General features: G+C 43.1%; 4 protein-coding genes across 9 annotated transcripts in view; 2 read left to right on the top strand and 2 right to left on the bottom strand.

Annotated features, from left to right (window-relative positions):
* LOC106610215 (mineralocorticoid receptor) overlaps positions 1 to 27,492 on the top strand; it is a 96,899-nt gene extending 69,407 nt beyond the window's left edge. For all 3 annotated transcript variants that reach the window (XM_045716588.1, XM_045716589.1, XM_045716587.1), the window contains exons 4-9: positions 5,346 to 5,462; positions 6,388 to 6,747; positions 8,673 to 8,817; positions 14,135 to 14,265; positions 21,586 to 21,743; positions 23,223 to 27,492. In XM_045716588.1, coding sequence (XP_045572544.1) covers positions 5,346 to 5,462; positions 6,388 to 6,747; positions 8,673 to 8,817; positions 14,135 to 14,265; positions 21,586 to 21,743; positions 23,223 to 23,378 — 1,067 coding nt within the window. In that variant the 3' untranslated portion in view covers positions 23,379 to 27,492. The remainder of the gene's footprint in view (positions 1 to 5,345; positions 5,463 to 6,387; positions 6,748 to 8,672; positions 8,818 to 14,134; positions 14,266 to 21,585; positions 21,744 to 23,222) is intronic.
* An 8,832-nt stretch (positions 27,493 to 36,324) lies between these two features.
* Positions 36,325 to 100,977, bottom strand: LOC106610227 (rho GTPase-activating protein 10). The gene is made up of 23 exons (XM_014209443.2): positions 100,320 to 100,977; positions 77,418 to 77,513; positions 76,853 to 76,914; positions 73,195 to 73,266; positions 72,617 to 72,718; positions 71,037 to 71,147; positions 70,039 to 70,143; positions 68,979 to 69,108; positions 68,778 to 68,884; positions 68,429 to 68,523; positions 67,319 to 67,400; positions 67,098 to 67,140; positions 66,944 to 67,012; positions 65,799 to 65,873; positions 63,497 to 63,581; positions 60,860 to 60,918; positions 58,066 to 58,171; positions 56,193 to 56,352; positions 53,714 to 53,843; positions 50,498 to 50,654; positions 42,625 to 42,708; positions 41,410 to 41,510; positions 36,325 to 39,652 (listed from the first exon to the last, which is right to left on the bottom strand). The coding sequence occupies exons 1-23, from the start codon at positions 100,471 to 100,473 to the stop codon at positions 39,564 to 39,566; spliced, it is 2,274 nt and encodes a 757-aa protein (XP_014064918.1). The 5' UTR covers positions 100,474 to 100,977; the 3' UTR covers positions 36,325 to 39,563.
* A 286-nt stretch (positions 100,978 to 101,263) lies between these two features.
* Positions 101,264 to 114,639, top strand: LOC106610222 (protein arginine N-methyltransferase 9). 3 transcript variants are annotated; one of them, XM_045716584.1, is made up of 14 exons: positions 101,610 to 101,833; positions 101,947 to 101,948; positions 102,264 to 102,463; positions 103,041 to 103,189; positions 103,506 to 103,742; positions 104,215 to 104,382; positions 104,880 to 104,982; positions 105,699 to 105,808; positions 106,097 to 106,286; positions 106,576 to 106,759; positions 108,972 to 109,719; positions 109,971 to 110,124; positions 112,207 to 112,329; positions 113,921 to 114,639. In XM_045716584.1, the coding sequence occupies exons 1-14, from the start codon at positions 101,808 to 101,810 to the stop codon at positions 114,173 to 114,175; spliced, it is 2,649 nt and encodes an 882-aa protein (XP_045572540.1). In that variant the 5' UTR covers positions 101,610 to 101,807; the 3' UTR covers positions 114,176 to 114,639. The 3 variants fall into 3 exon arrangements, with proteins under 3 accessions (XP_045572542.1, XP_045572541.1, XP_045572540.1); XM_045716586.1 differs by lacking the exons at positions 101,610 to 101,833; positions 101,947 to 101,948 and adding an exon at positions 101,264 to 101,490; XM_045716585.1 differs by lacking the exon at positions 101,947 to 101,948 and having other exon boundaries at positions 101,550 to 101,833.
* Positions 114,640 to 114,684: 45 nt separating this feature from the next.
* On the bottom strand, positions 114,685 to 123,021 carry tmm34 (Transmembrane protein 34). Of its 2 annotated transcripts, XM_014209419.2 has the most exons (11): positions 122,415 to 123,021; positions 122,212 to 122,342; positions 122,040 to 122,076; positions 121,480 to 121,596; positions 121,170 to 121,258; positions 119,825 to 119,899; positions 119,300 to 119,393; positions 119,043 to 119,155; positions 118,525 to 118,624; positions 116,616 to 116,787; positions 114,685 to 116,356 (listed from the first exon to the last, which is right to left on the bottom strand). In XM_014209419.2, exons 1-11 carry the CDS (start codon positions 122,532 to 122,534, stop codon positions 116,022 to 116,024), a joined length of 1,383 nt encoding a protein of 460 aa, XP_014064894.2. In that variant the 5' UTR covers positions 122,535 to 123,021; the 3' UTR covers positions 114,685 to 116,021.
* Between the last annotated feature and the right edge of the window lie 10,739 nt (positions 123,022 to 133,760).

Here is a 133,760-nt window from a genome sequence, read left to right as displayed (position 1 = left end):
GACAGGAAGACCACGTCAGTGACTCAACCCACTCAAGTGACGCACCCCTCCTAGGGACGGCATGGAAGAACACCAATAAGCCAGTGACTCAGCCCCTGTAATAGGGTTAGAGGCAGAGAATCCCAATGGATAGAGGGGAACCAGCCAGGCAGAGACAGCAAGGGCGGTTCGTTGCTCCAGAGCCTTTCCGTTCACCTTCACACTCCTGGGCCAGACTACACTCAATCATAGGACCCACTAAAGAGATGAGTCTTCAGTAAAGACTTAAAGGCAAACCATTCCATAAAAATGGAGCTCTATAGGAGAAAGCCCTGCCTCCAGCTGTTTGCTTAGAAATTCTAGGGACAATTAGGAGGCCTGCGTCTTGTGACCGTAGCGTACGTGTAGGTATGTACGGCAGGACCAAATCGGAAAGATAGGTAGGAGCAAGCCCATGTTATGCTTTGTAGGTTAGCAGTAAAATCTTGAAATCAGCCCTTGCCTTAACAGGAAGCCAGTGTAGGGAGGCTAGCACTGGAGTAATATGATCAAATTTTTTGGTTCTAGTCAGGATTCTAGCAGCCGTATTTAGCACTAACTGAAGTTTATTTAGTGCTTTATCCGGGTAGCCAGAAAGTAGAGCATTACAGTAGTCTAACCTAGAAGTAACAAAAGCATGGATTAATCTTTCTGCATCAATTTTTATAAATGGGGTCGTGCTCGGTCCTCCTTTTCCTGTAGTCCACAATCATCTCCTTTGTCTTGATCACGTTGAGGGAGAGGTTGTTGTCCTTGCCCCACACGGGCAGGTCTCTGACCTCTTCCCTATAGGCTGTCTCATCATTGTCAGTGATCAGGCGTACCACTGTTGTGGCGTTGGAGTCATGCCTGGCAGTGCAGTCATGAGTGAACAGGGAGTACAGGAGGGGACTGAGCACGCAACCGTGAAGGGCCCTGTGTTGAGGATCATCGTGGCGGATGTGTTGTTACCTACCCTTACCACATGGGGGCGGCCCGTCAGCAAGTCCAGGATCCAGTTGCAGAGGGAGGTGTTTCGTCCCAGGGTCCTTAGCTTAGTGATGAGCTTTGAGGGCACTATGGCTTTGAACGATGAGCTGTAGTCAATGAATAGCATTGTCACATAGGTGTTCCTTTTGTCCAGCAGTGAAAGGGCAGTGTGGAGTGGAATAGAGATTGCATCATCTGTGGATTTGTTGGTGCGGTATGCAAATTGGAATGGGTCTAGGGCTTCTGGGATAATGGTGTTGTGAGCCATGACCAGCCTTTCAAAGCATTTCATGGCTAGAGACGTGAGTGCTACGGGTCGGTAGTCATTTAGGCAGGTTACCTTAGTGTTCTTGAGCACAGGGACTATGGTTGAAAATGTCAGTGAAGACACTTGCCAGTTGGTCAGCGCATGCTCGGAGTACACGTCCTGGTAATCCGTCTGGCCCTGCAGCCTTGTGAATGTTGACCTGTTTAAAAGGTCTTACTCACATTGGCTACCGAGAGCATGATCACACAGTCTTTCGGTACAGCTGGTGCTCTCATGCATGTTTCAGTGTTACTTGCCTCGAAGCGAGCATAGAAGTTATTTAGCTCGTCTGATAGGCTCATGTCACTGGGCAGCTCTCAGCTGTGCTTCCCTTTGTAGTCTGTAATAGTTTGCAAGCCCTGCCACATCCGACAAGTGTCGGAGCCGGTGTAGTACGATTCGTTCTTAGTCCTGTATTGATGCTTTGCCTGTTTGATGGTTCGTCAGAGGGCATAGCAGGATTTCTTATAAGCTTCAGAGTTAGAGTTCCGCTCCTTGAAAACGGCAGCTCTACCCTTTAGCTCTGTGCGAATGTTGCATGTAATCCATGGCTTCTGGTTGGGGTATGTACATACAGGCACTGTGGGGACAACGTCCTTGATGCACTTATTGATAAAGCCAGTGACTGATGTGGTGTACTCAATGCCATCGGAAGAATCCCGGAACATATTCCAGCCTGTGCTAGCAAAACAGTCCTGTAGTTTAGCATCTGCTTCATCTGACCACCTTTTTATAGACTGAATCACTGGTGCTTCCTGCTTTAATTTTTGCTTGTAAGCAGGAATCAGGAGGATAGAATTATGGTCAGATTTGCCAAATGGGGGGCGAGGGAGAGCTTTGTACACGTCTCTGTGTGTGAAGTAAAGGGGGTCTAGAATTTTTTTTCCCCCCTCTGGTTGCACATTTATCATGCTGATAGAAATGAGGTAAAACTGATTTAAGTTTCCCTGCATTAAAGTCCCAGGCCACTAGGAGCTCCACCTCCGGATGAACATTTTCCTGTTTGCTTATGGCGGTATACAGCTCATTGAGTACGGTTTTAGTGCCAGTATCGGTCTGTGGTGGTATGTAGACAGCGATAACAAATACAGATGAAAACTCTGTAGGTAGATAGTGTGGTCTACAGGTTATCATGAGATGCTCTACCTCAGGCGAGCAAAACCTTGAGACTTCCTTAGATATCGTGCACCAGCTATTGTTTACATGTATGCATAGGCTCCCGCCCTGCGTCTTACCAGAGGCTGCTGTTCTATCCTGCCGATAGTGTATAACCCGCCAGCTGTATGTTCTTAATGTCGTCATTCAGCCACGACTCGGTGAAACATAAGGTATTACAGTTTTTAATGTCCCGTTGATAGGATATACGTGCTTTCAGTTCGTTCCATTTATTTTCCAGCGATTTAACATTAGCTAGCAGGACGGAAGGCAAAGACTGATTAGCCACTCCTTGCCTGATCTTCACAAGGCACCCTGATCTTTTTCCGTGAAATCTCAGTTTCCTTCTCCAGCGAAAGCTGGGGATCTGGGCCTGGTCGGGTGTCTGTAGTATCTCCCTCCCGTCCAACTCAATGAAGAAAAACTCTTCTTCTAATCTGAGGTGAGTAATCGCAGTTCTGATGTTCAAAAGCTCTTTTCGGTCATAAGAGATGGTAGCAGCAACACTATGTACAAAACAAGTTACGAACAACGCGAAAGAACAAACAAAACAGCATGGTTGGTTATGAGCCGATAAGACGGCAGCCATCTTCATATTTAGTATAGTGGAGGACTAGGTGATGAATCTGGAAATGGGGAAATCTGTTGGAATAAGTTGAGTTTCTAAGTATGTGAACGAATATATTCTCAGTAGAGCCGATGAGGATAAACAATATTTGTCCGGTTCATATAAAGTGTACGGGGCTAAATCCCTGGAAAAGGGATTCATCACTTATCAGCAAACACACCTTTTGTAAATGTTGAGAAACATAAAATCCACACTCACCCACCAATACATACAAGAACAAACAAAATACTGTACATGTACACACACAGAATTTGGAGTGTGTAACTTTCTGACAATGATTAACAGGATACATGGAAATGAGCTGGACACTGGATAGAAGGGCTCCAAGACAAGTTTTCCTTTTTTCAGAGTCTGAACCATCCAGTGAGGGGGCGGGAAGAGGTTAGGGGGGGGTGGGGTTAGCGTTGTGCGTTTCCTGTGTCGCAGTTTACTGTTTTTTAGAGCAAGAAAAATGGGCTTATGTAAGAGTCATGTGATTTAGACAGAAATAGTGGAGGACTGGGGGGAGCTAGACCTAGCTACAGCTGCTGCCTCTCCTTCCTTCTCTCCTCTCCTCCCTTCTCCTCTCTCCTCTCCACTCTCTTCCATTCTCTCCTCTGCTATCTCCTCTCCTTCCTCCCCTCCACTTTCCCCTGGCAGAGATCAGACTACACACACACACTGTGCAGCTTCACACACACACACACACACGGTATGGTCACACATACTGTACATTGACGCACAGTCATGGATGCATGCACACAGAGGGCCAATGCAGCAATATGCTTGCATGCCAACACTCCCACACACATGCTCAGAAACGAGTATACATGCAGGTACGCACGTACAGTAGGCACTCACACAAACATGTATGTACCAGTGGAGGCTGCTGAGGGGAGGACGGCTCATAATAATGGCTGAACTGGAGCAAATGGAATGGCATCAAACACCTGGAAACCATGTATTTGATACCATTCCACTGATTCCGCTCCAGCCATTACCACGAGCCCGTCCTCCCCAATTAAGGTGCCACCAACCTCCTGTGGCACGTACGCACACCCCCACTTACGTAGACACTCAGACTTTGTCAACATCAGATGAAATGTAATGAACTAATGTCACTGTATCCTGTTTTCTGGCTGTACTCTGTGCATCTCGCTTGGCTACTTCCTGTGGCTGTGACATACCATAGTGAAGGTTTTCGGGCCATAGCTTGGGTCGTGTGTGTGTGTGTGTATATGACAGTCACGGTGTTTGTGTATATGTGTGTGTTGCTTCCGTGGTGCGGCGCAGGGACGCTGAGCTGGCCGTCCCTGGCCTGGGGAACGAATGTGTGTGTGGGCGCGTGTGGCACTCTGAGGCTGGCGGACGTGTAGAGAGAAAAAGAAGAGAGGGGTGAAGAGAGGAGAGGAAGAGGAGGAGGAGACGTACAGTGCTGGTCCAGTGGAGCGGAAGCTGGCTTTCTGAAACAGGAGATCATTTGGTTTAGCTGTGGGCTAGGCAGGGAGGCAGAGGGGGATTCTCTGCCTGTTAGCGTCACTGTCAGAGACTGGAGCAGCCCAGGCACTAGTCAGAGAGAGAGAGAACACACACACACACACACATAAACGGGCTGCGCACAGGCATACACACACACACAACCGATGCCTCAGCCAACCACACTCTAGTGTTTTGAGTATAGTGCCCATTTACCATACAGACACACCATTAGTGACTATTTATAGTTCTAGTGGAATAATCCCATTTGATGTTATGTGCAGTCAATTCTAAAGCCTACGTTTCTATGGATGTAGTATTCATATCATGACCATACTGGCCAGTTGAGGAAATCCTCAGTATATGTTCTGTATGTGTCTGTGTGCAAGAATGGCTTAAGGTATCAAGATTTCTTGGTATTTTAGGTTGTTACAGTATATTATGGAAACACTCCAATGCATTTGAGTACAGATGTAGGATCTTAATTTGAGCCAGTTTGCTACAGCAGGAAAATAATCCCGCTAACAGGATATGTCAACGATTATGTTGATTATAATTAATGGACATTTTTGTAGGGGGTTGATAAGTTGTTCGTAAGGGAAAATCAAGTCTGAAGTGTCAAAGTCTAAATAACTTCAGAAGCATTTTTAAACATTAAGTACACAACGTTTTCCTGCAATAGGGTGATCAAATTAAGATCCTACATCTGTAAGTTATCCTATTGTCCTCCATATGTTTCAGCTTCCTGCTGTCTTGTCTCTCAGCGTTTGGCTCCCTATTAAACTTCCTGTCTTCCTGTCTGTTTGTGTTAAGGCCAGCACAACTACCTGTGTGCCGGAAGGAATGACTGTATCATCGATAAGATCCGGAGGAAAAACTGTCCGGCCTGTCGAGTACGGAAGTGTCTCCAAGCCGGGATGAATCTCGGAGGTACGGAATCATAAATGCCAGATATCCTAAATCTGTACCTATGCATCTGAAATAACACCCTATTCCAAGGGAATGTGAGCTTTCTAGGACTAAGGGCTATTATTGCTGAACGGCCAATCAGATTCCTAGTCTGATCATAGGCAGGTTCAATGGCAGGAACCTGTGAAATATGTCGGTGCCCCGACTAGTCGTAGAACTGTAAAAACAACAAAGTTAAGAGTCAAATTGTCATCAAATCGGTGCTACTTTGAGATGTTCTGTATCATTACAGAATACACAGCCAAGTACAGTTTGCAGGCCAATATTAACGTGTGATACAGAGTTTGGATACTGCCAGGGAACCAAAATAGACTTGCTTATACAGCAAAAAAAGGTTTTCCGTTTTACCGCTATTGCAATATACAGAACAAATGTTTTTCTTACTGTACTTTGTCAAAGGTGGACAGTCTCCAAATCCTGATTCACTTCCTAACATACTTTCCCTCTGAAAGTTACAACGTCCCTGGAGAGGCAGAAAAGATGTCTGTTAGGATATCTTGAGCTCTACTACATCTAACAAACAGAAATCAAAGTGCCGATAGAATATTTTATTTGAATTTTTGATTTAACTAGGCAAGTCAGTTAAGAACAAATTATTATTTTACAATGACGGCCTTCCCCAGCCACACCCTCCCCTAACCCTGATGATGCTGAGCCAATTGTGCACCGCCCTATGGAATGGTCAATGACACTTAGCTTCCAAAAGTCCAACAATTGCCAAACAAAGTTACGCTCAAATTCAGCTTGAATATTTGTAGCTACTTTAGTACATACACTACTTTACATGCTCTCTGTCAACAGAACATCTTTTGAAACACCACAATGCAGAAACATCATGATAAGTTCTACTTTAAGTTGGAGCATCATTCTCTCTTCCTCCCTACAGCGCGGAAGTCTAAGAAGCTAGGCAAGCTGAAGGGTGTGAACGAAGACTCGACCCCCACCAAGGAGGGGGGGCAGACGTGCCCTGGATCTGGAGGTGGAGGGGGGTACTTGTCCTCGGGAGAGAAGGAGCTGAGCACCAGCCCCACTAACGCCCTGGTGCCCCACGGCCCTGGAGGTGGGCTGGTGACCCCCTACCTGCCCCCCTCCATCTGCAGCGTGTTGGAGCTGATTGAGCCAGAGGTGGTGTTTGCGGGCTACGACAACACCCAGCCTGACACCACCGACCACCTGCTGTCCAGCCTCAACCAGCTGGCTGGGAAACAGATGATCCGCGTGGTCAAGTGGGCCAAAGTACTTCCAGGTTAGAGTGAGATACAGTATCTTCCTTTTTTTTCCCTAATATTTTTGATGGCTATGGTGAAGGAGGCCAAACTACTTCCAGGTTAGACAGACATGGGGGTTCTGGATGGGATTGGGCGGTACGGATGTAAGGAATAGTGGCTTCTTTTCCTATACAGTAATATCTTTGATGTGGACATCTGAAACAGATAAATGTCTCGAGTCAACATATTCCGATCCTATTCCGTTCTAAATGCTTGGGGGCAGAGACATGGGTAAATCTCTGAAGTGGGCGTATTGGCTGTTAGTGATTTCTCCTATCATGTATTTTATACTCCAGGGATATTTTGACATGGTGTTGTATTATTAACATTTGCACCTTCTGAATATATTCGGCAGTAATTTTCCCGATCTCGTTAGGAAATTATTCTGCAATGCTTTAATGAGATCAGCGATGGCATCCTATTTAAAGCGAAAATGTAATCAAGATTGAAGATTTGGAAACAGAGCTAATTTACATTAATCAGCCCTTTATAAATAATGTAAATCGAACTCGTTTACACAACATTTTACTTTAATATACTTTTTATTAAAAAAAAAAATTGTTTTAAAGAGGAGTTCGTTCCTAAAAACTGTCAGTTGGTGAAATATTCAAAAGATGCCTTACAGGCATACATTCACAGGTACCTCTGATGCTGTTTAATTCGCTGTATTGCAAATATTTGATACCTCTTCCAGGGTGTCTGCTTCCCGTATCCGGACGTATAAATAGAAAGACAGACACAGTAGGTGGAAACCAGCCCCTCTCTCTCCCCTTTCCCCCTCTCTCTCTCTCTGAGTCTCTCTCTGACTTTGAAAGTTCCACTGCATTCAGTTTACATTTAGACTTAGCTCTGCTAATAAAGCTCAGAAGCTCAACTCCAGAAGACTCACACTAATAAGGCAGACTGCTTTGCACTACATGGCTGCTGTAGACTATAAACAAGCCTTGTACTGGACAGCACAGTGCCACAGTACACAGGAAGCCTAGTATATGCTGTGAGCAGCATCCTGTACCGTAGTCACTGTTAACAATATTGACTTGTTGAGTGGTCTTCAAGCACTTTGATGGGCGACCCAAAAGTTTATATTTTAATAGGCATCTTAGACCCAGCTATAGATTCTTCCAGGGAGCACCATTGATGTACAGTGCCAGTTATTTGAATCAAGAGATTTTAGTCCTTTTAAAAAAAAAAAGCCACAGGCGTAGCCAGCAATACAACCCACACACTGATTCAACAATGAATTGATACCGTGACACATCGCGGGCTTGGCAGCGGTTGCATGGCTGACGACTGACATGCAAAGCCTGGAATAGTACCTAAGCTCTGATAAGTCACTTTCAGTTGCAGCATTCGCATCCTCGTTGGGACTATGCATTATAGAATGAGGAAGAGTTTATATGTAATGTTCTGTATGAAGTTGGAGTGAGAGATTGGCAACTTTCCCATTAGTCTATTTAAGGGCCCGCATAGACAACAGGCCAATAATTAGAAGCCTTGGGGGATTTTGTGTAAAACAACACCGGGCGAATACTCTGCAGCGGTTTGTTCATGTCTGAACAAATATTGGTGCTGGTAGGCACCTAGCCATATGCTATATAGTACACACGAGAGAGAGAGAGAGAGAGAGAGAGCGAGAGAGAGAGAGAGAAAAGATTGGGTGATTGCCTCATGAGTTGTTGTACCTGTCTCTCTCTTGGTATGTCATTGGTCCTGCATTCACTACTGTACTCAATTTAAGACTCACTACCTCGCACCGTTTCCCTTCCCATCAGCCCCCTCGATTCAATTCAATAGCCTTCATTAACAGTGGACTTCAGGGACTTTCATTGCCAAATCAAACATGCAGGAACATATCACATCAATAATGGTCCTCCCTCTCTCTCCCTCCCTCCCTCCCTCCCAGGTTTCCGGGGCCTGCCCATAGAGGACCAAATCACCCTGATCCAGTACTCTTGGATGTGTCTGTCCTCCTTCAGTCTCAGCTGGAGGTCCTACAAACACACCAACGGACAGATGCTCTACTTCGCCCCCGACCTCGTCTTCAACGAGTAAGTCTGTCTACCACCGACCTAGTCTCGCATGCCACACTTGTACAGAAAAAAAAGTTATAGAGTTCCGAACAAAGCCAAACGGCAAGTCCGTAGTTCCTACTACTTCTCTCCGAGTGACGACGGGCTTGAAAAAACGGCTCAGTGTTTTCTGACTGATAGTCGGATAACCCTGCTCCCTAAAGCAAAGGCTTTTGTACCTCTAAATGGATCCTCGATCCCCAGAGCACAGTTGATCAGAGCGGAGCGGGGAGTCAATGGGGCGTGTGATCCGCTCTAATATATTTGAACAGGAGAACAGGAGGAGGAACTGTATATGGGGCAGCTGCGTATTGGAGTTGTGGTGCATGACTGGTGCATTGAAATGGAGGGTAATGGTATGGGACCTGGACAGGGCCAGGGCAGAGGGATAATACTGGCCCCTACAGGTGGCTGGGGAAAGTGCATCAAGCCCAGATGGAGTGGAATTGATAGTTGGCTTATTTGATTTTGTAAAAGAAAGACTTCAATGCAATGTTTCCTGGCACACACACACAAAAATGACAGACAATAATGAAGTCATTGCAGAGACCAAGTATGTTTGGATACAATGTCATTACATGTAAAGTAAAATGAAAGTTACATTCTATCATTTAACTAATACCAGTTACCTACAGTAGATGTCTTCCTAAGCATGTGCTGCTGATGCATATTCTAAGAACTTCTGAAATGCCTGTGTGTGACGTAGTCACAGTGGAACTGCCTGTCTGAATGACAGATGGTCCAGGTATTCTGGGTGATAATCCCCATGAGACGTATCCTACACCAACTTGATTTACTGCATGGCCTGGATGTCAGCTGGAATGTCCACAGTGCTCTGTCACGAAAACCTGCATGTCACCCTAGTGTCCCCACTATCCCCAGTGTGTCAGTGACTGACCATGGTATCAGGCCAAGGTCCCCAGTTAGGAGGAAGGCTATAGCATGTCCCTGTAGAGATAAGAGACGTATAGAGACACTAACCCGTCTGTCGCTCTATAGCGACGAGTAGAGAAACTAACCCGTCTGTCGCTCTATAGAGACACTAACCCGTCTGTCGCTCTATAGAGACACTAACCCGTCTGTCGCTCTATAGAGACACTAACCCGTCTGTCGCTCTATAGAGACACTAACCCGTCTGTCGCTCTATAGAGACACTAACCCGTCTGTCGCTCTATAGAGACACTAACCCGTCTGTCGCTCTATAGAGACACTAACCCGTCTGTCGCTCTATAGAGACACTAACCCGTCTGTCGCTCTATAGAGACACTAACCCGTCTGTCGCTCTATAGCGACGTGCAGAGACACTAACCCGTCTGTCGCTCTATAGCGACGAGCAGAGACACTAACCCGTCTGTCGCTCTATAGCGACGAGCAGAGACACTAACCCGTCTGTCGCTCTATAGCGACGAGCAGAGACACTAACCCGTCTGTCGCTCTATAGCGACGAGTAGAGACACTAACCCGTCTGTCGCTCTATAGCGACGAGTAGAGACACTAACCCGTCTGTCGCTCTATAGCGACGAGTAGAGACACTAACCCGTCTGTCGCTCTATAGCGACGAGTAGAGACACTAACCCGTCTGTCGCTCTATAGCGACGAGTAGAGACACTAACCCGTCTGTCGCTCTATAGCGACGAGTAGAGAAACTAACCCGTCTGTCGCTCTATAGCGACGAGTAGAGAAACTAACCCGTCTGTCGCTCTATAGCGACGAGTAGAGACACTAACCCGTCTGTCGCTCATAGAGACGAGTAGAGACACTAACCCGTCTGTCGCTCTATAGCGACGAGTAGAGAAACTAACCCGTCTGTCGCTCTATAGCGACGAGTAGAGAAACTAACCCGTCTGTCGCTCATAGAGACGAGTAGAGACACTAACCCGTCTGTCGTTCTATAGAGACGTATAGAGTAGATAAACTAACGTCTGTCAGCCTATAGAGACCTAACGAGTAGAGAAACTAACCCGTCTGTCGTTCTATAGAGACGTATAGAGTAGATAAACTAACCTGTCTGTCACTCTATAGTGACGTGTAGAGAAACTAACCTGTCTATCAGCCTATAGAGATGTGTAGAGTAGAGAAGCCAATCTGTCTATAGAGACGTATAGAGTAGATAAACTAACCTGTCTGTTGGTCTAGAGACGTATAGAGTGGAGAAACTAACCTGTATGTCACTCTATAGAGACGTATAGAGTAGAGAAGCTACTCTGTCGCTCGATCTGTCTGTCGGCCTACCTTTGTCTGCCCGTTTGTCTTTCTGTCTTATGGTCTGCCAGTCTGTCTGCCAGTCAGTTAACAGCATCAGTATGTCAAACAATCCATATTTTCTCCACGTTTGTTCATCTCTAGTCCTCGAGGAGGAAGCAGTTTGTCCATCTCTAGTCCTCGAGGAGGAAGCAGTTTGTCCATCTCTAGTCCTCGAGGAGGAAGCAGTTTGTCCATCTCTAGTCCTCGAGGAGGAAGCAGTTTGTCCATCTCTAGTCCTCGAGGAGGAAGCAGTTTGTCCATCTCTAGTCCTCGAGGAGGAAGCAGTTTGTCCATCTCTAGTCCTTGAGGAAGCAGTTTGTTAACTGTATGGTTTCCATGGCTCCTTAGTGACTTCCTTGTCTTGACATTGTTTAATGAATTGATTGGCTGGAGCTGGATAGTCCGCCCACTTGGATTTTTCGTCCTAATTTAGTGAGGTCTACTGATTGAGAGAGAACAACAAAAAGACAAATGCGCTCGATGTCAAAGACAAATACATCTAAATTAAAGAGCGACTGCCTTCAAAAAGCAACGAATCCCTTTGAAAACTATGTGCCATCTATATGAGTCAGAAACGGTTATTCTAGTGTCATAATTGACTACAACGTGTAAATAGGATAATTTTGGTCATAAAGTCAGTCTCGTCTAAAATGGCATTTGGAACATCTGTGCGTCACAACATGTAAATGAAGGTTGGGTTTTGATTTGGCGATTTGTCCATTTGCCCACTAACATGGGTGAACAGCTGCAGTGATTGCATTCTATCCAATAGCATAGACAGTGAGACAGACCTACCCAGCAACTCCGACTTTGTTTACATAAGACAACACATCACACATTATTTACTTGAGAAATACTGCACCAAATACCTTAGTTAGATGTAAAATTGCACTACTAAAACATCGTTGGCATAAACATCAAAATTAATGAAGGATTTCTTGAGTTCTTATATTTATTCTGGGGATTATGAAATAGTGAAATAGGCTTCTGCATCTACAGTGTCTCATGGCGGACAAACGTCATTAACCAAACGCAGAATCGGTCAGGAACACACTTCCAAGACTGAAATCTCATCTTTCTAATGAGCAATAGAAAAACACACGTGCCAATCTGTGTTCAGTGGCTCTTTAAACTTTATTTATGCATTAATGTTTGATAATAGCTTGCAATATCTATTAAAACGGTTGTTCCAACTTTTGGACCCAGAGTGGGTGCATCTAGACCTCCTCTGTAGCGATTGACAGAGGAGGAGGGTCAAGAAGGTCATGCAAAGATCCTTCTCGACCCAAGAGGACGGAAGATAACGAGGTATAAACAAGACTCTGAAAGACGTTTGCCAATAATATCCAGTGACCCCAAGAAAAACAACTCACAATACAAACTATTGTATTTCAAGCGGGGGTTATACAGTTGCTCTGTCTATCAGAGATATTCACAGAAGTGAAGTGAGTCTGACTTTTTACATTTTTGAAGTCCTCACTCTTGCTTCCTGAATCTCTCTCCATGGCAACGGTGAGCACAGGAGAGAGAAAAACCAGGGGCAGTGGGTTTTTTCTCATTTTGGGCAATGATTCAGCAAAATTGATTTCAGACAAAATATGTAGAGACTTTTTATACTCAGACCCAAGGTTCTCCAAATAATGAAATGCAGTTTGCAGAACTTCAGCCCAATGCTACTCCTAAAACACATACCTTTTTCATGTTCTTAAGTTAGTCAGACAAAGTCAGACAGACAGAAATAGTCAGACACTCAAAGAGAACGAGACACACACACACACACACACTCAGCTAAACCAAGCCTCATGCAGCCAGATGTACATTGTATACAGTAAACTAATTGGACTAATTAGTATTTTAAACCTGCTTTATGCTTATAATGAGAGCATATGCACCAATTCTCCCTTGTTGCTACAAATCTGTTGCAGAATGTTAAGACTGGTTCTATCCACAGAGCAGAATCTCCCTCTTCTCTGTCCTAGTGTTACGATGTGGTTTCTGCAGTAGCATCACATGAGCTGCGTCCCAAATCGCACCCTAGCCCCATAGGGCTCTGGTCAGAAGTAGTGCACAAAATAGGGCACGGAGTGCCATTTGCTATGCAGCCCTATGGTGAACTCCCTTTCAAGTGGAGCTACACCACTTGCATTTGATTATTCCAGTCTCGACATGATGGGTGATTTAAAGTGGAGAAGGTGGCTTCCAAAACCCATAATTCCCTGGGATTTGCAGCATCTGCATAACACATTGCTTATTGGCTCTCCATCTGACCCAACCTACTCTACTGTCCCTCTGCCCCGTTGTTGTTGGTTGCTGTTTCTGCACATTGACAGGATTGAGATCAGCTTCTCTGATATGGTGTGTGAGTGACTATGTTTAGGAAGGAGTGTGTATGCTAGTGTGTGTTTTCATGTACCATGACTGGGGTGATGCAGTAAGTCTTTCCCAGCCTTTACACAGCATACTGAAACAGCTAAGTCATCTGCGTTGTGTTACTGTGTGTGTGCAGTGCTCTGCACTCTAGAGGAATTTGGCTCTCAACTCATCCTATCTCAGCGAGTAGAATAACTATGTGGAAAGATGTTCCAAAGGGTTGAGGCGCAGTAGTATGTGTGTGTGTGTGTGTGTGTGTGTGTGTGTGTGTGTGTGTGTGTGTGTGTAGGGGGGAGGATACAAATATGTTGTATGTTATCATGTGGTGGATGGTGGGAAATATACATATAAGAGTTTACTTGGATGATTCGGTGTTTTGGGGATGTTGGCTGTATTTTATGGACATCTGAGATTAGTTTGGCTGGACACAATACAGGCAATGCTAATGGGAGCTTACTGAGCCATCCCACTTGGCACAGATGTCAATTCAACTTCTATTCCACATTGGTTCAATGGAATTTCATCGACCTGACGTGGAAACAACGTTGATTCAACCAGTGTGTTTCCAGTGGGAATGCACTCAGTTGTTCTTAGAGATAAACTTACAGCACTGTATAGTGAGAGCAAGAACCAATACGCCTCAGGCACTGACCAACCATCCTTTCTCCCCCCTCTCCACCAGGGACCGCATGCAGCAGTCAGCCATGTACGACCTGTGTCTGGGCATGAGGCAGGTGAGCCAGGAGTTTGTCAGGCTGCAGCTCACCTACCAAGAGTTCCTCTCCATGAAAGTGTTGCTGCTGCTCAGCACAGGTAAGTCAGCTGAAGGTGTGTGGAAGGGGGAGTGGAGTGTGAGTTCCTTTGCCAGAAAAGCATCCAACTCTGAGTGTGTGCATACAGCAGTGTGTTGTGTGTTGTGTGTGTGTGTGAGAGAGAGAGAAAGAGAGTCTATATGGTGTGTGTGTTGTACCAATCAACAGCTAGCTGCAGTGAGGTAGTGTGTATCAGCCACATGTCAGTATACCAGCAGGTTGACAGAGTAAATAACAGGTACATCACTTGTCATTTGTTTGCCGAGCTTGGAGTTAGTATACATTGGATTAGATGATGGATTAGTATACATTCTAGGTATGCACGGCAAGCGGGATTGGGTGACACTACAGGATGCAACGATTATGCTATACTTATACCAACCTGTCATGACACTAATGTGCCAGAGAGAAAGAGAAGAGAGAGGGCAATCGATGGAGAGAGAGAGCGCGAGAGGTAAAATAGTGAGAAAGTACACAGAGAGAGAAGAATCTCAGTGTGAGAGAGGGATTTACATTTTAGGCGTTTAATCAGACGCTCTTATCCAGAGTGATTTACAGTAGGGAGTGCACACATTTTTGTACTGGTCCCCCGCGGGAATCGAACCCACAACCCTGTCATCACAAGCGCAATGCTCTAACAACTGAGCCACACGGGACATAAAGAAAGAGAGACCCCCATATTGTTTCACCATATGGCAACTGAGGACAAGGTTCTTGTTGGCATCCAGCAGTAAATGCAGTCGGGGCAGAGCAGGCAGGCAGGGCTACAGGAGGGCAAGGCTACATAGGCCAGTTATGGGAGCTATTTTGGGAGGCCAGGCTTCAGCCCTCTGCTCTGCTTTGAACTGCCGCCGTGCGGATTTGTAGGAATGTTTATTAGACTTGTCAGGCAGGCAGGGCCTCCGTTTGGAGGATGCTGGGTAGTCTCACGTGGAGCCAGAGGCAGCACTACTCAGCTTTCCATGGATTTCTGCCCGATTGATAATGGAAGCCTGGCTAGGAGTGTTGTTAGAGCAAATAGAGCGGAAAATGACAAACTATTAAAGGGATGCTTTGGGATTTTGACAATGAAGCCATTTATCTACTTCTGCAGAGTCGGATAAACTCATGGATTACGTTTGTACGTCTCTGCATCCAGAGGAAGTTATTAGAGGTAGTTTCGCAAGCCAGTGCTAACTAGCGTTGGCAATTGCGCCAACGCTAGTTAGCAACTTCTTTCAAACTGCACGGAGAGACAAACATTGTATCCACAAGTTCATCTGGCTTTGGGGAAGTAAATACAGGGCTTCGCAGCACCTCCACCCCCAAACTACTTCCCGCAGCTATGATCCCTTTAATACAAAGTGACATTATCGACACCTACTTTAGTTGCATATTGCTTTATCTACCTGCAAGGGGCGGCAGGTAGCCTCGAGGTTAGAGCGTTGGGCCAGTAGCCCAAAGGTTGCTTGTTTGAATATTGGAGCCGACAAGGTAAAATATTTTATAATAATCTGTTGATGTGCGCTTGAGCAAAGCACTTAACCGTAATGGCTCCAGGGGTGCTCCAGCGACACTGGCCATGACCCCACTCAGGGGATATGCATTAAAAAAATGTTTTGACTAAAATGTGTATCTTAAATTAAAATGAGATCAATCAATGACATAACACACTTGTGTAATTTGAACTAAATTAGATTTTAGTCCCTAAATTCTAAGCATTCCCAAAGGGCATTGACACTGGCCTGACATAACCTGCGTGTCAGTAAATTCATCTGAAAGCAGGAGTGCTGTTGGAGTGGAAATGGGACGGTGGGGAGAGGATGGATGGAATGGAATGTGAGTGAATGAGTGAGTGAGAGTAAGATGGAGGAAGAGGTAGAAAGAGTGAGATAGAGAAAGAGCACAGAAAGAACGAGAGAGCTCTCTGGTCCGTCTGTTGTTGTTGCCTCTTCCCTCCTCATCCTCTAGAGCCTCTCCAAAGAGCCCTGCTGTACTTAATAAAGCCCAGTCAAGCACTGGGCAGCACTCCAAAACCTGCTGTTTTTCTCCTACTTCCTTCAAACATGGCCCAAATGGAGGGAGAGAGAGAGAGAGAGCGCTGTGGTGATCTGACTGATCTTATGTGGCTGCATGAATCTGTCAGAATAGTGTTTTAGTAGTGTCTGTCAGAGATTGCATCCTACTGTAGGTCTTCTTGTGGATGATGATAGAGGTTCTCATTTTAGCATCTCAATCCTTCTATACTGAAGTGACTATTATGTTGTTTACTTTTTCGGTTTGTAAAAGGCCATTTCATCCTCTTTTAATATGTGACTAACAGTGAAATTAGATCTGATACTTTCGAGGCAGAGACAAAACATTTCCAGCTACCAATTTCCTCCATATTCTTGAGCACAGACTGTCACCAACTAATGAAGAGAGATAAGGATAATGTGTGTGTGTGTGATGAGTTACTGTGGAAAGGTGTTTACAGAGAAGTAGTTGTGTGTGGAGCTGTTTTTTGTCTTTGACCTTGGTTAAGGTTTCACTTGCCCTGCAGTGTCTCATGAGACCCTGTAGAAGGGGTGTGATCTGATAAAAACAGATGAACCCTTCGGCTCCACAGTGATAGTCCATGGAAACATTATCCTTTAAACAATCCTCCGTAATAGAACGCCCCCTAATAAATATTGTGGTAGATGATTTGGTCATAAAATGGTTTCTAAACTTGACATGCATTAGCCTCGCTCGCTAGGTGGGTGCTACACTAATGGTAGATAATGTGAGTTACCCCACATAAAGTAAAGTGTTCTAAAACTAGTAAAAAAAAGCACTCTAATCATTATATAAACCATAATCCATTATTATAATCAGATTTATTTGTCAGATAGATAATAATCCTTTGAGTGTTATTCATTAGGGGGGCTGTTTTTGACATTGTTTTATTAAAAGTTTCCGGTGCGACAGGATGCTATATCTTTCTGGATCAAGTTTTATCTAGGAGGAGAACAGTCTACAGGCATATTTGTACGGCAGTCTTTATTTATTGAAATACCCTGCATTTCCCTTTGTAAGCCGGTACATCATGGCTTGAATCAAGGCCAAGACACAGTCAGTGAGGTATGAGCTGGTAAGACTAAAGCAGGAAGCTACATGTCTACCATGTCGTGTGTTTAACGAGGATATTTTCACAATGACACCCAATATAATATATAGCCTATGTACGGAACACATCAGGAGGCAGAAGCAATGCAAGTATTTCTAAGTTGTGAAAATAAAAAGGAAAAGGGTTCAACAGGTTGCAATTCATAGAAAATCCTGGGTCATATTCATTAGGGAGCGCCGTAGCAAAAGGTTTTGCAATGGAAAATGAAAACAAGCGTTCTTATTGGACAAGTTCAGGTATAGATAGTCCCGCCCTATTTCAGTCAGTTGTTTTCTTCCATTTGGTGCTTATTGTTATTTATTAAACCCGGGCTGCTTAAGAAATATGGATGTGCGTGCGTGAGTATGACACATCTAGGTTGGGTACCTGCGTTGAGTAATTGCCCCACTTTCTGCCGGCCACGCCCCTAAATGACCCACTTTCTGCCGGCCACGCCCCTAAATGACCCACTTTCTGCCGGCCACGCCCCTAAATGACCCACTTTCTGCCGGCCACGCCCCTAAATGACCAACTTTCTGCCAGCCACGCCCCTAAATGACACTTTCTGCAAGCCCTAGACACTAAATGCCAACTGGAGCCGAATTAAATTAGGGACTGAGTCAGTGGGGCAAAAACAAAGGGCCCAAATGTGGCACTGGTTTTAGCATGTTCCTGTTAATAAGGGCCGCGAAACAGAAAGAATAGAATCCCTCTCTCTCGCCTTGATGCTTTTCCAGAGAGCTCTCGTTATTGCTTTGTCGTTCTTTTGCTCTTGGTCTCTGCTAGGTTTGTGTGTGTGCGCGCGTCTGTGCATCTCTCACGGTGTCCATGCCTCTGTGTGTGTCGTTTGTGTGTCGTGCCTGCATACGTACGACTCTGAGCATTGCCATTCGCTGAGCGATTTCCTCCAAGATGCAATGCTAACGGACAGGCTCTAGTCCTACTCTTGCCTCTGGCTGTGTGTTCTAAGAAACAAAAAGTCTTGTCAACTGTATTTTCTCACATGGCTCTCAGCATCAACAGGTGTGTGTTTGTCTGCCACATGTTGGTTTAGGTTAAGTCTTCAAATGCATAGCTTCAAACTAGGCTAATTAAACATAAAATCAAATCAAGTGTATTTGTCATATGTACATGTCACACATGGTGTACACAGTACAATTAAATGTTTACTTGCAGGTGCACCACATTTACTACAGATGGAGTATTGTACAGATGTAGGATCTTAATTTGAGCCAGTTTGCTACAGCAGGAAATGTAATCCTGCAGCAACAGGAAGTGTGAATTATTATGTGGATTATAATGAATGGACATTGTTACAGGGCCGGTAACAGAGCGAATCAGTTGGACGGGCATTTGATTTCTAAAAACAAGCCCGTTTTTTTTCAGGAATTGTGTGTTATAGTAAAGACCACAGGCAGCTCATAGTTTCAAGTTTGGGGAAGTTTACAATTTAGCCTACCATTTCTACCGATCTGCGTTCCAGTTATGGATTATATTTTATATAAAAATGTTTGTGGAACAGTTTCATTTCAATAACGTTTTTGTTTCTCAAAATTGTCACGTAATTAATCATAAAAATCTGAATCAAAACGATAAAATCTAAGAGTTTAAATTCAACTAATGCAAGAGCACCAGCCTTTGCCATATGAACACATTGATACACCGTGATCCTTTGGCAGCTAAAGAAATTAGTGCATGTTACTCAGATAGCCTATAGGCCAAAGCAGCAGTAGGCCTATAACTTCCATCGTCAAGTAAAATACATAGGCCTAAAGACGATTAATAAAAAAACCTGATGAAAATCACACATTTAAGATCATTTTCACTGACAGCCGCAACTAAATAATCAACTAGGCCTATTGCCAAGCGCGCTGCCCAAATTGCTGGCTTCCCAAATAGGCATAGGCCTATGCATGTGATTTGAAACAATCCACAGTTTAAAAAAGTATGACATGCCATACTCCTTTTGTCCAGACTGTATCAGATACATGGTCTGCACATACAGAGACAGAGGGGTGCCGTTTCGCTCACGCTGATACTTCATCTGAGATTGAGTCTTTCTGTCAGCGTGCATCTCAGTCAGATCAATATTTCAATATTTCATTTGGATGGGCAAGTAGGTACGGTAGGGCGGGCCAGACCCACTAAGGCTCGCCCATAACGCCAGCCCTGCATTGTTGTAGTGGTTGATACATACAAGGGAAAATCAAGTCTGGAATTTCAAAGTGGTATTAACAAACTTCAGAAGCTTTTTTAAACCTCAAATACACTACATGTTTCAAATGGCCTGCATAGCAGGAAAGGTCTCCTGTAATAGGGTGATCAAATTAAGATCCTACATCTGTATATCAAATGCAGGCCTCAAGGGTCAAAAAGGTGCCTCAACTCAGCCATAGGCAACCCAAAAAAAGACCTTTTTAAAAATGTAAATTAAAAAAGCTATCAAAACTGACCATAGAAACAGTACAAGGAGAGCAGCTTGTCATTAGCGTACCACTGTGAGGCAGGTCGAGCCACGCTGTGACACCAGAAGGATCTAGCCAGGCAGGTAGCCTATCCTCCTAGACTGGTCCTAGATCGTGTTATCTCCTAGGGTTATTGTCATCATGTTGGCAAAAAACAGATATTGGACCAGGCAAGTAGCCTAGGCTTCTAGACTGATCCCAGATCGGTTTGGGCTGTCTTGCCAACTGATATGGTCACTGTCATGTAATGTTTGGATCAGATCTGGGACCAGGCAGGTCCTAGACTGATCCCAGACCTGTTTGTGCGGCATGATTATTCTGACCATAGGAGTTGGCTATACAGCACATACAGAACTGGGACCAGCTAACGCCACGTCTGACCATAGGAGTTGGCTATACAGCACCAACAGATTTGGGACCAGCCGGGCAGGTAGCCTATTAACCTGGGCTACGGTGTGTCAGCCTTCTCCCTATGAAACAGGATGTCAATTAGACTTTAAAGTGTGTCATTTGGAACAGTTGGTTGCTCTGGTTTGAGGTAATCATTACCTGAAGCTGCTTAGTCAATTACCAACATTAGCTAGAGAACACCTGCCTCAGTGTGCCAACACGGTGTGTGTGTGTATAGAGTACCTAACTAACACTGTCCCGTGATATTGCACTTAATAAAACTAAACAATTGTTTTTTGACCTATAGATCTGTTTTCAATATATGTCTGAATAACATGTTATGTCTCTGTATGACCATAATAACGTAGGTTACTGTGTACTATGATAATTGACTGTAGTAGTAGCAGCTATGATAATCAACAGTGCACAGGAGGCTGCTGAGTGGAGGACGGCTCACTATAATGTCAACAAAAACATAAAAACCATGCTGATACAATTCCACTGATTCCGCTCCAGCCATCCCCCCTCCCCAATTAAGGTGCCACCAACCTCCAGTGCAACAGTGGAATAACAGTTGCAGAGTTGCAGGCTACTAGTGATAAAGGCACAGTGCTGGTTAGTTTGATTACCGTACCTGCAGCACTTTGTTACACCACAGTGTATATCAGAAGTGTTCCTGTAGGCCTACACTCGAAGAAAGATCTAAGAGAGACTGTTGGGAGACTTGAGAGACAGACATTCTTTGAGGAGAGACGAGGTGTTTCTTAATCAGTTAGCCAGCCCGACGCGGAATGTCATTTAAGATGAGGTTGGCAGGCAGCCATATCGCCGTTAGTTTGTCCTCTACGGAGATATGAGCGAGGGAGAGAGAGAGAGAGAAAGAGAGAGAGCGAGCTAAAGGGAAAGAGAGATTTAGAAAGGGAGAAATGGAGAGGACGATACCTGTATCCATCCTGAGAAGACACATCTAATTTCTCACTTAAAATACTCTGTCTGTACATCCTGTTTCAATATGTTCGGCACGCTCTTAGATAGTCATTTGACTGACGCTGTAAGTCAAAAAAGAGGACAACTACCATGTACTGAATTAAATGGGCGACGTGACAAAGGGTTGATGTGGTTGGTCAACAATGGAAAAAAAAAAAAAGAGTAAAAAAGGTAATTGATTAAAATACCTGTTATGACACCTTATGTCATGGTTAGAACTGTAGTGTGTATGAACTGTAGGGTGTTCAAATCAAATGTTCTCAGTAAGGTCAAATTGCCATGTGCTTATACAATACATTTGTCTTGCGTTATGTAGGCTAGTTGTTTACACCTCCCATTAATACTTATCTTTTGGCTTCCTCTCTCCTCTCAGTTCCCAAAGAGGGTCTGAAGAACCAGCCAGCGTTTGAGGAGATGAGAGTGAACTACATCAAGGAGCTGAGGAGGTCTGTGGGCAAGGCCACCAACAACTCTGGACAGACGTGGCAACGCTTCTTCCAGCTCACCAAGCTACTGGACGCCATGCATGATGTAAGCACTGGACCCATATCACTGTATAACTGTATCCATAACTTCAGGCACTGTACCCAGCGCCACATCACAATGCCAAGTCCCATCAACAAGCCTTTTCTATGCTATGCAGACACAGAGCAAGTTCAAATAGCAGGTCCCCATCACTGATTGGAGTTTAACAATGTAAGGTAGCATCTCTGAAATAACATATTGCATTCCAATGACTAGCCCTAAAGAGTGTTTGTTTTGGAATAGGCAGAGATTGCCCTGTATTGGTGAATGAATGGAACATGGAGGAATCAATGTCCAGGCTCAGAGTGGTGGCCTGGTGGGTCAATACAACTGTGCCCCTAACTAAATGCACTGAACGCACTGACTGTAGGGGTTATGCAAGGACAACTTAGCATGTGGTGAAACATTAGGAGCTAGAAGCGTTAGGAAAAATACTCACATCTCGCAAATGCTGGGAAAAGTCCCTGATATTGGGGCTATGACAGTCTAAAATCAGTCTGTCAAACCATACTTTTGAAGGAAGTAGGATTTGAAGTGAAGGTATTGGGAAGTTCATTAGATCATCAGGCAATAATCGTGTTATTTTCTACACAAGATCATACATCTTCATTGCTGTTCTTTCCCCCCCCCCCCCAGTCTGATTAAGTGCCTGGTCTTGTCCACTCTATTCTAATGAGTCCTGCACTGTTTGTGGACATTGTAGACACATACGTGTTCCTGAGAGTCTTATCCTTCAGTGATGGGGTCCTAATATTTTGTAGCTTAAACCGCTCAAAAGAGAGACGCATTTGTAGGAAGAAAACAGAAACCGCTTTGTTTATTACAACCGCATCTAGCAGCTACCGGAGGTTACTGACATAACCCTGGTTCTATGAACCAAGCAATTATTAGATTTATTTTTACCCAGAGTTTCCCCTCGTGACCCCATTTTCAAATCATGCAACCCTAGTTTGGGAAACAATGCCCTATATAGAAGAGGAAGTATAGTCTATTGAGAATCAGTAGCACCCCCTAGTGGTATGTCAGACTCATGACCCCTAACCGATAAACAATTAGTCATATCAATGCCATGACAAAGTTAACCTAAGGATCTGACTATGGTAGGTGGCATCACTCTAACGTACGGAAAAGTTACCGAACACACCGTCAGAAAAGGGGAATGCCAATTCAAGGTTTCCCAGGGCACAAAGTTGACCCCAACTTCCAAGAATGAGGCTTTGATTGTACTGTGTATTATTCACACTTCATGATAAGCCAATGAAAACCCTATGCAAACACAGCTGGATTCTATCAAACTACAACTCTCTCCTTCCCGCTCTCCCCCCCCCTCCCTCTCTACCCCTCTCAATGTGTATTTATTCCTTGTGTTCTTTTTTCTACATTCATCTCCCTGCATTGTTGGGAAGGACCCATTTCACTGTTAGTCTGTATGTGACAAATAACATGTTATTGATTGATCCCTCCCTCTCTCTTTCTGTCCTGTAGCTGGTGGGGAACCTGCTAGACTTCTGTTTCTACACGTTCCGTGAGTCTCAGGCTCTGAAGGTGGAGTTTCCAGAGATGCTGGTGGAGATAATCAGTGACCAGATACCAAAGGTGGAGTCGGGCAACACACACACCCTCTACTTCCACAAGAAGTGACTGTACTGAGTCCTTGGGAGGAAGAGAGGAGAGAGAGAAGGAAATAACGAGAGGGGGAGGAGTGGGAGAGGAGGAAGGCCCAAGGAAGGACCCTAGCCTCAGAAGTGGCCTAACTACTATGCCAGCCAGTCGATCTGCTGCCCCCTCCCCTTTCTCAAATGGGACAGGAAGTGACACTTGAGGGGCAGGAAGTGAGGTGGAGGAAGTAGGAAGTTGAGTCCCCTACACTGCAGTCTCCGTCCGCCGGTTAGAGGTGACGCTGAGTGAGTGACATCTCAGAGCCAAGGAAAACGCACTGAGGACTTTTCAAAATGTGACAAAGAAGCATCCTGACCCTTAGAGCCCCCCCCCAAAGACGATGATGACAATGTTTTTCTATGGATACGAAGCCATACATTTTTTTGGTTGCGCTACAGTCCATACGTTCACAGACACACGTGTACAGTAATGCAGCACGCACACAGGTAGACAGTAACACCACACCATCTTACCATCCTGAAAAATGTCAGATAACTTTGCTTTTGCATTGATTCATGGATACTAGTACAACTACCCTGACAATATGGAAAACAATGCTTAGATGTTGCTATGCAGTGTATTGTCATTAGGTTACATGGCAACATATACTTTTTTCATGACAAAGACTAAATGTAGGGTTTCTGTGAGAGGATCAAGGTCTATTTGAACATACTCCAAGGGCTATACAAGCTTAACAATAAACTGAATAGTTGCATAAAAAGCTAACCAATTCCACTTTTGTTCTGCAGTGGTGTGCATTACAACACCCAAATGCCCACATAATTCAAATTGTTTTAACGTTGTATAACGATCAAAAAAGTAACTCTTATTAATATGCAAAAACTTCAAAATGAAGAATTTTCAAAGTATGGTGTTTTGTGTGATCCGGTGTGAAAAAAGTTGAGTAACAATTAAAAGTGAATCTGCCATGTCATACGTAAAGGCTTTCTGATATGTAGATGATTAACAACGCAACCTTTGTCAATAGATTAATTCCATCCAAAATAGGTGGGGGAGTATGGAAAAACCTGATGGATTCACAATTATGACTTTCCCTCACATCGTAACGCGTTTGACGGCGGTACACCCAGTTAGTTATCCAGGGGTTCTCAAAACTTTTTGGGGCTGTGACCTCTTTTCATAGCAAATTCATCAGGAACCCATTCATAAATCAGAACACAACTAATGACTAAAAATAGCATAAAATGATTTTTACTAGGACTTTGGCAGTGCCTGGCTGGACGAACCAAGTCTTGGGCCCTGGGAAAGACCATTTTAAAAAGGCCCTTGGCATCGGAGAGAAAACGTTGCCGTTTTCAAGCTAATTTCCTGCAATTCGACACATTTTGTCATGGGGCAGATTTGTTGTAGCTTTAAAGCTAATATCCTAAAATTCGACACATTTTGCCATGAGGCAGAGAGAAAACTTAGCTGTTTAAAGCTTGAATTACAGTGCATATTAAAAAAAAAACATTTTGGGGGAATACAAGAATAATAAATGTGGAATATTGATAATTGGTTGAGTACTGTGGATACCAATATCCCTGTGAGCCTCCCAGGCCCATGTTTCCCAGGGTTAAGAACATCAATTGTACAGTAGATTAATAATATTGTATTATTCCACAGATCCCTTGGCCCAGATTTGTTTAATCTGTTGTTAGTAATAATAAAAATACAAAAATGAATGATATATATTTTGAGATGTTGAGCCCACTTTGAGAACCCCTGAGATACAGTATAGTGAAAACATCAGCGCACCCATTTCTTGGTCTATTTCTACATACTTACAGTGCATCCAAACCAGCACCCTTTGTGAAGTCAACCGACACTTATCTACCGTTTCCAGAAATAATAACAAAGCATTTTGTAAGTGTTGTTGCAAAGGTTTTCGGTTTCATAAACCAGACATTTTACACCTAAGGTGCTTCTTTTTGTAAACGCAAAGAAGATGAAATAAGACTTTTCTGGTAAGTAACACATGTACAATTATCAGCATTAGATACAGGGTTGGGTAGGTTACTTTCTAAATGTAATCTGTTACAGTTACTAGCTACCTGTCCAAAATGTTAATCAGTAACTTATTTTGGTATTACCCAAACTCAGTAACGCAATCTGATTACTTTCAGGTACTTTTGGATTACTTTCCCCTTATGAGACATTAGAAGACGACAAAAATAATCCATCAAACGCATTGTGTGTGTCATCAGTGGTCTCCGACTTGTGATCAGACCCGCTCAGGTGGAACAAACTTAAAACTTGCGCCTTTCTCATAGAGAAAACAGAAAGGTGTCGTAATGTATTTTTTTCACAAACATCCATTCTGAATTTAAAAGTAATCCAAGAAGTAATCTGTTTTTAAAAGTAGGCATCCATAATCAGATAACATTTGTGCTGGTAAAGTAACTGATTACAGTTGCATTTTTTTTGTAATCAGATTACATGTAACTCCCCAACCCTGATTAGATACAATAACAACCTTCAAACATACTGTATGATGTTGATATTGGAACTGGACGTTGGAAAATGCCATTACTCTACAGTCACAGTGCTTTCAGTAAATGCATAATGTATTCAAATTTACCTGGCAAGCGGCAAATACATACAGTAAATGTAATGGCACTTGCTTAGGTTACAGTCACATTTCCCCCACTGTTGTACAGAAACTGTTTTGGAAGTACATGTTGATACTGCTGATAAATGATTGACTCATTGCATTGGCCACCTGTCCTGATTTTGTGTTGTCCATCTTGCCTTTGGGCCAACTCTAGATGTATGGCCAGTCATCTGGAGCATTCGTATCAGACCTGGGTTCAAACATGATTCGAAACCTTTCAAACTACTTAGAGCGTTTGCTTTAGTCTGCCGGGACTGTCAGGTGGGTGGGGTTTGCATTTTTTGGGACATTTCAATTGGTTCCATTGCAAAAGTCACGCTCAATTAAGTACAGCTAAAGAATTTGAAACAATTTCAAATAGTACTTGAACCCAGGTCTGATTCTTACTAGTTTCACACCAGATTGACTGACTGCTTAACCATTGTGGAACACTATGATGCTACTGAATAGCGTGAGAGATAGTCGTTCGAGAGGAAAAACAGAGGAGGCGTTTGGTTCCATCGTTTCACCTCGTTTGTGAGTGAGTGTGTGTGGTTGTTTTGTTTTTTTCCTGGCAAGCACGAGCAAAGTTGATCTGCTTTTTTCAAGGGCATTGTTAGTTTTCCTATGTTCTATAGGATTCTGCGGAATATCCTAATTGCCTGAATTAGATCTGTACAGAAGAGATGTGACAATTGAGGCATTAACCCAGCTAGAACGTTGTGTGTCTGGTTGATAATAACTAAATGTGAATATATACGGGGAGACCCTGCATGAATAAGGCCTATAGTTTAAAGGGATAGTTCACTTCAAAATGTTAACTCCCCTTTAAGGTGGTGTTGGTGTTTCACTATAGGTTTTACTTTGTAGGAAGCTGTCCAGAGTTGGACGTATAGAACAGACAATGGCAGGAGGATCACGATGAAAGAAAAAGCCAGTCCCGATGCTTAAACGGTCTCATTTTGCAGTCTCTCCCTCCATGTCCCTTTTGTACATTGCTGTGTTAAAGTTGTGAACTGAAGGACCCTAAAGACACGCTGTAAAGAACTGCTATTCTTTTTTTTCTTGTTTTGCTCCTCTTTACCCTCTCCTTTTTATTTTAAAAAATAGTGTCAAAAAAGGTTCATAGGACGAATGGGGAAAGTATTTTTGAAAGAATTATATTTTGCTGGAAACAATATTTAAGTACTTTGTCTAAAAATAAAAAAACATAACTTTTTTTGTAAAGTGAAATGTTTATGCATGCTTCTTTTGATGAGATGTTTACATTGTATTTAAGAAGGGAAAATTGTGCCTTTTTATCTCACCTGATTTAACATTTTACAGTATATATTGTAAATAATACAGAAAGTCATTATGTTTGAGTAGCGTAAAAAACATTTCTATTTTAAAGGAATAATCCGGTCAAAAACGATATTTTGGTATTGGTTTCATTAGTCCACTGTTAATCGTTTAAAAAAAAAAAAAACATCAGTCAAGTTTAAGACGTAGGATTTCAAGAAGCAAATGCTGTCGTGGGGGGGGTGGGAGGGGGAAGAGTTTTGAACAGTCTTTCAACTCGTAATTCCAGGTCGGAAACTCTGGCATATTTCTAGAGCTCCGACTTTCTAACCCTGAAGATCACTGACATGATTTTACCCCGTTTTTTTGTCTTGAAAGCACCAAAGTTACACTTCGCTTATTGAAAAACGTATATCTTGAAAACTTGACTTCTGACATGCAAAACATTGAGACTGTATCACCAGGGGTCTAATGAAAGAAATTAAATATAGTTTTTGAGTGGATTATTCCTTTAACTTAGATCTTGTTGGAATATCTGCAGTTCATGCGGCTCCCACTTATGTTGTCGTTTTGGGTCATAGAAAGTAATGGCACAAGGTTCACACAAAAATGCTAGCCTGCTCCCAGATCTGTTTGTGCAGTATTGTCAACTCTTGCCAGTCATTGTGATGCCAAACATGATAACAATTGGCAGGAGTTGGCAAGACAGCACAAACAGATCTGGGACCAGGCTACAAAAAAGCCAACGGGTTAGAGTGTGTTATGAAAGTACCAAACATTGTGACAGACACTTTACTACCTGAATGTTAAAGAACGTCGTCTTTTCTTCTTCTTCCTTTACAAATAATGTTAACTGTTTCTGATTTGGCATTGTTTTGTACTTTTATTTTGCATTTTATGTCAATGTGACTTAAAAAAAAAAACTAGGCAAACGTATGTCATTTCTTTGTTACAGAGAGTAGACACAGTACCAAACTATGGATCAATGAGTTCTTGCTGTTGACATGATTATCTCCCAAACCCCTTGGCGATATTAAAAGCTGAAATACTGTAGGTTGAAAATACTTTTGCCTCTTCAGTTTGTTCAGCTATTAAGGTTCCAACTCAGATACATTGTGAAAGACCGGTTGATGTGGTCACCACACTTGGGATTAATTTTACTACACTTCCAATCCATCTAGGAAATAATCTGGACATACCATTTGAATTGGAGGAAAAGGCTCATTGGGGTATAACTCTTGGATTGACTGAAAGTCTGACACCTAAATGAATTTGACTCCAATACTGGTGATAATATAGAACCCAAACCGTGGTACCCTGGGATTTCTAGAAATAACAATTTGTATCATTGAGAAATGGATGCATCATGACTGTTTACAGGTTTATTTGGCTTGGTCTCTGGTTTTGCAGTGCTCCCAATGGAAGTTCTACTGTATATGGCTTACTGCCTTGCTCAGAAATAAGTTAGTGGTTATCTGCTCATCGTACTACAGTACAACACTATGCATTTGTACAAAGGGATTTCCAACCACCATCTCATTTACAGTATGCATATAGAACAAAAGAGGACTTTCAATTCCAATATATTCTAAACAAAAACGCTTATTACTCAACCTTTACAGCATTAATTTATCTCTGTGCAAGGACATGGATGTACAGTAAACTCCAAAATGATTGGGACAGTGACACATTTGCACTTTGGATTTGAAATGATGCAATGACTATGAGAGGTTAAAGTATCATTATGCTAGGAATATGGGACCAAATACTGAACTTTAGACTACTTTATTACACAAGTGAATTTGTCCTATTACGTTTGGTCCCCTAAAATGGGGTGGCTATGTACAAAAAGTGCTGTAATTTCGAAACGGTTCACCCGATAAGGATGACAATACCCTCAAATTAAAGCTGACAGTCTGCTCTTTAACCTCCAGTCATTGTATCATATCAAATCCAAAGTGCTGGAATACAGAGCCAAAACAACCAACAACGTGTCACTGTCCTAATACTTTGAGCTCACTATGTAGTTTACCATCGATTTCTGTCCTACTTTATCGATTATTTGACGGTTACAGTTGTAATGGAGCCACAGCATTCAAATTTCTTTTAACAAACATTAACCCAGTATATTGAGACTAAGCCATATCCCCAAAGCCACGTCCGAGCTCAGTGCAGCATTTCCTATTAATAGCGCCTGGTTTGTTTTTATCCCAAAACACATTTTTAATCCAATGCGTTGTACAATATTTGTCAGCAACTATCCACAGTACATGAATATCCTTCAGCGTGAATAAAAACAACTAGTTCCTACTACAAACTGTATATCTTGAAGCAGATATTTGCCATAACTGTGTTTGCAAAACTATCAAGAGATTCCAATAAAACCGTTAACAAATAATGTCATTTTTTGATTTGCAGTTTGTAAGTAACATCTAGTGTGTGCATGCGCGCGTGCATGCGTCAGAAGACCCCAATGAGATTGTCTGAAAGAGGAAAACCAGAGGGAATGCACACAGCCCGGGCCTGTAGCTTATCCGATCTGTATATATAGATCCAGGACTGGGAAAATTGGAGTAGGAGGGATAGAGAGCCAGATGACTAATTAAGATGTGCCAGGAAGAGAAGAAAATGAGTTGAGAGAGAGAGAGGGAGAGAATTTAGCATGTTATCCAAATGCATGTTTGTTTTGCTAATATGAACTGATTGATTTTTTTAGCTCATACAGATTTAAGAACTCAATAGATAATGAAAGAGGGATGGAGATGGAAAACAGCAGAGACAAAAACTGAGAGAAGAGAAAGAACGTGAATAAAGAGACATTCATAATATTATAACCCCCCCCCCTCCACCAGCCACCCTTATAGACAGAATCACCATTAACCTCATTAAAAGCTGATCTGAAAATACTCCCAGATGCCAGACTGCAGCAACAGAACCCGACCAGACAGTATTACTTTTGCTCATTTTCTTTCTCTCCCTCGCTCTCTCTTGAAAAATCCACAGCCCACTTCCAAATCTCCCCCAGATTTCCAATAGCTTTCACTGTGTAGTCGTGCCAGATAAACAGAATCTATTGGATCAGTCCCATTTCACGGCTGCACCCGGCGCACATGGCGGCTTCTGTGGCCCCCTTTCTCTCTCAGCTACCTCTTTTTCTCTCTCCCAACATTCTACACATTTCTTCATCTGTTCTTTTCACCCTGCATTGGTTCTTATCGCTTTCAATTTTTGTTGTTGCCTAATCGCATTCTGGAAAAACTTTTCCCACCAAGATAGGCTAATATTCAGATTCAAGGGAATTGAGATTGTTATCCAAATGCACCAGATCAAATCACATTGTATTCATCATATTCTTCTAAATGCTTCCCAACAATCCAGAGAGAAAGAAAAGAGAAATAAAAGAAAAATAAAACACGTAAAAATAGATACAATGAGTAACTTGGCTATATACACGGGGTACCAGTACCGAGTCGATGTGCAGGGGTACGAGGTAATTGAGGTAGATATACACATAACTAGCAATAAAGTGACAAGGCAACAGGATAGATAATAAACAGTGCAAAAAGGGTCAATGCAGACACACTGAACAAAAACAAACGCAACATGCAACAATTTCAAAGATTTTACTGAGTTACAGTTCATACTGTATAAGGAAATCAGTCAATTTAAATAAATTGATTCGGCCCTAATCTATGGATTTCACATGACTAGGAATACAGATATGCATGCGTTGGTCACAGATACCTTAAAATGTAGGGGTGTGGATCAGAAAACCAGGCAGTATCTGGTGTGACCGCCATTTGCCTTATGCAGAGCGACATCTCCTTTGCATAGAGTTGATCAGGCTGTTGATTGTGGCCTGTGGAATGCCCACTGCCACCATGGGGCACTCTGTTCACAACTTTGACATCAGAAAACTGCTCGCCCACACAACGCCATACAGCACATGCTGTCTGCCATCTGCCCGGTACAGTTGAAAACAGGATTCATCCGTGAAAAACACACTTCTCCAGCGTGCCAGTGGCCATCGAAAGTGAGCATTTGCACACTGAAGTTGGTTACGATGCCGAACTGCAGTCAGGTCAAGACCCTGCTGATCTCAGACGATCCCGCAGGTGAAGAAGCCGGATGTGGAGGTCCTGGGCTGGCGTGGTTACACGTGGTCTGCGGTCGTGAGGCGGCTTATGGTAGAGAAATTAACATTACATTCTCTGGTGTCGTGTCTTTGGCATCATTAACTTGAAGACATGTTTATCAAATAACTCTAATTATTATAACGCGATTAAACTGATTAATCGTGTAACTGTAATTAACTAGAAGGTCGGGGCACCAAGGAAAATATTCAGATTACAAAGTTATAATTTTCCTAATATAACTTTCAGATATTATAATATCTGATCCATGAGTCCTCTGATTAATGATATGTTAGTTTACCTCACGCCAGTCTCATTCCAAACGTCGTAAATTGTTGGTTATCTGCACGAACTCAGTCTTCACTATGAGTCATCCATGCATCAATTGTCTTAAAATCATTTATTTACTAAACTAAATAATTCACAGAAAAGGCATACAAACAGTAGGTATCATTACAAAGAAATGGTAGAGGAATGTGCCCTGGTGGGCTAAACCGGCATGGCGGCTTGTTTAAACAAAAGGGGGGGGGGGCAGTGGAGAAGACACTACAGAGTTGATAAATATTACAGTTGAAATGCTAATCCTTTGCACAATGAACGCTCACAAAATTCGGGAACAATTGCAATCAATATATATATTGACGCTCAGTGTTTCGTCGGGATCTTTGTTGAAAAGTTCTCTCTCTGACATTCATTAATGTCGTTATAGAATGGATGTTTCCGGCGGTTGTCGCGTTCAATGATACCGAATTCCTAGCTGCAGACTAGTAATTAATATCAAAGACTTGTTCTTATTCTGTATCGATAGTCTAATAGTTTAACCACGTGGTATGGTTAAAGTTCAGTAGAGGGATGCATGGTCAAACCTATTAGCCAACTCGTAATGGAGTGGAGGCCTGGTCTAAAGAAAGAAACCCTGGGTGGGGGTTTATATACTGAATGCAGAAAAGGCTGTCACATGACGCCAGGTCCTGTCTGTGTCCCTGGGGGCGTGCCGATGACTTAGTTAAGACTCCAAAGGGAATTGGAGTTTCCTTCATTAAACAGTCCAAAATCATATTACACAATATCACAAACAGTTCTATCCTTATTCATTCATTTTATACAACCATTTAGATGTAAGTCTCATTGCTGAGGCTAGTATATAAACATTATGGTAATATGGCCGTATTGTCTCTCATGAGTTTCACAAAATTGTACCAAACGGACCAGTTCGTAGCTGGATTCTTCACCGATCTTTTATACCTTCTCCAGAATATAATTGTCGTTCGGTTCTCCTATTCTGTGAGGTGGAAGAATCCTTTGTTCTCTATACTGTGCAACACTGTCTCTTTATACTGTGGCCATGAGGTGGGACATTTTCTTAGGAATTTACGACCCCTTCTGACCACAGCAGCCTGGATGTAGGAGACAGAGGGAGATGGTGAAGAAGTGCAGGGGGAGGTGCAGGGGGAGGGGGTCAACTGTGCTCGCTGTACCCAAAGAGGGCAACGTCATGACACTGGCAACAGCTCTGGTAGACATTACTGCAGTGAGCATGCCAATTGCATGATCCCTCAACTTCTGTGGCATTGTGTTGTGTGAACATTTTAGAATGGCCTTTTGTCCCCAGCACAAGGTGCACCTGTGTAATGATTATGCTGTTTAATCAGCTTCTTGATATGCCACACTTGTCAGGTGGATGGATTATCTTGGCAAAGGAGAAATGCTCACTAACACAGGGATGTAAACTAATTTGTACACACAATTTTAGAGAAATACGTTTTTTGTGCATATGTTAATTTTCTGGGGATCTTTTATTTCAGCTCATGAAACATGGGAACACCACTTTACATGTTGAGTTTATAGTTAACCAAATAGCGACCCGGACTAACTACTTAGCAGTCTTATGGCTTGGGGTAGAAGCTGTTTAGTCCAGTTGGTTCCAGACTTGGTGCATCGGTACTGCTTGCCGTGCGGTAGCAGAGAGAACAGTCTATGACTTAGGGGGTTGGAGTCTGACAATATTTAGGGCCTTCCTCTGACACCGCCTGGTATAGAGGCCCTAGTGGTGTACTGGGCAGTGCGCATTACTCTCTGTAGTGCCTTGCGGTGGGATACCAAGCAGTTGCCCTACCAAGCAGTAAGGCAGCCTCCGTTTCCTTAAGTCCAAGATCAGCAAGAGTGACTACAGTATCACTGATTTTCCTAAATTACCTCAAAATCTGCAGGGAGGGTGAAAGAAGTGGAGCAAACAGATGCTGAGTGTGTCTGACAGAGCGAGAACGGGGCAGACTGAGAGGCTGACCAAAGCTCGCGTTGCAAAATAAATGTACACATGCATGTTATTCAATCATTGCACCCACACTGCTCACGAGCGTCTGCGTAGCCAGGTGCTAAAATAGAACTTGGTTCTATTTGTGACGCTTGATGCGCTGCAAGTCCCGTCTCTCCCATCTCATCATTGGTTTTTAGGAGCATTTGGGTGATTGAAAGATGAACTGAGGTCCACACTCCAGGCCAGTTGGTGGTAACGCATCTTAAAGTTGGTTGCCAACAGCCATATAAAGTACAAAGAAGAAGCGATTACTAGAAACAAAGTCTGTTGACCCTTTTATCTGTGGATTAATTTTCAGATGATTAGAGGACCTTGTGCATTTCAGGTAAAATAACCAAATGTTTATATCCCAGGACAAATTAGCTAGCAACAGCAAGCTAGCTAAATTGCCATAAATGTTTGCTTATCGACCGGTCCCAATGTTAATATAGTTGGTTCAGAGTTCGTTTTGATATTTCAATCTGCGTGTCCTGATCACATCTGGTGTGGGGGGGACAAAATTCAACATGCGTGCGAGCGGTCTGGGCAGCATGTGAGGCAGTAACATGCTGACCAGACACGTTGCGTGCGTTAGCGTCTCAAAATAAATTTAGAAATCCATGTTATTCCATTTTTGCACCCACACTGCTTGCATGCGCCAACAAACGTCTGCGATGCCAAGGGCTAAAATAGAACTCCCTTCTATTTCTGACGCAGAAAATCCTGCCTCTCCCATCTCATTGGTTTATAGAAGCAGGTACCCACGTGCCACCTCATTGGTTATACCCACGTGGGTGATTGAAAGACAAAAATGTTTCGCCAGTCGTCGTGGTAATACTATGAAAGTTTAGATGGATCACCATATAAATTCAAAGATGAAAAAGCCTGGAAGGGGGAGAGGACTAGAAACGATTCGGTTGGCCGTTTTATGTGTGGATTAATTGTCAGAGTAGAGGACCTTGTGCATTTCAGGTAAAATAACAATGTTTATATCCCAGGACAAATTAGCTAGCAACAGCAGGCTAACTAAATAGGACATATTAGCTAGCAAGTGCAAGCTAACTAGCTAAATTGCCATACATGTTTAATGCTTTTCGACCTGTCCCCAAATTAATGTCTTTGGTTCAGAGTTTTTTATATTTTAACCTGCGTGTCGTGATCGCGTTTGGTGGAGGGGGACAAAATAAATGTATGTACGATGGCGCACGCACGCAGCCAGTTTGGGTTCCATGTAAGATGGACACAGACACAAAAAAGAGATGAGACGTAAAGAGAAAAAGAGCAAAGTAAAGTGAGACAGATATAGTAAAGACAAAGAGGGAGAGACAGGCAGAGAGAGACACAATCGAGGCAATCTGATAGTGAGAATAATTTGACCATCATTAGCTCAGCCTCGTTTGATTATGTAACCACTGCTGTCACAGCCTCCTCTTTTGCCGTCGTCATGTCGAGGGCACGTCGAGCCATGACTCCTTCACCATTACTTCACCCCCACCACCCTCCCCCTGGACACAGACCACCCTGTATTTATTTTTAGCCTAAACAGCCGACCCAGCTAGTCGGCATGCCCTGCTCTCCAGTACAGACTAAGTAAGAGTGGATGTCTTATGGTGCTTTCAAGACAACTGGGAACTCTGGGGGGGGGGGAACACGGTAAAGTCATGACGTCAGTGATCTTCAGGTCGGAGCTCAAGAAAGAGGCCCAAATTTCCGACTTGGCTGACCAGTCAAAACAATGTTTCCCAGTCGGAGCTAGTCCCCCCCCCTCCCATCATGTTCCAAGCTGTCTTGAATGCACTGAAGTCAGATTTCAGAGTTCCCTGTTGTTTTGAACTCAAGACTTTTAGGCCAACAACGCATGATAATTATTATCTAACACTGCATCACACCCCAGTGGCCCGCTGGAAGCAGTTTGTACATTAATTACGCCAGATGAAATCAAGGATTTTCACGCGAGTGGAGGATTGAGGTGGAGGGAGATGAGGTTTGATAGACATCACGTGGCCTGTTGATACAGCCTATGATCCTTTGGAAAATACTGTAGTCGTACAGCTGCAATAGACTGGGACTAGAGCTTTCAGTCGGTCTATCCTAATGTATAATGCAAACTTAAGTAGGCCTCCATTATAAAGTGGAAGACCAACTCGACTGCAGACAGCGGGGCTGTAGCAGACTGAATCAGTGATGAAAAATCTCTGCAGTGTCTATAGAGAAATGTCTACTGAATACCCTATGACTCAATAAGTAGAAAGGAAACATTCAGTAAGACTTCAAATGATTTCAATGTACTTTAAACAGACTGTTAATTTGTACCGCTAGAACAAGCAGGTAGAGGTTGATTCAGTAAAAACTGCAGTAGCCAAATATGTCCATTTCTTAATTATTTTTGGGCCCCCAAAATGATAACCTTTGATATATTCTATTCCATTGTTCTTCCACAGAAAGTCCTGACAGTCCAACAAACTTCATTGAAACGATTCAGTAGAGTTGCCATTTTACTTTTTTATATCAAATGTATGCCCTCGAGCCAAGAATATTAAATGTAAATATCAAATATTTTGGGAGGACCATTTCAGTGTGCAGTGTCCATCTACTCTCCCGTTATCAGAAGAATACATAATGGGGTAAAGAATAAAAATGTCTTTATTTATTTAACATTGATCAAGAGGACATCCAATGTTACAAAATTGAAATGGATGCCACGACCTTTAGAAATGTCATGAATCACTGTCTTAAATTACTGCAATTGCAATGCAAAATGAGAGAACAAAAGCTCTTAGAAAAATGAAACCGGCTTTGTTGAACGGCAATAGAATAAAAGTATTGTGATGGGTTTAGTACACTTACAATTGTAAAAACCACTCCAAATGAAACCACTAAAAACTAATTCTGTTGACCACTAAAAAAAGAGGGTTCTGGAATAGAATATACTTGGCATTTTGTGTGGCCTTTTAAAATAACTATATACACAGCCATAGACAATACAATTGGGAAAATACTGCATTTGTGATTGTGGTAATAATAATAAAATATTGTCGTCAGTCAATTTGGCACAAAATAAAAAGTAGATGGAACGTCATCTAATTTTCGTAAATTCTGTTCAGAAAGATTTTGAACAATGTCAAATATGGATTGATAAAACCCCACTTTGTTTTGCACATTCCCATACATCATTGCTGCATTGAGTTGAACATTGTCACACCTAAAGAATTGATTAGAACTTTAGATACTCATGCCATTTCAGCAAGCCATTTCTGTATTTTGAAACATAAGATTAGCATTCCTGCGAACATTTTCTTGACCTCTGAGAAATTAAGCTAATTGATTGCACCCAAATTGGCCCTTCTAATTTACAGGATTCACATAATAATCAATAAATATAGTACCCAACATCTTATTTGGACCGAAGGTTATCCTATCATTGAGCAAGACATGAGGAATCCAATAAAATGAGCAAAAGCCACCGAAGGACCCCCCCACACCAATGGTCAGTATACAGCATCAGTTCTGTCTAACAAGTAGTATGGAGCTGCGGCTTGGAGTATTGCTTCTTCATTCTATGTAATGTATTCCCTCTGAATCAGGTGTTTCTTTTCCCCCGTTCAGAGAAATTTGCCATTTGAAATCACTTGTATTATTTACCAAATATTAGTCTGAAAGTACCAGGTTGTCAACTTGATGTTGCCGTTCCTACTGACACACCCCTTTGTAAATGTTGCTGGTCTCGTGTTTATTAAACAGATCACAACATTTTCTTTGCAACTTTGGGTAGAAAACCAATAGCTTTTGCTCATGAAAATAAATTGTGTGGGAATCCTCACAAGTCAAGACAGTCCTCCATGAAAGCAATTCAGTTTCTCTGTCTTAGCAGCCTAATGATTCAACCCAACAAATGGCAGCTCTGAGTGGGCAACACCACCTAAGGTGCAATTCTCATGAAAACTTTTCCTACAAGCCCAAAACTCTGAAGAAATGGGCTAGTGACTAAAATGTGACAAAAAGCCTAACAAAATTATAAACTATTGCATGGCAGTCATATGTTTAATACAATTATTTGAAAATATATGTTGTGTGATTAGCAACTTGTACCATTAAACCCAACACCATTGCAAGATACTATACAGTGTGTGTTTGGGACTTTTCCCATTGAAGAGCATAACACTGAAACCATTAGAACTGCTGTAGCCTAATGGTTTGTTTATTCACCAGGAATGGTCAAACTAACCCAGACCTTTTTTAAAGGGAATAAACCACACAGAGGGGCTGTTTCCTGAACACAGATTAAGCCTGGCTTGAATTATGAGGATGGCCACAATTTAGTTTCATCATGAGCAAAAGCTATTGGTTTTTCTACCCAAAATTGCAAAGTAAATTGCATGGCAATTTTTTAACCCATGTTTATAACATGGGTCTCAAAAGGTGTGACCCATGTAATAAACACAGAGACCAGCAAAATGGATAAAAGGGTGTGGCAGTAGCAGGAACAGCGGCATATAGTAGGTAAAACCTGGTACTCACTAATTTATGGTAATGCCAGCAACTTCAAATGGCTAATCTCTGAACGGGGGGGAACAAACACCAGATTCACAGGAAATACATTACATAGGATGAAGAAGCAATACTCCAAGCCGCAGCTCCATACTACTTGCTAGACAGAAAACCGATACTGTATACTGGTTGTGGGGTGCAATTGATGAGGAGTATGTGGGTGGCTATTGGATTCCTCATGTCTTACTCATTGGTAGGAAGAATTATGGTCAAATGTTACTATATTTATTGAAGATTATTTAAATCCTATCATTTTAAATGGCCAATTTGGGTGCAATCAATTAGCTTAAATTCTTAGAGATCAAATTACATTTCAACAAAATAATGTTTCAGGAATGCTAATCTTATCTGTTTGTAACTACAGAAACGATTTCAGCACAATCTGAGATGGTGGGTGTCAAAATCCTCCTAGTGCTTTTTGAAGTGGAAACAACCCGATAACTAGACTAAGTTCGGACATCATTGAATGTCTAGGTCAACAAGTATGCAGAGGAAGAGTGTCTGAACCATAGAAATACAAGAACCGTTCTAGTAATTATATTTCTATGGTTTGATCGAAGGAGACCCATTCCAATATGACTGCCTCTACGGCATGTCAGTGTACAATCAGTCACAACGGTGGATACCATACTTTGAAAAAAAAAAAAAAAAAAAAAAGAGCTAATATTGTGGTTTAAAAAAATATAAAATATGCAATCAATGTGCCAATTAAATAAATCACAATATCCCAAAGCACCTCTTGAAGAGTATTCCAGACATTCTTCACGGAACACAACTCTTTAGCATTTTCCAAACATACCCGTTCAGTAAATGCATGTCAACTCTGTCTTGGTGTTGTAAGGCACCTTAAAAATGTTACTTTCTTTCCTATTTCCAAGATAATGGATTGTACATCATTGCTGGGGAATAATTATTATTCTGCATTAAAATGAATGAACGTGTTGATGAACGCATAGTAGTCGCCGGGCAGGGAACGTGAGATTTGAAGGCATAAGAAAAAGTATGAATTTGAGAATGGGAGTGTGTCAACATCGACTTCATGGATACCATGTATAAGGTGACTGTTGGGCGAGATACAGCCATAGATGGTGGCAGGCCAGGCGACCGTTGGGTTTGGCATACAGCATCTAGATGGAGATTGTCAGGGATGACGAGACCCCTCTTCCACTAGCCTGGTCCAAGATCTGTTTGTGCGTTCTTCCCAACAATGTTTTGGTAATGACTATGACCATATAAAAGTATACAGTACAAACAGCTCTGGGACAAGGCTAGTCTTCCACTGAAAGTATACAGGCTAAGAGGTCTAAGGTTCTGGACTACAGCATCTCCACATAGTTTTCAGGGATGAGGCCTTTCTTCCCCTCCAGCTCTCCTTCCAGCCAGCCAGGTTCCCTGGAAGGTGCCACTGCAGATGGGAACAGAAGGTACCAGGGGACAGGGTGAGATGGGAGTAAACACACTGCATTTCATCAGTGTTAGAAAACACAGATGGCTGTGTCAGTGAGAGAAAGTTTTACTCAGAGCTTTATAGTTGACATTTTATAGTTGGCATAGATAGAGTATATAAACACAACCATCATCTCTGCAAACACTGAAATTGTTTCTGTGCTCTGGAAATACTCAGCAAATACAAATACAAAGTGATGGGCAATGTCCCCGTGCCATGTCATCCTCATTTTGTCCGTTCAGCTAATGTACCCCATTTGCTGGGAGAATAACTCAAGAGGGTATCATTGTAGACTGTATAAAACGTATTTGTCACAGAAGCTTTTCAGAGAACAGGGACATGTTAATTAGGCACTAAATGGATTAAAAGACATACAGGGAGGGACTTCTCCAATCAGAATTCTTTATTTCAGTTCTGCATTGCAAAATGTTAGAATTTTTTTTTAAGTTGGTCTTTCCATGGTGCCGGACCATCTTCAGACTGAATGAGAGATGATAGGAGGTAAATTGGCAGCAAAACACAGCGTCAATGGATTCCTACCCAAACTCTGTATATTTGACTAAAGTGAAATGGGCTGAGATATGTTGATGCACAACTTCAGTATTTTCTAACCCATCTCTCTAAAATGTTTATACTACGTGATATTTGGTTCTCTTGCTTGTGGTGTATATTATTTCTTAGGAGATGGAAAACCCAAGATGATATTAAATCAAGCCGTGCCATTATTAAAACTATTATTGATAAAATATGTTTCGACCATGTTTGGTTAGGTATGCGCAAGCCAATATAGGTCTCTAGTCAAGAGATTGGCCATTTTTGCCCTCATACTGTAACACTTCTTTTGACAAGGGTTCTTTCATTTGTCGACCCATGCACTGCCAATTGACAGTGTGGGGCTTTGAGATTGTTGGATTCTCAATACGAGACAGTGAATCATATTTTTCAAATATTCTTGGCTCGAGGGCATACATTTGATATTTGCCATCTGAGTTAAAATCTCAAACACCTCAGTTGAGTTTAACTGGAAAATAACCCCATACCAGATAATATTTGATTAGTAGAGACTCACTTGCCTGACGACTCACCCGGAATTTAATTCCTCTGCTCTATTAAATTGCTACATGCATTCAGTCTGAATCTGACATCCTAGAAGTCGTTGAGGGGAGTTGTACAAATTTAATCAGCGATTCAATCATCTCTAACAAATCAAAGTTGATAAAGTCATCATGGAGGCTGGCTCAACCCATCGGTTTCTGGGAACAATCAGAATGTGTTCGCATTCTAGAAATCATAGGGCAAATCCAGACTAATCGTGGAGAAGAAACAGTTTGGCAAGAGGCTTAAGGACGGGTAGCTATGCAAGTGTCTTACATCTTCAGGATGCCCAGCTCACATGCATACTTGAGTAAGCCCTCAATGATAATTGGCTTGTAATACCCAGCCACGGACGCATTGCATCTTATCAAGGACATAATGACATATCCTCGTTGTAAAGACTCCTGTATCAAGTCCATTTCCCTTCACTGACTAGAGCTCTGTCAAGTCCCCTTTCAGATGGAACTGGAGAGTCAATCTCTACCCCTCCTCTCTCCCCTCCATCCGTCTGATTCAAGATCAGATTGGGCTGTCCTGTTACCGGTTCCCTCACGGATCCAATATGCCCGGCGGTTCTTTGAGATTTCGGAGTGAGCCACTGTTGGAGCGATAACACTTACCGGCGCTGAATATTGCTCCGACCTGGAAGGATAACTCAGATTCGTGCTCGGCCTCGCACGGGTACACCGCCATAGCTCTCTTGCCGCCGCCACCGGTGACACTGAAAAATGACGACAATCAGTGAGCTTGTGGGGCTTTGGAAGAGGGAGGGAGATCAGAGGATTACTCCACAGTTCAATCTGGGCTAGGTGATCAGTACTGAAACAGCAGGGAGAAAATGAGCAAAAGGACTACAGGTATCTCAAGGGCTGGCGCGAACCAAGAGGACTACAGGTATCTCAAGGGCTGGCGCGAACCAAGAGGACTATGGGTATCTCAGGGGCAGGCGCGAACCAAGAGGACTGTTGTCTGGCCGCTATCTGAACCTGGCGAGCGAGTCCACACACCACCGTCCCTCTCTCAGAGACACAGGGTCAGCGTGGATGCATCTCAGACAGCAGACATGCGTCAGGCCACAGCGATAGACCACCATTATGGTTCTACTGAGATAATTCGAGCGGGGCAATTCTAAAGCAGGTTTCTACACAAACAGAACAGCCGAATGGAATTCCTGAGAGTTCCTCTCCTGGCAGTTATGCAAAATTCTACCCATAGTGGTTACAGACCTAGACACTTTGACGCTACATTCTTAAAGTGAACGTGAGGTAAAAGGGTTGTCTAAGAAACTATATGCATGCATAGCCCTGCAAAGGTTAGAGAAGATGCTTTTCTGGCCTTGACAAAACAACGTGTTTATTCGGCAAGGTTTCTGTTTTGCCCCCAATGCAAATAGTAATGCCTGCTGCCAGTTGAGAACTATGTAGAAAACTCAGCCTTCAATACCTCATACCCTGATAAATATTTCATATACCTACACTCTGCTGCAACAACAACAACAACGTTGGAGACCAAAACATAATATCTATTCAAACTGAAAAACTTTGGTGGATGCCGAGTTGTCACTGCAACCATCTTCACCTGCACTTTGGGATTTGTTCTTTTGAATAGAGGGTATTCTTACGGGACTGCATCTGGAGGAACAGGCCTTTTGTATATATTAAATAACATAATGGATTGCCCATAATGACTTGGCCATGTGCAATTTCCTAAGCATAATTTGAACGCTTGAATTAATAATTTTGTCTCGTAGGTAGCCCAGCTATGGATAACAGTTATGGGCTACGAGTCTACAGAGTTCCCACAGAGTCCATTCAAATACCTGTGTGCGTGCTTACCCGTCCACTGTCTTGTCCCCATCAGAACTGGCTTTGGTCAGGGCTCCAGAGTTGAGCCACGAGGCTGCTACAGTGATGCAGGCCCTGCAGTCAAACAGAGGGTCAAACAAACATTATAACCAGATACCAAATACCTACAGTAGCATCCCAATGACACCAGACAGTGGTCTGCCAACACAATGTCAGTGACCACTGCATCCACCCAGTAGTGTCTTAATCTTTTCCCTGGCCTGAGTGAAGCCTATGAACTCAGATTGTTGCAGCATATTTAACTGAATGGTTAATGTCCTCCCATCTGTATTTTACTGCAGCAAGAAGGTCTAGGTGACGCCATTGTTAAGATGAAAAGTGAATTCCCTTCTCAAACGCATATTTGAAGTCGTTTAAGTTAAACATGCTTAATTCCCTGTAGTCACCAACATAAAAGAGAGAGAAAAAAAAAGTACACAGCCATCTCAAAACAACTGCTATAATTTACACTGAAATCATTAGCAATTTTCGGAGTGAGAGGTAGAGTGAGGTTTTAATGGCTAGTGCCCTTGAGCTGTGGGGGGAAAGCCAGAGGGGATTTCAGCAGGGGACAGTGTGTGGCAGAGAGTAGAGGCTGGGAAGAGCGCCACACATAACAGCTAGCTGCTTTCGCACACAGCCAATTAATATTCCACCTCCAGAATCTACACAGCCTTGGCAAGGCTTACAGAAACTCACAGGTTTTGTTCTAATTACCTTTGTTTGTACAGTTTTTGTAAAAACAATTCTGTAGTGAAGGGCACATTTAGAAAATGCTACACAAGTTTATTTATGTGAGATCATTTTAAAAAGGACAAAAATCAGTAGGTTGTTTCAGAAAGGAAAGAACAAAAAAGCAAATACATTGACCCTTTGTGAAGAACAGCAGTAAACAGAATCAAGGGTCATCACTTTAGATTTTTTGGGGGGGGGAATTAATCAGATCAAAAAAAAATCCAAAAAAAATAAATAAAACAGGGTCATATTGGGGCTGAATAAACACTGGCTGTTTCTTTGATAATGCCCTTGACCCCCCTGTTTGACTACCACACCATCTCAGGACAATTCAACAGCCTTTAACATGCAGATTGTAGAATGCTGGGGAGAGGAAATTTAGACACATACACAGAGGAACACAAAGAGAGAGAAACACAGAGATGAGCAGCACAACCCCCTATGAATAAAACATTGAGAGCAGGTGCATAATTATTCAAATCTGGGGAAGTTCACAACTGTCCTCACTTTATTATGAAGCATTGTTTGAATATTTTTGAAAATCAATGTCCTACATTTTAACCACTTATTTGACTGATATTTGACATATGGATTAGTCCAATAGTATAAAAAGAACAAAGTACATGCGATTGACCCATTCTTCTTTAGAGACAAAAATTGTATTTTCCCCCAGGAACAACTTCCACTGTTCTCAGGACAGACAAAAAAAACACCACAAAAAACAAAAACAACCAGTATCACCAACTTAGAAAGTTAGAGAATGTTCTAGAAAACCATTACTAGAGGTCCTTTAGCCTGAACACAGTGTAACTGGAGGGGAAAGCAATTCACTTAACAGTAAAGCCTCCACTTCCCCACTAATTCAACTGTCCTCTATAAACTACCTGGGGAGGTCACAGCCCATAACATCTGTTCACTAAATGAATATAAGAGACACCCTATAGACATGACCATTCACTCTAAAAACAGCTATACCAATCCTATTAACCATTACTAGTAAAGATGTCGTCTTGTGCCATACGCCCTTTACTGCTAAAGTAGGGGGACGGAGGGGGCAGAGTGTGTGTCTGCGCTCTTTTATGCTCTCTGCGCCAAGTCTCGCCCTACTTTAACCTCCAGAGACGGCGCAGGGCCAGCCAGGGCAGAGTGGGGCTGGGAGGGACAGCCAGCGTCAAGCCGCCCTCCTTCCCTGCCCGGGGCCCATGCTAATACAGCGTAATGAGTAAATTGCTTCTAGCCGCTGCTCCCATAGAGACACTAAAATACAATTAGAGGGAGCAGCTTGGGAGGGCAGGGGTTACAGGTGGGATGGGAATGAGGGTACACAGTCCCTACCCCTCTCTGGCCATGACTTCTGCTCAGAATACGAAGACCGCATTGAAGACAGAAAAGTCTGTTGTCTGTGTTCAGATCTGTCTGACCACTTCAGGAGGTGGTCAGGGCTGCATTGTGTGTGCATTTCTCCTCAGTCTGGACGCAGTCAGGCCACCGAAGCGCATACAGTGGGCGACGTCATCAGCACTCCTACCACAAGTCTCCAGAAAACGCGTGTTTTGGGACAGTCACCCTTTCATTATAAAGTCGGAGGAAATACGTTCCTAGCGTGAGAGTTTGCTGGACTCAAATGCTAGCCAGCTAGTTTCCATTTTGAAAAAAATAGTTTTGTTTGGCTAGAGTTAGTCTAACCCGTTTGCAATCCATTTAGCTTTGCTTGCTAGTTAGCTACTGCCGTCAACTACTGCCGTCAAGTTGTTGTTTTATCATATTTTGCCTATTCCAAGCTTTGTAGAATGCATACTGGCATTTTAATATAGCGGGGAAAGGGACTCTGGACACACTGTGGCCACATTTAAAATGTAGGTGTAGATGCATGACGTGTTCGGAATTCCACGATCAGAATACGAAAACTGCATTAACTCTCAAGTGTAGACATGGCCTCTGTCCTCCATCTATCCGTCACCCCCTCCTCTCTCCAAGCTCTCCCTCCATCAGGTTCTAGTCAGGTTCAGTCAGTGCAGTGGATGCCGGATGGTGTGGGTGATTTATAGCTCTGCAGACAGTGTGTGTATGTGTGGGCAGTGTGTGTGTCTGCGCTCTTTTATCATCGGATGGGGCCACAGTGTCTCCTGACCCCTCCTGTCTCAGCATCCAGTATTTATGCTGCAGTAGTTTATGTGTCGGGGGGCTAGGGTCAGTCTGTTATATCTGGAGTATTTCTCCTGTCTCATCCGGTATCCTGTGTGAATTTAAGTATGCTCTCTCTAATTCTCTCTCTCGGAGGACCTGAGCCCTAGGACCATGCCTCAGGACTACCTGGCATGATGACTCTTTGCTGTCCCCAGTCCACCTGGCCATGCTGCTGCTCCAGTTCCAACTGTTCTGCCTGCGGCTATGGAACCCTGACCTGTTCACCGGACGTGCTACCTGTCCCAGACCTGCTGTTTTCAACTCTCGAGACAGCAGGAGCGGTAGAGATACTCTCAATGATCGGCTATGAAAAGCCAACTGACATTTACTCCTGAGGTGCTGACCTGTTGCACCCTCAACAACTACTGTGATTATTATTATTTGACCATACTGGTCATTTATGAACATTTGAACATCTTGGCCATGTTCTGTTATAATCTCCACCCGGCACAGCCAGAAGAGGACTGGCCACCCCTCATAGCCTGGTTCCTTTCTAGGTTTTGGCCTTTCTAGGGAGTTTTTCCTAGCCACTGTGCTGCATTGCTTGCTGTTTTAGGCTGGGTTTCTGTACAGCACTTTGAGATATCAGCTGATGTAAGAAGGGCTATATAAATACATTTGATGTGTGTGTGTGTGTGTGTGTGTGTGTGTGTGTGTGTGGGGAGAGGGGCCACTGGCATCTCAGCTGCTCCACATTAGCATGGGGGGGACGGAGCGCTGCAGTGCAGCAAATCCACTCATTAACCTCAGTCCACACAGCACACTGTCTGCCTGGCGCTCTGCCTGGGCCAACAGCAGAACAGGAGCACTGTCACTTTACCCACCTGAGGGTAGGTGCTGAGATTCACTCTTTACTGCTAAGGTAGGGGGATGGAGGGGGAAAGGGGGCAGAGTGGATGTGTGCGCACGAACACAGTATACAGGCACTAAAACAGGCAAACTCAAAACTGCATGTTAGTGTGTATGCTCATTGACTTCTCACCACACGCAAAAACAAACAGATTCAAATCAGACACTCAAATATTCAGTCATAAAAGTCGTGACTTTACTAAACAAGCGAAGGCTATTAATGAAATAGCAATTATGAAGATCTGGAAAAACCTGTCAAGTAAATAGATACCGAAATGATTACAGGATAAATGGTTGGGAAAGTATTCAATGATTTCAACATGGTTGCCCTAGAAACCCATCAAATGAACAGAGTGGAAAATGGATTTATCCAAAAACAAATTACAACTAAGCCAGACAGGAGAAAAAAAAAATTGGTGTCTGGTTAAACAGAATATCACAGAGCCTCGAATTACACATCGGTTGGTTTTTGTTGTTTTCAATCTACAAAATGTGTTTCCTATTGAAATATGATTACATACACAACTTAAACATTACGAATACCTGCTCTTTCCATGACAGACTGACCAGGTAAACACTATTATCACTTATTGAAGCAACTGGTTAAAACCACTAGAAGGGGAAGAGACAAGTTAAAGATTTACCTAAAAATGACATAGCCAAATCTAGCTGCCTGTAGCATGGATATGCATATTCTTGATACCATTTGAAAGGAAACAATTTGAAGGTTGTGGAAATGTGAAATGAATGTAGGAGAATAAGACATTAGATCTGGTAAAAGATAATACAAAGAAAAAAACGAACATGCGTTTTTTTGTACCATCATCTTTGAAATGCAAGAGAAAGGCCATAATGTATTATTTCAGCCCAGGCAATTTTTTTTAGACTGATCCAATGAACCATTGCATTTATCTTCAAAATGTATCAAGACTGCCCAAATGTGCCTAATTGGTTTATTAATAACTTTAAGTTCATAACTGTGCACTCTCCTCAAACAATAGCATGGTATTCTTCCACTGTAATAGCTACTGTAAACTGGACAGTGCAGTTTTCTGCCCATATCAGATATGTCTACGTCCTGGGAAAAAAAAAAAAAAAAAAAAGGTTACTTACAACCACATGCTAATCGCATTAGCCAATGTTAGCACAAATGTCCCGAGGGGGACCCGAACAGGGTATGGTAGTATGTGCCTGGTGCACCAGTTTGAGTGTGTCAAGAACTGCAACGCTACTTTTTCATGCGCAACAGTTTCCCGTGTGTATCAATAATGACCCACCACCCAGCCAACTTGACAACTGTGGGAAGCATTGGAGTCAACATGGGCCAGCATCCCTTTGGAACACTTTCGACACCTTGTAGAGTTCATGCCCCCAACTCAATATTAGGAAGGTGTTCCTAATGTTTTGTACGGTGTATGTCTGAAGTTTGATTTTCAGTGGAAGCAAACTTAAAAATAAACCTATAGTATAATAGAATAACTAGGCTGTGTCCATTTGGTGAAAAACTGAAATTCGTCCAACTGACCATCTAAACCCCCCACAAATAAACATGCACTTTGAGAAGCACAGGGTAAGCCACAGAGCAGTTCCCCTGGATCAAGAGCAGCTTAGGCGTTAAGTGCCTTGCCCAAGGGCACAACAGGAGATGATACCTGGGATCAGACACTAGCAGTCCTCCGGTCACCAGTTCAGCTCCCACTAGTTTTATAATCGTGTGGATATGGGGGCAGTCACTGTACTGGTGCTGGTTCCCATTACTGTATGACAGGAAAGGAATTCCACCCCACAGCCTCCAGGCCAGGTAGGGTCTGCCAATGGGGGACAGACGGAGGGAGGGGGGGACTTTCTACTGCTCCTCTTTCTGGGCTAAGAGACTTTCCACATCCCTGATTACTGGAGGAGTGGTGGGCAGGGTCTCATATGTATAAACTGTATTCTATATCACTCTTAATCCAATGCTGCCGCTCTGACATATGTATATATGCTTAATCTATTCCTTACTTAGATGTATGTGTATATGTTGTGAAACTGTTAGATATTACTGCACTGTCGGTGCTAGAAGCACAAGCATTTCGCTACACCCACAATAACATCTGCTAAACACGTATGTGACAAATAAACCTGATTTGAGCTGGTAAGCACCAACAAACAAGTCTACCTTCAATCTGGGTGGGCAGGAAACTCTGTTCTATGATCCACAGCTGTCTGCCAAGAGAGAGGGATGGGGGAGGAAGAGGAGAAGAGGCAGAATTACAGTCTCACTCTCCAGGTCTGGAAATGACTGCCACGGGGAGATCCAGATAGTGAATTTGGGGGGGGATGAGATGAGACACTGAAGTTGGCAGAGATAAATCATCACTCTATAGAAAATAGTGTCTGATGTAGAGTTGTAGTTCAACGTGTGTATAATATGTCATTTTTTTCCTGGTAAAAGCTTAACAGACTCCAGGTATTGAGCAGTAAGCGCCACATCAGTGACTTCACATTACAGTGTTGAGGCTGGTTAAGTCGAGTTATTCTAGCCTGGTCCCAGATCTGTTTGTGCTGTTTTGGCAACTCCTATGATCAATGCCACTGTCAAGCTAAACAGCAATGGCCAAGGCAGCACAAACTGATCTGAAAACAGGCTACCTACTGTACACACTCATTCCACCTCCCACGCCTTTTGTGGTGTAGAGTGACGGTGCCGTGGCCTCTGCCAGAAAGGTGCTCCCTGCCATGCTCTCGCACACACACACGGCAGTCTTCATAAAAAGGTCAGAGCTGAGCTATAAGAGTGAACCAGAATATCTCCCAAAGTCAATACGATTTACACGGCTGACGCACCGCCACCTGTCTCCCAAACAAATAACTGCAATATTCACGACCCCCTCCCGGTCACTCCTTCCGTTCCACTGGAGGAGAGGCGAAGCCACGAAGTGGGAAAACATGGAAAAAAACGAGTCTTGTTATGTAACCCACTGTAGCTCCGTCTGTCTACTATGGCGATTTGGAGCCAAGGCTAGAGGTGCGACACACACAGACAGAGCGAGAGAGACACAGAGAGAGAGAGAGCGAGAGAGAGACACGTTGAAAACCAAAGAAAAATCATATTTTTCTCCTCAGTTAAGTATGTGCTAATTTTGTTGTTTTACAGCTCGTGTGTCTTGTGAGAAGAACTCATTGCACTCTGAGCATCTCAGAGAGAGGGAGGGAACGTGGGCGAGGGAGTCAGAGAAACAAAGTTTTTCACAAGGTGAATCTGCAGACATGAGACACTGCAGAGACAAAGAGCAGCCCAACATCTGCAGTCTAACCCAATATTATTATTAGCTCTCGCATCAGCATTCAAGGCAAGCTGTGGGCTGGAGACAACTAATAGAAACCAAGGACTTCAGAGAAGGATTGGATACAGAGGAGGGCAGAGGGGGAGGAGCGAGCGGGCACGAGGAGAGCGAGGAGTGAGAAAGCAAGGAAAGTGATAGATGCATATGTACGTGGAGACTGGGAAGGGGTAGACAGAGGAAGTGGGCATCAATTTACTTTCTGTGCCACATTAAAAAACGAATTAAATGCATATTTTCTTGGGCAGGTTATGACACTAGCGATATATTCATTTCAAAGAGTTTCTCAGAGAGAGAGAGTTTCAATTAAAGAGATAAAGGTTTGCTGTATGAATGGAGCCAGCAACACCAAAATGTCCCCGTCAGTGACTAAGTGGTGTGAGTAGAGAAAACAGCATTCAATCCCACTGCAACACGTCAGCTCTTCCAGACTGCGTTTGAGAGGGTGAAGCCAGACTGCTACAGATCTTAATGTGGGGGGGGGGGAGAGACTCAGGGGGAAAGTTAGGTAAGCAGAAGAAGTTTAGCTTGAGTGATTAAGAATGAATGACTATTTCAAGAGTGTTAGTAAGCTGTATAAGATACAGCATTGTAAAGAGGTTAGGGTAAAATAGTAGCCTTCTCTTTAGCCATGGAGAGATGTAATGATGGCTGATCCTATAGTGACACCGCCAATCAGGATACATGTCTTGTAACTGAAGTAGCCAGAATATCTGAAAAGACTGATGCTGAGGTTAACCGCAGGCATTTCTCCATGTAGACCCACTTACCCTGGGCTGTCTCCTGTGGTGAGGCTGGCGAGAAGGGGAGCATGGTTGGCCTTCTCCGGAGGCGTCCCCGAGGCAGTCGACTGGGACGACACCGACTCGTTGCTGCCTAGCGACGCCTCATCCGAGTTGGAACCGACATCAGGTGATGTTGGTGACACTGAGAGGAGAAGTAAGGCTGTTAGTCGTTGAGAGCAAATTGCTGGACGAGAACATCTTTGTCCTTTATTTAGGGGAGCAAGGCTAAACGCGGCTCTGTGGATGACCCTGTGACAGCAGCTGAATAATGGGGCAGTGGACGACCAGGAGATCACCATGACTAAGGGACGCTAGAAGGCCAAGTTCACTGTCCAGTACAACTCTTAGTTCCTGTTTTTAAAACTGAAGGACAGACGATCCTAAGCAGCAATGAAAAGTTAAAAGGAAGTTGCTTGTTTAAATTTGGAAGTGTAGTTTCCTTTCCCACCACACCGATCAAAGCAACAGGGCAGCAATTCTGGATTATGGGAGTCTATATGAAATGAGTGACGTTCAGGCAGAGTCCCCCTGGACTCTACTAAAAGCTAATGGCTGACAGTGCAATTCTGCACTGTGGGAGAAAGTATTTGCAGATTCTGTCGAAGACAATCATGATCATAAGGGCCATTCATAAAATACTGTAACTTTTCGGCCCGTATACAATAGGTCTTGTAGACCAGATGACACTGATTAGATAGATATCTCATGATTATATGACATCTAGCCTCAATTGTATCAAAACATCTACAAGAAGCCGTTTCGCTGTCGGAGAAAAGGCTACTGTTGCTTTGTTGGTTGCACTGAGCACAAGATGGATGCCTGTCGGTTTTGTGGTCCCGTGTGGCTCAGTTGATAGAGCATGGTGTTTGCACGCCAGGGTTGTGGGTTCGATTCCCACGGGGGACCAGTACGGAAAACAATGTATGAAATGTATGCATTCACTACTGTAAGTCGCTCTGGATAAGAGCGTCTGCTAAATGACTCAAATGTAAAAAATGTAAAAATGGTTTTAGAGCCTCTGGAATCAGTTAAACCCATTTTCTTCAACCATTATTAAAATAAGTTCACTACCTTCAGCTGTATAGAGTTAAGAAGCATCTATCAAGAGGATATTGCAGTCAACAACACATTTTCCATGTTTACACGATCCAAATGAGCCATTCAGAATTACTTCATTACTTTTACTAGAAAACACAGACCAAATAGAAGCAAATAGTCAAAACCAGAGACTACCTGTAAAATCTGCTTTGTACACAATGCCTGTGCCATAATGTGGATTAATTACCTTACGCATTAAATTTAAAAAGTCACAACCGGGTTGATGGAAACAGGAAATGCTGGTACTATTGTATAAATGCTAGCAGACAATTTGTTCATTCAACATGGTGGTATCTTTGTGTCTGTAAAATGAATTACGCAAGAATGGGAGGTAGAATTGCCTTTATGCGCAAATATTGATATAATAACTATCATATCACAGTAAACTTCAGAGTCAAACGATGATACAGTGACACAGGAAAGCATGCAGTTTTAGGCTACAGATGAAATAAGCTATGATGAACTTCACAGGGTGGTGAAAGTGCACTGTGATGAGAAATTTTATTGAAAAGAGCATCATTCCGCTGACATGATGATCAATGCTGTTCGACAAAAAAAAAAAAAAAGTATTGTTCTTAACCATAATCTCTTTTAGGTAGCCTATCTGCACTGTGAGCTGTTGGCTAGAGCGTACATAAAACCAGAAGAGGAACATTTGCTATATAACGTAACAGTTTGTGACAAAACCATCAGTAGTTAAATTAAATGGAAACCTTTTTTTAAATTTTTTTTTTATTTGGTACAAATTTCTTTAAATGTGCACTACGTCATCCACGCACAGCCCTTTCTGCACAATGAGTCAGTTTGATAGAAACATCGGGTGGGAAAATGTGCATATCGTTTTACACAGATTTGACAATATTCGCATGGAAACCTAGCTACTGTAGCAAAACTTTTTTTATGCAGAAAGTTAAAACAAGCGTTTCATATTGGACAAGTTCAAGTAGTCTTCCATTTGATGACTAACGAATACAACCGTGGCTAATGCTAAAAGCTAAAACACAGGATTTGAACTGGCCCAGAAAAATATCAAAGCACCTGGTTCATTGTCCTGCAAATGAGACCGGATTTTCTTCCAAACCCTGGCAGTCATATCTTTTAATAACGTGTCAACATATCGTTAAAGTATTTTTTCCGCTTCACCTGAGTTTTGGCAAAATGTAAGATTTCCATCACAGAGAGAAAATAGAGTACGGTATAAAACAAAACTTGATCGTGAATGATTTGATCCAGGAAAATATGATATTCCTGGCCCTCCAAACTGCAGTGTCCTCAGAAATCCAATACCTGTTGGACAGTTGCCCCATTGCAAATGTGTTAACACACTTCCCTTTCAAGGGGCTGAAGCTACGGCCACACAAAGATGGGTGAAAATGGATGAGAAACATATCTTCCTCAATGTCCATTGTAGAGCGTCAAATGTTTAACTAATTTCATCTTTTAACACACGAGTTGCATATGTAAAAATGATAGACAAATCTATGGATGCCCTCAGTTCTCTCCGTTGTCCTTCAACCATTATCAGCCCCATAGAAAAAAGCCCTTGGTTCATCATTTTTCCATGGATACAAAATCTAGGTGCGGCCGCAGCCTTCAACGTAGCCATCCATATCTACTGGGTATATTTGCCCACACATACATTTAAAAATTAAACATTCTCCGCCAGGTAGTTAAACATCTCACTTTAAAAACATCCAGACTCAGAAGACAATATGGTTAAAGAGAGGATTACATATTTTTCATCCCAGATATTAAAATACCCCAATGGTAAAAGCCTGGAGCAATATGAATGAAGGGAGGGGAGTCAGTTTACAGTAGGGCAGCAGGTCAAGTCACCAGGCTAAATCACCAGGCTCTCCTGGTAGAGCAGTGTGGGAGGAGAGGCCTGGTACAGTAGTGGTACAGCCGTCCCCTTTATATTAGTGATGATCTATAAAGCTATTGTGTAGCTTTACAAAGGCGCAACACTAGCTTCATATAGTACGGGAACCTTTACTGGCATCGTTCAGTCAAATACTTGTCATGAGAGTAGGAGTCCCTCATTCCAACCCAACCTTTCAGCAAGCCTGGCTAAGGATGTAACGTTAGGGCTCTGTCTCTTACCTGTCTGCAGGTCCACTGTCTTTGGGTTATAGACGGCAAGGGGTCGGTTCTGTCGAACAGACAGTTTCTTGGACTGCCTGGTGGGGGCGGAGAGCCCTGGGGAAGACGCACCTGGGACATCTCCAAAGATCTGAAACAAGAAGAGTAAGCGTGTGAGTGGCGGGGGATACTGTGTGCGCATAATCAAAATTCAACTACTCCCTCAAAGCAAAGATGGAGCATATTGAGCAGAGGCATGTCCTCATTTGACCTTAGTAAAATGTGTGTTTTGAAGAGCTCACATCTTTCTGACGCAAGTCAGATAGCAAAGCACTTTAGGCCAGCAGCATGGGTAACTCTAGGGACAGTTGAGATGCTCTTTACTCACTTATTGCGCACTAGGAAAACACATTAGATCTTCCTTTGCAACTTACATCAGGGTTAATATAAACATAGCCCCCGAAACACTAAGACCAAATCCAGTCTAGGGAATAAGGAATCTGCTGAAAGCAGCATCGTGTTTATTAGAGCACCCAACAGAAAACATTTTGCAATAGAAAACAAAAATGACCGTTTTCATTGGACAAACTCTCGGTTTTAGCTCCGTTTAGTGCCTAATGAACAGGAGCCAGAGGTGGCTAGGAGCTGCTGACCCACTCTGACGGGCAGTAGGCCTGGACTGGAGGAGGCTCACTGTACAGCTTGTTTAGATACAGACTAACTTCAAATGTGGAGTTGAAAGAAATTAGGCAGAGAGGGAGGGGAGAGAGCGCGAGAGAAAAAGGAAGTAAAAGAAAGTTGAGAAAGAAAAAGGACGATACAGTGAGAGAAATCGGATATGGTTGAGAGCAGCAGAGTTTCAGCAATCTCTCCTCCTCCCATCTCTGCAGATGGATGTGAATGTAAAACACTGTCTGCTAGCATCTGGGGGTATCAACAGTCTGGCAAGAAGGAGAGAGGGGGAGGGAGAGAGAAGGGGAGGCAGGCACTGGGCCTGAGAGGAAAGCTAATGTCTGTCTGCAAAACTCCCTCACCTCTCGTCTCGCAGCTCAGCACTTTACTTTTCTTAAAGCTTCCAATGGTATTACATTCTGGCTCTGACACCAAGTCTTCCATCACCTTGTGGTGTGTATGGTGAAGTTCTAGAACATTATTTATATGGAAGTGTCTCCTCACCAAAACTTTAATTGCTTGATGGTTGAGCGCTTTCTATTGGACTATTAGAAATAGGAGCTCAAAATTAAACAAGCAATCCATGGTCAATTCATGTTTCAGAGTTTAGGGGTACTCTTGGCATCTTATAGCTGGCCAGAATATTTAGCACAGATCACATACTAATCTCAACCCTTTCTGTTTTGGCTCTGGGAATTGAGCCCCTCTATAGATGTAGGCAGATGATTATTTACATTAAAAGCAGATCACAGTTCTGTAGGTTAGGCAAAGGACCTTGCATGTACCCTTGTAGATGTCATCAAGAGTACCATGACATACTGGATATCGTTTTGAAGCACAAAAAGGGGCAAAGTGAGAATCCCTGCTTTGTAAGTCAACCGCTGGGCAGATGGAATGATGTCAGCCAGGTACTGTAGTCAGCTCAAAGTGATCAACTCTACATTATGTAAAACACATAGATTAAATAGTTGTTATGCTTCTTATCAATAAGCTACTTTACAGTTTCATTTCTTAGAGCCCTAGCCCAAGACAAACAGGGATTTCAATAAGTTTTACTGTACTCATAAAATGTGAAGAATATCACAAACGAGAATATGCTTATATATTGCCTAAAATGTCACTCAGAGCAATGTCCTCAAAATCCCATTGCCAGCACTGGAGAAAAGTCTCAGCAGTGCATTTAGCGGTGGGTTTTAGACAAGCTTTCCTCTGGTTGCAGCTTTGAGGAACAATATTAGACGATGGGTCTATAGATGTTACTGTGGTCAGGGGGACAAGCTCAGGAGCAGTGGAGGAAAAAGTACCCAATTGTCATACTTGAGTAAAAGTAATGATACCCTAATAAAATTACTCAAGTAAAATACTTCAGTAAAAGTATTTGGTTTTAAATATACTTAAGTATCAAAAGTAACTTAAGTATTCAAATTCCTTATATTAAGCAAACCAGACGGCATCATTTTTTTTCTTTTCCTCTTCAAATTATGGATAGCCAGGAGCATACTGCAACAGACATAACTTACAAATGAAACGTGTTTAGTGAGTGTGCCAGATCAGAGGCAGTATGGATGACCTAAAGATGTTCTCTTGATAAGTATGTGAATTGGACCATTTCTGTCCAAAGCTTTAAAAATTAACAAGTACTTTTGGGTGTCAGGGAAAATTTATGGAGTAAAAAGTATATTATTTTCTTAAGGAATGTAGTGAAGTAAAAGTTGTCAAAAATATAAAATAGTAAAGTACAGATACAAACTACTTAAGTATTTTTACACCACTGCTCAGGAGTGCGTTCGGACGTCTGTTTAGTTCAAGAGAAGAATCCAGCGGTTACCTTCTCGTGTTGCTCGATGAGGATCTCCACCACAATGTTCTGGAACTTGAGGTCCATGATGGCAGCCACAGTATCCTCCTGGGGCCTCATCAGGGTGGGACCAAACACCACACCCAGGTTGGCCACCGTCATCAGGTTCAACTTACTGTGGGCCGCCACACTGCATGGGGAGACCAGGGAGGATAACAATTCATGAATTCATAGACAATTGATTTAGTGTGCTTGTTCCCGATGTTAAAAATGTTTTACATAGGGGGATACATACACTTTAGAAGGCCTGTATACTATAAAGAATTCAGCTAGAAAATTCAAATTTGCTTTGAAGATCTGATTACTCCACGTCTGGCAGCTTACTAACATCTGTCTGACAGTTTGCCAAGGAAGGAAGGAAGGTGTTGCTACCACCTTGTTATGTCAGAGGTGTCTAGAACAGCATCTCTAGCTTGGCCTCATAGGTGTTAGCTAGAGTTCTGACTGACATCATTACCCAGTTCATCACCACTCCATAGATTGATCTTGAACATTGACCTTCTCTCCTAAACTTTTCCTCACTTCAAACTCTAAACTTTTCCAGTTGCCTTTCAGCCGATTCACAGTAAGTGAGCGCTAAATTGGGTTGTTTTTTTTTCTAGGGGAGGAATTTTCACTTGACTTTAGAATGACTCTGAAGAGTTGCCAAAAACTGCAGAGATTAGATTCTTTTGGATTCCCATTAGCCTTAAGCCATTTGCCAAAGATAGTCTTACTGGGTTCCTGCACACAACGAAAAAGACAGACAAGACTACAATTTACATACATTTAAAAACAATAAAATGTAATGCGTGTGTGCACATCTATCAGTTCCACATACATCAGTACATACACACAACAAGTAGGTCAAATTCAGGAGAGGCGTTGTGCCATGAGGTGTTGCTGCATGTTTTGTTTTTTAAAACAGAAACCTCAAATCAATCCTTTTGAGTTATGACAAATCAACTGAAAAAAGTCTAAACGTAAGACACAAATTCAAAAATCAGTCATATTAGACCAGTAAAGACACTCCTTAAAATGTATAAAATGACAAATTGTCATTCAGCAGAGTGATGGTTGAAATGCATGAAAGGGAGCCTTTGCAGACCTAAATATGTCACCTAGTGACAACCTTCCTTTATCACATCTCTCAAACCATTTGAGACAACAGTGTGAAATTTCAGCTTTGCCTCTCTCCCTGCAGGACAAGCTAACACACATACAGTCACACACACACACAGCCAATTTAAAAATTTAAAAAACTCCAGTCAGAAGAATTTCATGCTGGATAATCCAAATTCAATTGCTGCACTTAAATGCCTTTTTACTTCTACTATGAGTAAACCTGGGGCAGGTTTTCTAAGAAATAAGATCCTCCAGACTTTGATTGCCTCAGGGAATGAGGATTATGTACTTATCTTCAATTTGCTACTATTTAGTTTCTGTCGTAAAAAATAAAAAGCGAGTTGCTGAGGTAAAACCTTGTAAGGTTAGCAAAGATTATTTTCAAATCTCAGATCCCATCTAATCTCTGAAAGGGCGAGTTGCGTAACAGCTAATGGTCCAGTTTGGAGAGAGGGGTAAACCCAGAGGAGCGGGTGGGAAATGGAGGGAGCAGTCCATTTCATTACAGGCATAGAGAACTGGTGAAGCAGTTCAAACTTCTGACTACTATTGTGGAGGGTGCTGGGCTGTTTTAAGAGCGGTGGGGAGGGCGTTCTGCCTGCACTTAGTCAGAACAGAAGATGTGAGAAAGGAAAGATTGATGGGGGGGGGGGGGGGAAGAGAGAAAGATGGGGGGGGGGGAGAGGAATGGAACAAGGACAGTGGAGAATGAGGACGAGTGTAAGGCTGCTAAACTCACGTAGCCAGGTGTTTCATCAGTAGCCCCAGGACCAGGCGGTTCTTCTCAGGCAGCTTGTGGACCAGGCAGTGGATGGCTTGGCTACGAGACTCTGGACTACCACCCTCTGTTTAAAAACAGGGCAAACAAGGTTATTTGAGAGTCGCTTACAGACATGCCATCATTCTATGTGGACCATGCGGGAATCAAACCCACAACCCAGGTGTTGCTAGCACCACGCTGTAGGCGTCACCATTGCTCTGCAGAAATCCTTTGTTGAACCGAAATTGGTACTTAATGAAGTTAAAACTAAGCATGTTATTTTTCAAATCACAAAGTTATTTATGCATATGTACTTTGGATGGAGCCGACATTGACCGTGTCCCCGCTTATAAATATCTGCGCAACTGGATTGACCAAAAGCTATTGTTCTAAAAGTATGTTGATGAGTTAGTTAAGGAATTGAGAATTAAAAGGTTTCTAGAGGAGCAGGTCCTGCCTTTTGTTTAATAGCAGAAAACCAATGAGTATGTCAACATTCATTCTGGTTATTGACTACCGTCTATGAATATACAGCTGCCACTGTATTGAAGCCATTGGACGCAGTTTATCACAGTACATTGCACTCGTCTATAAAGCCCTCTTGCATAAACTTCCACCACACCTCACTGTTAAACTTCAGACGTATAAGTTACTAGACTCTGGGACGGCTAACCCTGGAGAGCCCTTAAATCTCTAGAGTCAGGAAAATCTGCTTTTAGTTTTTTTGCGCCTCATGTGGAATGATATGCAAAACTCCTTAAAGCTGGTGGAGTTGGTGCCTTTAGGGCAATTCAGATAGACGTTAGAAGGCTTTTTAAATGAAGGCGTGTCATATGATTGTGCTTTGCTTTTCATGTTTTGTTTGCGCTTTTCATTTATAGTGTAATGGATGTGTATATGTATAGTGTCTTTGTTGTTGATTGATGTGTATGCAGGGCTCATCTGCGAAAGAGACTGGTCTCAGCCTGACTAAATAATAAAAATTAAAAAGAGGTTAAATAAATACAATTGGAATCCACCCAAAACAGAACAAACATTTGTGTTATTACAGTGCTGTACTATCCATTCCTTAGGTGGCAAGACGCCACAACGGAGAAACTGTACAGCACAGAACGAGAAGGACTTGGAATTCCCCCGTGGTAATCCAACCAAAGACATTTTGGATTGAGCAGCAAGCGCTCTGGTGCAGTCAGACCTCACTCTGGAAGGCGCGGTCACAGTAGGAGATGTGGAGCCACCGACTCCGGATCTATTCACTGGAGACACAGTGTCGTCCGTTTTAAAATTGTCGGCAGCTCTAGTCAATATTGGTGCAGTTACAGTAGGGCAATTCCACAGTAACAGTGTGGAGACTCCCATTTTTTTCCCACTTTAAAATGTACACCAAACAAAAACCAATGATTGCTAAGTTAAACAAATTACCACACAACTCAATGCACAAGGACGACTTTGGAAATGTTGTAACCTTTTTCAGTGAACACACACGTAGTTGAAGAACAGTGCAGATGCAAAGTTTGGTAACAGAATGACAGCACAAAACAGTCACCGTTTAGCCCAGTACAAGCTACCATACAATAAAGCAATGGATGCCGTTTACATAGGCTTAAATCAGCTAGTGTAGGCTACAATGGGTTTTATCATATTTAAAAGAAAGCAGTAAAGGGTTAACAGCAAATAAAAAGAGTATGCGATGAACAGCAAACTTCCTGTTTGCCGCTGATATTAGACATGAGTGAATTTTGCCAGAGGATATGTAGGCTACTGTTGCTGGCTATAGAGAGATAGCTTTATACTACAGAAGCTACCGTGTAAAAGGGTTGTGATAAAACCCACAAGATCATCCCTTAAACATTTCCTCACACACCCACACACAGGCATCTGATGGCTACTGCCCACACACAGAAACACAGCCGGCGTGCACACCCTCCCCCCCCATTACTATGGGAACGACACAAATTTGAATAAGGGAATAAAGCTTCTTATGGATGCTGTCATCTTTCAGAAAATATTTATTGCTAATGCATTTTTCTGTACCTGCATTATGAGGGCATTGCAAACGGCTGATAAAAACACTCCATCGTGATCCAATTATGGGACTTGAGGGTAAATCATGTTAGGAGGATCACTCAGGGCATGTCAGGCAGGCTATTGGAGTATATAGGGAGAGAAATGTCATGTTTCTCTCTGTTCAAAGTCACTGGGCCATTTGAGGACATTTGTGTAGGATACTAGGATTTATAGTGTTTAACAGGTGGTAACACTTCCTTTTTAAGTTACCTTAATTGCAAAGAACCAAAGGTGACTTTAATGGCAGATGAAGGTTGAATTAAAGTGTGTGTGTGTGTGTGTGTGTGTGTGTGTGTGTGTGTGTGTGTGTGAGAGAGAGAGAGAGAGATGAAGACATCACTCTGGGTCACATGAAAGGCTTTATGGGTACATGCTGAAGCACTTTTACAGAGGAAAACCATGAAAACAAGCATTTGTTTAGACTATACAAGATGTGGAACATTAAAAAAAAAGTTACGCTGGCATCCATTTTCCATAGAACTACTGAGACAATGAAAATGATAACCAATCTAACTGCGCTGGGACACTTAGACGATGAATTGTCTCACTGACAAACACTTGCTAGTCATGCACACAGCATTGCACTCATTGATAACGTGCAATAAAATAGAGAAGTATTCCTTTGCTCTGCTCCTACACTCCTGTGCGTAGTTTTACATCTGGTTTGAGAAGAGCTGTATTGTGAGTGAGGACGGCCCAAACTTACTTGCAGGGGCGATAAAGTCTTTGTAGAGTCCATAGGTCATCAGTGGCTCAGGAAGACTCCTAGAGAGAGACAGGAAAGAAAGAACGCATAGAGCAAAAGTGAGAGAAGAGTGAGTGGAAGAGGTGGAGAGCAAAAGAGAGCGCAGAAGAGCGGGAGAATGGGGGGGGGACAGAAATAGACGCAGCACTGTTTTATAGGGTCTGCACACAATGATTAATGTGGCCGTGTCAGGGATGGAATTAGATGGCGCACCATGCCACAGTGAGATAACCAAGTTCTGAAGGTCCTTTCACAGTGCTGCACCAGGCCCTGTGCCAAGGCTACTTAGCCTCCCCTGAGGAACCAGAGGAGGAGAGCGGCTGACCCTATGGCTCTGCAGCAGGCCAGAGGAAGACAGATGGAGGATGGAGCTGCAGGACGATTTACAGTAAATCTACTGTCTCTACTGCAGACTTAAGCCTGTAATAAGGTTTCAGTTGACTCAATGGATGAGTTTAATTATATATGATTGGACGGTTTTCTAGATTGTTAGATTGCTTGTGTAAAAAAAAGTTACACATTTTATCATATGATGTGTGCAATGTATAAATGACAGTCACATTAACAGCTGCAATATCTCAGTAGCAATCTAAATGTTTTCTTAATTATAATTTAGCGAGTGCTTATAAAAGTGTATTAATATGCATGGGTGAGTTGGAAATGTGTTTTTTGCATATACCAACTCTCCCTGAGACACCATTGGAGGATGCAGCAGGGTCTGCCACCATCAACAGACACACTGGAGAAATTAGGGTTAAGTGCCTTGCTCAAGGGCACAGACTGAATCCCTGAGCCGACAGGATGGAAAATCTAACTAGCAACCTTTCGGTTACTTGCCCAACACTCTAATCCCACTGGCTGACTGTCAAGTTGCATTATGAAACAGGAAAAACTCCTTTACATAAACAAGGCAGTTCGCTGCCTGGGACCAGATCTATTTCTGCAGTCATGCCAATTTACAGCAATTTTTTATTGAACCTTTATTTAATTAGGCAAGTCAGTTAAGAACAAATTCTTATTTACAATGATAGCCTACCCTGGCCAAACCACGGACGACGCTGGGCCAATTGTGCGCCGCACTATGGGACTCCCAATCACGGCTGGTTGTGATACAACCCGGGAAAAACCCAGGTCTGTAGCGATGCCCCTAGCACTGCATTGCAGTGCCTTAGACCGCTGCACCACTCGGGAGGCCAACGAGCATAGGAGTTGGCAAGAGCTCACAAACAGATCTGGGACCAGCCTGGGAGAGAGTCAGTCCCATGACCCACAGCATGCAACATCAAACTACTTTCCTGTAAGGGTTGCAGGCGGGCAGCAAAACCTGGCCAGTCACAACACACAGTGCCGTGACTTCTGACCTGCTCCTGTCCTGTTAGCCTCAGACTGATACCATTCCAGTTCCCATGCTTTGACTTTGACCACTGAGCTAAAATTCTCTATTTATTGTTATTCAATTGATGGAAAAATGGACTTGGCTTCAAGTTTATTATTTAATAGGCTATATGGCAATTGCACTGGTGAACATGCCAATCTTTTATAATTTCATTTTGATAACTAAACCTTTAACGGCACATGGAGTACTGAACAAGCGTAATGAACTAATTCCAAAACAAGTGCAGAAGAAAGTGTAACAGACTGGCCTGGGGTTAACAATAAGTTGGCTATAATTTTATTCAGTAAATCTCTCCATAACGAACCAAACCTCTAACATCCCTTCAGTTTATGCAGCACTACAGTATGCAAATATCACTCATTAGTTTACATTGGATACCGTAATTGCATTGGCGTCAGAATATGCAGTGCGAGTTTGCTTCAGTTAGCTAACAGAACTTTGGCTTAGCTTTTAGGGTACATTTAACTTGTTACCTTGCAGAGTGTTTTTATGTCAAATCTCGGACTATCAGTTAAATTGCCATTTGAAAAAGCAAGCAATAACTTAATCTATATAATCGATTGCCTCATTGAACTAAAAAACAGGATTCCTTTAATATGTGGTATCCAACCTAATTTGAGTGATTGATTTGATCAGAGAAACAATGACACTAAAATCCCCATCATGCTAATGTCTTCATATCACTGCTTGGTTGTGGGGCGGTAAATTATTTGTAGTTAAAATACCTGCCACAGGCCACCATTTTGTTTTTCACCTGGTCACCTAATCAATACATTCAAAGACAGATGATAAACAACGTGAAGCCAGGGATGCAGCTCTTCTTCCTAGAAAGTGGCCAAGACTCCCTACCAATTACGTCTCAGGTCAACAACGGATTTCCTAGAACACACAGCGACTGGGAATAATGAAGTCAGAGAGACGGGGTCGGTTGATGAAGTGGATTGATTATGTGTCTGAATTTAAATGCATGGATGTCTATGCGGCAATGTGAATGTCCTGTTGCATTGCAGGAGTTGAGCTCCAGGAAATTATTTTATGCTTCTACCCCCGGAGTAGAATAACTTCAAACTCAGACAATGACGAACAGTTAGAATAAAGTCTCCACAGCTTGCTAATTGCTAATAAGACATAATAGCCTACATGAATACATAACCTAGCGATTATGTAGCAGACTGAGTTATTTATACACAAAGGATCCTTACCTCAAATACAGCTTTAGTGTGCTGGTGATGGTTTTCACATCCCAGTCCTCACACGTAGACAGATCCACATCATTACTCTTCTCATCTGTAATGACACCAAAACATTCCAAAAGGTTTTAAACTCCAACATAATCAACAAATTATACAAAGCACCAATACATTTTTTTACTTTAGTAGAGTACACTCCAATTCCCATGATACCCTGAGCCTAAACTTGTTTTGTAAGTCAACTAGTGTATTGTAACTTAACCCTATGGTGAAGTGAATGGCTGCAAAGAAGCTAAAATATAAATAACGTGAAATGTGTCTTATGTGGATAAAAGCATTGCAGTAGTCTTGAGGAGCAGTTCTGCCCAGTGGCGATTGCTGGCTGGCTTAAAGTATACCTTTCTCACATTACTGAGTCAAACTGGACCGAGCCAAGCTTAACTATACCTTCCCTGTAGCTCAGTTGGTAGAGCATGGTGTTTGCAACACCAGGGTTGTGGGTTCGATTCCCACGGGGGGCCAGCACAGAGAAAAAAAAGTATGATATGTATGAAATGTATGCATTCACTACTGTAAGTCGCTCTGGATAAGAGCGTCTGCTAAATGACTAAAATGTAAAAATGTATACTGGTCTGACCTGATGAATAATCCACCATAGTTGTGTGTTTGAGTCAGAGGTTGGTGCGAGGCCAAGCCCCAGGTCACCAGGAGGTCTCCAAGGGGTTAGACTTGGTGGGAGGTAGGTTGCTGCTCTGAGCCATTTATTTACTTCATTTGACTGTATCCCTTCAGTACTAAAACCAGAAGGGCTGTGTTTATTTACCCACAGAACAGTGGCCTGTCCAACATCAATGGGCTGGACCAAATGTTTTCCTAGAAGGCCAACAGCCAAATGTGTGTGTACACAGCTACAGATGGTGGGAGAGTGGTGTGTGCCTGTCTTTTAGCTACTGTAATGCGCACATCCAAATATGAACTAACCCACATAGTACTCTGTTACAGATATATTGGGACATGACTGACTCTACATTAGTAGTATCCAAGTCCTTTTACATCTTTATTCCCAGCTGTAAAATATCCATTCTCTATGCTAAGCTTTATGAGTTCTGTCAATCCACTGTTATCAGATTTGTGAGCACAGTGGGAAAATAATGTGATCCACTTCTGCCGCTTTGGCCTCATTCTAACCCCTCCATTGAACTGGAGTTGAACATACACTGATATGGCTGTTGGTGAAATGCTTGTGTTTTATGGTTAACCGTGTTGAGGGAATGAAAAAGACGGTTAACATCACAAAGACAGCGTATCCAAATAAATGACTGGTGACCTAAATCGCAACTATCTCAGAGTTACCTGCGTCCATATGGTATTTGAAATAAAACAGATACTAATTGAACCCAGTCTACACCAGCAGACAGTGTGCTAATGGGCTGTGAAGTATGAGTCGGCAGGTTCAGGTGGGAAGTTTGGAGTGGGCTCTGGGACAGCCTGGTGGCAGACTGGGTTTGTTGCCATTCAGATTCAGAACACACAGCCGACTAGACACAGATGGTGTCTACTAGAGAGGGCAGTCGTCGAGAGGGAAAGGTAATAGGGGGGGGGTAGAGGATAAAGAAGAAAGATGAGGGGGATTAAAGTAGAACATGAGAGGACGGCGGGGTAGAAAGTGTAGGAGAGGGAGAGCAAGAAAGAGCATTTAGAGGAGAATGGCAAAGAAAATCAAATTTCCAGCTCCCGCTGAGCGACTCAAGTGAAGTCCCTGCAAGGACGGCCGGGTGCAGGCAGGAAGGGGGCCTCAGACACCCCTCAGCTACTTGAATGCCAATGCATTACCAGCAGCACTTGTTGCACTCTAAGCCTTACATCGTCGTCTAAGTCACAGGAAACCATTACTCTGAATACTACTAAATAGATCAGACAGGGTGCACAATGCCTACTGTATTATTTAACTGTCCCGTGGTTCCAGATTTTTATGAAATATGACCTATAATTAATTACAATATGAGTGAAATCGTTTTCCTCCCCCTAAAATGTAATTAAGCATGTTAAAAAAAGCAGCTTTTGGGTGATGGAATGGTGTGGTCATACCCCAACAGAATGGTGTGGGCGTATACCAGTCGTTAAAAACATTCATGCGAGCAGACCACCGATTGGCCAGCTAATCCTACACAGGATGACATTGACAAAATAGCAGGCCTTTTGCTGGAGATACAAGTTTGAGGTGGCATTATTTGGGCATGAGTTAACAGAATATTAACTTAAGTGATTTTCACTGGACAGTTACTTTAAAGGGTGATAAATGAGCATATCTTACCAATCATTAGGCTAAGGAGCTTCTGGACTTTGGAGCTGACCCCCACCACTCTGTATAGGCCCTGGTCATTGATACCTGACAACAGACAACAGTTTACATGGCCCTTAATAGCACAAACAAGCATAAGAGAATTAATGGATAAACTTTGAAAATACAGTTTTACTCAAATCAAAAAGGTGGGCTTCTTCACCGAGTGTACAAAATATTAAAGACACCTGCTCTTTCCATGGCAGACTGACCAGGTGAAAGCTATGATCCCTTATTGATGTCACTTGTTATATCCACTTCAAAATCAGTGTAGATGAAGGAGAGGAGACCGGTTAAAGAAGGATTTTTTAGCCTGGAGACATGGATTGTGTATGTGTGCCATTCAGAGGGTGAATGGGCAAGACAAAATAGTGCCTTTGAACGGGGTATGGTAGTAGGTACCAGGAGCACCGGTTTGAGTGTCAAGAATTGCAACACTGCTGGGTTTTTCACGCTCAACAGTTTCCTCTTTATCAAGAATGGTCCACCAGCCAACTTGACAACTGTGGGAAGCATTGGAGTCAACATGGGTCAGCATCCCTGTGGAATGCTTTCGACACCTTGTAGAGTCCATGCCTCAACGAATTGAGGCTTTTCTGAGGGCAAAAGGGGGTGCAACTCAATATTAGGAAGGTGTTCTTAATGTTTTGTACACTCAGTGTATATGTTGCACCACTACCTGGAAACTATGAACAGTGACCACAGCACAAGATATGACTGGATATTGGTCCAAGCCTGCCCTCATGTGTTAAAAGGGAGATATCACAACATTTCACAAAACCCTCTTTACCGCTCTACCCTCTAGCCCAGGGGTGGGCAAACTGAGTAAAACAACTAAAATAACCATTGGCCACCCTTGAACCGCTAAAACTTGATAGAAAGTACGTATAAATAACAGATTTATATTTTCAAATAACTGCCCTTTTTCTGGCCCATAAATTGCTTGACAGCCAAATCAGTCCGGAAAAAAATGTGCGGCCCCCCCCTGAATTTTGAAACCCCAACCGAGACAAAATTAACGCCCACCCATGCTCTAGCCAGTCAGCTAACCTCACAAAGTACGCTTCTGTAGGCTTTATATTGCCTAGGCCTTCTATTGTCATCATGCATTGTCTTACCTCTTGTCTCAATGGCGTTGATGGCATTCTTCACAAATGACAATCCTACGTCATCTAGCTGTGCATCGACTGCAGAGTCATGACAACAGTTATTTAATTATCCCCATGTCATTTGAATTTGAAGATCAGGGGCTTCTAATCATTGTATACTTACTTCCACGTTCTTTTGAATACGTTTTACCCAAGTACTGCCCAGCCTGTAAAAAAATATTCATTATATGTAGCTTTCCACAGATCATTTGATATCCAAGAGGTTACCACAAACCAAAAAAAAGACTTCTGCTGGCATTAATGTACCACTTTCATAGAATTTCAGTAGCGTTCAATAGACAATATAAACTACAGTGGATCTGTCAGGGTGACGTGGTTACTCACTGGTTCTTTCCCACCCATGGCGTGAATCCAGAACTTGTGGTCATCTTCCGACAGCGACTGGACCGTGAGGACCGTTCCCGGTCTGGAAACAGAACACACAGCACAATTATTTATTGTAATAGCCTTGTGATTGTTTTTTTTTAAAATGGCGTTTGGGTTTGTTCCTCTTTCAATTATGGCTGCTGTATGACAAACGAATTTCACGCTTGGGGATTGTAAAGTACAGTCAATCTCATCTAATTTTCTCTGTCAGACTGGGCCTGGGGTTCCAACAAACTACTATTACTACTAAGTCAATTCATGTGTCTAAGACTGGTCTAGAGTCGGTCCTAAAATGTACCAGAGGGGCTGGGCTCTTAAATAGCAAAATTACAGGAATACCTGAGCTTCATTTACCCCACTTTTTATAATAGGCTACCACATCAGGCTAACCCTAACCTGTTGCAGTCAGACACCAAATACCTTACATCTGCAAGCTGACAAGCAGGCACCAGGGGTGCAACACAAATTTCAATCCCTCTGAGCTTGGGGGTTGCTGTTGCTAATAATACCCCAGGCAGAATAGCAGTTTGGTTCAGCGGAGTGACAAAAGAGCCATATCTATCACAACCAAGTGTAGCGGAGGAGCATAGAGAATCCTTTCAGCTATGTGGCGGGGCCATCTTCCATGACAAATCCTCTCCAACCCAACCCCGTGTTAGGCTAGGGAGAGCAGCTCTCTCAGCTCTACTGTACACAGGATCTGTGTGGAGCGAAGGCTCCAAGCAGAACTGTTAAATGGGGAGTGTTACTGTGTATTTGGGAAGGCTGCCAACAGTGCATGAATAAGCTACAAGTGTGGCAATGTAATCACATTTTCCAGGTCTAATGGCATAAACACCCCCCCCCCCCCAACATGGTACTGACCGACCCCTCTGGTTTATGTACTAAATGTATGAGTCAGTGACGTCTGGTGATCTTGAGGGGAATCCATCTAAAAATCCCCCTTATTTCCTTGATGAGACGAGATACTTTAACAGGTGGTTGTGGAAGTTTGTCTTACCACAGAGAATACATGATAACTAAAGTGATTGAGAAGTGCAATGGGTGTAGTGCGACACGACGACATACCGGTCTGTGATTTCTATATCGAGACAGAACCGCCTGTCCAGCATATCTGTGGTTTTGCGGACGCAAGACTTGAGGGTGACCGACTCAGTCTCGCCCTGAGGGAGAGAATCACTGTTCAGAGAGCCTGTTCTGATGGCAAGAAAGAGTCGTTCCTTATAAAAATGACTACAGACTGCACTTTAAATGCGGGTTTCAATAGTAATTGTCGATTTGACAAATTATGACTTTATAGATGTATTTGAATAGGGATGGATACACACATTGAATAACCAATCATTTGATGTACTACTTGGACCATACTCTGTATAGCTCCCAAAACCTGTCTTGGATTGTATGGGTCAAGACTCACCATCTTTCCTCCTGACCTGTGATCAAAGGTGACCATGTGTAGGATTTTCTGTTCCTTCACAAACGTGCAGTAACGCTTCACCCAACTGGAACCAAAAGGAGGGGGCCCTGGGGACGAGAACACACATTTCATAGTTAAACAATCAGTTTAAACTGCCCTCCTCCCCTCTTGGACACACACACGTCGTTCCTCTATCCTTACGTTTCTCCTGGACGTAGAGGTATCCTTCGCTGCTGATGGGGCTGGTCTGTCTGTACTCCTGGGGAACCTCTCTTATCCTCTTCATCAGCTCAAACACCTCCACCCGCGTGCCCTCAAACCGACTCCGTGTCTATATGGGGGACGGGTCTTGTTACTATCGGGTCAAGCTGCAAAGCCGGAGGTACGGTAACTTCTCTCCAACCTGATTTAAAATCAACCCCAACCTTGTCTATTCGCCTAATCTTATGCTTAACCCTAACCTTAAATGAAGGTTTTTTTTTTGTCAAGTTTCACAATGTAGTACATTTTGACTATGGGGAGACACACCCAATGAAGGAAGACACCCCTTGTGACCCTAGCTAAAATGGTCATGCAGGGGTCAAATCACACAATGCAAAGCCACTGGAAAAGAAAATGTGCACAGCTCCCTTTGGAAACTCCCCTGACAGTAGGTGAAAGTGAAAGCTTGGGGGTCAAAGAAAATAGTCAAAACACTAAGACTAACCCAAACACAATTAACAATAGTGAGTGAGTCAAAAAGAAAGCGCCTCGAGTACCTAGGGAAAGTCCCACTAGAAGCAGACCAGCTTTATAGATATTATATTACAAGCCAACATTCAACAACTTAATAAATAATCCTAAAATTGATGGAAATCATCATCACCTCATTTAAATGTCATTTAGCAGACACTTTTATCCAGAGCGATTTACAGGCACCATTAAGGTGAAATGCCTTGCTCACAGACACCTGCCACCTATCTATATTTACACCACTTTGTTTCATACAGTATACTGACATCCTTGTACTATGTGGTTAAAACTGGAATCCTTAATGGTGAAAAAGCCATGTCAGTTTGGGCTATTACAACAAAACAAGTTACTGCAAATCACAAACCCCCCCCCAAGACATCATTGCATCGCGATAGAAGAACAGAATCTGCACTGCAAAAATGTTGAACAAAAACAAAAGGTGCTGGACAGTGGCGCTGGGTTTCCCCCAATGGGGATTCCATCTTTAAATAGAGATCTAATAAGACGCGGGTGACGACTAATGTCTCACATTTTGTATATTGATCTGTAAGGCTTTCTTGTAGTGGTTAAAGTCATTGGCCAGCTCAAATCCCTGGTGGTAGAAGGTGAACACGGTCTGAAAGAACGCCAGCATCTGGGGAGAGAAAGAAAACATGGGATACAATGAAGAGTACAATGACATTTTAATGCATTGTAACACGAGGCTGTCGACACTTCTCACATTCATTTCTCAGGGGTTTACGTGGAGTAAAGACATTGAAAAATCAGTTGAAGTCAAGAGCTGGTTTATAAAACACTTCATTTGACTGCTAGGGAACCTATATAAAAACACTAACTGTAGTGTACACTAAGTTAATGAGCACTGTAAAGCAGAACTGCTGACCAGGCTAGACAAGTACTAAAGGTGCATTCGCCAGCAGTTCTCACTCACTGGCTCCAAATGTCATATGATGCAAAACTCGTCATACTGGCTGTTTCTGCCTGCTTGAACGCAGAACAGCGCAGATACAAATGAAAACATGACACCCCCCCTCCACAAATCCATAGAACATCACTTATATGTACAACTACAATGTAACAAAAAAATGTGTGACTTTCCTTTAAGACACATTGGGAGTACAACAGACAGTGTACAAAACATGAACATGACAGACTGACCAGGTGAAAGCTATGTTCGATCCACTTTAAATCAGTGCAGATGAAGGGGCGGAGACGGATTAAAGGAGGATTTTTAAGGCTCGAGACATGGATTGTGTATGTGTGCAATTCAGAGGGTGAATGGGCAAGACAAAAGATTGAAGTGCCTTTGAACGGGGTATGGCTGTAGTTTGTGTCGAACTGCAACGCTGACGGATTTCCCGCTCAACAGTTTCGTGTGTGTGTGTGTGTGTGTATCAACAATGGTCCACCACCCAAAGGACATCCAGCCAACTTGACAACTGTGGGCTGTGCAAACAATATTAGGAAGGAGTTAATGTATTGTCCACCCGGTGTAGTGTGTGTGATTATGCATTTTCTAACACTCACTGGCTCCACACAGTCAAACTTCTTCCTCTCCTGGATCTCCTGCAGTTTACACACGTAGTCCAGAGACTCCTCCTGGAAGTGCTGTCTAATGCTCTCCACCTGGCTGTCCGCCTGCACAACAGAGAGAGAGAGAGCGAGAGAGAAAATGTCAGCATTATTATACAGTAGAGTCAGGTCTCTACACAGACAGATGGAGATCACAGCCTAGCTTCAGTTGTACTGGATTCAGACAGTCCCAGACAGAGAAAGGATGAGCTATGAGAAAGTCTCTTTTTTGATAACTTTGGTAAAGAGTTTGAAGGGCTAAGACACTGATGACATGTGGTGTATGACAGCCCCACCCCAAAAAAAAGTGACCAATCAACTGGCGAGTTTATTGTTTGGTTGACTAATAAGCTAATTGATTAGGCTACATGGTTTGTTGACTGGATCTTCACATCATCCCAGTATTCAATGTTATTTACTACTTTAGTGTAGTGTGTTCAATATGCTATTGTGTTCAATCCAGTGCATCAGTTTTTCCATTAGCGGCTGGTAGTTTTTCCATTAGTGCCATAGGTTGGGCCTGTGCCTCGGGCCCGTCACATGACGAGTGTACAGTATGACATCAGATTAGTTGAGGGAGTTCAGCCGGTGCCTCGCAGCTACGATGCTGTGAACACTATTCTACTGTGCCCTGATTTCAATCTCTGTTCCAAACACAGAACCCTGGGGTCTGTTCAGGAGGGTATCACAACACAGAAATGTAATGCATATAACAGATGATTGGCTCTCAAGTATAATTTGGAATTGTGTCAGCTTTCTTTACATTTCTACCTGAAATGTCCAGAAAGTTTAATCTCACTGAATACACCACAAGAGTCAGTGAGTGAAGAACAGAACAGTTCCCACAAGGGCAATCTATAGGATACAAAATACAATTGTTAAGTGAGGGGAGTTTAGGTTATATTACATATGCAATCTGGTACTAGATTGTGTGTCTAAGGTACTATATAGTAAGTTTAGTATATCGTTATACAAAGGACAGCTCCACAAGCCTTCAGTGAAATACATAAACTTTAATGATAACCAAAAGGGTTTGTTTTTCCATTACCAACCCCAATATAATCAACACTGTCTGTAAAGCTTGATACTGTATTTACATTCTCAGGATGTCTTGAGGCGCTCCAAAAGCTACTGCCTCAGAGGTACGACCTTGGTGGCTGGTACAGAAACACTGAACATGACGTTCCTTTCCGAGCAGGAAAGAGAAACTCACTCCGTACTCTAACCCTAGGGCTGTGGAGACACACACCGCTCCACACACACTTCAGCACAGTGCTACAGAGATGAGCCAAGTCTGTGTGCATCCCAAATGTCACCCTATTCCCTACAGTGTATAGGGCTCTGGTCAAAAGTAGTGCGCTATACAGGGAATAGGGTGCCATCCTATGGGTCAGGATTCAGGAACTTCTCCTTAAGCAAATATCCTTCCAGCCATTTTGGGGTTGGGAAGATGTTGGGGCCCGTCTTTTCAGCCTGTTTCCCATTTTCCGTAAATATACGCACGAGAGCGAGGGTAAAAGTGTTAAACACAGTACCTCCTGTAGCTGCGGTTCCTTCTTCTTTGCTGACATGTTCAAAAGCTTTTCCAAGGAGCTGTAGTACTTCTCAGTTTCCTTCTCATACTTCTTCCTTTCTGCCTTAAAAGGGCATAGTATAGAGGAACAGAATGAGAAAGAGCATGGTAAGAGAGAGAGATAAGAGAAGTGAGCAGGACAAACGGCATCTTAATATTGCATTAGTTTCACTGACCAAAGGAATGTTCAGAACATAATATCAAGAGGTACACATTACAATTAAAAATGGAGTTGGAACCATCCGTCTCTAGACAGGCATTTTGATAAAAGTTAATGGCTAATAACCTTCTCACATTACTGTGCTGACCCAAAACGTACTTATCTGGCTCTGATATTTTCATTTCACATTCCTCTTTCCAGCATGATTTCTGCAACTATGGTGGATGCACAACCAGGCCAGTGCAGTACAGCTTGGTTTGGCTCAGTGTTGTGAAAAGGGTATTACTATAAAGCTGTGTTCAGAGCACACAGGATTGTGCTTGTAAGATCATTAACAAGCAGACTGCATTAAGCAGGGTAATGGCATATGATAAGAGTACCTTGGCTGAGCCCAGTTGCTCTTTTCTGAACTTCTCCAGTGGTTTCATTAGCGTTTCTGTAATATTCCTCATCTAAGAGAGCAAGAGATAAGACATGACCATATTAGGACATATTCCACAAAAGTGTTTCATTTATTCACAGGTACAGTGTTAGGCTGGAGATTTCAGTGCATGCCAACATTTCTAACTTTACGGAAGCAATCAGTGACGTACTGCCAAGAGGACCGCTTGAGTGTAAACCCAGCCTAAGAGGCGGCAGGTAGCCTAGCGAAAAAGGACAAATATAAGCATCCTCCGATTTGACATAACATTCCAATGGAAAGCCAAAGGTCATTAACCCACTGCTAGTATTGTGACAGCATAAAGTCAGTGAAAATTGCCTGTTGTTGTATAACTTTTTACAAGCATCCACAACACATTCAAGTACACTAGTCCCACAGTCACATGACCGCTGGAAATCAACAGCGCTGTCCTATTGATCTCTCCCTGCCATATCTCCCCCTCTCTCTGAATCATACCTTCCTCCCTCTCTGCTAAAGGTCCTGTTGCTGGGGGTCATGTCCATGTAAAAGGACCCATGAGCACCAACATGTGAAGCTCATAGGAGCATGTCAAATTTGGTGTCAAAGCTAGAGTTCTATATATTTTGTTGTTGAAATCAAGGCATATATACACTTGTCAACCATTTTCCCCATCCTAAAAATGTTGATTAAGCAAAGATGTTGATTTCTGGTTTTCTTAAAAAGGTATTAGAAATACATCAAAACAGTATAATGTTGAATTAAAGTAAAGACCCCTGCCAACTAATATCAACACTTATATTTTGGAGAAAGAACTGCCGTCTGTAAGTTTAATAAACTTTGCCTTGTGACTTGAAATTCCATTACCAGAAACTTGCATATCTTTAAGATATTTTCACATTTCTCTCCCTCATGAGGGAGGATAATGAAAGTTCACAGAAGTCATAAGGTAGACCTATCAATTGTTTATGAAATATGAAGTGATTAAAACTTGAAATTCCGTTACTAAAATCGGTAACAGAGTTTCTGCAATTGAATTGGCTCAAATGGGAAATCAGTGTCACAAATCAGAGTTGGGTTCACAAGTTTGGACAGCACACAACAGAGAACACTAGAGTTGCACACACTATAATGTACACTACTCACTGAACGCTACTATACTGAGGGTAAAAAACATTAGGAACACGTTCCTAATATTGAATTGCCCCCTTTTTCCACTCAGAACAGCCTCAATTCATTAGGGCATGGACTCTACAAGGTGTCGAAAGCATTCCACAGGGATTCTGGCCCATGTTGACTCCAATGCTTCTTGCAGTTGTCTCAAGTTGGCTGGATGTTCTTTGGGTGGTGGACCATTCTTGATACACACAGGAAACTGTTGAGCGTGAAAAACCCAGCAGCGTTGCCATTGACACAAACTGGTGTGCCTGTCACCTACTGCCATTTCCAGTTCAAAAGGCACTTCAATATTTTGTCTTGTCCATTCACCCTCTGAATGACACACATACACAATCCATGTCTCACTTGTCTCAAGGCTTAAAAACCCTTCTTTAATCCATCTCCTCCCCTTTATCTACACCAATTGATCTTTTGACCAATCACATCAGATGTTTTTGCATCAGAACTGATCTGATTGGTCAAAAAGACCAATTAGTGAAGAAAATGTCAGAACTGGGATGCCTCTCTAAATGCACCCATAGACATGCATGATCGGTTCAGATTTGGTCTTGTTTGGGGGCAGAGCTCATTAAAATAATAGCCAGCGTGTAGAATAATACCCAAATATGCAAAGGAGGATATTGCATATTTATACCTTGTGTACCTACTTAGGATACATCACCATGAAAAGAATGACATTCATACCCATAATTATTCATTTCTGGGTAGTACAGATCAGGGACCCATGATGAAATTCCATTCCCGCAATTCCACTAGTGTAAATCCACTTCACTTACTGTAGTTCAATAACCACAAGAGATTCTCAAAGTCAATGTGTCCTGTCATAGCTGACAATTATTTTTGCAAACATCATGGAATCTTAATTCGGAGCAGCTATTTAAGAGTTTTGGGGAAATGTGGACCCAAACTTTGCATCTGCACAGTTTCAGTAAATGTGTTTTTGTAAAATGTTCAGTGTAAATTGTTAAAAGTAGTTCTTGTGACTAGAGTTGTATGGTTTGTTAAAGTTTGAAATTTTAAGTGAAGAATCGGAGTCTCAGCGCAACTCCGTTACCGTGGAATTGCCCTGGGTTGATTCCAGGACATGTCTGGGCCTGCCTGCCCACCCCACAGTCCTCTGCTGTGGGCTGCGATGTTATCCCATACTGCTATGCGATGCTGGGGCTGAACCAGGCCCTGGTAGAGATGGTTACACGGCAACGATAGACACTATCTATAGCGCAAACAGTACATAACATGCATTGTAAACATTCAGAACATAACCCATTCTGATTGCAAGGGGTCAGGGAAGTAAAACAATAGTATGGAATGGTGTTTCAAAATGCCATACTGCATCTGTAGCTAGCTACCATATTTTAAGGGTTGCACACATTGCACCGAAGATGGCTCTCCCATTCGTCTAGCGATTGTTCAGCGCACTGTTGCGCGACTTGACATGTTTAAATATTTTTTTTAATTTTTTTTAAAGTTAGCACTAGGTTCGCAAGTACTCACGGCAGGCAAACACTATTGTTGTGTACGAGCTCTTAGAACAAGCCATAGGCTGCATTACAGGAGAATATAAATAACACTACATTATCTATGTTGCATGAGTCACCAAGAGACCACAACAATATATAGCCTAGCCCTTGATTAAAACATTGACTCAGCAACACCTACAGTACAGGTATGGAGGTATGGAGGAATAGGGACAATAGAGCCAGGAGCCTTGAGGGATAGTATTCTGTGAAACGGAGACGCCCATCTGCTGACACAAGAACACCGTGACTCAACGAGAGAGGCTGGGTTGGTTGCAAACTCCAGGGTTACCCTACGCTGCATCCCAAATAACACTATATTCCCCATGTAGTGCACTACTGTTGACCAGAGAAGGAATAGGGTGCCATTTAGGACAGACCCAGTCTTTTCTTCATGGGTAGAAAACACTAACAGGCTACATTTACAACATTCAGTCCAGCTGTAACTTCCTCTATACAGTATAGCAGATGTAACTGAACTTTAACATGTGTCACTGTAGTGTACCAGTATAGCACTACACATCACAGTGAGTGTTGAATGACTCCATTGACTCTGGTATGTCAAGTATTCTGAGGTTGTGTTTAATGGTTCTCTGTCCCACCACCTCCAGAGGAGTGGTGGGGATAGCACAGACAGTGACCCTTGGATAGGTGCAGTGAAGGTGGCTCTGCCTCCTCTCCTCTGGGTCATGTTCATTAGACACCAATCAGAAGAAAACAGACAGCAGGGACTACCCAGACTTGTCTAATTAGAAACATTTTATTTTCCAATAAGTTGCTCCGGTGTGCCCTAATGAACATGACCCTGGTGTTACAACAGAGGCATCGCTCAACCCTCCACCCACCGAGGAACTGTAATTTACTCACACACACAGAGCAGACTTTAGTTACAGAGGTATTTCCCCTGGCTTTTAAAGCAGGTCTCGACTAGTTACTGCTTACCATCAGCTCTCTTTGGTCTTCCAGGTTCTTAAGAAAGTTGGAGAACTCCTGCAAGGATTCATCTGCAAGACAGAGAAACACACACTTTAATAATAATAATAATAATGTTTACATACAGCTTCACTCATCTCATGTATATACTGTATTCTAGTCAATGCCACTCCAACATTGCTCGTCCTAATATTTAGCCATTTCTTAATTCCATTCTTTTAGATGTGTGTATTGTTTAGATAACTACTGCACTGTTGGAGCTAGGAACACAAGCATTGCGCTACACCTGACATCTGCTAAATATGTGTATGTGACCAATAACATTTGGCACACACCCCCACTCCCCCCAAACAGGCGGCGAGACGAGACAGAACAAACATAAGACCACACACAGAGAAAAAAAAGAGCGACATAAGTACTGATGTTTCCATCCCTCTAAAGAAGCCAAGGGTTTGGGAAATTACACATGCAAGCACTTCATTTGGTGGTAGAAACAGAACCAAAAACCAAGGTTTTCAGTCTGGTTACGCTGGCAGAACCACCCAGCTGTAGGTCGTAACAGCACCACACTCACCAATACACCTCTCATCGTCGGTCTTCGCGTCGCCGATGTACTCAAACTGGAATTCTCCCAGGGACTGGGCAAACTTGCGCTGGGCCAACACAAGCTCTGAAAACAAAAATAAAATCATTTAAAAAAAAAAAACAACCCTATGATTGATGTGATTTCGGATGTGACCTTCCCTTGACGACCATATTACGACATCAAACGCACTGTCACTTGTGTGTCCCATTTACAGGCTTGTATCAAAACTTTTTTTTATTTGTGGAGAGAGAGATAAATAGATAGATAGCTATCTTAATCACATTTGAGTTGGACCAAAGCACAAATACCTCAAGACTGAAATAAAAAAACAGAACAGTCATTTATTCAAGGCCTGGCTGACATGCAGGCAGTAAGGCACCTACTGTAACCTAGTGGTTAACCCACTCTGCATACATCCTGTTGCCTCTGCTGCCAGCAGACTGTAGCATCCTGTCCCTGTATAGGTTATAAAGAGACAATGCCTACTGGTCCATTGATGGTGACAGGTGTTTACATTTTAGCAATACATTAAACATACGACCCTATAGAAATTAGCCTTATAGGCCTGGTTTATCTATGGGGGTGTGGTGGGTATTGGCCCGAGGGTTAATAATGAGCCAAATGATTTACAAATATACATATTAGCCTACATAGGCTAACCTTTGCTCTTGACCTGCTTGTTGTGTAAGAAAACCGTAATAACATTTTAGGCTATGCGCTAGCCTTACCATGTTGTGAGGAGAAGATGGGGCTAAAACAACAACCACATTCGGATGTAGCCTAGCCTGACACCCACACGCTGCACCATAGTGAACTTTGGAGCGTTTGTTTTCCAGGCATGTTGAGCCTGCTCTGTTTTCTAAACAGTGTAGACAGATATTCCCAGCGGTGTGGATCTCGGACTGATGACAGTCCCATAAGGACAGCATGGGAGAATGTAGCAGGGTATTTTTAAGACTGGAGCTATGACTGGTATCCAGAGGAGCAGTATCATTAGCTTTGGGAGCTGGCTGGGGCTCTATGGGGAGGATCAGCTGGGAGTTTTGAATACAGGGGCTCTCAGATTCTCACTGACTGGGCTTGTTGACAATGGAGGTAGGAAGCCTGTGTTTTTATTTTAACAGTTATATTACCAGCAGGTTAACATTTTTTGTCATGACCCGGAAGCCAGCCGCAACTGACGACCGAAGCCAGCTTGCAGGCGCCCGGTTGGCTACAAGGAGTCGCTAGAGCGAACCCCAGGCTGTAGTGGCGCCTCAGCACAGCAATGCCTTCGACTGCTGCGCCAATCGGGAGGGCCCTTTACATACATTTTTACAATAGCAAATTTTGACTTTGCAGCTGGCCTAAGTGGAAATCACTTAGGACAAGACTCGACAATAAAAAAAAGTCAACCTGCATTTTACCATGAGTCTGCGTCTGCAGTATCTTCCGCACAACATCTAAAATGTGTGTGACAAAAGCGTACACTCAATACTGGGGCCTATGGATTAAGTTAACATCTACAAATGATGGAAAGTCAATCTTTGAACAGAAGTTGAGAGAACTGCCACATTAAACAAGTCGCAGCCTATCACCCTCATATCAACAGTCTGCTCCCCTGGCTTTCGCTAATATATTTTTACAAAATGTGGGCCATGTCAACCAATTCATCTATAGCAATAACCCTCCCAATTAAGCGACTTGCTAACACCCACGACCATCACGCCCCCCCCAAAAAAAATAAACATTGTCAACACATTGGCAACACAGTGCGTGCAGATAACGAGACCCAAAGCTTAATCATGTGACTTCTGCACAATGACTGGCATAAAGTGCCTAGCCCTAACCTCTGCCTGACTGATGCCAAGCCTGCATTTGTGTCATCAATCAATCCCCAAACTGCTCTAAGACCTGTGTGGACCTTAGACACAAGGAAATCAACGTAGGCTGGCTAACCCACTGTATGATTGGGCTTGTTCAACAAAACTGCTGACTGACCGACCTACAAATCTTGCATCATAACTAGCATACACTATATGTAGATCAGTCAGGCAGTCAATTTACCCACAATGCATCATGGATTTGATACTCTAACACGGCTACATTCTGAAACCCCACCTACTCAGTTGACTCGTCATGTGTAAATACATTTTTACACATTTGGAAACCATTTCTATATAGTGCGTTTGTTGTCCAAGTTATTACAGGAAACAGTTACATTCTGCTCTCTGCAGCAGCATTGTTTACGAGTGCTTGCTCTTTGAGTTAGGCCCGCTTTAAATAGCACCTGCAGGAAGCTAGCTTTTCCTTTTTTTACACTGGTAATGTAATGGTCGTTCTTAGAAAAGTCCAGCAGTGATGACGGCCCATTAAAATATGCAGAAAGTAAAGTACAAGCCAATGCACTCCTGTGCCGTTATCAAACCATGACAGGTTAGCAATAGGCCAGGGGTCTTCAACATTCTTGCCCATGGACCCCCTCCGGGCAAACCAGCGACCCCCATCACTCGTTAGCAAATATTTATTTTAAATCACGTCGTCTTACCAATATCAGGTGAATGATATGGCAAGAAGTAAAACATTTTAAAGTGAATAGATTTAGTAGTTAGATTCATTATAACTAGAAGAGTAAACTAACAGCCTAATAGCTAAAGGGTAACTCCAAACACATTTTTGCTAAGAGCTGCTGTTTAAACAAAGGTCAGCCATGTGTTGGCAAAAATGTATGTCCAATTTAGGAAAGCTTACCAGCAGCCAGTGGCACTTGCCACACTGGTAGCCTATTTGCGGGTGCTTATTCAAAGCCTGTGTCATACTCCAGCAAGTGTAATTGGCTCAATATTAGAAGTTGAGAAATAAAGTTGACATTAAGATATTCTCCTCTTTAGTACCACAGGTATATAATAAAACAAAAATAGTTGTTGCAAGCTATATTCATAAAAATATTGAAATAAATAAAATGCCACTAATATTAACAGAGCCCCTGCAGTACCCCCGGTTGAATAGGGACGCGCAAGTATAGTTTTCCTTCACAGAAAATAGCTTCATTTTCATCAGATGACAGATGTGCAAAGCTATTTGGCTGGCAGCCACAAGTGAATGAGCTTATAATGAAGAAGGTATTTTTTTAGTTAACCTCTGGGCTAGGGGGCAGTATTTTGACGTCCGGATGAAAAGCATGCCCAAAGTAAACTGCCTGTTACTCAGGCCCAGAAGCTAGGATATGTATATAATTAGTAGATTTGGATAGAAAACTCTAAAAAGTTTCTAAAACTGTTAAAAGAATGTCTGAGTATAACAGAACCGATTATGGCAGGCAAAACCCCAAAGACAAACCATCCCAAAAAAATAATTCAGCCTATCACTGTTTCCAATGGCTCCAAGATTGACATCTAGTGGAAGCCCTAGGATCTGCAGTCTTTAGAAAAAGTTACAGGCTTGTTTTTGGAAAAATGAGCTAGAATTTGTAGTTTTTCTAAGTGGCTCCCATTTTGGCTGTAGTGTTTTGATGCGTGGATGAGAGCGCGTTCTGTGTTTATCTCCGGTAAAGACAACTACTTTCCGTCTTAAATTTTATCGTTCATTTATGTACTAGGGTACCTGAGGTTTGATTATAAACGTTGGTTTGACTTGTTTGTAGAAGTTTATTGGTAACGTTTGGGATTCATTTTGTATGCGGGAAACTGGTGGATTATTGAATGAAGCGCGCCAGCTAAACTGAGTTTTGGGGGATATAAAGAAGGACATTATCAAACAAAAGGACAATTTGTGATGTAGCTGGGACCTTTGAGTGCCAACAGAAGATCTTCAAAAGGTAAGGCATTTATTTTATCGCCATTTCTGACTTTCGTGGCGCACCTGCCTGGTTGAAAAATGTTTTTCATGCTTTTGTATGCGGGGCGCTGTCCTCAGATAACCGCATGGTGTGCTTTCGCCATAAAGGTTAAGCTATGCATGGTCATATATTCTAATGTTTATCATAGAAAGAACGTAGCCAGCTACATTTCCTGATGTTTTGCTTAAAGTTCTTCCATTTTACCAGAGAAAATTAGGCTGGCTACGTCGAGAAAAGTAGCTACACATCAGTCAGAGCGCCATCTGCTGATAGAATGTCCGTTTGTGAATTCTTATCTGAGTGAAAAGTAGCACGAAATTAGTCTGATGCCAAGCAGAAATAGATTTTTTTATTTTTACCTTTACCTTTTTTTGTTTGTTTACAATGACAGCCTACCCCGGCCAAACCTTAACGACGCTGGGCCAATTGTGCGCTGCCCTATGGGACTCCCAATCACAGCCAGTTGTGATATAGCCTGGAATCGAACCAGGGTCTGTAGTGACGCTTCTAGCACTGAAACGCAGTGCCTTAGACCGCTGTGCCACTTGGGAACCCAATAAAAAGCATTTAACATACGAGTTTCCAAAATGCAGCAAGATACTTATGCGTTTTATAATTTTTTTCCTAGCATAAAACAGAATTCTTCATCAACGCGACCACTAAGTTTAACTTGCTGGTTAATCTTAGCAAGTGGCTCAATTAATAAGGTGACAGGGCATCATATTGTGTTAGCTTTCTGACATGTTTGAGAAGTCAAAGCCCTTTGGATGGATTATTTGTACAGCTACAAAAGCTGAAGAACACACGCACATCCAGGTACTTACCGCAGGTGCTGGAGTTGTAGGCAAACTCATGGAAAACAGAAAAGGACATCAGGAAGCACTGGTACATTGATACTGACCCACAATTGAAACCCATTTTTAAAATATGCCCCACATATGGTTTTTAAAAGACCCCCCAAAACGTGAGAGATAGTGGTTAAATCTGATTACCCACCAGAGAAAAAGGGGAACATTTTTGGACAAATTCCAGAGGTTAATAACAAATGTGGCCAATGAGCTCAATGCAGCTTCACGTACAAATGCAACTATTTTACTCACCCCCACACAGGACAAAGATTAAAGATCCTTGGTCTTTCTTACATAGGGAAAGCCCATAGAAGCCTTAAGACACGGATCAGTGTGCACCGCAGCAATATACAGACAGGTGAGAAAAAATTAAAATAAATCTGGTTCCTGCTCATTTTGTACAAGCTGGACATCCTATTAGTTCTCTGAGATACATTGAAATAGAAATGGTCAAGATGGGGAGGGGACATTGAGAGGAAACTTCTTCAAAGGGAATCTTTCTGGATCCACAGTACCGACACTGTCTCCTCATGGCCTTAACGAGCTTGACTTGAAACTTAAATATTGATCAAATTCCCTGTGTATCATCATATATTTCGATACATTGAATGTTAGTATTGCGAAACTTCTATACATATTTTTTTTACCTCCTGTTTCAGGAAGTGATGTCACTGAGTACTGCCCCTAATGGATGCCGATGAAGACCTAAGGGTCAAAACGTTGTTGTAAATTAATATTATTTGTACAGCTGCCACCATCTTGATTTCCTTGTGTTTTTTTCTCCTCTCCTGTCTTCTCAGCAGAGCAGGCAGGCCCGTTGGCCAAGCAACTCAAGATAGACACAATGTACACGTTGCTTGAGCCAGTACTGTTATTTAGACAAGCATGCTGCAAAACTTTGTTCACTTGCATAATGTGTATAGTTCACATTCGCTAGTAAAATGTTCAAACTCACCATCGTTGACTTTCCCCCAGAATTCAACCATGCTAAGAATTCTTTATTACACCATATTGGAGTGTATGAATGACATTTAAGATCAGATCTCATATGCTCCTCGATATAGAACAACCCTAATTTCCACTGAACATTTCACAAGAACAGCGCAGATGCAAAATTTGGTAACAGAATGACAGTGTGCCATCATTCTGTTACCAAACTTTGCATCAGCACTGTTCTTCAACTACATGTATGTTTTGAAAGAGTGTCAGTGGAAATTGACAAGTAATCCTTGTGCATAGAGTTGTACAGTTTGTTTAACTTTGCAATTACTGGTTTTTGTTTGACATACGTTTTAAGTGAAAAATCTGTCTCTGAAAAAAAAAAAAGCCCAATTCAAATCTCTACCTAGACTGACCTAATTAAAATCCTTAGAGACGTCTCAAGTTGAACCCAATCCATGCCTTGCTGTAACAGACACTTGAGTAGAGAAACATAATGGGATGGTTAGGCCTACTCATAAGCACCTAAACACTAGCCTGCTATGCCAAAGGTCCTCTAATTCCCTTACTGGTGGTGTTCATGCCAGTGTTTAACAACTGATGTGGGGTCAGGAGGAATGTGACAGACAGAGACATCCCAAAATACTGCCTCTATGATGGAGTAATAATCAGTCACAGCCCATCTTGGGGTGGGTGACTACAACTAGGCTAAATTACACAGGGAGGGGGAGAAGACCACCTCTCACACAAACACATGATTGCATGTAAGCCGCAGCAGTGTGCTTCCTTCCTCAGACAGGCTGGCTGAGACAAGGCTCAACGAGAGCTCTGACCACAGATTTTTGCAGCCTTGTACCTGACTACTAAAAACACACCAGGGCACAGGTTGAGCATCTGTTGCAGACAAAACCCACCAACTAAGACACTTGAAGTAGTTCAACACTTTGAGAGGATGAAATCTCAAAAGTTATAATTCGTTAAGTTAAAATAACAATAAGCTAAATAACAAAATCAGCTGCTGAACCTATACGCCATAAGCCAAAGGATTGGGCATTACTGCAGTAAAGTTAAAGCTCATGTTATTGCTCCGTCATGTCAGTTGTGGCGATCTGGAGGCTCCTTGTACGTCTCCTGTACACGGTGAACATCACCTTCTAGCAAACTAATATGATCATCCAGTAGACTGGTAGTCCCAGTGATGTACATATGAACTGTGGTAGTAAAGTATGGGTTAATAGCCTCGATGCAGTGTTGTCAAAAGAGAGGTATGGCCAGGCCAGCAAGTCAGACAGGTCATTATTTTGTTAGCAAACATACCCTGCTGAACATAGCAATTATCTTTCTATCGACTGTGGAACTCCGGAGTGAGACCAAACCACTTAGAGTGATCCAGACCTCAATCTGGCCAGTCCTTCCTCTCGCAGACTCTCATTGAGCCAAATTACCACCTAGTAAATCAGGTTCCCACTGCTTAGTTTGACCAGCTTTCATCTTCAGTCACTCCCAGCTCCCACCGAGGGCATTCCATCCAGATAGCAACAGGTTAGTTAGGCTAGACCAGTCTGCAAGTACCACAGCGGGCATCAGTGCTGTGGCTGTCTGTTGCACAGGCTGATCCAGATTCACAACAAGCAACAGAGACAGCGTTGGTCTCAGCCCAAGGGATATACGAAGAGATATTCTACCTAACAGAGCCACCGTGTCTCATTACCTTTTGACATATGCAATAGACACCTCATTAACATGGTATTGCGACAGTATCCGTTTTGTGTTACCACTATTATGTTCTTCGGGGTACTTTAGCTCCGGTTGGCTAGCTCAACTGGCTTAGGCTAAATGTCAACGCCATGGTGATGCGGTTTTAAACCAGCGCTTCATTTGTGCAACCTAAAGCAAATCAACCACTAGGACACCCTATGTGTAGCCTACCATCTATACGCGGCAGCTCTTACCAGATAACAGGCCTAGGGGTAAACAGTGGCAGAGTCCATCTCCAACAAATCTGAAGGTTTCCCTCTATTGTGTAAAAACAACTAGATGCATTCTGGATACAGTTGAACCTTTCCTCCACAACACGTTTAACTAATTTTTTATAAACATGCCACCCTGAGTTAGTGTAGGCTGTGGAGACATTATCTGGAGCGAAGTCAGGGTGCCATTTTGTTACAGCAGTGTCACATCAGCAGTGAGAAATGACTTAAATTCATTCAACACTGAATCAGGCCTTTATTGACGTCATTGGGAGAAAAATCTGAATTTCTGGTTGGGAAGAGAGCTCATGGTTATGACAGAACAGGCTAACGTAATATGATGCCCAAGCATTGAAGACATTCCTTTAAACTTAGCCTTCAGTGTCAGAGCGGCAGAAAGAAGACAAACTAACAGAATCCATGGTTTGGTGGTGGAAGACAGCCGTTGGCCATTATAGGCTATTGGCTAATGTGATATGACATTCCAAACAAGTGTATGCTTCCCCATGCAAGCATTCCTTTAAAAAAAAAGGTCCAAAGGACAGCCGTAAAGAAATGATGCATTCTTTAACAGATAAGAGAGGAGTGCCTTGAAGTACTCAGCTGAGCGGAGGAAGACACTGGAGGGAGTTAGACATGAGCCAAGTGGAGCCACACTGAATTCTAGATATGATATCGATCAAGTTATACTATCATGACAAAGTATATTAGGGCACAAAGGAAGGGCGTAGTGTGGATGGATGTACTTCAGATGTCCCTGTGCTTAAAAAAATGGCCACTTGGTCATCCAACTGGTTTCTCACACTTCTTTCTGACCTGTTCCTTTCCATTCCATGTGGACTGTTCAATGAAAGTGCCGTTTCCTCTCCGCTCTTTCTCTGGTGAGGGTTCAAGGACACGGTACACAGTTTACAGTAAGAGAACGCAGATGGGAGGGTGATGTCAACCGAACTGTTGAATTCCGATGACATTGGCTTGAATAGCCCCATGTGTGGTGTGTCCTCACCTTGACTCCCTCCCATTGATTCCTACTCTGGTTACAGCTACACTGGTGTCACTGACTGAATCATTCCCTTTCCCTCCCAGAAGGGTGGGTACTAGCAGAGACAGGAAGAAAGCGGCTAGCTCAACCATTACATAACACCCTTCACCCTAGCATTCTTACATCATTTGTAATACTTGAAATGGTGGAAAAACAAACCTGGCAACTGCATGTTTGGTGGTATCACGGGGTGTATAACTGCAAGACAATTGGACGGAGCAGCTGCAGGCACACGTCAATGAGATATCATCAGGGGAGCAACAACAAATGAGACAGGCAAGAGGTCTGTATTTATTCGATCCCAGAGATCACGGTTATCCTACAGTGACAGAACAAATACCAAAACACCCGAACTTCCGCCAAAGGCCTAAAGAAAAGACATCTTGTTCCTGGACCTAGCCATGCTGCCTTTTAAAAGGCGAGGCGTTTCAGTAAAACTAGCAAACCATTTCAGTTAACTGGGAACTGTCGACTTCACGCCCCACCACTTGTCCATGTAAAAACCAGAGACCCTGCTAGGCTGTGTGAGTCATGATGCCACGACCTTGCATTAAGCTGATATCGTGAGCCAAGTTCTCCAACAGGAAAAACATGAAGGGGCCAAGCGATGTGACAAACACTTGTTGCCGTGTGTGTGTCTATTAAGCCGGGGCGAGGGGACAATGGAGTGCTACAGCTCTGGGAGTGTATTGCGTCACCACCTAGCCAGGGTTCTCTTTGGTTACATTAAAACATGGAGGAGCTCTCGTCTACAGTACAGCAGGACTGACCCATCAGCATCCAGGCTGGAGCGAAAGACAACTGAAGTACAAATGGTGGGACATTTTAAATGTTTGTTGCTGGCCTCGGTCCTGGTCAGATACAGCCTAGTCTAGAAGAGCAAAGCCCGGGTACTCTTTAAAGGCTGCGCTGTTCAAATCTAGGCGTAGTCGTCAAGAGGACACAGAAATGGCCCTACACTTTATAAGGACTAGACCCGACTCTACAAAGTGGAAGAGATAAGCTAGAGTAGAGCCTCTTTGAACCTAAGTGCTGTGGAATGTGACAAAGTGCTATGGATACATGTTTGTGTTCACAGAGCTGGGCAGTATACCGCATTTAACGATCTACCAGTATTGATGCACGGACCGTTTTGAGTTTTTACTTTACCTTCTATAAAACGGTGTTTGAATGCCAGTTCAGGTCCGGACACAAACACCCCATAAAGTCCCATAGTGAATTCAATGAAGCCATGACAAGCTACAAGCTAGGAGGACTAATATGCGTTTTGACGCATCACTTGAAGGTTTCCTGGATTGCTAATGTGACTCACTCCATGCACAGCTGTTCTGAAGGAGGAGTGGCAAACATAAGCAGCCTAGTGAAACTGGGGAGGGTGGTGGCGGCAAAGCTGAAAAATAGCTCAGTGCATCTTAAGTGTTGAAGTGACCGCACATGAGACTATAGCAGGGCGGGTGAATCATTAATAAAATTTGCCTCACAGACAGATGTATTCATGATATTTTTCTCCGCAAAGCTGCATTTCCTGAGATGGTATTCCCAAGTAGGCTAGCGTTTGGATACTGTAATGGTTGGCCCACTGTGTAGCTGCAGCCTAATCAAATTACTGTACTTTCTAAACTCTACCAACTGAAAAATAACTATCCACTAGTCTAGTCCTTGTAGTAGGCAGAGTAAAGCCTAACTCCTTTACCCTTTTGGGAAGAAAGTATCAAAACAATAGCAACCAGAACAGTCAACAAACAAATCTTACTCCACTGATACAATAAAGTACCTGTTTGGATCAGAAGTTTCTGTAGAAGAGTCATTGACATTTAGTGGTATATTATCAACAAAGTGCACGCTGTGTTCATTGTGAGCACTTTGTTATGATTACTACAGAGGGGTATAATACAAACAGGATCAAGAAGTTAGCCAGCTTATCTGATGTGCCACTTAGGTCAGCCGTCATCAACAGGCAGAGCGAGAGAGTTGCTTGGCCCAGGGCCTCACGGGCCAATGAACTGTTTACGCGGCCATGCCTTTCCCAATCCTTCCTGTTCCACTCGCCCATCTTTCCAGTCAGAATCCACACTCCGCTCTACTCCGTTCCACTCACAGGCACAACCATTTTCCTCTCTGGAGGCCACCCTCATTCACCCTCCCTCTAGTTTGTTCAGTTTTATTTTTTTTTCCTCCAGTCAATCTTCCATGGTATTACCCTTCATGACAACAGCAGCATTAGCTCATTTCTACCCTCAGGGTTCTTTATCAAAACATGTCAAAAAATAATATATATTTTAAAAATAAATGTATTATACATTTTACAAACACACTAAAACACCCAAGTCATTCAGATATATAATATATATCTATATCTCTCATATATATATATACTGCTCAAAAAAAAAAAAGGGAACACTTAAACAACACATCCTAGATCTGAATGAAAGAAATAATCTTATTAAATACTTTTTTCTTTACATAGTTCAATGTGCTGACAACAAAATCACACAAAAATAATCAATGGAAATCCAATTTATCAACCCATGGAGGTCTGGATTTGGAGTCACACTCAAAATTAAAGTGGAAAACCACACTACAGGCTGATCCAACTTTGATGTAATGTCCTTAAAACAAGTCAAAATGAGGCTCAGTAGTGTGTGTGGCCTCCACGTGCCTGTATGACCTCCCTACAACACCTGGGCATGCTCCTGATGAGGTGGCGGATGGTCTCCTGAGGGATCTCCTCCCAGACCTGGACTAAAGCATCCGCCAACTCCTGGACAGTCTGTGGTGCAACGTGGCGTTGTTGGATGGAGCGAGACATGATGTCCCAGATGTGCTCAATTGGATTCAGGTCTGGGGAACGGGCGGGCCAGTCCATAGCATCAATGCCTTCCTCTTGCAGGAACTGCTGACACACTCCAGCCACATGAGGTCTAGCATTGTCTTGCATTAGGAGGAACCCAGTGCCAACCGCACCAGCATATGGTCTCACAAGGGGTCTGAGGATCTCATCTCGGTACCTAATGGCAGTCAGGCTACCTCTGGCGAGCACATGGAGGGCTGTGCGGCCCCCCCAAAGAAATGCCACCCCACACCATGACTGACCCACCGCCAAACCGGTCATGCTGGAGGATGTTGCAGGCAGCAGAACGTTCTCCACGGTGTCTCCAGACTCTGTCACATCTGTCATGTGCTCAGTGTGAACCTGCTTTCATCTGTGAAGAGCACAGGGCGCCAGTGGCGAATTTGCCAATCTTGGTGTTCTCTGGCAAATGCCAAACGTCCTGCACGGTGTTGGGCTGTAAGCACAACCCCCACCTGTGGACGTCGGGCCCTCATACCACCCTCATGGAGTCTGTTTCTGACCGTTTGAGCAGACACATGCACATTTGTGGCCTGCTGGAGGTCATTTTGCAGGGCTCTGCCAGTGCTTCTCCTGCTCCTCCTTGCACAAAGGCGGAGGTAGCGGTCCTGCTGCTGGGTTGTTGCCCTCCTACGGCCTCCTCCACGTCTCCTGATGTACTGGCCTGTCTCCTGGTAGCGCCTCCATGCTCTGGACACTACGCTGACAGACACCGCAAACCTTCTTGCCACAGCTCGCATTGATGTGCCATCCTCGATAAGCTGCACTATCTGAGCCACTTGTGTGGGTTGTAGACTCCGTCTCATGCTACCACTAGAGTGAAAGCACCGCCAGCATTCAAAAGTGACCAAAACATCAGCCAGGAAGCATAGGAACTGAGAAGTGGTCTGTGGTCCCCACCTGCAGAACCACTCCTTTATTGGGGGTGTCTTGCTAATTGCCTATAATTTCCACCTGTTGTCTATTCCATTTGCACAACATGTGAAATGTATTGTCAATCAGTGTTGCTTCCTAAGTGGACAGTTTGATTTCACAGAAGTGTGATTGACTTGGAGTTACATTGTGTTGTTTAAGTGTTCCCTTTATTTTTTTGAGCAGTATATATATATATCAAATTTATTCTAAGAAATTCCAGGAGCTCCTTGGGAGTTACTTTTGTCTCCCAGCCCCTGTACTTCCAATAATAGACAACTACGACAGGATCTTAATCTGAGAACTCTAGCTTGCACTCTGACTGGTCAAACTAGTTGCATAGGCTGAGTGCAATTTCCCTGTCCTTGTGTCCACATTTCTAGACCTTGGCTTTTTCTTTTTTTTTTTTAAATGGGAGAGGCTTGAAGCGGATATGGCCCATCTGGTTTTACCTTGAAGTAACCTTCAGAGTCAGGCATTTGAAACACTGGTTTTAATCAATTCATAAAAAGGTACATGAGTTCAGAGCCACCCAAGGGAAGGAGGGTGGAGCCTTCAGCTAACTGAAACACCTGCACCATAAAAGGGACTCCTGAGTGTCATGACCATGATCAAACCCAGGTAATATACGCTGGTATCAGTTTCATAAAAGAACCTCGAGTTTTGTTTAGAATGGCACTAGATGGATGGAAAAAGATCCTCCTGCATGACCTCACGTCTGTGTTAATGCAATTTTAATGAAATATTGTGATGTGGCTCTTTGGCAGAATCAGTAATATGATTATAGGGGAGCGAGCCTGAGCAGCTTGCCAGACCGAATCATGTCCGTACACTCGCTCTGGCCTGCCTGCCAACACCCAGCAAAAGCTGAAAAACCTCTTGGCATGTTTATCTTTACAGGGAAAATGTGGGGGAAGGAAAAGACAAAACATCTTAATTTGTGAGTGGTCATCAGTTGACCAGAGGAAGTCAAGCTGTTGCCATGGTGGACTGAACATAGCCCGCCCGTCACGTCAGCACAAACTGATTGCCTGGTTTAGTTGCACATGACAGCTTGGTACTTCCTTTCTCAATGTCCTCATCTAAAAAACAAAATAAAAAAAGTGAGGAATATGAGGTAGGGCAGGGCCATATGGGCGTAAAAATCATATCTTGATCATTTCTAACTAATGGGCAATTCATGATATACACCATGTTAGGCCTGCCCAACCCTCTTCCTGGAGAGCTACCGTCCTGTGGGTTCAGTCCAACCCAAATTTAACACACCTGATTCTACTAAATAGCTGCTCAACAAGACCTTTACAAGCTGAATCAGATATGCTAAATTAGGGTTGGACTGAACCTACAGGACAGTAGATCTCCACGAAGAGGGTTGGGCAGCCCTGCACTAAGTGTACAAAACATTAGGAACACCTTCCTAATATTGAGTTGTACCCCCTTTTGCCCTTGGGACAGCCTCAAAATGCATTCCACAAGGATGCTTGCCCATGTTGACGCCAATGCTTCCCACAGTTGTCTCAAGTTGGCCAGATGTCCTTTGGGTGGTGGACCATTGACACACCCGGGAAACTATTGAGCATGAAAAACCCAGCAGCGTTGTAGTTCTTGACGCACTCAAACCGGTGCACCTGGCACCTACTACCATACCCCTTTCAAAGGCACTTAAATATTTTGGTCTTGCCCATTCACCCGCTGAATGGCACACATACACAAGCCATGTCTCAAGGCTTAAAAATCTTTATTTAAAACAGTTCTCCTCCCGTTCATTTACACTGATTGAAGTGGATTTAACAAGTGACGTCAATAAAGGGATCATAGCTTCACCTGGTCAGTCTCTTTTCCATGATATTTTCAAAGTTATGGGCGATTCACAATATATATTTTTTATGTTCTCTAAATAAGCTTTGTTGCACAATTAATGCCCAATGCACCGCATTTCAAACAGCCTGGGATAATCTATGCATTTAGGGTTTGTTAAATTATACCTAGGCTAAATATAAGCCCGCAACCCTAAGACCCACTAATAATTACATTATTTTATAAAAAATAGTTTAAAGTGCTTTTTGCAATAATCACTGCTCTGGTTTAAGTTTTATCTATGAAAATGTCCTTTGTTACTAAATTTACCAGAACCATGCACGACTTCTGGTAGCAGCCATTATAGAATATGAACACGTCTCAAACACTCTCAAGCATGAGCCCACCTGCTAGTGCAGGGGTAGGCAACCCTGTTCCTGGAGCGCCACGGGTACTGACAGATTTTGTTCCAACTAGGCACCACCTGACCTGAGGAGGAAAAAGTACTCAATTGTCATAGTTGAGTAAAAGTACAAAGTAAAAGCTATACATCAAATGTATAGCTTTTGATGCACAACTTCCTTTATAACTTTATTTTTACAGCCAGGGGCACACTCCAACACAAATGCTTCCTTTGTAAATGATGTTTAAATGAGTCCACCAGATTAGAGGAAGTAAGGATGACCAGAGACGTTCTCTTGATAAGTGTGTGAATTGGACCTTTTTCCTGTCCTTCTAAGCATTCAAAATGTAACTAGTACTTGTGTGTCTGGGAAAATTTGTGTAAAAAGTGCATCACTCTCTTTAGGAATGTAGTCAAAAATATAAATAGTAAATACCCCAAAAACAACTTTAGTACTTAAAACAATTTTTACTTAAGTACTTTACACCACCTGACCAAATTGACCAGTTCAGTGATTGTCTAAATTCAACCCACCCATCTTCAGGGTTAGTTCAATCAAAAACATGAAGTGTCTGCAGCACTCCAGGACTAGGGTTGCCTACCCCTGTGCTAGTGAGTAGCCAGCTAATCTTTATATTTAAAGTCTTGCCAACTTGGATCTATTTGCTTGCTAACAAGGTATAACAGTAGAACTGTTATGAATACGCCCTCCTAACATAGCCTGTTCACTTTGTTTAGTGTGGCCTACCTGGATAAGAAGATGCTCATTTCTCTGAATGAGAACGAGTTTCCAATGCCTTATATAATGTGTATTTCTATGCTCACTGCACATCTAGAACACATAAGTCTGTCTAAAATGCTGCTAGCTGTACCGCAATGCTGCATGCAACAAACTGAGCATCATTTTCCAAAATCATGTTCATTGACAGTAGTGTCTGCTCTGTTCGACATTTTAGGAGTTGAGACATAAAAAGGGCATTGTTAAAGGTTAAGTTCTCCTCCTTTACAGTAAAATAATGTCTTGTGTTTCAGTTTCCATATGACTGATTATGTTGGACCAAATCTGAAATGCAAATAGAGTTGAAACTGCTTGTTGTCAGAGAAGAAGAATATACTCTCGTTGTTGTGTGGCAGGGGAGGTGCTTGGTGTCTGAGTGTGAGTGGGAAGGTGCACAGTGCACACAGCAGTGAAGGAGACGAGACCAAAAAGACAAACCCCATAAAAATTAAAACAAAACCTGGATTCTTGCCATACAGGCATTTGGAACATTGCACTAAAACATTAGATATATCACCCAGCCCTAATAGAAGATGCTATTATGAGAAATCAAGACAGTTTTAGTGGGTAATACTACTCACAAGACAAAGCTCCCATGGAGATTTCAGGATGTTCTTTGAAAAGCAGACATTCTCAATTATGACCAATGAGAGAGACTAAACCCTAACATAATGAAGGGTACATTTTTTTATTTTTTTTTAGTTACTGACATGTTGAGTTGGGGTTGGGTAACAGGGGGTACGGAGCGGGCAGACTTCCTATGGAGGAAACCACTCTTTGAACAGGAGCACATCCTTTGGCCTGTCCCTCCTCTAGTGGGTACTTCCATGTCACAGGCTAGCTCCTTGGCCAAAGGCCCTGTTTGCACATTTCCTTCCCCCCCCAAAAAAAAATCTAAGACTTTCCGTTGCGGGACATCCCCTCAGGCGTAGGACTGAAAAGGGTGGCCCAGGGCCAAAACTGGACCAGAGTAACTTGGGATTTTGGAACTTGAGCAAGACCTAGGGAATTCCACTTGAAGATCCTACAGCAGTGACTGGCCCAAGAGAGCGCAACATTCCTCATCCCTAGTCCCTACCTTATTCAAACTTCAGCCTTCATCTAGCCTGGTTTCAGATCTGTTTGTGCTGTAAAGGCAACTCCTACAGATCTGGGACCAGGCTACAGTTCATCACTCAACACATGATATTTATACAGGCAGTGACACCAAATCTCTGGATGTTTACCGAAGATTAGCGTAATGCTGAATCTGCCATTTGACAAAATATATTTTAATGTTGCCATGAAGCCGATGGGAGGCTCACATGCCGTGAGGATTATATGCCATATTAGAGAGCCCGAGTCAATTCCTCCGGTCAACAACATGGTCTGATATCAATGGTGATAAATTACAATCTCACTGAATCCCAGCCAAGCCTCTTTTCTTATCAACCACAAAAGCAAAGAGGCTAAAGGCAGATAAAACAAAGTCAAACAAGTACAGCCAATTGCTGAGACATTTTACTCTGATCTCAGACTGTAGGTAGGTTTCCACTGACCATGGTATATTCGACGAAAGCAATGTCGCCATTTTTTTTAAAACTAAAAACGGCAGATATGAGAACTTATTAATGCGCAATTTGCCTAAATGGGTAATGGAAACACTTCAACCACTGCATTCATTTGAAAATTGGTTCTCGCGAGAGAAAAAAAATAGTTAAGGTGTGATGTCATTACGTCCAGCTGTTTTAAATCGACATAAGATAGTTAAATGGAATCTCACCCTAGCAGACAATTGTCACATCTATTTTCTATGCAAACTTCCTAAATGTCAGCAACAAACAAAAAGTAAATGGAAACTGGACAAGTTAATGGAAACATAGCTAGTGTGGGACTACAGATGGGTTAGCTGACAACGTCATAAAAACGATGCACACGCTTCAATGGGGCAGAAGTTTGAGTTGTTGCGATTCTGGATGGCCAGATAGCAGTTTCTCGTCATTGTTGGTAGCTATTTGGTGAATTGTGACTCATTTCAGCTAGAGGTCGACCGATTAATCGGAGTGGCCAATTTCAAGTTTTCATAACAATCGGTATTTTTTGCCACCGATTTGCCGATTAAAAAAAATAAATTTTTTACACCTTTATTTAACTAGGCAAGTCAGATTAAGAACACATTCTTATTTTCAATGACGGCCTAGGAACGGGGGTTAACGGCCTTGTTCAGGGGGGATTCGGGGATTCGTTTTTGTAAGCTTCTGGTTACTAGTCCAACGCTCTAACCACCTGCCTTACATTGCACTCCACGAGGAGCATGCATGGCAGGCTGACTACCTGTTATGCGAGGGCAGCAAGAAGCCAAGGTAAGTTGCTAGCTAGCATTAAACTTATCTTATAAAAAACGATCAATCTTAACATAATCACTAGTTAACTACACATGGTTGATGATATTACTAGTTTATCTAACGTGTCCTGCGTTGCCTGTTAATTTCTCGTCGAATCACAGCCTACTTCGACAAACGGGTGATGATCTAACAAGCGTATTTGTGAAAAAAGCACTGTCGTTGCGCCAATGTACCTAACCATAAACATCAATGCCTTTCTTTAAAATCAATACACAGTATATATTTTTAAACCTGCATATTTAGTTAATATTGCCTGCTAACATGAAATTGTGTCACTGCTCTTGCGTTCATTGCCTGGCTCGTTGTTAACTAATTTGCCCGAATTTTACGTAATTATGACATACCATTGAAGGTTGTGCAATGTAACAGGAATATTTAGACTTAGGGATGCCACCAGTTAGATAAAATACGGACCAGTTCCGTATTTCACTGAAATAAAAAAATGTTTTGTTTTCGAGATGATAGTTTCCGGATTCGACCATATGACCTAAGGCTCGTATTTCTGAGTGTTTATTATATTATAATTATGTCTATGATTTGATAGAGCAGTCTGACTAAGCGGTGGTAGGCACCAGCAGGCTCGTAAGCATTCATTCAAAGAGCACTTTTGTGTGTTTTGCCAGCAGCTCTTCGCAATGCATTGCGCTGTTTATGTCTTCAAGCCGGTCCACTCCCAAGATTAGGCTGGTGTAACCGATGTGAAATGGCTAGCTAGTTAGCAGGTGCGTGCTAATAGTGTTTCAAACGTCACTCGCTCTGAGACTTGGAGTAGTTGTTCCCCTTGCTCTGCATGGGTAATGCTGCTTCGAGGGTGGCTGTTGTCGATGTGTTCCTGGTTCGAGCCCAGGTAGGAGCGAGGAGCGGGACGAAGCTATACTGTTACACTGGCAATACTAAAGTGCCTATAAGAACATCCAATAGTCAAAGGTATATGAAATACAAATCGTATAGAGAGAAATAGTCCTATAATAACTACAACCTAAAACTTCTTATCTGGGAATATTGAAGACTCATGTTAAAAGGAACCACCAGCTTTCATATGTTCCCATGTTCTGAGCAAGGCACTTAAACGTTAGCTTTCTTACATGGCACATATTGCACTTTTACGTTCTTCTCCAACACTTTGTTTTTGCATTATTTAAACCAAATTGAACATGTTTCATTATTTATTTGAGGCTAAATTGATTTTATTTATGTAGTTAAAATAAGTGTTCATTCAGTATTGTTGTAATTGTCATTATTACAAAAAAAATATATATTTTTTAAATCATCTGATTAATCGGTATCGGCTTTTTTTGGTCCTCCAATAATAGGTAGCGGTATTGAAAAATCATAATCGGTCGACCTCTAATTTCAGCTAGTTATGTCTATTCTTGATGATTTGACACATTATGTCAATGCTAACATGGCAACAATAAAAATCCTAGCTAGCCAACCAACAACTGCAATGTATTTGAGACAAATACATTTGCTCAAGGAGCACTTATCTTTTCAATAAACATTGAAGACGAAATATAGTTTACATGTTATCAACAATCTAAGCCAACACCGTCTGTTTTGCCCCATAGTTGCGCACGCGTCGATTGTTGCTGCTAAACAGCCAATTCACTGCAGTCTGTCTCACGAGACCTAGCAGCTGTCAGTCGATGCTCTGCTGTGTCTTAAACAGTTGTTCTAAGTCAGTGTAATGAGAACTTGTCGTTGGCTCATGGCTGTGACTTCACGCAGAGAAGTGAGTGCACAAAGCTGACACTGTATATACTGGAGCAGCTTAGAAGTGTAAGAGACTAGTAAAGACACCACATGCCACTTTACGTGGGCCCAGACTGCCGATCCCATCTTATTTATCGCTTAATAAGGACATAAAACCAGGTACACACTGATACCTAAAAGAAAACGCTGTACTTGATCTCAGACAAAGATGATCTTGACCTTCTGTTCAACCCACTTTGTATCAACTACAATCATGTGTCTAGCTAGCTCACTAGGCTAAGGCTATAGTGTAGAGCAGCCATATACAGTAAGCACATTAGGAAGTAGGCTAGGGCTACAAGTCAAAGGTGATGCACAGCCAACTGCCTGCCACATGAGTTTTTTTTTTATAAATCGTTTGTCCTTTAAAAGACACCCTTATCCTGGTTGAATTATAGGAGCAATTAGGGTTAAACTCCTTGCTCAATGGGACATCTACAGATGTTTCACGTAGTCAGCTCGGGGATTCAAGCCAGCAACCTTTTGGTTACTGGCCCAACACCTTTAACCTCTAGGCTACCTGCTGCTGTTTTGCTCTGCCTCTTGGCAGTTGAGTAATGTCATGATTTGGTAGACATCTACAACACTAATAACCTAGCCTATTTCTGTTCATTTCCATGAAATAAAAAACAGTAGCCTATTCACTGATTTGACATTCTAAAGGGGTTGTCACGCGCTGAAGACGTGGATGTCGATTTAAGGCAGCCCCCCGCACATCTCTGATTCAGAGGGGTTGGGTTAAATGCAGAAGACACATTTCAGTTGAAGGCATTCAGTTATACAACTAACTAGGTATCCCCCTTTCATCAAGTAGGATATTAAATCTGCTCTGCTTGTGGTCTTTGGTCTCAACAAATGTCTTCCAAAGACAGCCTGTTACTAGGGGCCTACTCAGAATCCAGACATTAAAACAGATTTCAACAATACTCAAAAATGTATTGAACTTAGTAGGAAATCAACTAAATGTATTTAACATGTATTAATTTGCCCAAGTTAATCATAAGTCATGAACAAACTAAATCAGTGATTTGTATTTTGCACGTGTATGCCTACAGTACACTGTAGCCATTGGCAATGAGGCTTATGATAACTGTCTTCTGGTAGAGATGGAAAGACTCAAACCTTTTCAATGAAATGTTAACTGAAGCCTAGCCTATGCCTTTCTGGCAGAATGATATGATTATTTGCATCAATCCAGTGGACATTTGTTTAGCAGATTCTGAAATAACTTAAGGGCTACAGAAACATCGATAAAAAAACATTCTCTGGCTGGTGCTCACCTGCAATACAAGGTGACTTTACCAAAAATAATGCATTTCTTATTTTTTCACAGATCTCAAAAGTAGTCTCTTGGTGTGGTTTAAGCATTGTTGAGGACTTACATCAAATTGTTTTTCCAATAAAAATGTATATTTACTTAAGTGTTATCTTAGAGCGAAAACTGGGAAAGTGGAAACCTGGAGAAACAAAACAGAAATATAAGACAGATTTTATAGCCCGATGTTACCAGCAAAAGATAGGCTCACTTCATCACAATGCCTGCTATACACACATCCACTGAGCACCCCTGCAGAGAGCCAGCCTAGCAGGGTGATGCTCCATGTGGAGGCAGAGGGTGTGTGCTGCCTGCATTATGAAATAAGCTCACCTTTCTATTCTAGAACCTTCAATTCTTTGGAATAACAATAGACCTAGGGTACATCAAATATGTTATTGTTACAGTTATGAAGTGCAGCAGCAGGGCTCTCAGATGTCATCCCTACTGCCTAAACAGACAAGTCAATGTTCATTTCCTTACAGTGGGAGTGTGGCCTACAGCAAATTAACCTCGGAAAAACTATTTTTAGTCCACTGCACTGAAGGTTAAGAGGTTGACCTGAGCTATTCTGGGCTGCGTCACCGATTGTAGTGAACCGATAAACTCTTAACAAGCTCATCACTGGCTTCTAATGAGACCAGTAGAGTACCAGTTGCACTAGGAAGGGACAATCAATTGTCAAAGCAAGCAAGCAATCTCTTCTGGCCTGAACAACTAATTGTGTGGGCTACCTACAGCTACACTACTCTGCATTGTATTAAAGCTCACATGCAGTGTGAATAACAGAGGTGGTTCTATTCCAAACAGTCCGTCTGAGGCTGCCCCAGAGAGTTCCACTGCACATGTTGGTCCCTGATAACTCCCAAAATGGCCTGCAAAACAGAGAGGACCGTCTGTGAAAGTCACGTTACTCTTTATTTTTAGAAATATTCTGTCTCTTCACTGGCTTTTCCAAATGGAACACTCTCTCTTTGCACCTAGAAAAGGAGAGATGAAAGTACCAGTATTTTGAGTGTAATGAAAAACACATTGGCACGCCTTGCTAGAAATCCTTGACTTATGAATGACAAGGAAACCTCAGAGGCTTGCAGTGGGCTAAAAGCAGTACGCTTCTACAGCACTGCAACAATTGCACTCTAAAGCAATATAGTTAATTTAGTCACTGATGTTAGCTGATTAAGTTAACCGGTTTGCCTGACAGATATCAGTGGTGTCTTCAGGGCTTTGTTCCAGCAATGAACAGGCAGCTGATTGCCTCAACTAACCTGTACGTTGACTGTACCGGTACCACCTGTATATAGCCTCGTTATTTAATTTTTTACTCAAGTTTATTTTATAAATATTTTAACTATATTTCTTGAACTGCATTGTTGGTTAAGGGCTTGTAAATAAGCATTTTACGGTAAGGTCTACACCTGTTGCATTCCGTGCATGTGACAAATAACACTTGATAATACCAGAGTTTACAAGGCACCTGACCAATTTGACAGACCTAACCCACTGGGCTAGAGTGCATGGAGATTATGATATTTGCCCAGGTGAAGGTGTGCTCACAAATCAATCCACGATGACTGACTTATGTTTCAACCTTGTCACACCCATAAGTGACTTGGATAGGTTATAGCCTCTAAATTCTTAAGGAAAACCCTTTTCATTTTTGCAAAGTACTCCACATGAATCGTGTTCTGGCCTCTAAACAATGGGTGAATGTTAACATCTGGGGATTTTGCAAGTTCATGCACACCAAATTGGGTTGACAACAGACCTCACCTGTCAGCAATGTGTTCCAGTTTAATGAATAATGAAGGTATTGTTTCCAGAACTAACTACTGGTCCATGTACAAAACTTTTAACACAGCTGTTTAGAGAAACAAACTTTTGGCAGCTATAAACAAAGTTTAGGATACAGCTGATTGCAAGCAAAGAGTGAGCCCTAACGTTATAACCTTAACCATATAGCTTGCACAGTCCAATAGGCAAACGTGAAACTGCATAGGGAGAGACCTGTCAACTAGCCAGATAGTCAGCAACTCAATTTAACCATTCCAGGGCAATAAACTCAACTGCATAGAAACTCACGTTTTGTGGCATTGATGAGATTCTTTCCATCCTTGTAGAGTTCCTTGATAAATCTGTTGGTTTTGTCCAACTCTGCCTCGTGTGCCTTTATTTTCTCCCTGAAAATGGGACTGTCCAGGTAGCATTCGCTAAACTCCAACGGGTGTAACCCCATGTCTTTAACGTTAGCTAGGTCAGCTAGCTAGCATAAGAAGCTGTAAAACTGCTTTATAAAAACCAAGCGCTAACGAGTTAGCCACCACCAACAAGTTGCTTGGTGTCAAGCGAAAAAAAAGTATATTTAACGAACTAAAAACTAATTTTTAGGGTGAGAAACTAGCTTGTGCTGTCCTCTAACTCGTAAGCTAGCAAACGTTAACTACGTTTTGCTAGCTAGTGTTCCCAAATCATAATCTTGCTAACTACTAGTTGCTAACTACAACTATTTCAAGAAGTAACTTGGCTAGCATGTTACTAGTAGTTGAAAAGGAGCATGACATTCCTAAATGAGCAACTATTTTGTTAGAGCTTGTTCAAGAGTAACAGCAAACCATTATATAGGTCGGAAAAACTCAGTATATACTTGTGTCAATCCAAGTTGTAGTCCACGTCGTCCAATATAGACATTCAATTGACAGTAGAAAGGAGAAACTCCTATTTGACAAGTAGGCGTTGAGCTCAAGCTCTCCTCCCCTGACCCGGGATAGGCCGTTAATCCAATTGGCTTCCACCCACCTTCTGATTAATTCATACATTTGCCAACAATGTAAAACATTTACATTCTCTACAAAATACATACTTATAATACATCTAGCCGGTGACCGTTTTTTATTATAATATTTCAGACGCTCCAATTTGATTTTCTTCACTCAGAACATTCACAACTTTACACAATGGAATCATCGAAGATATCTTTGTTCCTACCCGTACTTATTTACTCAACGGACATGTGCCGCAGTTCTTATTATACCTAAGACAGTACAGTATAAAGATAGGCAGAAACTGCTACACCAATAGAAATCCCCGATCACGCTTTGTAGGCTAGCTAAACTCATGAGTAGAACGTGTCATCGGGTACAACGGTCTTTCGTGCCAAACTGCGCACGTTCAGGCCGTCAAATCAAAGGGACTCCTTCGATATAAAGTTGTTTTTGACAAAAATGAAGACGTGTCAGTTTGTCACGTTCACGAGGTTAGAGTAAACATGTTCAACTACTTGCGACACTGTCTTCCATCTAGGTTGTGCCTTTCGATTTCGAGAAGATTAACAGCTAAGGAATAATTTTTTACTTCTCTTATTGATTTCTCAAAACCCAAACCGCGGCCTGGTCTGTTGGTCTGCTTCGCAAGCGTTCCCGGAAGTCTGGGGATGTTGCGTCTCTGGGTTTAGAAACTCTTATTATACTTCACTGTCAGTGGTCTTCAGCCAGCGGTGCTATCAGATGTTGCTAGCTCTACATTTTATACTGTTAATGTCATCATCGTTTATAGCGTTACTGTTGTATTTAAATGCATGATTGTGTGATACATATATAGTAAGTCATCAACATCACTGAAAATGAAGGTTTACACAATCTGCTGGCTATAGTTAGCTAGTTAACATACATTAGTAGCTAAGTTAGCGTCTAGTATTGAAAATAATACTCAGTAGTTAGCTAGTGATATTGCATGATGAACACAACATTGCTAGTTAGCTACACTCTTGTATCATTTGATGTGGCTAGTATGTGTGGCATTTTGCACCGATAGTCTAGACTTGTATAATTATAACGTTAGCTTGCTAGCTCGTGTATTGCAACATATCTGCTGCACACAACCACAGCAACACAACACCTATTGATAATGACATTGTAGCTAGTTATGTAATTATCAAACTAAACTGCTCATCAGTGTGATGAATGTTGTGTGGCTATGTGTTTCTGTGTGTTCCTAACATATGTGGTCTCCTAACTCCCTGTGTGATAGGAATGCCCAACACCAGCACCAGGCCTAAGCGTGGCAGACGGAACCGTCGGGTGCCCAGGGAGGACCCTGCCAGGAATGAGCTGGTGTCCAGGTCACTGGAGAGTGCCCAGCAGTGTCTGTTCAACCAAGACTATGGGACCGCCTTTGTCCACTACCTTCTCGTCCTCAACCTGGCTCCTGTGCTGAAGGACTTTGCCAGTGTGGGTAGCAAAGGAAACCCTGTAGGCCAGGGCTCTTCAACCCTGTTCCTGGAGTGCTACCCTCCTGTAGGTTGTAACTAACCTGATTAAATTTATCAACCAGCTAATTATTAGAATCAGGTGCCCTCTCCAGGAACAGGGTTGGAGAGCCCTGCTGTAGGCTATACACCATTCAGCCTGTCTGACAATTGACATTCCCTTTGAACTTTCAGAATTTCTTTATTAGATTTGTATTTGTTTTCACATACACCAGATAGGTGCAGTGAAATGTGTTATTTTACAGGGTCAGCCATAGTAGTATGGCGCCACCTTTAGCAAATTAGGGTTAAGTGCCTTGCTCAATGGCACATCAGATTTTCTAACCTTGTTGGCTTGGGTATTCAAACCAACGATTCTTCGGTTACTGGCCCAACGCTCTAACCGGGATGGGCTACCTTTCGATTTGAAGTTGAAGTGTGTATTCTCTCTGCACGTTATAATATGATTGTTTACCACTGAAGGACAAAGACAAGTGATGTAATTTGTAGATTAGTCCAATACATCGCCAATAAAGTTTTTATAATGTGTGTGTTTTCAGGAGTCCTTTAGGTTCACTCTATTCAAATGGGCAGATGAGCTCGACTCTCTGGGGCGCATCCAGGACCTGTTTGACTGCTACGAACAGGCTCTGGAGCTCTTCCCTACTGATGAGGTCATCATCAACAGCATGGGCGAACACCTGTTCAGGTAGCCCTCACTCAACAGTCTGACCGGTGTCTTGTCTGTAGGCTTGGGAACTGGGAAGACTTTACTAGTCAGGCTTACTAGGTTGACTTTACTAATCAGAGTTATGGTGGGGCAATATTGAACCTTAGGTTGTGCTCAATACCGGATCAAGACTATAGTTATCTTTTCTTTCATGTCTTGCCAATGAATTGTTTGTTTGCATGCAGTGGTGTAAAGTGATTGAACTAGCCAGACAGCGCTGTGTCCTAGTAAATGTGTCACAGTATTCTTAGATTGCTCACAATTGTTCCATTCCAATCTTCCATGCACGCTCCAGAATGGGATTCAGGGATGAGGCCGCTGGTCATTTCCACAAGGCCCTGAAGCTGAAGCCGGACTACCCTGAGGCCAAGGAGAATTTCTACCGCGTGGCCAACTGGCTGGTGGAGCGCTGGCACTTCCTGATGCTCAACGATCGCAGGAGGAACCACAAGTACCAGCAGGCCATCCAGAAGGCTGTTGAGGGAGGCTGCAACACTGTGTTAGATATAGGCACAGGGACCGGTATCCTTGGGTGAGATTTCTTTCTGCCTATTATAGTTAAAGGGATAGTTCATCAAATGAAAAAATGACATATTGCTTTCCTTAACCTGCAAGAGGTTTTTGGACATTTGTGCCGCAAATGCTAAAAGGGTAGCATTTGGAAATAGTGCCAGCCACTGCCAGGAAAACTAAACCAAAGCATGGATTGCTGTCATACCTTGTACATTCCTTACAGGGTAAGGAAACCAATGTCATTTTGTAATTTGGGTGAGCTATCCTTTTAGGTGCATCTTTTGTTTTATTACAGTGGCTATGCTGTATGAAGAATTAGGTTCAAGTTATACAATCTTAATGGTTAGTATCTGTCCCAGAGAAGTCTACACAGCTCTGGGATTGACTACATTTGTGTTAAAAACACTAATTGTCATGGCTGTGGTCTGTCCATTTCTATTCGTTTGTTACTGCTTGTAATCCTTGTTCCTCTCCGGTCTCTCTACGGACAGAATGTGTGCTAAGAAGGCAGGGGCGTCTGAGGTGTCCGCCTGTGAGCTGTCCAAGACCATGTACGAACTGGCCTGTGAGGTGGTCACCGCTAACGGAATGAACGGACGCATCAAGATCCTCCATATGAAGTCGCTGGAGATGGAAGTGCCTAAAGACATCCCTAAGAGGTGACCTTTCACCTTCCCTCTTACTCTGACATCTGTATGGGCCAGTTTCCTGGACATAGATTAAGCCTAGTCCTGGACTAAAAAGACATGGAGACTCTCCATTGAGCATGGGCATCAGTCCAAGACTTAATTTAACCCCGTACAATGTCAAGACAGCAGAGTCGCTGCCCATCTTCCAAAAACGTCTTTAAAGCCCTACCTCTTTTTAAAGAGTATCTTGAATAAATTCCATGTCCTCTCCCAAAATAGAACTGACTATGCTGATAACTACTAGAACTGACTATGCTGATAACTACTTTGTTGAGGGAAAATGTACTTGCTACGATTGTGATGTGTTGTCTCACCTAGCTTACTTTAAGATGAATGCACTAATGTAAGTCGCTCTGGATAAGAGCTTCTGCTAAATGACTAAAATGTCAAATGTAGCCTGGAAACTGTCCCTATGCGTCCTCCTCTAATGTGTGTGTATCGTTTGTGTGATGTGTTTTCTGTGGTAGGGTATCGCTGGTTGTCACCGAGACTGTGGATGCCGGCCTATTTGGTGAAGGTATTATAGAGAGCCTTATACACGCCTGGAATCATCTGCTTTTGCCTCCACAGGTAATTAACTAGCATAGGCAGCCATTTTGAGGATTCATTTTGTGTTCATACTGAGTTCCAACACTGTAGTGAATACAAGCCACCATTTAGTGCAAGTCTGAAAGCATTACCATGATTAGTAAGTAACATGAATTGGTTTTAGTATTGATTATTTATTTCCCAACACTTTCTCATAACATTTTCAGTTTCATTACCACCATGGATTTAGATGCCAGTCATGTTCATGTTTTTCATTCATTTAACAGGATTGTCTGTCTCTCAATTCAAGACAAGTGATCGCAAAGTAATCTTCAGAAGAGGCTTTACCTATATTTTTGTATCACAATTGTAAAACATGATTATGGAGCATCAATCCTCTTATATTAAATGTCCTTTATCCAGCCAAATCCTTTGTTTATTGGCAAAGAGATTAATCCAAAATCATTTTTAAGGTTACAGTAGGAGGCTACAGTACCAATCAACCACCTTCCTCAATATCATAATGCTGCAGCCAATATAAGTCAACAGTGCCATCTATGGTCTCAATGCAATAATACATTTGAGGTAAAATATATTTTTTAAAAGGGTTGATGAAAATTATAAATACAGGCAAGTGCATTTAGTAAACATATATTATAAATTGCAAAAACTACCAAAATCCTATTATAGCAAAGTTAATGGCATGAGGCCTGATGTATGAAGACGTGAAGGCTCACTTTCTGCTCCTGCTACTGCAGAGCACCCAGGACCCATCCAGGCCTCCCTCCCAAACAGGCCGGGTCATCCCTGCCGGAGCCACTGTGTTTGGGATGGCTGTCCAGTGCCTGGAGATCCGCCGCCATCACAGGTGACCTGTCCCTCTGTTGTTAATAAAGGCTAACTTACGTCAGTCAGACGTTGTTCTTCAATGATGGATTTAGTGGTATCATTTATTTAGCATGTTTCAATGCCTGAGCATCAACAAGTTCAACATGTTATTCACCTTCCGTGTCCTTATCTGTTGGAATATGTCATTGTCGACATGGAACAACAGCTGAAGGCCATATGTCCCTGGAGGTAGTGTGTGTGTGTGTGTAAACAGACACCGGTGTTAATATTCATGTCATACCATCTATTTATAACCATGTGCCTGCAGGCTGTGTGTGTCTGAGGTGGGAGGCCTGGCCACGGCTGCAGCCGGAGAGCTCCACAGCCCAGTAAGCTGCAGCTCAGAGGATGACTCCACAGAGCCCTACACCACAGAGAGACTGAGCAGACTGCCTGGAGGCTACACGCCCCTCACTGAACCCTTCAATGCCCTGGACATAGACTTCAACAACGTGCAGGTCAGCGGCAGTAGAGCGTCTTTATGTGTACATAGATAACGTATAAACCAGAATTACATCTCCACGGGGAACTGTTAGTTATGATCAACAACTACGACGTACAGCCTCACAGTGGCATTGCTGTGTGTAGATTCTGTATATTGATAACGAAACAATATCTTGTATGTCAAAAGCCTCATACTCTCTCAAGCTTTTCAAAATCGAACAAGCTAGTTTGCGTGATATTTGGCTATAGGTTCCAAGAATACAAGAGCAGTGATTGTATTATGCTATGCTAACTGTACCCCAGGAGCTGGAGGGTCTGTGCTCCAGGGAGGTGAGCCGGGTGCGTCTACCTGTAACTGGGGAGGGTCTGCTGGACGCCCTGGCCGTGTGGTTCCAGCTCCACCTGGACCAGGAGAGTAGCCTGTCCACCGGCCCTAAGGAGGACACCTGCTGGGAGCAGGCCATCTACCCCGTTCAGACACCACACAGTAGGATCACTTATATAAGACGTGTATGTACACTGAGTGTACAAAACATTAGGAACACCTTCCCTTTTGCCCTCGGGACAGCCTCAATTCGTCGGGGCATGGACTCTGTAAGATGTCGAAAGTGTTCCACAGGGATCCCATGTTGACTCCAATGCTTCCCACAGTTGTCAAGTTGGCTGGATGTCATTTTGGTGGTGGACCATTCTTGATACACAGGAAACTGTTGAGAGTGAAAAACCCATCAGTGTTGCAGTTCTTGACACACTCAAACCGGTGCTCCTGGTACCTACTACCATACCCCTTTGAAAGGAACTTAAATATTTTGTCTTGCCCTTTCACCCTCTGAATGGCACACATATGCAATCCATGTCTCAAAGCTTAAATATCCTCCTCTTCATCTACACTGATTGAAGTGGATTTAACAAGTGACATCAATAAGGGATCATAGCTTTCACCTGGATTCACCTGGTCAGTCTGTGTCCCTCAAACTCAACTCTGGACCTTGAAGCCAGTTCCACTGCTTTTTTTCATTGTTCTCCTCTAATCAGACGGATTTAGACCTGGGACACCAGGCGCGTGCAATGAATTATCAGGTAGAACAGAAAACCAGCAGGCTCTAAGAGTTGAGTACCCCTGGTCTATTTGATGGAAAGAGCAGGTGTTCATAATGTTTTGTACACTCAGTGCCTATACACTCGCAGTGAGGTAGTATATTTAGACAACTGCACACTACTCCTCTGTAGGAGTATGATGTAGTGTTGCAGTGCGTAGGGAGCACTGCGTAGGGAGCAGTGTGTATAAACATCTCTACATAGAGCCCTTCTAATCATACAGTAGAGATGCACAGTATGCACTGTAGAGACTGATCAAGTTCTACACAGATTCTCCTGACATACACTCAGAACAACTATTGCAGTAATAAATTACACCTATATTACATACTGTACACAATATATACAAATGGTGTTCTTCCATATTCCGCTGTGATATTTGTCCCCTTCTGATGTTTGCAATGCAATTCCCCATTCCGTCAAACGGGGGCAGTAGGCTACATATAGAAGAAACCTATTCCATTGAAGACAGTAGGCAATGACCTGAAGTCAACTTACACTGTAACCTCAAGGCTGTTATTGGTTGTCTTTGGTTTGCCTAGCTGGATTCCACAACCATGAACATTCAAATGGACTGAATGAATTCTACGCAAATAGGCTTGACCTTTGTCTGCAAACAATTCTGTAGTGCTTTATCCTGTCAGGCTATTGTGCTCCTTCCAGACGTAGAACAACAAAGTGAAGTTGTGGCGTTGTCATTGAGATGCACCATCATTCAGCTGCCGAGCTCAGTGTTTCTGTACAGCAGTGTTGCTAATTGACAGGGGCAGCGTCCAGGGACCCGCCAGACACCATCCCCGCCATTTTTCCCGGTGATCATCGACATCCGTTTCCCGGCTGCCGTGGCGAGACAGACGGGTGCACCGGGATCGCCTGTGACACTCTTTAGTGTTCATGAATCTCTTATAGGCTCTACATATGTATTTTCCCCAAACGCCCCCTGACAACGACAGGCCACACGCTGACGCGATGACACAAAGAGATGTTATTCCTACAGGAATCTCTCTCTGTCTCTCTGTCTGTGTGCCCCCCTCCCTCCCTGAATCTCATTTCTCTCGCTCCCCTGCTCCTTCCTCTCTCCCTCTTTCTTTTTGTGCAGTGGCAAAGCATCTTGTTCCATGCCAGTTCTATTTACTTGTTGTTGTGGTTCATGAATAAACAGTAATGTGTGCAACAAGGCCTTATAAAAAAGAAAGAAATCAACTTGTTACTTATGATATGCCAAGAATTTGTACGTAATTTGCGTTTTTTGCAATTTTACGTGCTTTTATTTATTAGACTTAAGAGGGTCACACACTTCAAAACAAATGTACATACAGTGAGTGTATAAACATTAGGAACACCTGCTCTTTCCATGACATGGACTAACCAGGTGAATCCAGGTGAAAGCTATGATCCCTTATTGATGTCACTTGTTAAATCCACTTCAATCAGTGTAGATGAAGGGGAGGAGACATGGATTGTGTATGTGTGCCATTCAGAGGGTGAATGGGCAAAATATTTAAGTGATGGTGCAACGCTTTGGATGGTTGTTTATTCAATGTCAATAGGTTTGTATCTGTCCTTCTTCAAATGAACCATAAAATGAAATGTCTCGTCAGATTTTCCCCTGAGGCCTGGTGACGAGCTCATCGTGGAGATCTCCTGCCGGGACGCCTACCTGAGACTCTGCAGCGTTGCCGTGGCGAGAGACGGACGAGAGTTCTGTCTAGACGACTGTCTGGATCCAGACAAACCTAGAAACAACCCAGGCCCGAGCGGCAATCCCAACCCAAGCCTTAACGCCGAGGCAGAACTGTGCAGCGCCCTAGCTTGCCTCGGAACAGAGCAGAGCAGTGGACCTCGAGACTACACCATGCTGGAGTGTGCTGAAATGGCCCTCCTCAACAACCAGCCCTACCACGATAGTTTCCGCAGGGCACTGGCTAAACTCATCACCAACCTGAAGGACGCTTGTTCGGTCCAGGGTCCCAGCCAGGGTCAAGGGTTAGAGGTCATGCCTCTCACTGACCCCCCCAGTGGCCCTATGGACCCTGGTCCCGACCCCTTCTACGTGCTGGACGTGTCCGAGGGCTTCTCTGTTCTCTCCCTCATGGCAGCCAGTCAGGGCCAGGTGAAGGCCTATAGTTCGGTAGAGAAGACCCAGCACCAGGCGGTGCTCAGGAGGCTGGCCAGGGCCAACGGTGTCCCAGAGGAGGCTCTCGAGTTCTGGCTGAACAAGGTGGAGGACGAGCAGGCGGTGCTCCAAAGACCCTCCAGGGAGAAGCTGTGGAGCGCCATTATATTAGACTGTGTGGAGACCTGTGGCTTAGTGAGGCAGAAGCTGATGGAGAAAGCCACCCTAGCCAGGTAGGAAGATGGAGCAAGCGCTGCTGGAAAAGGTCGTTTTGGTAGTAAACGGGTAGTATGTATGAAGTGCTGGTGGAATTTGATGGTGTTTTAGGAATGAGGTGGGATTCTGGGTCATATTGCAGCATCTCGAATGTTGATATTGAATCTTCAGTGTTGTCACATTGGGAAAAATAGACTACTTGGGTTTGGAAGAATCTGTCCCTTTTGTACAATTGTTTGATTGTTTTGGTGGGGTCCATCCATGGCAGGTGCCTGTTGGAGGACGGCGGTCAGATCTTCCCAGAGAGAATAGTGGTGTACGGGATGCTGGTGGAGTCTGACACCCTGCTGCTGGAGAGTGCTGTCCAGGGCCAGGAGCCTACACTGGGCTTCAACATCGCCCCGTTCATCAACCAGTTCACTGTGAGTTACTGACACACCTCCCCAGATCCGCTGCATGCATACTCTATCTCCCCACCTGCCTTGCATATGTCGTCACTAGGGCCTGAGGTTTTAATGATATGGTTAAGCAGTAAGGCCGGAGGGGTTGTGGTATATGGCCAAGGGCTGTTCTTATGCACGATGCAACACGAAGTGCCTGGATACAGCCCTTAGCTGTGGTATGTTTGCCAGATACCACAAACCCCCGAGGAGCCTTATTATAAACTGGTTATTAGAGCAGTAAATATGAATGTTTTGTCATACCTGTGGTATACAGTCTGATATACCACAGCTTTCAGTGAATCAGCATTCAGGCCTCAAACCACACTGTTTATTTATTTATTTATTTATTTATTTATTTATGTATATATATATATAATCTTTACACCGTGTACAAAACAATAGCAACACCAGCTCTTTCCATGAGACTGACCAGGTGAATCCAGTTGAAAGCTATGATTCCGTATTGATGTCACTTGTTAAATCCAATCAGTGTAGGTGAAGGGGAGGAGAAAGGTTAAAGAAGGATTTTTAAGCCTTGAGACAATTGAGACATGGATTGTGTATGTGTGCCTTTGAGGGTGAATGGGCAAGACAAAAGATTGAAGTGCCTTTGAACGGGGTACGGTAGTAGGTGCCAGGCACACTGGTTTGAGTGTGTCAAGAACTGCAACGCTGCTGGGTTTTTCACGCTCAATCGTTTGCCGTGTGTATCAGGAATGGTCCACCACCCAAAGGACATCCAGCCAACTTGACACAACTGTGGGAAGCATTGGAGCCAACATGGATCAGTCCATGCCCTGACGAATTGAGGCTGTTCTGAGGACCGAGTCCGGTCACATTGTCAGGAAAACCTCCTGGCTGTAGTCACACTCCCCTGCTCTAAATGTGCATGCACTGTACTCTGATAACTAACAAAGTCGTATAGTAAATTTACTGCATGGTTAGGGGGAAAAGTATGGTCAACTCAGAAATTCATTCTACGTGACACAACTCCCAAGCCTTTCTCGCTCAACATGTCTCCTCATATCTGGTATTCCCTCTCATGTCACTGATGCAATAGTCATAGTATTGACAGCTGCCTCAATGTTCTTTGTACCTTGCATCATTCTTCTGATTCAAAGAACAGGCTCCTGAGACACACCAACATGTTGCCTGAGGGTTGTAACATCTTGACTCAAGATGGCTGCAGACATATAATGCCAAACCCCCCCCAAATATTCTGGCGAAAGCTAAAAAAATGTTTCTTGTAGTTTCTTTCGCAGTACTGTTGGTGGTTCTTGGTCTGCCGTATTGCAGTTGAGCTCAAGTGAACCAATTTGAAAGGGCACAGTACATTTAAACTGACCTTTTACTGTGCTTTTTAAAAAATCAAAATGGGTTTTAAAAACCCATTTTGCTTGCAATGCGACCTTCTACGTTGACACTTTCATGTTTTCTTTTATCTGGCTTTCCGTCCGTATTACGGGGAGCTGAGGAATCCTTTTAAGTTGTCTTGTCTTTTCCGGTGTCTTGTTGGCGCTCTAATTTTCGGCGTTGGCTCCCGCGGGACGGCAGTTTGTTTAAACAGATGTTGTCTCTGAAGAGCTCAGACAAGGGCACGCCGTAGCACGACTGTCACGCTGGGGAAAAGCATTCACGCGGCTTCACGTAAGGACATCCCTACCTGGATCCATCGGTAAGCATTACATCAATGACATCAAACGGAGAGCGGCGGAGACACCGGGAGCTGTGACAGGGAGGAGGAGGAGGCGGCGGCATTCGTTTGTTCTCCGTGACAATAACACACCCGCTCTGTCGCTTGATGAAAACTCTCCTCCTGCTTTCTAGAGTGTAGCGATGCAGCAGGTCACATGATGCACATGACTCTAAAGGAGTTCTAAGAGTTGGAGATTGTGTTGAAAACACCTGACAACTAGTGAAACTAGCTGGAGAGGTTTGGGAAATACTGAACTAGACTACATGGACTGCCTTGTCATTCTGTTTTAAAGGGGTTAAATTAGTCTCAGATGCTGAACGGACGTCTAATATGTAACAATGATATGATCTCTCTCTCCTTCCTAGGTTCCAGTCCATGTGTTTCTGGACTTGTCCACTCTGCAGTGTAGACATCTCAGTGACTCTGTAGAACTCTTTATCCTGGACCTCATGAACACCAACGCCAACTATACCAACAGAGACGTCAAGGTAAAGACCCAACCCGACAGATTCATGTAGTTATAGATATATTATCAGATATTGTCTGAAACATTCATATAAATAAAAAAAAGCCCATGGTAAATGGGACCATTGTCTGCTTACACATTATACTGAGGATAACACTGAGTTGCCAGATCCCTTGGCAGGGTCAGTACTTCCACTGAGCTGTGGCCCTGACCATAGAATTGAACGTCCCTTTTTCAGGACCCTGTCTTTCAAAGATAATTAGTAAAAATCCAAATAACTTCACAAATCTTCATTGTAAAGGGTTTAAACACTGTTTCCCATGCTTGTTCAATGAACCATAAACAATTAATGAACATGCACCTGTGGAACGGCCATTAAGACACTAACAGCTTACAGACGGTAGGCAATTAAGGTCACAGTTATGAAAACTTAGGACACTAAAGAGGCCTTTCTACGGACTCTGGAAAAACACCAAAAGAAAGATGCCCAGGGTCCCTGCTCATCTGCGTGAACATGTCTTAGGCATGCTGCAAGGAGGCATGAGGACTGCAGATGTGGCCAGGGCAATAAATTGCAATGTCCGTACTGTGAGACGCCTAAGACAGCGCTACAGCGAGACAGGACGGACAGCTGATCGTCCTTGCAGTGACAGACTACGTGTAACAGGATCGATACATCCGAACATCACACCTGCGGGACAGGTACAGGATGGCAACAACTGCCCGAGTTACACCAGGAACACACAATCCCTCCATCAGTGCTCAGGCTGTCCGCAATAGGCTGAGAGAGGTTGGACTGAGGGCTTGTAGGCCTGTTGTAAGGCAGGTCCTCACCAGACATCACCGGCAACAACGTCGCCTATGGGCACAAAGCCACCGTCGCTGGACCAGACAGGACTGGCAAAAAGTGCTCTTCACTGACGAGTTGCGGTTTTGTCTCACAGGGGTGATTCACATTTATCGTCAAAGGAATGAGCGTTACACCAAGGCCTGTACTCTGGAGCAGGATCGACATCCTCCCTCATGTGGTACCCTTCCTGCAGGCTCATCCTGACATGACCCTCCAGCATGACAATGCCACTATCCATACTGCTCGTTCTGTGCGTGATTTCCTGCAAGACAGGAATGTCAGTGTTCTGCCATGGCCAGCGAAGAGCCCGGATCTCAATCCCATTGAGTACGTCTGGGACCTGTTGGATCGCAGGGTGAGGCCTAGGGCCATTCCCCACAGAAATGTCCGGGAACTTGCAGGTGCCTTGGTGGAAGAGTGGGGTAACATCTCACAGCAAGAACTGGCAAATCTGGTGCCGTCCATGAGGAGGAGATCCACTGCAGTACTTAATGCAGTTGGTGACCACACCAGATAATGACCGTTACTTTTGATTTTGACCCCCCCTTTGTTCAGGGACACATTATTCCATTTCTGTTAGTCACATGTCTGTGGAGCGTGTTCAGTTTCTCAAATCTTATGTTCATACAAATATTTACACGTTAAGTTTGCTGAAAATAAACGCAGTTGAGAGGACGTCTCTTTTTTTTCTCCGAGTTTATAATTACTATTTTATTGATTACAATAGTCTATTTCTATGGCCCTGACTGTGTGTTTCTCCCAGGTCCAGGCTAGTGCCTCAGGCAGGGTGACTGCTGTGCCCTTCTGGTACCAGATCCACCTGAATGAGGAGATCAGCGTGAGCACCTTCAACCAGGACTCCCATTGGAAGCAGGCTGCCGTGGTGCTGCACCAGCCCCTGGCGGTGAGGAAGGGAGACTGGGTACGACTGGCCGTCACCCTGCAGAAGAGCTCCATCTCCATATCAGCCAGTATAGAAGAAGAGGCAGGGGAGACCGGGACTGTGGATTCTGTTTGAGTCCACTCAGTGACCGTCTGTGAGAAGTAGATGTCTGGTGATATGAACAGTACAAGAGTCCACTTCATTAGTGTTTTAAAGGAGGGAGTTGTGGTGCTTTTGATTCTACAAGTCCACTCCGTCTTACTGGGAGAGAGGTCAATGTATCACTCTGGATTCTATATTATGAGTGTGAACGGCTTACATGTCGAGGAGAGGAAGGGAATGGACTCTCCGGAAGCGACAGCTCTAAAATGACCCCACAAGGTCTACAATAGCTGCCATCTCAATATGCCTTCTCTCAGGACTTTCACAAAGACATTTACATGTTTTATGATGTGCTCATCTTGAGACGTTTTGGTCTTCAGTGTGTTCATAATCTTGTTTTGGAATGACGTCTCTTGATTATGGTTGCAGTCCTCATTAAGATGTTTTCTATCAGCACTTGCATTTTATCTCCAAAATCATAATGAACAAACAAGGGACTTGGTGTCGTCAATTTCTTATTGACACTCGCAAAAACTGACAGCCACATTGAATTGGATTTATTGGAGGGTGAATGTTTGGAACCTTGAGATGAACTCTCAAAGACAAAGGTGCTGACACGTTTGATGTAGTACTTCCCTCTGAAGGTTAATGCTTTGTGACAAACATTATCAGGTAAGGCAATAGCTACACACATTCCTGATTGGAAGACATTCTACTAATGGATGACAATGAAACTAGTAAAAGACGGAATTCAATCCCTTTCAGTACGGTAAATCACAACTAATATCCCTGAAAAGCTTAAAACAGAAATTAGAATTTTTTTTTACCAGTCAGCTACATTGGTCCGACAAAATCTATAACCATGACTATGGAAGCATCAGTTTATATTTTCAAATGAGAGGCAGACGTGAAATGTGTGAATTACTTAGTGGATATAGTGTGGATACACTAGGACCACGTACGGCACATAGAAGAACAAGGCATCTGAGAAGACTATGGAGACTGCCCAGCTGTTAGCTTTAATGCCAAAGTGTGAACCATAGGTTCGAAGACTATTCAAGCATGTGCAAACCAATGATGTACAGTACCAGTCAAAAGTATTGACACACCTACTCATTGAAGGGTTTTTCTTTATGCCAAAAGTGTGCAAAGCTGTCATGAAGGCTACTTTGAAGAATCCCAAATAAAAACATTTTGGGGTTACTACATTATTTCATAGTTTTGATGTCTTCACTATTAATCTACAATGTAGAAAATAGTCAAAATAAAGAAAAACCCTAGAATAAGTGGTACTGTATATAAACCAATCATTGGTGCTAACCAGTATTTTGTATAAGTTTCAGTTTAAAAGCTACATATATAATACTTTGAACGTTTTCGTAGTAACAACTAAAACCCTTAGTAAATGATTAACGAGTTTGTAGTGATATCACCCAGGCGCTATTATAGAACAAGTATACTGGTAAAATCTCTCACCGGCTTTTGAACTTGAAGTCCAGACCCATTACAATGAAGAGGGGTTATACTAAAATAAGGTATTGAGGTACCGTACTTTACCATTATGACTCAGTAGTACAATACAGATACAATAAAAAATATCTTAAGTGTCATGAGACCCTTACAAAAGCTTATGAACATTCTTCAAGCTGTCATTGACAGAGGTCCATCTGCATCAGCCCTGGTGGATGAATGACACTACAATATTGCTTAATTAATGTGTGCTTTTTCATCGCTTGCTTTAAATTTGGTCTTGTGCGGATTACCCAAATATCGTCTGTAGGGGAAACGTAGCTGAGGCCATACTTGGTTCCTGCCCAACTGTGTTTGGTATAACGTGCATTCAGAGACCCCATTGGAGGATTTTAGCGATGACGCTAAGCTAGGTGATAATGACAAGGTCGTCTGTAACCGAGTCTTTTGGCTCGTTGGTGGTGTTTCTGAGCTCTGGAGCTTGTCTACCATCGTCTTCCCTCTCCTCTCCATCCCCCTCTCCAATCCACTGAGCATTGCTGAGCTCGGCGGGGGCCGACAGGGAGTGGGGCGTTTGGGTTTTGCCCAGGCCCTGGTACCAACCCTTGGGGGACGCCGGGTTCGAAAAGGCCTCCGTGGGACCGATGGCGTACAAGGAGCCTGGAGAAAGCAAGCCTGAGCGCTCGCCGTCGTCCTCCGCCTCACCAAAGTAGGTCTTTCTAGGTCGGCCCATAACCGTTCTCCCTGTATCAGGAAATAAATAATGTGTTTGAAGATATGAGAATGGCAACACTCACATAAGGAAATCTATCAAAGTCTTGAAGATTTTGAGAGTAGCCATTTTCTATTCTCTCATGACATTCTATTAACATAAATCAAGTAGCTAGCCAACGCATTTGGTTCTGAGATGGAACCTTTTCAAACAAAGTTCTTAACAGCGGCTTCTTTGATTCCATCCATGCATGACTGCTATTTAGTCAAGCCAAATGGGATGAGAACTAACCGACGTTGCGGACTTGCTCAGAGATGTCAGCCCTGACATCAGAGATGTCCCACATGGCCAGGAAGGAGTCGAAGCAGGATCCCTCCTCAGCCTCCTGGATGTAGGGCTTGTAGGTGAAGCTGAAGTGGTGGGCGATGGCCGCCAGGAACATCTCCACACAGATGATGAAGTCCTGGATGAAGTATGGATGAAAGCTTGACTGTATAGCAAAGCAAGTTTATTCTCACACCTGTTTCATGTACTTAGTATGTAACAAACCATCATATCTATTGAAGTTATTTAGAAATCTTGCACAGGATAGAAGTCCTTGAGATTAATCATCTCGTTTTCTATGGCGCTTGACAGATATTGCCTTATTAAATTTGATCATATTACTCCAGTGCTAGCCTCCCTACACTGGCTTCCTGTTAAGGCAAGGGCTGATTTCAAGGTTTTACTGCTAACCTACAAAGCATTACATGGGCTTGCTCCTACCCATCTTTCCGATTTTGTCCTGCCGTACATACCTACACGTACGCTACGGTCACAAGACGCAGGCCTCCTAATTGTCCCTAGAATATCAAAGCAAACAGCCGGAGGCAGGGCTTTGTCCTATAGAGCTCAATTTTTATGGAATGGTCTGCCTATCTATGTGAGAGACGCAGACTCGGTCTCAATCTTTAAGTCTTTCCTGAAGAATCATCTCTTCAGTAGGTCAAATGATTGAGTGTAGTCTGGCCCAGGAGTGTGAAGGTGAACGGAAAGGCTCTGGAGCAACGAACCGCCCTTGCTGTCTCTGCCTGGCCGGTTCCCCTCTCTCCACTGGGATTCTCTGCCTCTAACCCTATTACAGGGGCTCTTCCATGCCGTCCCTAGGAGGGGTGCGTCACTTGAGTGGGTTGAGTCACTGACGTGGTCTTCCTGTCTGGGTTGGCGCCCCCCCCTTGGGTTGTGCCGTGGCGGAGATCTTTGTGGGCTATACTCGGCCTTGTCTCAGGATGGTAAGTTGGTGGTTGAAGATATCCTTTTAGTGGTGTGGGGGCTGTGCTTTGGCAAAGTGGGTGGGGTTATATCCTGCCTGTTTCGCCCTGTCCGGGGGTATCATCGGATGGGGCCACAGTGTCTTCTGACCCCTCCTGTCTCAGCATCCAGTATTGATGCTGCAGTAGTTTGTGTCGGGGGGCTAGGGTCAGTGTTATATCTGGAGTATTTCTCCTGTCTTATCCGGTGTCCTGTGTGAATTTAAGTATGCTCTCTCTAATTCTCTCTATCTCGGAGGACCTGAGCCCTAGGACCATGCCTCAGGACTACCTGGCATGATGACTCCTTGCTGTCCCCAGTCCACCTGGCCGTGCTGCTGCTCCAGTTTCAACTGTTCTGCCTGCGCTATGGAACACTGACCTGTTCACCGGACGTGCTACCTGTCCCAGACCTGCTGTTTTCAACTCTCGAGACAGCAGGAGCGGTAGAGATACTGTCAATGATCGGCTATGAAAAGCCAACTGACATTTACTCCTGAGGTGCTGACTTGTTGCACACTCGACAACTACTGTGATTATTATTATTTGACCATGCTGGTCACCTATGAACATCTTGGCCATGGTTGTTATAATCGCCACCCGGCACAGCCAGACGAGGACTGGCCACCCCTCAGCCTGGTTCCTCTCTAGGTTTCTTCCTAGGTTTTGGCCTTTCTAGGGAGTTTTTCCTAGCCACCATGCTTCTACACCTGCATTGCTTGCTGTTTGGGGTTTTAGGCTGGGTTTCTGTATAGCACTTTGATATATCAGCTGATGTAAGAAGGGCTATATAAATACATTTGATTTATACCAAACAAGTAATTTTACAATTGCATTACTACATCATTATGTAGCATTGTAGTAAAAGTGTTACTATGGCATTATACAGTGTTGGTATTGTCTTGAATTACCTGTAGGCCTGTAGCTACAGCCTCCACATTGTCCCAGTCCCACGTGTGTCTCTCTGAGATCACTCCAACCTTGACCAGGAGAGCGATGAATGCAGCTTGCCTAAGATAGAGTCCAGATAACAGAGTGGAAATAATCAATCCTCTACACTGCAGCCAACACAGGGAAAGCATTAACCCAATTACTGGCTATAGTCCACACAGCTTTGAAACATACTTTGTTAACAAGTCCTACACATGCAATTCTGAAAAAAAGTTGATAAGAAATACAAAATGGGAAGCCAAAACTGTGTTACTTTAATGGATAACAATGCTAGATCCATGAATGGCAGACACATTGACTGGTAAACAAATATGTTATTAATCATGGAGGTCGATAACCTGGTCCGAGATCTGTTTGTGCTATGTCAATGGCTTGACATTGACCACAGGGGTTGGCAAGACAGCACAAACAGATCTGGAACCAGGCTAGGAGGTAGATGCAGGTGATCCAAAATGGCAGCCCCAAAAAAAGCACTCACCAGAAGGAGACGAACACCACCATTTTGACACACAGGAACTTCCCCACTGGCCTGATGGGGGCCAGTTCCTCTCTTAGGGCCTTGTAGAACAGGACCAAACAGTACATGGCAAACTGGGAGAGAGAGGAGAGAGCATGATAGAGAAAGAGACCACATACTGAATGCTAAATATTTAATGATGTTATCTTTGTGGTGGTGGTATGGTGACAGAAAGTTTACAGCAATGTGGAGACAAGTGTGAAAAATACAGAACCTACCAGCTGCGACATATTGTTGAATATCACCAGGTACGTCCATGCATTGGTTGAGCTGAAGTTACCTTCATCATACACACCACAGAGCTGACATATCCTACAGGATAGTGAATGGAGACGTGATATGACTTAATACAAAAAGTTAATTTATATGTGGTGAGTGTTAGGGAATAGGTTAGGTAGTTTAGACCGCAAACTACAGCTCACTACCACACCCCAGTCCCCCAAGGGATGGCAGCTTGGAGAGCCGTAAGGCTGCTGGTTGGTTTGGTGGCCATGATACCTTTTTTATTTTAAAATCTTTAGGTTTGGGCATGCCTTTGGTATTTTTCCTTTTTGTACATATTTATGTTTCGCCACCATCTGAACAAATGATAATCTGCTTGGACTGGCCAAGTCAAGAAAGACAGAGCTGGCCCTGGACCAAGGTAAGGTTGCTGTCTCTCTGGGCACATGTACATTCAACACTTGGGCATATAACATAAGGCCATCCTGAATGGAATAACAGATCCTGTGCAAAACACTTACAAGGCAATAACTGTTGTGACTGGTCTGACAACCGTGTACTGCAACACTCCCAGCTTGCATCTCAATAGCAATACCCTGCAATAGGAAAACACGGTACACATTATTAAGGAAAGACATTCACACAAAATGTTAGCTTTTTCCCACTATCAAATAGCACCTACATCTTACTAATCACCAGCTTTGTTTTCGTGAATTTCTTCCATTTCTTAAAATCAATAACATCCTATGAAGAAAAATGTTGCAATACCTGTGGCTAAAATCGCAGATGCACAGCATTAGTTAAAATGCAGAGTAAACAAAACAGATGAGCCTAATGCTGTCTTTCTGTTCTTTAGGCTGGTGCATTTTTCCTAAAATGAGAACACGTTGTTCCACTTGCAAACACTTCTGGTTCTGTTCTTAATCAACTACAGGCAGACATGCTACATATTACTATTGTTGCCTGACTGGGGCTCGTTTGGAGCTGGCGAGTAGCAATAGAGACATGGAGAGACTTCAAGCAGCCAAACAAACACCTTGAAGGTGAACCTTCTAGAAAGAGACTCAAAATGGAGGCCACACAGACTGGAGCCACTTTAACACCCAACTTCCTGTTTTGATTATGAGCCTGAAATATAAATGTATACTTAAAACACATCAATGTGGTATAAAAACATGTTATTAATCCTAAAATATCCATTCATAACATGTAAAACAAAGAAGTGGTAGTTTATTGCTGCACAAAAACATAGACCTTCATCCTAAAATGTAAACTTATAACACATGGTATGGATAATATTATAGCTCCTTATTAGCCTGGCTGATTGTGCAGTAATGCCATAGATATTGATAGAGGACTCTAATGGCCAAAAGCCAGTTTTAGCATGGACAGTGCCATTAAGGACTTTCACCATTTTGAAGTAGTCAATTGGGTGGGACTTCGTATGGTTTAAGGAAGGATCACATAAATCCATCCAGGTCATAAGGAGGCATCAGCCAATGAATTATAAGTGATCAAACATTCCATAACCACAGGTGGCAGTAAATTTGCCAACCTTGGCTTTTTATCTGTTCAAACAACACCTTCCAGGTGGCAGTATGACCATTTAATTTTGTATACCAACTTATAAAAGTAGTAGAAGAAAATTCACTACTTCAAAATGGAGATGGCATCAATGCCCTGCCCATGCTCCCACAGACACCCTAATGGGACAGATACAATGTTGCATCCTCTATCTCTATGAGTAAAGCCAACCCCTATGTTTGTTCTCATGCCAAATGCACAGCACTAACAGATCTGGTACATGGGGCCTGTTCATTATAGCACACATACACTTAAAGAACTACAAAAAAGCAACAAACTCACTCTCCCATGGGCCATGCCGGGCAGCAGCAGAGGGGAGGAAGGTGTTTCTGCTGCTCCTGCACCTCCAGCATCAGTACCAGGCTGGGGTACTGGTTACCCATGGTTGAGAGAGAGAGAGAAAAATAAAGAGAAGAGAGGAATTACAGTGTGAGGATATTGAAATAAATGTAGGCTACTCAGTCTAGCCTGGGATCCAGATGTGTTTGTGCTAGACTTATGTTTGGCATTGGACAAAGAGTGGCCATGATTGGAATGTTAGAACAAACAGGTCTGGGATCATTCTCAGTCTGGTCATGACAAGAATGTGTACCTGGTTTCCCAGGTAGTTGAGCAGGAAGATCATGAAGTTGTAGATGACGTATGCCTCGTAGCACTCCCTGCACGTGTCCACGTAGATGGCAATGCTGGGGTACTTCAACGCAATCCACTGTGAGAGAGAAAGGGAGAGGGTGGGAGAGGAAGACAAGGAGAGGAATGGGATCATAGATGGGCCATTACACTATCTCAATGATATGTTGCATGATAATAGTGAACACTTGAAACTATTGAAAACATTTACTCTGAAAAGTCAGGCAGGGAGTGATGCATTTTTTTGTTTCTCTGTTTTGTTTTTCTAAAGGAGCTCTGTTCTCATTCTTTGGGAAGTAGGATCATGGAAATTGTGTGATAGGGGGAACGCTGAGCGTAGCAGATGCTAATTAGCATAGCGAAACGAATAGAAGTGCCACGCTCATGTCAGGCGCTTTTCAGTTTTACTACTGTCAAAGCTACAGTGACTTCTTCTGTCAAATATTTGTAACTTAACAATAAACCAATGTTGACTTTTAAGAACATCTAGCTACATGATCAAGAATTGAACGCATTACTTACACTGTCTAAACTGTAAATGGGGACCATCCATAATATTCTGTAAAAAAAAGGAGACGAGATCATTCACAATCAGTTAGATTGTATTGTATATCATGCAAGATAAAGACACAAACCCATGACGGTAATGAAGTAATTCTATCCTACAGCTGTGACAGAGTAGCCTTTCACTTACCTGATAATTGGCTTCTGTAGCTCTGGTTGAGTATAGTTTACAAGATGCTGCAGGATCCCCCATAGTGATATGGGTATGGTCATGAACACGAATATCCCAGCTATGAACCATGCTTTGTTATGGGTACCAACCTGAAAGGTATAAATTACGTATATAAAGGAATCAAGTAACGATATGATTGGGCTGCAATGATACCAACTGACCTCTGATTTCTGTAGTTCCCAGATGCACAGGGGTAGTAGGACGACAAGCACAACCAGAAAGTATAGAAGAACGACTAGAGGCCGAATCCATCTCCTCCAGTTGCCACAAGTACAAGGCATATTTGTAATGGTAAGCTAGTTAGCCACAGCAAGTTGGCCACCGTCCTACACTCACTGGGTCAATGGGTGAGTTTGCTGAAAACAAAGCTAATGCTAACAACTAGCTATTACCGCTGCCAGCTATAACTTGGTATATAAGAGTTCGTTTCAAATGTGCTTTGGGAAGCATGAATACTGAACGACAATTTCCAAACACATTGTAACGTTAGCTGCTTTACTAAACCAGAAATTGGTAGCTAGCTAGCTAACGTTAGTCAGCTGATGTCATGATTCACTATGTAAACAAACAATGACTCCACGCTGCATCCATTCCAAGCGAAAGCTCTTGATAAAATTAAAAACAAAAATTGATCATCTAATAAAATCCAACTGGTCAAAAACAACGCAGTTCTTGTATTAATAACGATCTATTCATTTCTAAAACTTCCTAAATAAGTTTTACAACGTAACTGATGGTTATTTCTTGTTGACGTTCTTGACAAATGCCGCCCATGCTTCAATCTGATTGGTTATGGAAAAGATCTCAATACTTTTCATTGCTCACCTTTTAGTCCATCACATTGGAAGACTTGGGCACAGATGTAGTTCGGTTGATCTGCGATCTGAGTCCTCATGTATGCTCCACTAGATGGCAATGCAAATCAATCATTCTCAGTATTTCACACAAGTGGAACATAACAATTCATTTAAATTACCAAAAGTTAAGAAAAATTTAACTGTATAAAATAATGACAAAGTATACATCCACTATGGAAACTCATTTTCATCATGCTCCACATTGAACTAGCCTAACTTCTCACATTTATTCATAGAAAATACCACAAATATGTATTTGTTGAATATTATTTGTGTATCCTTTGCCTACATAATAAACATACTGGAGGCTTCTCTCTCTCTCTCTCTTATTTTTTTTTTCTCTCTTTCCTTGCTGTAAAACATGTGGCCTGTGAATGCATGGTTCTAATTAAGATTCTTAAGAAGTGAGAAATGGTGTGAGAGGATTAAGTCCAAAAGCTCCTCTAATTCCTACAAAAGCTTTCAGAAAAGTGCAAGTCAGCACTAAATATTTAGTTAAGTGAAGCCATTTGTCCAAAGAAAGATAACACAATGAAGATGAATGACATCAGGAATGTATTTAGCTGAAGTTGCTTTAAAAAAAACTCTACTACATGTTATCACAAGGCCTTCATTTGAAAAACACAACGACCATCTGTGTATAGTCGTAGGATAACTATTTCAATACAGATCTGTATCCTTTAGACAATTTAAATTGTTAAACAATTTCAGAGAAGCATCCGCTGCTCCGTTAATTAGAGTGGAGTAAATAGGCCATAGTCAACTAGGCTCTCTTTTCTTTGTCCAATTGAAGGTTTTCAATTGATTTATTCCAGTTGAAACTTGTTTAGTTGAACATTAGGCTCCACATTGAATAAATTGAACCACAACAAAGAATGTGCTCTGGGTCTAGCTCGGTGCAGGGAAGCAGAGAATGTCAAGGATGTGGGATTTGAGCTTATGTTTATTAGAGATACTTGCTAACAAATTGTTTAAGGAATGTGCTTGTTATTTTTTTAACGAATGTATGTGCATTTACAGCAGTGAAGACAAGGACTGCATTTCTTACCACAGAGTGCAGAAATCAGGGAAACTTCTCAATTTAAATATATTTATTGGAGTGACAATCTTCGTATACCTCAAAATGCAGTGGGGTTGAAGTGAAGGTCACTATACTTATTTCATGTCTTGAAGCCAGTGCCGGGAACTAGGAACTGTTTTAATGTGTTGGCCTGATCTGCTATGTATCATTGGAGACCTGCTCTTTTAACAAACAACCTCTCTCAGTCACGACACCAAGAATCCTGGAGAATGTGAAACAGACAAGTTTTATAACCCCTCAGCGGTCTGCTTCAATTACTCTCGCAGCGGTGACGAGGAGTGAAATAATGTTTTACGCAGAGAAGGTTGTCGGCACGAACTTTTCCATGATGAGGGCAGATGGTGGGTTGAATTGACTAGGCTTGTAAAACCAAATAGTAATCATTCTCCCTCATTGTTCACTCATTGTTTGTTTAGTTCTGGGAATGAATTACAAGATTTCAAGGAGTTTTAGGCCTCTTGTGGCCAGCAATTTGTTTCACTATAGCTGTTCTGACATTTTTCTAAAGGATTTTATACTCAAACCGCATTGAGTATGAAGAAAGTTATAGAAAGAGCCTAGGGAGGAGAAGTATGACTATGAATCTCTCTCTCTCCTCTCTTTCGTTCAGAGTGCGTTTCCCTGTTTAATGAGTGGAGGCAGAACTTTCCTTTGTGTTGCACCATCCGTCCCCATCGTTTCACTAGCTACTGCCCCACAGTCACAGAAATCACTGGTTGTTACCAGACAGATTGTTCATGAATTTTGAATTTATCCTTTTGGCTTTTATAAATTAGAAATGGTCTTTGCCACCACAGTAATGCGAGCGAGCTGGCGCCTTGGTGGGTTATAGCTTGGAGGGATTGCTATGCAAAATGGCATTAGGAACACAGCCATGTTAGGGCTGGGTAGGATAAACATGTGCTGTGTTTGATCAAACTGAAAACATATTTGAGCATAGACAATGTGACGTCGATAAGATCCCACTGAAGCATCATTTTACAGTGCACAATAAGGTTATTTGGATGGCACATAGAACTGTAGGAGGATTTGTTAAGAAATGTGAATGATCGGGGACAGTGGCACAATGGAAAATGTGTCTGGCGATGGATTAGAAGATTCTAGGTTCGACCCCTGGCTGTCTAGGCACTGTATTTAAGGGCCTCCCGAGTGGCGCAGAGGTTTAATGCACTGCATCGCAGTGCTAGAGGCGTCACTACAGACGCTGGTTCAATCCCGGTCTGAATTACAACTGGCCATGATCGGGAGTCCCTTAGGGCGGTGCACAATTGGCCCAGCGTCGTTCGGGTTAGGGGAGGGTTTGGCCAGGGGGGCTTTAGTTGGCTCATCGCGCTCTAGCGACTCCTTGTGGCGGGCTGGGTGCCTGCAGGCTGGCCCCGGTTGTCAGTTGAACAGTGTTTCCTCTGACACATTGGTGTGGCTGGCTTCCAGGTTAAGCAGGCGGGTTTTAATAAGCGTGGTTTGGTGGGTCATGTTTCAGGGGACGCATGACTCGACCTTTGCCTCTCGAGCCCGTTGGGGAGTTGCAGCAAGGAGACAAGATTGCAAAGGGGGTACATAATATATACAGTGGCAAGAAAAAGTATGTGAACCCTTTGGTAATACCTGGATTTTTGCATAAATTTGATCTAATCTTCATCTAAGTCACAACAATAGACAAACACAGTCTGCTTAAATTAATAACACACAAACAATTATACATTTTCATGTCTTTATTGAACACACCGTATAGACATTCACAGTGCAGGGTGGGAAAAGTATGTGAACCCTTGGATTTAATAACCTCAACCAAAGTTTTCTGCAGTTGAGGATCAGACCTGCACAATGGTCAGGAGGAATTTTGGACCATCCTCTTTCCAAAACTGTTTCAGATCAGAAATATTATTGGGATGTCTAGTGTGAACCGCTCTTTTGAGGTCAATCCACAGCATCTCAATCGGGTTGAGGTTAGGACTCTGACTGAGCCACTCCAGAAGGCATATTTTCTTCTGTTGAAGCCATTCTGTTGTTGATTTACTTCTGGGTTTTGGGTCGTTGTCCTGTTGCATCACCCAACTTCTGTTGAGGTTCAATTGGTGGACAGATAGCCTTACATTCTCCTGCAAAATGTCTTGATAAACTTGGGAATTCATTTTTCTGTTGATGATAGCAAGCTGTCCAGGCACTGAGGCAGCAAAGCAGTCCCAAACCATGACACTCCCTCCACCATACTTTACAGTTGGGATGAGGTTTTGATTTGGTGTGCTGTGACTTTTTTTCTCCACACATAGTGTTGTGTGTTCCTTCCAAACAACTCAACTTCAGTTTCATCTGTTCACAGAATATTTTGCCTGTAGCGCTGTGGAACATCCAGATGCTCTTTTGCTAACTTCAAACGTGCAGCAATGTTTTTTTTGGACAGCATTGGCTTCTTCCCTGGTGTCCTCCCATGAACACCATTCTTGTTTAGTGTTTTACGTATTGTAGACTCGTCAACAGAGATGTTAGCATGTTCCAGAGATTTCTTTAAGTCTTAGCTGACACTCTAAGATTCTTTTTAACCTCATTGAGCATTCTGCGCTGTCATCTTTGCAGCAGTCAGTCATCTTTGCAGGATGACAACTCCTAGGGAGAGTAACAACAGTGCTGAACTTTCCCCATTTATAGACAAATTGTCTTACCGTGGACTGATGCACATCAAGGCTTTTAGAGATACTTTTGTAACCCATTCCAGCTTTATGCAAGTCAACAAGTCTTAATCTTGGGTCTTCTGAGATTTCTTTTGTTCGAGGCATGGTTCACATCAGGCAATGCTTCTTGTGAATAGCAAACTCAAATTTTGTGAGTGTTTTTTATAGGGCAGGGCAGCTCTAACCAACATCTCCAATCTCATCTCAATGATTGTACTCCAGGTTAGCTGACTTCTGACTCCAATTACCTTTTGGAGAAGTCATTAGTCTAGGGGTTCACACACTTTTTCCAACCTACACTGTGAATGTGTAAATGATGTATTCAATATAGACAACACAGAAATTATTGTTTTTTTCTTATTAGTTTAAGCATTTGTGTTTTTTGACCAATTTATGCAGAAATCCAGATAATTCAAAAGGGTTCACATACTTTATCTTGCCACTGTATATTTTTGAATGAACTGAACAGGTCAAGTTACTTAGTTACAAAACATCTGAGTAGGAGTGCTGATCTAGGACCCTGTCTCCTTTGTCCATCTAATCCTATTCATTATGATCTGAAAAGCAACACTGATCCCAGATCAGCAGTCTTACTCCGAGACGCTTTATGAATATGGGCCCTGCGAAGTTACTGTATGAAAATCAATGTATGCAGAGGTGGAGCCATACTGTCTGATTGTTGACTGGCACCAAGTGATACAGTATCAGCCAAAGTGCAGCGCCCTCATCAGGGGAATACACAAGTCTGCAATTATTCAGAGATTATTTATTTATCTTAATACATCTGCCTAAGGTCTGTGTGTTAGGAAGTGTTCAAATTCGCCCAGGGAACTTACTTCAGCTGTGCTGTTTCTTCTCCTGAACAATAACTAACAGATTGGAATAGAATAGATTTTTAGCCTGACCTACAAAGTGTTCTAGATTAGAATGATATGCATTCAGAACATTTTATACATGCAGTATGTATTGGCCTATATGAAAACAAAGCAAAGTTATATCATTATAAGAAACAGACATTCATATTTCTAATCACGAAAATGCGTCATCATTCATCCTGTTTTCTGTCAATTTTCTGGATCTGGTCCCTGTAGACTGATATTTCTGGATGCTGTGTGTTTCTGAAATCACTTGCATGAAAGATGAGGTCACCCATACACCTCCTGAAATAGCCCAAAATAGCCTTACAATCTGATTGGCTGAAAGAGTAGGTCAATGCGTGACAATCTGATTGGCTGGAAGAGTAGGCCTCTAACATGATGAACAAATAATATCTCCCAGACCATATCATTATCCAATCATCAATTCAGTTTGATACAGTTTCTACTGGTTCCAGGTTACTCTGTATGTCAGAACTCCACAGGGTATTAGAAATGTGTTATTGATATTATTCTGTGATTGAGGGGGGATTCTTGAAAGGAAATGTAAGTCGATGTCTGATCTAACTCTTATGGCATGAGGTATGGTTGACCCTGAAGTGTGATGTGCTTGTTTGGACTCAACACCAATCCATTACGTCAGTACTAAACCTGGGTTCAAATAGTATTTGAAATCTTTCAAATAATTTAGCTTGGCTTGATTGAGCTGGCCTGGCACAACGAAACCAAATTGAATAGTCCCAAAAGTGCCAACCCCTGCCTTCTGGCTTTTTAGGCTGACTAAAGCCGCTAAAAGTATTAGAAATCATTTCAAATACTTTTTGCATTGGCTTTAGTCAGCCTAAAAAGCCAGAAGGCAGGGGTTGGCAGCTTTGGGACTATTCCATTTGGTTTCAAATAATTTCACTGGGCTTTATTGAGCTGGCCTGGCACAACCAAACCAAATGGAATTATTTCAAATACTATTTGAACCCAGGTCTGTCAGTACATCTGTGTAATGCTGAGAGACAAGTAGAGAAGCCTGACAAAGGGCACAGGCTATTATTAAAGTCTATGGTGGTATGTTTCAGAATAGCTATTCTCTTCATGCATCTGTTTGTAGCCATTGATGTTTACTTAGAACTCAGTTGGTGATTGAGTTGTTGATGGTTTGTTGATGTTTTGAAATCTAGCTAGTATAAGGATTTCAACACAGTTGTATCACGTTTTATCTTAATTCCTTACTCTGTGTACACAGTATGTAGCGAATACAATGGCCTAATTAAGAATGAACAACGTACAACCCATTGTAAACTATTAAATTAAGATTGACTTTATATAACATTTATTCTAGTTTCAAACCATAGTGCATCTTCCCAAAGTATCTCTTCACAATTTTCTCAGCTCCCTTTCAAAACTCATAGACTGTTTCTCATTATCGACCCACCATAGTTCAGTATATGCAGTCCATCTAGTCCTCACTGTTATTGTGTTGTATGCATCTTATGTCTGAGTGGCAGCTGAGAGCATAGGTTTGAACTCTGCTGAATAAAGAGAGACATCCGTCAGACATTGTTCTTCAGCGGAGAACAGCCTGCACTGTATAATAACCCTCTGATGCCTCTCCACACACACACACACACACACACACACACACACACACACACACACACACTTAACCCTCCAATGCCTTGTCATTCGTGAAGTGTTTGGCCTTCAACATTAAGGACTTGGCTCTGTTCACCATGTTCTATATAGAGGAGCCTCTTTGGCCCTTTGAGGTCCTCTGTTTTTTGCCTTTGAGCTTTATTCATTTCGCTGCTGGCAACAACCAAGTTTCCCACCAAATTCCACAGACCTAAAACCATCCTCTCTCGCTTGCTCTCTCTTGCACTCTCACTTTCTTTCTTGCGCTCTCTCTCTCCGTCTCTCTCTCTCATGGTCATGCCTTTTGAGTCTCATGTTATTTTTTTGTCATCCATTTCATAAAAGTCAGACATTTTTATATTCTTCAACCACAGTTGTGAGAGGAATTCAGTGTTTTCAAGCTTACTGGAAAGAGACAAAAAAAATGTTTTACATTGAATAAGGAACACTTTGGTATGGATTATAATTTAGAAGGATCTGTTATCACCAACCCACTGAAACAAGTAACAAATTAACTCTCAACACATCTATGACACTGACATTACTATTGGTTTTGAGGCAGAAATTATTTTGTCTCAGCTTATTTTGGTCTGAAATCAAGAATATAAATATTATAAATACTTTGTTTCCTTTTTTGTCTCCCTCTCCTCCAACCCTATCCACTCAGCCCCTACCCAGATGGTCAAGCGACATCACAATCTTTGCTTTCTCTCCCACTACTCTCTCCTCTTCCATCCTATCATCTCTCCCTTCTGCTAAATCCTTCTCCCTCCTGTCTCCTGATTCTGCCTCTTCGACACTATTCTCCTCCCTTTTCTGCATCCTATGACTTGCACGTCTCCTTTCCTCCCGGCTGACTCGGCCCTCCCCTTCTGCTCCGTGGAGGAAAATGGAGGAAAACCTTTGGAGGACCTATCATCCTTTCACTCCCTCTTCTCTACCTTCTCTTCCTCTGTATCCACTGACTTCTTTCTCCCCTCCCTCTCCAGTTGAAATCCTGCGACTAGTGATGTCTGGCTGCCCGACATCCTGCCCGCTCGACCCCATCTCCTCCTCCCTTCTCCAGACCATCTCTGGAAATCTTCTCCCATTCCTCACTTCCCTCATCAACTCATCTCTGACGATCTTCTTGAACCTATCCAGTCAGGCTTCAAAGACGGGTCACTCAACCAAGACTGCTTTTCTCTGTGTCACGGTGGCTCTCCGCACTGCCAAAGCTGACTCTCTCTCCTCTGTTCTCATCCTCCTAGATCTATCTGCTGCCTTCGACACCGTGAACCATCAGATCCTCCTCTCCACCCTCTCACGGCTGGGCCTCTCAGGCTCTACACACTCTTGGATTACATCCTATCTGGCAGGCCACTCCTACCAGGTGATGTGGATAGGATCTGTGTCTGCACCACGCACTCTCACTACTGGTGTCCCCCAAGGCTCGGTTCTCGGCCCTCTCCTCTTCTATCTATACACTAAGTAATTCGGCTCCGTCATATCCTCACATGGTCTCTCCTATCATGGCTGTGCTCATGACACTCAACTACTTTTCTTCTTCCCCCATTCTGACACCCAGGTGGCGACACGCATCTCGGCGTGCCTGGCAGATATCTCCGCTTGGATGTCGGCCCACCACTTCAAGCTCAACCTAGACATGACGGAGATCTTAAGATGAATGCAACAACTGTAAGTCGCTCTGGATAAGAGCGTCTGTTAAATGACTTAAAATCTAAAATGATTAAAAACGATATCGGTCACAATGTTTAGGTTGTCTAAGAAGATTTCATGGTGTTCACTTTAAATGTCCAACACAACCTTGTAACTAAATCCATTGCACTGATCTCAAGCAAATAGATGAGATCCTGCTGTCACGACTCCTGCCGAAGTCGGTCCCTCTCCTTGTTCGGGCGGCGTTCGGCGGTCAACGTCACCGGTCTTCTAGCCATCGCCGCTCCATCTTTCATTGTCCATTTGTTTTGTCTTGTTTTCCCGCACACCTGGTTTACATCCCCTCATTATACTACGTGTATATTATCCTCTGTTCCCCCCCATGTCTGTGTGTGGTATTATTCGTTTGTTACGTGTGTGACGCTACAGGCTGGTTTTGCGCCGGGTATTGTTTGTACCCATGGCTTTGTTATCTGTACCATTTTGTGAAATTTGTGTGCTATCGCTTTTTCCTTTGGGCCGGAGTGTTGTGACACAGTTGCGTCCGGCTATTTTCCTATGCCTGAATAAAGTGTGCCTGTTCACTCATCTCTGCTCTCCTGCACCTGACTTCCTTCGACCAGTTGCGCACACTGTGACACCTGCAGATTTGATTAAAGTCGTTCTACATTCTCCTTTTCACCTCATTTTTCACCTGATTTACTTCACAAAAGGCACATCTCTGGTGGTCCAGGTATCCTCTTTTGTTCTGAATGGCTCCTCAAGAAAGGGGAGAGTGTAACGGCCGTCGTGAGAGAGAGTAGACCAAGGTGCAGCGGAGTTAGTGTTCATCATTGAATATTTAATAGCAGAAAGAACACTATACAAAAATAAGAAAAAACTGACAGCCAAACAGTCCTGTCAGGTGCAAAACACTAACAGAAACAATTACCCACAAAACCCAAAGGAAAAACATGCTCCTTATGTGTGACCCAATCAGCAACAACGAACTTTAGCTGTGCTTTAGCTGTGCCCCCCCCCCCCCCAAGGAGCGGACTCCGGCCGCAAACCTGACACTGAAGGGGAGGGCCCGGGTGGGCCTTCTTACGGCGGTGGCTCAGGTGCGGGACGTGGCCTCTGCTCCACCCTCGGCGTCACCCTCTTAGGTGGCGCACCTGGCCGCGCCGAAGGTCTGGTGGGGGACCCTGGTTGCGCCCGGCTGGCGGGCGGTGATGGCAGTGCCTGGCTAGCGGGCGGTGATGGCTGCGCCCGGCCCTGGTTGCGCCCGGCTGGCGGGCGTCCCTGGCTGCGCCCGGCTGGCGGGCGTCCCTGGCGGCTCCGGCGGCACTGACCCAGGATTCACCAGGCTGAGGAGACATGGAAGAGGCCTGGCCCTAGGCGCAGGCACAGGACTCACCGGGCTGGCGGGTGGCTCTGGCGGCTCCGGACAGGCGGGCGGCTCTGGCGGCTCCGGACAGGCGGGCGGCTCTGGCGGCTCCTGACTGGCGGGCGGCTCTGGCGGCTCTGGACTGGCGAGACCCACTGGAGGCCTAGTTCTAGGAGGCGGCACAGGACGGACCAGAATGGGGAGACCCATTGTAGGCCTGGTCCGAGGAGGAGGCACAGGCTTAACCAGGATGGGGAGACCCACTGGAGGCCTAGTCCTGGGAGGTGGCACAGGACGGACCAGGCTGGAGAGATCCACTGGAGGCCTGGTCCGAGGAGGAGGCACAGGATAAACAGGGCTGTGGGGGAGCACTGGAGTTCTAGCCTTTACGCTCTTTACCCATACTCCAGGCTGACTGCCCACTTTGGCCCGGCACGGGTGGAGAGCAGGCATTGGGTGAACTGGACCCTCTCAGCGCCCTGGAGACACAGTGCGCAGAGCCGGTGCAGGATACCCTGGCCCGAAAAGGCGCACTGGAGACCAGACGCGCTGAGCTGGCACAACCCGTCCTGGCTCGATGCCTGCACTCACATGGCACTTGCGGGGGGCTGGCCTATAGCGCACCGGGCTATGAACGCGTACTGGGGACACCGTGCACTTTACCGCATAACACGGTGTCTGACCAGTACTGCGCTGCTTCCTGTAAGCACGGGGAGTTGGCTCAGGTCTACCGCCTGACTCCGCCAATCTCCCCGTGTGCCCCCCCAATTTTTTTCAGCTCTCGACTCTTCTATTTCCCATTGCGGGCGGCGATAATCCCCCGCTTGAGCCCATGGTCCTTTCCCATCCAGGATTTCCTCCCAAGTCCACGACTCCAGATAGCTTTTCTCCTGGTTCTTAACCTTGCTCTGCTCCTTACTCCGCTGCTTGGTCTTCTTGTGGTGGGTAATTCTGTAACGGCCGTCGTGAGAGAGAGTAGACCAAGGTGCAGCGGAGTTAGTGTTCATCATTGAATATTTAATAGCAGAAAGAACACTATACAAAAATAAGAAAAAACCGACAGCCAAACATTCTTTTCAGGTGCAAAACACTAACAGAAACAATTACCCACAAAACCCAAAGGAAAAACATGCTCCTTATGTGTGACTCCCAATCAGCAACAACGAACTTCAGCTGTGCCAGATTGGGAGCCACACACGGCCCAAAACAAAGAAATACAAAAAACCTAGAAAACGAACATAGAACGCCCACCCAATGTAACACCCTGGCCTAACCAAAATAAAGAACAAAAAACCCCTCTCTATAGCCAGGGCGTTACAGAGAGGCCGATGACATCACATCTCCCCATCAGACCAATTCCTTGAAGTTTGCAGT

This window comes from Salmo salar, chromosome ssa04 (assembly GCF_905237065.1).
Source record: "Salmo salar chromosome ssa04, Ssal_v3.1, whole genome shotgun sequence".
NCBI lineage: Eukaryota > Metazoa > Chordata > Actinopteri > Salmoniformes > Salmonidae > Salmo > Salmo salar.
Note: the sequence above shows the minus strand (reverse complement) of the source record. Positions and strands in the feature narration are given on the sequence as shown.

Coding starts and splice junctions, on each gene's coding strand:
- tmm34 (XM_014209419.2), bottom strand. CDS start 122,534: ATGCCTTGTACTTGTGGCAACTGGAGGAGATGGATTCGGCCTCTAGTC. Junction 122,343..122,414: donor GGGAACTACAGAAATCAGAG/GTCAGTTGGTAT, acceptor TATACCTTTCAG/GTTGGTACCCATAACAAAGC. Junction 118,625..119,042: donor GTGGTGTTCGTCTCCTTCTG/GTGAGTGCTTTT, acceptor ACTCTATCTTAG/GCAAGCTGCATTCATCGCTC.
- LOC106610222 (XM_045716584.1), top strand. CDS start 101,808: ATGCATGATTGTGTGATACATATATA. Junction 109,720..109,970: donor GAGAAAGCCACCCTAGCCAG/GTAGGAAGATGG, acceptor CATCCATGGCAG/GTGCCTGTTGGAGGACGGCG. Junction 112,330..113,920: donor ATACCAACAGAGACGTCAAG/GTAAAGACCCAA, acceptor TGTTTCTCCCAG/GTCCAGGCTAGTGCCTCAGG.
- LOC106610227 (XM_014209443.2), bottom strand. CDS start 100,473: ATGGGGTTACACCCGTTGGAGTTTAGCGAATGCTACCTGGACAGTCCC. Junction 68,524..68,777: donor ACAGGTCAGGAGGAAAGATG/GTGAGTCTTGAC, acceptor TCTCTCCCTCAG/GGCGAGACTGAGTCGGTCAC. Junction 42,709..50,497: donor ACCACAGGAGACAGCCCAGG/GTAAGTGGGTCT, acceptor GTTTGACTGCAG/GGCCTGCATCACTGTAGCAG.